The sequence below is a fragment of the Lithobates pipiens genome, unplaced genomic scaffold (assembly GCF_037356315.1).
Source record: "Lithobates pipiens isolate NorthernLeopardFrog02 unplaced genomic scaffold, aLitPip1_a1.2 Scaffold_22, whole genome shotgun sequence".
Lineage (NCBI taxonomy): Eukaryota > Metazoa > Chordata > Amphibia > Anura > Ranidae > Lithobates > Lithobates pipiens.
Window position 1 is genome coordinate 336101374 of NW_027507784.1, and position 144179 is coordinate 336245552.

Consider the following 144179-nt stretch of genomic DNA (forward strand, 5'->3'; position numbering starts at 1 on the left):
AATGAGAACCTTCTTCCCTCAGCCAGAACACTGAAGATGTGTCGTTGTGGTCTTTCAGCATGACAATGACCCAAAACAAGGGAGTGGCTCAAGAAGAGGCAGGTTAAGGTCATGGAGTGGCTTAAAGTAGGCTAGCTTTTGAGCACACTTCAAATATAATGCCGCATACACACATATCAGACTATCCGGCGGACTTAGTCTGGCGGACAAACCACCGGACTGTCCGCCGGACTGTCCGAACAAGCTACCTGCCCACATACGGTACTTTTGCGGCAGACTTAGTCCGCCGGACTATCCGCCGTACTTTTGAAATAAACGGACTCGCCCACACACACGAAAGAAAGTCCGTTCATTTTGAACGCGGCTCAAGGTAGCTGGGACTAGCGAAGGAGGCGTCGCTGGCTCCGTTACCTGGTATGGAGTTAAAGGGGAAGGCCTACGCCGAAAAAATGGCGTGGGGGTCCCCCTCTAAGTCCATATCGCCCCCCCTCCTGAGCTGTACCAGGCCGTGTGTCCTCAACATGGGGGGTGCTTTGGGGAAGGGGGGGCCTGCGGCCCCCCCCACCCCAAAGCACCTTGTCCCCATGTTGATGAGGACAAGGGCCTCTTCCCGACAACCCTGGCCATTGGTTGTCGGGGTCTGCGGGCAGGGGCTTATCGGAATCCGGAAGCCCCCTTTAATAAGGGGGCCCCCGGATACAGGCTCACCACCCTATGTGAATGAGTAGGGTGTGCAATGTACCCCTACCCATTCACCTGTGAAAAAAACTTAAAAAAAACACAACACACAAGGTTTAAAAATAATTTATTGCACTGCTCTGGGGGTCTTCCGTCTTGGGGGGTCTTCTCGCCGGACTCCTCCGCTATCTTCTGCTAGCTCTTTTACTAGCGGAGGAGCCCGGCTTTCTTCTTTGTCGCTGCCCAGGGGTCTTCTTCCGACTTTGAGGGTCTTGTCCCCCTCTTCGGTTCTTCTTGCCGGGCCTCTGCGCCTTCTTCTAGCTCTTTTACAAGCAGTGGCCCGGTCTTCTGTCGCCGCCTTCTGTTCTTCTCTTCTCTTCTGTTCTTCTCTTCTTCTCTTCTTGAGCTGTTGCCTCGTCGTTGTCTCTGGCCACAATGACAGGCATGTGTCGTGCGGCGACTTATATAGGGACATCGCCGGATGATGTTCCCGCCCATTATAATGTCACAGTCCCAGGGGTAGCTAGCAGAAGATAGCGGAGGAGTCCAGCGAGAAGACCCCCCCAAGACGGAAGACCCCCGGAGCAGTGCAATAAATTATTTTTAAACCTTGTGTGTTGTGTTTTTTTTAAATGTTTTTTTCACAGGTGAATGGGTAGGGGTACATTGTACCCCATACTCATTCACATAGGGTGGTGGGTCGGTATCCGGGGGCCCCCTTATTAAAGGGGGCTCCCGGATTCCGATAAGCCCCCCGCCTGCAGACCCCGACAACCAACGGCCAGGGTTGTCAGGAAGAGGCCCTTGTCCTCATCAACATGGGGACAAGGTGCTTTGGGGTGGGGGGCGCGCGGCCCCCCTTCCCCAAAGCACCCCCCCATGTTGAGGGCACGTGGCCTAGTACGGCTCAGGAGGGGGGGGCACTCGCTCGTCCCCACCCCCTTTCCTGACCGGCCGGGTAGCGTGCTCGGATAAGGGTCTGATATGGACCTAGAGGAGGACCCCCACGCCGTTTTTTCGGCGTAGGGCTTCCCCTTTAACTCCATACCAGGTACTTCGCTGGTCCCAGCTACCTGGAGCCGCGCTCAAAATGAGCGCACTTTTCTCCGGGCGGGAAAAGTCAGTTCATTTTAAAAGTACGGCGGACTAGCACACACGCGGTCGCATTGTCCGCAGAAATGCGAGTCTGCGGACATATTTTGGTGCAAAACTACTTTCTTAGTCCGCCAGACTTTTGGGTAAAAAAAGCCCACACACGGGTCCACCGGACATTTCCACTGGATTGTTTGATCGTGTGTACGCGGCATAACATTGCTAAGTAAAATACTTCACTTCATTCCATGCTAGTGTAGCCCACCCCATGTTCCATAAATATCAGAGCACTTTATCTCTCTCTCAATTCTGTACAATGCATTATGATCCGTCCCTCGACGAGCCTCTAATTTGTTCTCTCCTCTTTGTGGCGGCTCCCATCCACCAGCAAGATTTCATCAGCACCGCTTACAAATCTACATTTGCAAAATGCAATTATGGGATTCTGTTCTAAGTAAGTGGGAAAACTTATAAAATCTGCAGGGGATCAAATAATTATTTCCCCCACTGTATATCCTTGTATTTATTGGATAAAAATAGGCTTCTTAAGAAAGAAATACCTAATATTTTTTAATTAATGCCCCCAAACATTGTGTCAATCTGCAGGAGATCCAGTAGTTATATTCCCCACTGTACTGTACAGATAGGAGTAGGGATTGTGGCTGAAATAAGAATCAATGCACTATTTTAAGCCAGGGTTGGTTTATATTTTTACCCACAAGGCCAGCTGCCTTGTAGCACCGATTTGCACCTCCACAAAAAATATTTTTGGTACTACTCCTCCGCCAACAATGAGCACACACAGGACACACGCATTGTTCCAAATATGCATGAAGAAACAATTATACTCATAGTGGATTAAAGTTAAACTTTTCAGGGGCAGGCTAGAAGACCAGTAGCTATAGAAGTGGAGAAACTCCCAACAATCACCAGCATAGGTACACAAGCAGGTTAATGCGGGCTCATCCTGAGGTGTGGGGTCTAAGCACTAACCGGTATTCATCAGAGCTTCTGATGGCGGAGATGTGTTTTTCTGCATGTTAGTACCAGGTTGCCATCATCAGGATTGGCTCACCAGGAGGGGAGAAAGCCGGGGTCCAGTAGCAGATATAGCAGGTAGGGGACAAGAATAAGCATAGTCAGCAAGCAAGCCAAACTTGATAACAAGTGGTTGCAGGTTGGGATTAAGCATAGGCGTAGTCAATGAACAAGCCAAAGGTTGATAGCGAGTGGTAGCTGAGTTACGGTCAGCATCATGAGTGAAAAGAGCAAGATATTGGCTGAAGAGAGCATAATAATCTGGCTAACAGGAAGTGCAAAGGCATGGCTTAAATAGGAAGTTAATGGGAGGAGAAAAGGGTTCAAGGTTCAAGACAGACAAAACACAAGGCAAGGTTGCTTAAGGAGACCAGACAGGGAACCGTCCAGCATATCAGGTGGGTCAGCAAAAAGAGTTACCACCAGACAGAGAAGAGGCCATGGGTTGAGATCCAGGTCTTGACACTGAGTATCTTTTGACACAGTTGGAAACATGTCCGCAGAGATACAATAGGTACCATCCTGAAAGTCAGGAACATGTCCATAGATTGAATTTGGTGTGTATCTACCACAGGGTGGTCCTGGGGATACAATTACAAATGCCACGTCCCGATATTTGATATTTCTAAAGAATTCAACAAATTGACTTTTTAGGCATAAATGTGAACAAAAAAGGGGAGGGGAGAGGGAATTAATTTTAAAACAATTTTATTTAAAAAAAAACAACAAACAAAATCTCAATGCTTCCTTTCCTGTCTAGCGTATTAAGAATACATCATAATCTATATATATTCCTATAAGTATCCAGCATAGGGATATAAAGGAACCAATAATCGTCACTACAGGAAATAATTAGAATATACAAGATATCACATAGGAATCAGCTCAGAGATATTTAGATGCTCTACATGTTTCGCGTTCAACATAACGCTTCATCAGGAGCTTATAGTACATTAAGATAGTTTGTGGTAAAAGAATAATCAACCATAAACATTATACAGTTAATTCCCAAACAAAAACACACAGAATCATTGTACATAAAAAAACAATGGCCAAGGTTTTTGGGAAGAGGTCCTTACCCCCCAAAACACCCTCCCATGTTGAGGGCAAGCAGCCTGCTATGGTTCGGGGGGGGGGGGAACTCGCTCCCCTTTTGGCATGGAGTTCCCCTTGAATATATACCAGACCCAAGGGGCCTGGTGTGGATTTTTGGAAGCGCCACATGCTGTTTTTTTTCTTAGTTCTGTCATAGAAACCTTTGGGCAATCATGGCTCTCACTGCAGATCACGCTGTGATTGGCCAAAGCATGCAGGTCAGGTGCATGCTTTGGCCAATCATCAGCCGTCAATGTTCTGCGTTCTCGCTGTGTATTATGGGGCACTCTAAATTGCAGCGAACGCCCTATATGTTCCATTAGTTTGTGAACAAACACCCGACTTACTTACGTTCGAATCGAACATCCTACCATCCCTACTTTGAACATCTCACGGAGCTCTGTTCAATCCATCATCTGAAAATGGAAAGAGTATGGCACAACTGCAAACCTACCAAGTCATGGCCGTCTAACTGAAATGATGGGCCATGTCTTGGTAGGTTTGCAGTTGTGCCAAGGAGATCATTCATCAGAGAAGCAGCCAAGAGGCCCATGGTAACTCTGGAGAAACTGCAGAGATCCACAGCAGGTGGGAGAATCTGTCCACAGGACAACTATTAGTCGTCCAGCAGGACAACGACCCAAAACATACAGCCACAATGTTCTTAGAATGGCCCAGTCAAAGTCCAGACCAAAAGTCTGATGGAGCATGATCGCATTTTCCGACCAAAAGCCCTCATCGGACTTTTGCTGGCGAAAATTCTGATCGTGTGCACGGGGCATAAGAAGAAAACCTGTGAGAGTCGGCAATAGACTTGAGACCGGGGCGGAGGTTCACCTTCCAGCAGGACAACGACCCGAAACATACAGCCAGAGCTACAATGGAATGGTTTACATCAAAGCATATTCATGTCTTAGCCCTTGTACACACGGTCGGAGATTTTGCCAACCAAATCTGTCGGATTTTGCCCGTCGGATTTAGTCCGAAGGATTGTGTCCGAAACTGTTGCATACACACGGTCGGGCCAAGTTGGCGAAAAATCCGATCTTTCAGAACGTGATGACGTAATTTCGTTACGATGGGACTACATTCAGGCTAGTAGCCAATAGCTTTGATGTAGGAATTTGATCTGAGCATGCGTGGCACTTGGTCCGATGAAAATGCTCTGCACATGATCGGATTAGGTCCGTCCGGCCCAGTTAGTCGGGAAATATTTCCAACATGTTGGAAAATTGGGTCGGACGGAGATTCGGACGGAATCAGTCCGATGCATACCACACACAGTCGGATTATCTGACGACACGGTCCGATAAGACTCATTCCGACAGATTCTCTGACCGTGTGTACAAGGGCTTAGAATGTCCCAGTCACAGTCCAGACCTAAATCCCATTGAGAATCTGTGGCAAGGTTTGAAAATTGCTGTTCACAGACGCTCTCCGTCCAATCTGACAGAGCCTGAGCTATTTTGCAAAGAAAAATGGGCTCTAGATGTGCAAAGCTGGTGGAGACCTCCCCAAAAAGACTTGCAGCTAGCGAAAGGTGGTTCTACAAAGTATGGGGGGGGGGGAGCCATACAAACGTATGCAAATGTAATACAAATTTTCACATATTTATTTGTACAAAAATTGGAAACTTATTTATCATTTTCCTTCCACTTCACGATTATGTGCCACTTTTTGTTGGTCTATCACATAAAATCCCAATAAAGTACATTTACGTTTTTGGTTGTAACCTGACAAAAAGTGGAAAATTTCAAGGGGTACGAATACTTTTGCAAGGCACTGTAAGGGGGGGGATATGATCTCTATGCATAAATATATTAGGAGGGGTATGATCTCTATGTATAAATATATTAGGGGGGTATGATCTCTATGTATAAATATATTAGGGGGGTATGATCTCTATGTATAAATATATTAGGGGGATATGATCACCCATGTATAACTACATACATTGCTCATATAGTGAGCTTAGTGTAGGTATCTGCAGAGGACAAGGGGACACTCTTTACGTCTGGAGGAAAAGAGATTTAACCTTCAAATACAGAAAAAAGCTTCTTCACAGTAAGCCCCTTGTACACACGGTCAGAGATTCCGACAACCAAATCCGTCGGATTTTGTCCGACGGATTTTGTCCAAAACTGTTGCATACACACGGTCGGATGAAGTTGTCGGAAAATCTGATAGTTCAGAACGTGATGACGTTATTTCGTTACGACGGGACTACGTTCACGCTAGTAGCCAATAGCTTTGATGTAGAAATTTGATCTGAGCATGCGTGGCACTTTGTCCGATTGGAATTCTCTACACATGATCGGAGTATGTCCGATCGGAGCATTTTGTCGGAAAATATTTCCGGCAAGTTGGAAAATTTGGTCCGACGGATATTCCGATGGAGACCACACACAGTCGGAATATCCGACCGTGTGTACAAGGGCTGTGAAAATGTGGAATAGACTCCCTCAAGAACTGGCCGGCTCAGTAGATCGTTTAAAAAAAAAAGTGCTGGATGCTTTATTCAGACTTGATGTTTGTTTTTCGTTTCATGGCCGGCGATCAGGTTTCCCGGCTCATTGATACATACTCTAACTTGGAGGCTATTTATACTGTTGTATGTTATTACATTCTCGGCAGCTACGTTCCAGCTGTCTAACATCTTCTATAAAAAGTCCTTAAATGCTATGTTTTGTACTTTAAAATGTTCAATAAAAATCTATTGAAAGTGAAAAAAGAGCTAGATGCATTCCTAAATGCACATTATACACTATATTACCAAAAGTATTGGGACGCCTGCCTTTACACACACATGAACTTTAATGGCCATCCCAGTCTTAGTCCGTAGTGTTCAATATTGGGGTTGGCTCTGCCCTTTGCAGCTATAACAGCTTCAACTTTTCTGGGAAGGCCGTCCACAAGGTTTAGGAGTGCGTCTATGGGGAATGTTTGACCATTCTTCCAGAAGCGCATTTGTGAGGTCAGGCACTGATGTTGGAAGAGAAGGCCTGGCTCGCAGTCTCCGGAACTAATTCATCCCAAAGGTGTTCTATCGGGTTGAGGTCAGGACTCTGTGCAGGCCAGTCAAGTTCCTCCACCTCAAACTCGCTCCTCCATGTCTTTATGGACCTTGCTTTGTACACTGGTCCAAATCATTTGGTGGAGGGGGGGATTTTGGTGTGGGGGCTGTATTTCAGGGGTTGGGCTTGGCCCCTTATTTCCAGTGAAGAAAACTCCTAAGACCTCAGCCTACCAAGACATTTTGGACACTTTCACGCTCCCAACTTTGTGGGAACAGTTTGGGGATGGCCCCTTCCTGTTCCAACCTGACTGAGCACCAGTGCACAAAGCAAGGTCCATAAAGACATTGATGAGTGTGTTTGGGGTTATGGTTGGGGTTTCACTTATAGTGTATAACTGTATAAACATATATAGGTAATAATACCAGGGATTATTGATCCAGGGAATATCCCATTGCCTCCTGGGGGATCAGGAAGGCATTTTGTTCCCTGCTGGAGCAAATTGAACTGTGCTTCACATACACATGACCGGACTTTCCGGCAGACTAGGTCCGATGGATCAGTCCGTCGGACAATTAGATCGTGTGTGGGCTAGTCCAATCGCTTTTTATTAAAAAAAATCAAACAGACCTAGAAATAGAACATGTTTCAAATCTATCCGACGGACTCACGTCCAACGGACTAAAAATCGGGAAAACCGTTTGTCTGTGTGCTGGTCCGACAGACCAAATACGACGCAAGGGCAGCTATTGGCTACTGGCTATTGAACTTCCTTTTTTAGTCCCGTCGTACGTCATCACGTTCAAAACGAATGGACTTTCGAACTGACTTAGTCCGTGCGTGTGTCGCCAAGTCCGTTCGTTACGAAGTCCGTCGGAACTCCGCTGAAAAGTCCTTCGGGAAGACCGTCGGACCTAGTCTGCCGGAAAGACCGGTCATGTGTACGCGGCATAAGGGTTCTTTTTCTTTTTTTTGCCTTCCTTTGTATCTGTGGGTAGAAGATTGTGTATATGGATTTGTTTATATTTTTCTGTCAGTTGAACTAGAAGGATGTGTGTCTTTTTTCAGGCTGACAAACTATGTAACTATATAATTATGTAACTACATTTAACATAGGGAGCGTATGTTAGAATTTATATTGCACAAACTGTAACATGATTTTTATGTTGTGTTATTGTAGAACTAGAACTAGAATCAATCTATCTATCTATCTATCTATCTATCTATCTATCTATCTATCTATCTATCTATCTATCTATCTATCTATGTTCTATCTCCTAAAGAAGTGGCCTGATCATAGGTTCTGTGAAACGCGTCGAGACTGCACAAAACCTGTCCCATTTTGTCTGTGATATACACATATGAGCATGCCTATAATTGATCAGTGACCAAAATGTGTACAGTTGTTCCATGATACAAGGGTAGTTGAGGGGCATGATCTTGTTGGAGGCTATTACCGTATTTATCGGCGTATAACACGCACTTTTTTCCCCCTAAAATCAAGGGGAAATCGGGAGTTGCGTGTTATACACCGATCCCCCGCTATTTCTAAACCCTTCTGCCGCTCTCTGCGGCTTCTGGGTATTTTCTGCCGCACTCGGCCGTTCTCGGGTATTTTAGGCCATTCTCGGCTATTTTCGGCCACACTTGGCCGTTCTTGGTGGCTTTCGGAAAAGCCGCCGACAACGGCCAAGTGTGGCCAAAAATAGCTGAGAACGTCCAAGAACGGCCGAGTGCGGCCGAAAATACCCAAAAGCCGCCGAGAGGGGCAAAGAACTACCGAGTACCGCCAAGATACACAGGGCATCCGCTCTGTATCTCGGCGAGGCCATTTTTAAATAGCAAAGCCACAGACAAGGCTGCATTGATGGGCATTTAAATGTACGTTTTTTTCCTTAAACTTCCCTCCTAAAAGTTTTTTTCTTTTAAATTCCCTCCTAAACTTGGGGTGCGTGTTATACGTCGGCGCGTGGTATACACCGATAAATATGGTAGTTAGTTGTACCTTTAAGGCTCCGTTCACACTTTTGTGTCTTTTCATGCAACTTTGAACACATAAATAATACTTCATATTCCCATTGCACACTTTCCTGGTATAAGCTCTCAAGATTTGGGTGCTGCAGCAACAACCAGCTGGATACTGGTTCAAGTCATAAAGTGGATATTTGCCAGCACACCAAGGATTGGCACAATGTGGCGTCCAAACAGGTAGTTTATTGCATGATCACAACACAAGAAAAGTGCAATGTTTCCGGATGTCATCACATGCCTGATGAAGGGGTCCTGCGTGCAGGAACGTGCAGGAATGTGCAGGACCCCTGCAGGAACGTGCAGGGAATTCCTGCAGGGGTCCTGCAGGAACTCCCCTCTTCTAAGTCACCCCTTGTCTCCACCCTCTACCCACCTCCGAGCACCGTCCCTTGGTTTCACCCCCTACCCACCTCCCAGTACCTTTTAGAGAATACAGAACCAAGTATCATTCTGTGGTGCTAAGCAATTTGTATAGAATTTGTTAGCAACAAAATAGATCCCCTGCAGCCAGCAACAATAGATACCCCAGCAACAATAGTTCCCTCACACAACCCAGCCACCCCGTAATAAAAATTCACCCCAGCAACAATAGACCCCCAGCAGAAACAGCAGATTTCCCAGCAGCCAGAAACAATAGACCCTAAAGGAACCAGGAACAATAGACATCTCTCTCAACACTAGATTCCTCTCAGCTACAATGGACCCCCCAGGAATATAAAACCCCCTCCCAACAACAATAGATCCTCCACCAGCAACAATAGACCCCCACGCAAAAATAGAACACCACCAGCGTAGTTGCTATAGACTATAGATCCCCCAGTGGAAATCATCAATAGACCCTCCAGCACATCCCCAGCACCCCTTACCATTACATAAATTTAGTGCTGGAGGTGCTGGAGGTGCCAGAGCTATGTTCCCCCAGAATATAAGGACCCTGTGCATAGTAATGTACAATGTTCAGTTAAGTATAAAATGAACTGTAGTACAGTTAGTTGTTTTGTGAGATTAGCATAAACATTACTAAAACAATAGCCAAACATTAACACCCTAGCATAGGGGGCGGAGCTTTACTTAAAGCGGGAGTAAACCCGCTGACGTTTTTTTTTTATGACCTCAGATGATGTCCAAGTGGACGAAACACATCGGGAGGACTCCACTACTGACTATTTTTTTATTGATAAGCGCTTGAGTAACTACACAAATGTAAGTTTGTTACTATTTTTAAATAAATATTTTTTTAAACGGTATCACGCTATTTGGCTATATTCTCTTGCCCTATGTGTATTTCGGCTGGTGTCTGAGATCTCTTTTAAGTGGAAAGGATCCAGTATGTCCAGGAGTTGAAGGAAGGCATTTTCCACACTGAGGCTGACCAAATGGCGATTTGGGAAGTGTGTTCCCCACAACCAGAATGACAAGAACGCATGACCCTTAGAATATATGTTAATTTGGGTCAACACCATCTGGTAAGCTTACATCTATCAAGGTGGTGGTATCATCACTCGGGTGGTGGTTCGGGCTGAATCAAAATTGGATTGCTCTTTCAAAACCTTCACTTTATATTTGGGACTTTACTTTTATAAAGGTCTGTTTGTTTTTAGTTCCTTTGAGTGTTATTTTATACACATTGTTCGCTCACTTATGGATGTATAGATATTAATAAGCACCAATATATATTGATATTGAAAATACTCCTTTGAGGTGTAGATCAATAGAAATCATATGAGTTTCTTAAGTATAAGTTTAATACATTCATGTATTGCTAATTTGTATACAGCGCTACACTTTATATATATATTTTTAATAGATTTGAGCTAAAATATCCTTTTTTAGCATGTTAGTAGATTTATTTGGATAGTGCAGTGTCACTTTTGGGTCACATTGTTTAGTATGCACAGCATACTAGCTCATTATGAAATACTTACCTTAGAACGAGGCCCCCGACATCTCATCCGATGCATGCCGAGGGAGCAGACATGTTCCCTCGGCATGTCTTCCGGGTATCGCGGCTCCGGCGCTGTGAGTGGCCAGATGCGTAGACAGCGCGTGGGGACAGGAAGAGGCGTAGACTCCCGTAGGAGTCTATGCCTGGAAGTGGTCTTAGACAGGTATCTGCACCCCCCTGAAAGGTGCCAAACGTGACACCGGAGGAGGGAGGAGGGTTCCTAAAAGCGGAGGATCAATTTTTGTGTGAATCTCCACTTTAAGTAGTTTTATTGATTGGTTTTATATAGTAGGGTATTTCACTTCCACTTCGTTGATGCTAGATGGGGATAGGCAACCGCATCCATCCCGTCACCCCCGTGGGAGCAAACTGTGGCGAAACGGGTGCTGGCCACCATGGCAGGAGCTTCCTCCGTTATTTCTGGAAGGAGCATGTTAGATTTATTTAAGACTGTAAGGTATATGAGAATAGGGATAGGTCAAGGGTAAAACAGAATTTTTTCTTAAAGTTTAGCTCCCTAATGATATGGCCCTTAAAGAGGAAGTAAACCCTGATGGGTTTACTTCCTCTTTGATTCCCTGCAAAGGTAAAGCATAATGGACTACTGCGCATAGCATAGTAGTCCATTATGTGTCACTTACCTGACACAGGAGCCAGCGAAGTCACCGATGTCCCCTGTAGTTCCAAGCGTCCATCTTCTTGGTGGGTCTTTGTGGGTCTTGCTGCTCCGAGCGCTGTAATTCGCCGGAGCAGCGATGACGTCACTCCCGCGCATTCGCACTGGAGCCGACACTCACGGCATATCGCCGCGATCTGCGGCTTACCCAGTGCGCCTGCGCACCGCTGTCTACGGCGCATGCTGTCTTCAGGTAAATATCTCCTAAACCTTATAGGTTTAGGAGATATTTCTTGGACCTACAGGTAAGCCTTAATCTAGGCGTACCTGTAGGTCAAAGTGGTTTGTAAGGGTTTACAACCACTTTAAAGAGGGCCTTTGTGTCATATCCAGGGTTAAATAGTGATGTGCAGACGGTTGGTGAGTTTGTCATGTCTGTCAGTATTATAAATTGGTCCATCTGTGTTCTTTGGAATGAATGTGTGATACCGCGCCTGTCCATTGTAGCCAAGGTTGCCACGAGGAACACGTTTTGTGATGAATTTTTGACACATTCTTATGTAGCAGCTTTATATTCATTTTTTGTGACTTATTGGGTTAGCGCAGTAATATTTCTTATTAATATTGAATGGATGGGTTGCCCCCGATAGGGGTAATCTGTGTTGGGCTAATGCCGCGTACACACGACCGGACTTTTCGACGGGCTGGGTCTGACAGTCTTCCCGAAGGATTTTCGGCGGAGGTCCGACGGACTTTCTGGACGAAACGGACTTGGCCACACACAACCGGACTAATGCCGCGCACACATGGGCGGATTGTATGGCGTACTTAGTCCGTCGAAACACATTTCAACGGACAGTCTGCTCGTGTGTGGGCTTCAGCGGACTTTTTCAGCGTGCAGTCCGGAGTACTAAGTATTTCTTTTTTTTCGAAATTCTGCCCGTCGTACTTTGGTTTCAGCGGACAATACGGTCGTCAGTATGCTAGTTCGACGGACTAAGAATGGCGCATACCCAGAAAGGATTTACACGGCGGAAGGGTGCTTTGCTGTGTCTTGGACTTCCTATTTCTAGTCCCGTCGTACGTGCTGTACACGTCATCGCGCAAGCTTTCGATGGACTGTTTGTGTATCCGTGTGTGGTCAAGTCCGTTCAGTGGAAAGTACGACGGACTGTCCATCGGATTGTATGACGGACTAAGTACGCCATACAATCCGCTCGTGTGTACGCGGCATTAGTCCGTTTGAAAGTCTGTTCGTTTTGAACATGATGACGTAAAACGGGACTAAACAAGGAAGTTCAATAGCCAGTAGCCAATAGCTGCCCTTGCGTCGTATTTGGTCCGTCGGACCAGCACACAGACGAATGCTTTTCCCAATTTTTAGTCTGTCGGACTTGAGTCCGTCAGATAGATTTGAAACATGTTTTATTTCTAGGTCTGTCAGACTTTTGCGCCGGACCAAGTCTGCCGCCAAGTCCGATCATGTGTACGCGGCATAAGACTGCGTGATCTGAAGAAGAAGAAGGAGGGTACGAAGGAAAGAAAAGAAAGCGAAAGTGTCACGATCGCGGGCCCCCGGAGGACATTGAGTCTGTGGGACCCGAGGGCACACTCACGGGGGTTTACGGCAGGCGCGTGCGCGCCCACAATGCCGCGCCTTAAAGGGGACGTACAGGTACGCCCATTTGCGCAGCCATTGTGCCGACGTACATCGTCGTGCGCTGGTCGGCAAGCGGTTAAAGAGAATGTGAAAGTAAAGTTTGCATGGTGATAGGTGCTGCTATCTTTTTATGAATGCTACTGTGTGGATGGGTTGCCCCCGACATGGGTAATCCATGTTGGGCTAAGCCCTTGTACATACGGTCGGAGATTTCCGACAGAATGTGTCCTATCGGACCGTTTTGTCGGATAATCCGACTGTGTGTGGTATGCATCGGACTGTTTCCGTCGGAATATCCGTCGGACCCAATTTTCCAACTTGTTGGAAATATTTTCCGACAAACTGCTCCGATCGGACCTTGTCCGATCATGTGTAGAGAATTCCGATTGGACAAAGTGCCACGCATGCTCAGATCAAATTCCTACATCAAAGCTATTGGCTACTAGCGTGAACGTAGTCCCGTCGTAACGAAATAACGTCATCCCGTTCTGAACGATCGGATTTTCCGACAACTTTGTCTGACCGTGTGTATGCAACAGTTTCAGACACAATCCGTCGGACAAAATCCGTCGGACAAAATCCGACGGATTCGGTTGGCAGAATGTCCGACCATGTGTACAAGGGTTTAGTGTGTGATCTGAAGAAGAAGGAAGGTACGAAGGATAGAAAAGATAGCGAAAGGGAGATGCTTTCAATAGGAACATGTCTAAGGGATGCAGGCCCAGCAGCTTTCCTCATTAGTGCTCTGCAGCTGCACAGCTGACAGTTAATTATGAAATCCCTCCCATTAGACTCATTCAGTACAGAGGGACAGAGAAACACAGAGGGATTTCTTCAGAATAACAAAAGGTAGGAATCTGCAGCAAAGGTTGTTATAATCCTTGAAATGTACATAGATCACCCAGAGGGGAATGTTTGTTTTGTTTTTTTCTCAGCAAAAGTGGAGTTACGCTTTAAGCAATTGTCTGGTGAAAGAAATAGAGGCTCATCCTGAGAAAAACATACAAACTGTGTGATAGCCCAGTAGTGTTTTTAGCTTTTGTGCTGCCCTAGGCCTGACTAAACTCGTACATCCCCAAATTTAAATATGACCCACCCCTTCCTGTCAAGGCCATACCCCTTGCTGTTTAAGAACCGCCCTGAATTTTTTTCGAGTGGGGACACTAGTTTTGAGGGCCTGGGGGGGGGGTCAATGGATTCCCTTAATTTGCATTGACTTCCTGTTTGGCTATGGGGCAGGAAGTGAAGGGGAATCTCTGCAATGGGACAGGGTTGGTAAAAAAAACTGACAGGGGTTATAACCCTCCAAAATGAAAAATAAAAAATGTTGTCTATAGTTCTACTTTAAGCACAAATTTCTAATAATTTTATGGAGAGGACTAAGAAGATATAACCATGTCAATGGTGCAGCAGAAAACATGTAACACAGTGAGGAAGGTTTGTGGTCCAGGCTGATAAAACAGTCAAAATTAGGAGCCGCACCCCCCCCCCCACACACACACACACACACACACAGTTGCGGAATGCCGGCCGCCTGCATACCGGAAGCAGTGCGGCCGCTTTATGGGGGGCACTAGGCTAATTTGCCTCTTGGCCCAGTCTGCTGCATAAGACTGGCGCTACACTGACAGTGTAGCACAAGCTGGCGGGGACTCTTTCCCTGCTGCCCCCCTTGCAAAGTGCTGCCCTAGGCCTGGGCCTTGTCGGCCTAGTCCAGGATACAGCATCGTGCTAGCCACCTTTTGACCACGTCTGCATGCTTTATGTATTGTCGTAACCACATGATTTACTGTTAATCTTGCCATAAAGGAAAGATGTGACTAATAAAGTGTCCGATGAATTTGGGATGAAAGACGCAGCCATAAAAAAAAAGGCACCAATTGCAAAAAAAAAGGAACATTTTATAGGCAGGCGTCGGCTATTTCGCCCGCTCGGATCCTTTTTTTTTTTTGCTTTTGACTTTTCTATTGAAGTACAGTAGCCAAACAAAGAGAAAGTTTAGAGAGCTGTCCGGAGTGATACATTAGGCGGCTCACACTGTACCGCGCGTTTTATTGTATTTTCCCGGGCACACAAAGCAAGCGCACTAACAGTAATGAGTATTTATGAGCTTCCAATAAAACAAAGGAAAGCGTATTACTCTTAAGATTAAACTTCACAGCGTCTGACGGAAACCTATTTATTCTGAAAATTTCCAGGCTAAGGCGCTTTTTTTTCACATCCGAGCCGCTTTCCTGCACTTCGCCGGGGCTGGAAATTATTGCAGCTCGCAGGAAGCCGCGAAAGACAGCTCAACCGATTCCGGGGGATTTTTATATTCATATTGGTTTATGTGTTTTGTCTGGAGCAGACCGACTTAATGTTGTTTACTAAAATAATAGCGGCAGACAAAGCAAAGTAAGCACACAGAACATTTTTGCCATTTTCTGTTTTTGTTTTGTGGCTCCAATTTTCCTCACGTTTGGATGGAAAATGGCACAAAATTGCAGGTAGAAAGGATGAAAGAAGCACACTAAATTAGAAGTACCATGGTGAACATTCCAAGTTAAATCATTTATTTTTACAGACGTTAGTGTATAGTCACTTAGGTTTGACCTTTCATGAAAATGGAAGGTCTATTTCATTCAAAGCCCTTCAAACCAAACCATAGAAAATACAGTGAAAAAAATGTACTATTACTTCATATACATTTGTTCTGAGCTAATGGGGTAAAAAGCAAAAAAAAAAAAGAGGGCAAGCAGGCTCTGTGTCAAAAATCCTACATCTAGTACCTACCTAAAGTAGAGGGTGCTACATAGGAAATTCATATTATACTTAGTACCATCCAGTGGCCTGTCTGCCATATTTTCTGTTTGAGATCAAACACAAAATATGGCAGACAGGCCACTGGATGGTACTAAGTATAATATGAATTTCCTATGTAGCACCCTCTACTTTAGGTAGGTACTAGATGTAGGATTTTTGACACAGAGCCTGCTTGCCCTCTTTTATCGGCTTGCGCCTGTCTGCCTCTCCTTGCTGGCCTTCCAGACATGGTAATGGCCTGAAGGGAGATGGGAAAACCAGCAATTGGGTAGTGTATATTGTGCTGGAGGCACACACAACATCCACTAACTCCTGCAGATGGCTCAATTAGAGAAGAGCTATGTAGGTGGATATAGCGGTGTATACTGGGTTCAGGGCACGCAGACAGCACGCACAATCTCCTAACACTGACTGAAAGCTCTATTTAAAAAGAGCAAGATAGCTAGCTATATAGGTGGATATAGCAGTGTATACTGCGGTCAGGGCACGCAGACAGCACGCACAATCTCCTACAACTGACTGCAAGCTCTATTAAAAAAGAGAAATATAGCTAGCTATATAGGTGGATATAGCGGTGTATACTGCGGTCAGGGCACGCAGACAGCATGAACAATCTGCTACAACTGACTGCAAGCTCTATTAAAAAAGAGAAATATAGCTAGCTATATAGGTGGATATAGCGGTGTATACTGCGGTCAGGGCACGCAGACAGCACGCATAATCTCCTACAACTGACTGCAAGCTCTATTTAAAAAGAGCAAGATAGCTAGCTATATAGGTGGATAAAGCGGTGTATACTATGGTCAGGGCACGCAGACAACAACCACTACAGAAGAGCAAGAACGCAAAATCGGCCGATAACGATCGGTGTATACTGTGTTGAAGGTACACAGAACACCCACTAACTCCTACAGACGCCAACACACTACACAAGGCCGCCGCGCTGGCGGCCTTATATAGTGTGGGGTGTGTACTACACAGCCTGAGCTATGATTGGCCACAGGCATCCTGCCTGTGGCCAATCATGGCTCTCCTCGCTGCGATGGCGCAGTGCATTGTGGGCCGTGAGCGCCACACGAATTTGGCACAAACGGCCCATAACGTTCGGAATTCGCCGAACGGGCGAACAGCCGATGTTTGACTCGAACACGAAGCTCATCCCTACTCATAACTAATATCCTCCAGACCCTTTATTCGTTTGTTGCCCTTCTTTCTTCTCGCTCCATTGCCAGTACATCCTTCCTGAGGGCTGGTGCCCAGAACTGGACAGCATACTCCAGGTGTGGCCGGACCAGAGTCTTGTAGAGTGAGAGAATTATCTCTGGAGTTAGTCCCCCTTTTTAATGCATCCCCACACTCAGGAGGAGTAGCAGAATATGTTTTGGGGTATATTTCTAGGTATGCCTATAATGCGTGTTAGAAATATCTTATTAATTGACAACATTGTGTAAAATATATATATATATATATATATATATTAATTTCAGAATTTACAAAAAACGTGTGTCCAAAAAATGACATTTTCAAAAGTCTTTCAGTAATGCCTTTCAGTAAATAACCTGAAGTATTTGCTTTAAAAAATGTGTTCATTTTGTGGATGTTTTTACTGTCCTTTGCTTCAGGACCTCCAAAAAAGTGATAGCTAGTCTGGAAATTAGATGTGTAATTTATGCCTCTGGAATGCCTGAAGGTGCTTCTTGGATATTGTGCCTCTCTATGCATTTACAGTAGGTTGTGTACAACCATGGCCAAAAGTTTTGAGAATGACACAAAGATTTTTTCACAAAATCTTCTGCCCCAGTTTTTATGATGGCAATTTGCATATACTCCAGAATGTTATGAAGAATAATTGCAGTTAATTGCAAAGTCCCTCTTTGCCATGAAAATTAAGTTAATCCCGTAAAAAAAAAAAAAAAAACATTTCCACTGAACTTGTGAAGAAGGCTTCAGGGTGCTCAAGAAAGATCAGCAAGCGCAGGACCAACTCCTACAGTTAATTCAGCTAAGGGGTCGGGGCACCACCAGTGCAGAGCTTGCTCTGGAATGGCAGTAGGCAGGTGTTAGGACATCGGAACACACAGTAAGGGGAAGACTTTTGGAGGATGGCCCGGTGTCAAGAAGGACAGGAAAGAAACCACTCCTCTCCAGGAAAAACATCAGGGACAGATTGATATTCTGCAAAAGCTTCAGGAACTGGACTGCTAACGACTGGGGTAAAGTAATTTTCTCTGAGGAAACCCTGTTTCCAATTGTTTGGGGCATCAAGAAAAAAAACTTGAAGAAAAGGTGAGCGCAACCATCAGTCCTGTGTCATGCCAACAGAAAAGCATCCTGTGACCATTCATGTGTGGGCTCACTTACAATTCTGCCTAAGAACACAGCCATGAATAAAGAATAGTAAAAAAAACATCCCCCGAGAGCAACTTCTCCCAACTATCCAAGAACAGTTCGGTAACGAACAATGCCTTTTCCAGCACAATGGAACACCTTGCCATAATGCAAAACTGATAACCAAGTGGCTTGGGGAACAAAACATCAAATTTTTGGGTCCATTGCCAGGTAACTCTCCAGACCTTAATCCCATTGAGAACTTGTGGTCAGTCCTCAAGAGGTGGATTAACACCCCCCCCCCATGAAATTCTGAAAAATTCCAAGCATTGATTATGCAAGAATCTGCTGCCATCAGTCAGTAGTGGCCCAAAGTTTATTGACAGCATGCTCTGGCAAATTGCAAAGGTCTTTTAAGTGGGATTCCCTTGACCAATCTTTTTTTTTTCTGAGTCATTGATATACTTTACTAATGTAAAGATATTACTCGCATTTTGTGTTTAATCTTTCCTCCGCTTTCCTATTTCGTTATTTCTGGGAGCGGTGAATGCTGTGCTCCCAGCATTCACCGCTCGATCCCGCGCATTGCTCATTGTATAACAGCGAGCAGCGCCTTAAAATTCCGGGTTGCCATCACAACGGGCGGCATCATCGGAAGTTCCCGCCCCGTTGTGATGGCAACCAAACATATTTCGGCATGAAGACGTTCCACACAGAATCTTGGGAAGACCCAGAATAAGCTCCCAGGGGACTTTGCAGAGCTGGGGAAAGGCGAAAAACACGCCTACTCCCACGGGAGGAGAGACCGGAAGTTCAAATACTAATTAAAATAATAAGGTAATTAGGGCGCAATTATTTTTTTTAAGGGGCATTTGAGCATTAATGACAGTAACAGAATAGGCTAAGATATGTTGAAAAATTTGGGTACAACACCGCTTTATTGAGAAGGGTCAGCACTGAAAATATTGACTTTTTTTGCATAAACTTAATTAATTGTCCATAAAAGCCTTTGACACCTATGGTATTTGTGTAATTATACTTCAGCATACCATAGTAACGTCTGACAAAAAGATCTAAAAACACTGAAGCAGCAGACTTTGTGAAAATAAATATTTGTGTCTTTCTCAAAACTTTTGGCCATGGCTGTAAATGTTACACACATGTGGTATGCAAATACTCAGGAGACATTATTATTATTATTTTTCGTTTGAGTTTAACCTCTTCCTGTTTGCACTATAGCCGAAGTCGATCCCAACCCTTACCACGTGATCAGCTGTCAGCCAATGACAGCTGATCATGTGATGTAAACAGAGCTGGTTATCAGCTATTTTTTCTCCTCACACTGTTAGCGTGAGGAGAAAAAATAAAAAGCCGTTCACCGGCGGCTGTGTGAGGGACATCAGTCCCAATCCTGGAGAGCCTCTGCAGAGGCTTCTGTGCCCACCTGTGCCACCTACCAGTGCCCACCAGCACCACCTACCAGTGCCCACAGTACCACCCATCAGTGCCCACAGTGTCACCTATTAGTGCCCACAGTGTCACCTATCAGTGCCCACAGTGTCACCTATAAATGTCACCAATCAGTGTTTCATCACCAGTGCTGCCTATCAATACCACCTACCAGTGTCCAACAGTGCCACCTACCGCTGCTCATCAGTGCCTCCTGCCAGTGATCATCAGTGCCACCTATCAGTGCCCATCAGTGACATCTATCAGTGCCCATCAGTGCCACTCATCAGTGCCACCCATCAGGGCCCATCAGTGCTGTCTTATCAGTGTCACCTTATCAATGCCTATCAGTGTCACCTTATCAATGCCTATCAGTGTTACCTTATCTGTGCCTATCAGTGCAGCCTATCAGTGCCCATCGGTGCAGTCCATCAGTGCCCATCAGTGCAGCCTCATCAGCGAACATTAATGAAGGAGAAAAATTACCTGTTTGCAAAGTTTTATAACAAACTATGAAACATGTTTTTTTTTCTAAAATTTCTTTGTTTGTTTGTTTATCAAAATATAAAAACCCAAGTGGTGATTAAATACCACCAAAAGAAAGTTCCATTTGTGTGAAGAAAATGAAACATTTTTTATTTGAGTACAATGTAGCATGACCGCGCAATTCTCATTCAAAGTGTGACAGAGCTGAAAGCTGAAAATTGATATTGGTGGTGGGGGGGGGGGGGGGGTTTAAGTGCCCGGTAAGCAAGTGGTTAAAGTAGAAATACTTTAATTGCATCTTGTCCTTCATGCACCTTTCACTCATCTTGCCATTCATGAATTCCAGTCGGTGGTACACAAAAATCCAAGCCTTTCATTATATGGCAACGACATAACTTTGAAAAGAAACATTTTAAGTGAAGGAGACTCTCACCTAACAGACAAAATGTATATTTACAAAGACAGCTACAGAATCACTGTGCTCTCCGTACAAATGACTGAAGTCTCCTCTGCAATAAATGGTTGTGTTTCAGAAGATGGGGTAGACGGCGCAGGTTCTAATCTACGCGGTAAAAGGTTTTCGGAGGCAGCGTTTGTCTGATGGCCATGTAGAGAGAACCGTCCTGACAGTGCAGCAGATCGAGAGACGCAGGAGGAATACAAAGGTGATTTGGAGTAGAAGCAATCTGTGAAACTGATAGAAAGTAATTGATGACTATTGGCCCCTGTGGTCTGTCAGCACGTCAGAGCGAAGGATTAAGCGTAAGCAGTTTATTAGAACAACGGTCTTGTGTGGCTTTTTATAGCTTATTTAATAAGGCAAAGAGCGTAGACAGTAAGCAGTAAACCAAAACAACCAGTTGACAGTCAAATTTCATTGTTCTGGCTGCACTAGAAAATTTAACAGTGACATTTGATTGGTGTCTATGGGTCATTGCACTTTACATCATCATTGTTGCTCTAGTATTATTGTCCTTTATGCCTTATTAAATAAACTCTTTCTAAAGCTTTCTGTCCTAGATTACAAGAAAAGCTGATTGCTTGTGGTTCCACCACCATTTTGGGCTCTCCTACCTTGTTATAAAGGACTGGGAGGTATAGGCATCACCAGAACTAATGTAGTAACTACTTGACCAGTCCTTGTCAACCATGTCAATCAACCTCACCATTTAGCTGTTTTCACACCAAAACCCATTGTCCTTAACAAAAAGTTAAATTTGCAGCCCAAGACTCGTCAGCTTGTACATTAATTAAGCTTGTTTAGTGCCCCCTCCGATCTCTGGTCTCCCTGTTTGTGAAATTGCATGTTGAAGGTGCCCATGCCTTATTAAATGAATTCTTCCTTAAGCTTTCTGTCCTGGATTAGCAGCAAAGCTGATCTTCTACGTTTGGTTCTACCACCATGTGGTCTTTCCTACTGTACTGCACTGGATTGGAAGGTAAAAGCATCGTCAGATCTCACCTGCCGGTTGGTATAACACTTCATGGCCAGTCCCTGTCCAGCCTGTCAATGGACCTTACTATTTAGCTGTTCTCCCACCAACACCCATTGCCCAAGCAAAAGGTTTGTTCCATAGCCCAAGAGTCTTTGGCTTGTATATTGACTAGGCATGTTAGCTTCCCACTTTGATCTCTGGCCTTTCTCTGTTTCTGAAATTGTATGTTGTCTGTGCCCCATGCTATGGTTCTACCCCTGCCCAGTTGTCATATGTATAGATGAGCCCAAGGGTCACAACCTGGTTCACCCACCAGTAAAGTCCATGACTCTTTGTGGGAAGCTCTAGTGAAGATCTGGTGGTATTTACTTAGACTGACTCTGCAGCTCAACCCTTTTTAAGGCTCACATGCTCTCCAAAGTGCACTAGAGGTCCACCATCCAGTTTGTCCATAATAATTTTATTTAAGAATACAGGATGTTATGAGTGAAAAAAATTAGGTGAGAAAGGGGATGGAAGAAAAGAGAGAGGACCAATCCAAACCACATTGCTTGCAAAAACTCATTAGTGCCTTGTCTATCCAAAACTTCCAACGTAGGATTCCAAACATCCAACATATTTTCCAAAGGAAAATATATCAGAAATATAATAATAAACTTCCAGAGACTAACTACTTACCAGCCACCGCAGAAAGACTACAAACTGGCCCCATACTAGGAGAGGCTGCAAGACCCCAAAGACAGACAGACTCAAGCTTGTACAGACTGAGTGCCCACAGCCTGGAAATTGAACCAAGGTGGCACAGAAAGACCTGCAAGCCCAAGGAGAACAGATTGTGCTCTTGGTGTGACTTTGGTGCCCTGGAGGATGAGGCCCACTTTATGTCACGGGGTTCAAAGTACTCAGCAGGGAGATACTCCCTTCCAAAGATACTCTGCTCCCACCTCAGACTTCACTACTACAGAAGAGAAAAGTCCACATTCTAGTTTGAGAAGGGGCACGGATGGTGAAAATAGCAACACAATATGTTACAGCATGCCACAGAACGAGAAGGATATGAGAAATTGGACTTATAAATCTCCTTCCTGCACTCACCCCCTACCCCATCTATATTATCTTTTTCTCCCAGTGAAGTCCTAGGATTTGTTCTTGCCCCCTCCCCTCTATTCCTCCATCCCAAAAAAGAACTCAACCATGGTAAAATGTATTTGGTGCTGCCAATAAAGATTATTTGAGTTTAATTCAATTACATTGTATTACATTGAAAGAGAGAGAGAGAGCAAGAGAGAGAGAGAGAGAGATAGAGAGAGAGATAGAGAGAGAGAGAGAGAGTGTGTATGACAGAGAAAGCAAAAGAGAGAAAACAAGTAGGATAGAGACAGAGGGAAAAGGAGGTAGGGCAGAAGGAGAGTGAGAGAAAGAGAAGGAAGCAGGACAGAGCAAGAGAGAAGGAAATAGGACACTGAGAAAGAGAGAGAGAGACCAGAAATAGAGATAAGAAAGCATGATAGCAAGAGAGAGAGAGAGAGAGAGAGAGGGGGGGGTAGGTCAGAGAGAAAGTGAACGAGAGAGGGAAAGGAAAGTAGGACCGAGAGAGGGGAAGTAGGAAAGAGAGAGAGAGAGAGAGAAAGAAGCAGGGCATAGAGAGAGAGAGAGAGAGAGAGAGAGAGAGAGAGAGAGAGAGAGAGAGAAGGAAGCAGGACATAAAGAGAGAGAAGGAAGTAAGACAGAGTGAAAGACAGAGAAATAGGACAGAGAAAGAGAGCAGAAATATAAGGGCATAGGATAGAGACAAAGGGAGAAGGAGGTAGGGCAGAAAAATAATGAGATAAAGAGAAGGAAACTGGATAGAGAGAGAGAGAAAGGAAGCAAGACAGATAGAGAAGGAGAGGGGTGAGAAGTAGGCCAGAAAGAGAGAGTGGGAGACATAGGGCAGAAAGATAAAAGGGAAGTAGGGAGAGAGAGAAGGAAGGAAATAGGATAGAGACAAAGATTAAGAGGGGGAAGTAGGACAGAGAAAGAGAGAGAGAGAGAGCAGAAAGAGAAGGATGTAGAATAGAGACAGAGGGAGAAGGAGGTAGGACAGAAAGAGAATGAGATAAAGAGAAGGAAACAGGAGAGAGGGAGAGAGAGAGGGAAGTAAGACAGAGAGAGAGAGGGGGGAGAAGTAGGCCAGAAAGAGAGAGTGGGAGACATAGGACATAAATATGAAAGGCAAGTAGGAGAGAGAGGGAGAGAGGGAGTAGGACAGAAAGAGAGAGAGAGAGAGAGATAAGGAAGTAGGACAGATAGAGAGAGTGGGAGACATAGGACAGAAAGACGAAAATGGAAGTAGGAGAGAGAGAGAGAGAGGAAGTAAGACCGATACAGAAAGAGAGAGAGGGGGAAGAAGTAGGACAGAAATATAGAGTGGGAGACATAGGACATAAAGATGAGAGGGAAGTAGGGGGGAGAGAGAGAGAGAAGGAAATAGGACAGAGACAAAGATTAAGAGGGGGGAGTAGGGCAGAGAGAGAGTGAGTGAGACAGAGAGGGGAGTAGGATAGAGAGAGTGTGAGAGAAAGAGAGAAGGCTATAGGAAATAAGTAGAAAGAAAGAATGGCAGAGAGAGCCTACAAATCACTGTATGTAGTGATAACTAAAATGATTTCCAGGTTCCCCAGCATCCCTCCAGATATCACATCTTACTTACCCAAGCCAAGCTGAACCCAACTAAGTAATGAAAAAAGAAAGATCATTGCAGTCATAAATATTTCAGGTGAGCTAGAAATCTGTACTTGGTGCTCCTAGCTTACACCCAAAAACTGTTCATCTATTGAGTAACTATAGGCAGCAGTCTAGGCTTATAACTGGGTCCTCGCTTTGCCATAAATTGAACTCGGATGAGAAAACCACACTTTATTCAGTATTCATTAGAATTAGTATCTACTCTCAGAGGCCAAAGCCCCCACACACCCCTCAGACCAAGCAATAGGTCCTGTCTGACTTCTTTAAATTATCGACTTGTTATCTCCATTTTCTTCTCAAGGAACTTCTAACGATCTCAGTGTTTTAATTTCTTCAGGAAAATTTAGATCAATTTGCATTAATTCTTTATTCCAATTAAGCCTACCTCGACCAATCCTGTAAAGTCTTAAGCATGTTCTAGCAAGAAAACTTTTTTTTCTCTCTGTGAGATGTAATGAGCCGAGTTTATGACCCATTGCTTGGTTTAATTAGCAAGTTTTGTAATGAAAAAAATAAATACTCGTGGTGCGCTGTATATGAGCTGTATCTAGAGTTTGTTTATCTGAGGGGGGCTGGGGCTCTTTACTTTTTTCTCATCTAAAAACCAAATTAGGGCAGAAAATGAGTTCTACTTTCTTTGGTTCAGGGTAATATTAATATTTTAATTACTTTAATATTGCCTTGGAATTCATGAGATGTTTTGTTGGAAAACATTATGAACAAGAAATTGGATACTTTCCTTAAAATTTATAACATTAATGCTGAGTATATGATTAGCATGTTTTATATTCCAATTAAGGATTTCTGTAATCCATACATACTTCATTGTTTTAGGGTGCAGATGAAGCACTCATTGAGGTTGATTAACTAAAGGTGCGAAGAAAGTTCACTAAGCTTAATGAATAAGGTGAAGTCATGTTCAGGAGTAGGAATGAGCCGAACACCCCTGGTTCGGTTTGCAGCAGAAAATACGAACAGGCAACAAATGTGTTCGAACACTCGAACACCGTTAAATTCTGTGGGACATGAAAGTGAAAAACCAAAAGTGCTAATTTTAAAGGCTTATATGCAAATTATTGCCATAAAAAGTGTTTGGGGACCCGGGTTCTGCCCTATGGGACATGTTTTAATGCAAAGAAAAGTTTTAAAAACAGACATTTTTTTTCAGGAGCAGTGATTTTAATAATGCTGAAACAATAAAAATTAAATATTCCTTTAAATATCGTGCCTGGGGGGTGCCCTTAGTATTCCTGTAAAGTAGCACATCTTTCCCATGTTTATAACAGTGCCACACCAAAATGACATTTCTAAAGGAAAAAATGTCATTTAAAACTGCTGGCGGCTGTAATGTTCTGTCAGATTTATCAATATAGATAAAAATATAAAAAGTATTTAAAAAAATGGCGTGGATGTCAGCCCAAAAATCTATACTAGTCCCTTCAGGTCTGGTATGGATATTAAGGAGAACCCCGTACCCAAATGTAAAAAAAATGGGGAGGGGGTATATACTCTGAACAGAAGTTTATATACTATACAGCCTGCCCTATATGCAGAAAATTGGGCCTTAGGTGTTGGTGGTACCAGAACACTGTAAGCCCTCACAGTTATTCTTGTTGGGTGCAGGAATGGGCCTTGCTGTGAAATATTATATCAAGAATTGTAATTACATGCCCCTGTTAAACGGGGCAGAAAAATTGGGGCTTTGGTGGTGGTGGCTGTGGTGTCACAACACTGTAAGCCCTCACAGTTTCTCTTGTTGGGTGCAGGAACGGGACCTGCGTTGAAAAATTATATCAAAAATTGTAATTACATGCCCATGATAAATAGGGGCAGAAAAATTGGGCCTTGGCTGGTGGTGGTGATGTCACAACACTGTAACCCCTCACAGATACTCTTGTTGGGTGCAGGAACGGGCCCTACTGTGAAATATTAGATAAAAAATTGTAATTGCATGCCCCTGTTAAACAGGGGCACAACATTTGGGCCTTGGGTGGTGGCGGTGGTGCCCTAAACCAGAAATATTGTAGGAAGCTAGCATCATCAAGATTGAGGAGGAATAGGATAGTCAGTATAGGCAGTCTTCAAGGGATACCACATCCATAGCAAATTCAATCCGTTAGATCAGCATAAGGTAATTGATAGCTGCTGATCCAAGACTGATTCGGTTTTATGAATGTGAGCCTATCAACGGAGTCTGTGGACAGGCGCACTCTTTGATCTGTTACAAACCATACAGTAGCACTTAAGGCACATTCAGAAAGCACCCTGAATCCAGGAAAGGCCAGTAGCTTAATTGCATATTGAGCAAGTTCTGGCCAGTGGTCCATCCTCAAAACTCAGTAACCCAGTGGATGCTCTGTTGGAAAGGTCTTCAAGTCTGCTCTTGCCCCTAGATATTCCTGCACCACGTAATGCATATGCTGGAGATGGTTGCTTGAACCAATCAGACCTTGGTGCTGAGGACTGAAAAATATCTTAAAGGCATCGGTCAGCTGACCACCTTCTCCACCGCTATTCCTCTGACTGAAAGAAGCCTCAGAAGCACGTCGTCCAGCACCAGGAAATTGTAACCTCCCAGGGTCTGAAAATGCACAAACCTTTCTTCAAGGTCTCCTGAAGATGTTTCATCATTTTCTCCCTCTGCGAAGGCAGGATGAGTTCTGCAAACTTACCCTTGTAACGTGGATCAAGAAGGGTTGCCAGCCAGTAATGTTCCCTCTCCTTGATACCAAGAATCCTAGGTTCCTTTCGCAGGCTTTGAAGAATTGGGGAGGTCATGCAGTGTAAGTTTTCAGAGGCATTCGATTCTGAGTCCACTGGGTCACTAAGGATCACATGATCTGTAACTACCTCCTCCCAGCTACATACAACTCCTTGGGTTTCTGGGGACTAAAAACCATCACTTGAAGACTTCTGCTGAGTGTCATCCTCTACATCCATGCTGACACAATCCTCCTCCTCTTCTTCCTGTGTGTTTGGCGGGCCTCATAGAGAGAGTGGGAGCAATAACACAAAATGTAACACATCTGCTCCCCATTAACACATGAGACCGCGTAACACTAATGAGTCACATGACACCGGGGAGGGAAAATGGCTAATTGGGCCCAATTTGGACATTTTCACTTAGGGGTGTACTCATTTTTGTTGAAAGCGGTTTAGACATGAATGGCTGTGTGTTGAGTTAAGTTATTTTGAGGGGACAGCTAATTTACACTGTTATACAAGCTGTACGCTCACTACTTTACATTGCATCAAAGTGCCCTTTCTTTAGTGTTGTCACATGAAAACATATAATAAAATATTTACAAAAATATGAGGGGTGTACTTACTTTTGTGAGATACTGTACATCTAGCACACTAGAGGGTGCTACATATCAGATATGTGATCTGACAGAGTGGCCACCCTGCAGCAGTATATCTGCGTGGCACAGTTGGCAAATGGTAAAGTGGTATAATTATAGTTATATATCTTGAGTAAATATCTTTTTTTTAATGCATGATATTAATCTGGTTGCCTTGGTTGCTGCAGTTTGGCATTGTACAGTATGCTCTCACTGAGTCTGCAATCTACTAGGACCCCCAGATATTTTTCCTTCCTCTATTCCCCCGGAGGTTCTCCCTCTAGTAGGTATATTTCCTGCATGTTTTTACTCCTAAGTGCATTACTTTTTTCAATATTGAACCTCATCTTCCATATGCCCACCTCATGCCCACCTCATGCCTCATGCCCACCTCTATTTTATCAAGTTCTCTTTGCTATTGAGTCCCTTCTCTGGGGCTGGCATATGTGAAAAAATGATGTAGGAAGAACAAGAGAGAGAGAGAATACAGAAAATGAGAGAGAACTGAAGTAGCTAAAGTGGTTAATGTAAGATGCAGTGTGTAGAAGTAATTGTCCTCTGTGAGGTTTATAAAAAATATAGTTCAATGAGCCCGATAAGAACAAGTTACAGCGTGTTCCCTGTGGTGTACAAGGATATTATATGCATGACTTAAATCAGGGAAAATTTCTCTCCTGACGTACAATGCCTCTCCATTTATTTCTTACCATTGCTCTCCAAAGGTCTGACAGATGCTGGCGTTTATTTATTTAGGTGCTTCCAGGTCAAACTGTTCCTTTAGACCTGATATTGAACTTAATGCGGGAAGCAAATTATTTATTGGATTGGTAAAGGTGAATGTGGGTGTTTGTTCCAAGGCAACATGACCTCATAATGGATGGCAATCAAAGATTCTTCTGGAGACTCTAGTGTCTTCACTTCTACAATGGCAGAATTTAAAGGGATCATTAGACTCAAAAGCTGTAAAAGTGAACAGCAAAGTCATTATTAGCAGCACAGGGTGTAAGGGTAAAGCCTTAGGTAACAGTTATGCCCTGTACACACGTATCAGACTATCCGGCGGACTTAGTCTGGCGGACAAACCGCCGGACTTTCCGAACGAGCTACCTGCCCACAAACGGTACTTTTGCGGTGGACTAGGTACGGCAGACTTAATCCGCCGGACTATCCGCCGTACCGCCGGACTATCCGCCGTACGTATGAAATGAACGGACTCGCCCACACACACAGAATAAAGTCCGTTCATTTTGAGCGCGGCTCCAGGTAGCTGGGACCAGCGAATGAAGCGTCGCTGGCCCCGTCACCTGGTATGGACTTAAAGGGGAATCCCTATGCCAAAAAAAACGGTGTGGGGGTCCCCCCCAAGGTCCATATCAGACCTTTATCCGAGCACACTACCCGGCCGTTTTTTCGGTGTAGGGATTCCCATTTAATTCCATACCAGGTGACAGGGCCAGCGGCGCCTCCTTCGCTGGTCCCGGCTACCTGGAGCCGTGCTCAAAATGAGTGGACTTTTCTCCAGGCGGGAAAAGTCTGTTCATTTCAAAAGTACGGCGGACTAGCACACACACGGCCGTATTGTCCGCCGAAATGCGCAATGTGCAAAACTACTTTCTTAGTCCGTCTGACTTTTGGGTGAAAAAAGTCCGCCAGAGCCCACACACGGGCGGATTGTCTGGCGGACTTGAGTCTGTCTGACTTTTCCACCGGGTTGTTTGATCGTGTGTACGCGGCTTAACAAAAACCCAATAGGGGTTACAATTCTGTAACGGTACCTCCGTAGGGGCTGCTGGTTGTTGTGGTTCCCCTGTCACCCAGGCATCTAGAAGACATGAAACAGTCCAAGTACCTTGCTTTTTTTAGTTTATTTTATTGGGGGAATTCAACTTGGGTGGGGATAGGGTAGATATGAGAGGCACAGTTGATCAAAAAGACAATGTAGGGACTGAAACTATATACACTTTCTGTATATACAACTTCTTCCTGGTCCTCACTTCTACGACCAGCTAGCACTTTAGATTAGGCCTGACACTGGCTCAGCCAGACCTTAGCAAATGCCCTTTGCAGACAGTGACCGCTGGCCCCTTTGGTGTAGCAAAAATGTAGGTAGTCCTAGTGCTAGCTGTCCACGTGGCTACTGATCCAAGTTCCACATCTTCAGGCCCTGCCAGCCCTTCTGGCTGCAGCTGCCTCTCTCCACTGCCTGTGACACCACAGTCCACTCCACTGGCTCTACATCCATCCCAGACTGATTGCACCCAGTCCTCTCAGGTGTACCTCTCTAATCCTACTGACTGTGCATCACTCACCAGCCCTCCTGGCTGTGACCTGTTTGTTCCTCCCTGGAGACTTGCCTTGCAATGTTCTCCTGCTGTCCTCTTCCTTGCTCCAGTGCCTCCTGTCCAGGACACTTCCTTGGGTTATGAGACGGTCCTGTCCGCACCCGAGCCCAGGCCCAAGGTCACCCCTCTCCTCCAGACTGGGGAGCTCCCTCCATGGCTATGACAGCCTACAACTCCATCTCCAGCTTCCACCCAAACAACTCCTCCCCAGCTGGGATGACCCTAGGTGTTTAAGGAGGCCTTCCCACTGCCAGTCCAGGATGGGGATTGGTCAGGGCTCCTTAGAATACTCCAGGCAGCTCCACCACTCCTCTTCTCCTTCCTTTTTAGAAGATTCCAGCACGTTTTGGAAAGAAGTGGGAGGTCTTAATGATGCTGCCTGTAAGTCACCCAGCTCTGCCTGAGTCACTCCCAACCCAAATAAAAACAAACAGGCTTAGCTGCCAGCCAAGCCTGAAATTACCTACACTACAGAAAACCTAACTGCTGTAGCAGCCTAACAACATTAAAGGATGCTAAAATTCTTACCCACTCTATGCAGTTTTTGCCATGACATTAACCAGTTCGCTTGTATTGACGTATGACTTGTATCAGTGGACGTATGGGGCTTTAAACGCAGTCCTGGCTGCTATAGCCACCCACTCACTGCCACACATGCTGGAAAGTTATACCCCCCTCTCCCCCTATATGTATTCCAGGCTCTGCTACCTGAATCAGTGGCAGGTGTCAGCAGGTAATGTAGAGGAAGATGAATGAACATCCCTTCGCTGATCATCACTCTGGTGCAGTGGCATCACTAGGGTTGATGTCACCTGGTACAGTAAAACATGGTGTCACCCCCTCCCCAGTAATTTCTTTACCCATATAACATTGCATATAATCGCAATAGCAGTGCCGTTAATCCTCGCAGTGTAAATTCCCCGGAGTGTATTCCCCCCAGTGTAACCCCCCCCCCCCTCAGTTTAATCCCCCTCAGTTTAACTTCCTCACTGCAACCCCCCCCATGTAACTCCCCCCAGTGTAATGCCCCCAAAGTAATCCTCACAGTGTAATCCCCTGCAGTTGGAATGCCCCCTCCCCTCAAGTAATCCCTCCGGTGTGAACTCCCAAGTGTAATCCTCCCAGTGCAAATCCACCCAAGTGTACCCCCCCAGTATAATCCCTCCAATGTAAATCCCCCACTGTATCCGCCACCACGTGTAAATCCCCCCAGTGTAATCCTCCCAATGTAAATTCCCCACAGTGTATCTCCCCACCCTGTGCAAATCCCCCCCACTGTAATCCTCCCAATGTAAATACTACACAGTGTATCCCCCCACTCCATGTAAATCCCCCAGTGCAGTCCCCCAAGTGTAGTCCCCCAAGTGTAATGTGCAATCCCTCGAATGTAAAGCCCTCAATGCAATCCCCCCAGTGTAATCTCCCTAATCAAGTGTAATGTGCCAATGCAATCTCCCCATGCAAATGTTCTACCCAATGTAACTCTGCTCGTGTGATCAGTTTACATCACCCCATTACAGATCTCAAGTGCGGCTCCCCCGACAGATATCCCCCTGTCTAGTGTCCTCCTCCTCCTCTTATGGATGTAACATCAGAGTGGGAGCCATTGGCACTTAGGTTAGGATGCTTCCAGGTACAGAGCTGTCATTTCCTGACTTCTGCTCCTGGAAAACAAGCTAAGCAAGCACAATTTATGCTTAAAGTGATTGTAAATATTCAAAAAAAAAAAAACAATCATGTTATAATTGCATGCTCTGTATAATAGTTTTTACCAATCCAACCCCTATCCCCCTCTTATTAAGTCCCCCGTCGGTGCTCCTGGCTCCTTCATCCTCGTTGAGTGCCCCCATAGCAAACTGCTTGCTCTGGAGGCATTTGTGTGGGATTGCTCCCAAGCTGGCTTTGTGTGTCTATTGACACACAGAGCGTGGCTTGGCCCCGCACACCTCACTCCCTCCTTACTGGCTGTGATTGACAGCAGCAGAAAACAATGGTTACCTGCAAGGAAACATGTGCAGTCATCATTGCTTTGCACAAAACGGGATTCACAGGCAAGGATATTGCTGATACTAACACAGTGGTGTAGTGGTTAGCATTCACACCTAGCAGCACTAGGGTCGCTGGTTCAAATCCTGACCACAACACCATCTGCCTGGAGTTTGCATGTTCTCCCTGTGCCTCTTTACTCTGGTTTCCTCCCACACTCCAAAGACATGCTTGTAGGTTTATCAGATCTGGTCTATAAATTGGCCTGAGTATGTGTATTTGTGTGTGTTTGTAAGCGGGACCCTGCCGGGTAAAGGACCGCGCTATATCAAGATTCAACTCAAAATTGCACCTAAATCAACCATTTATCAGATCATCAAGAACTTCAAGGAGAGAGATTTAATTATTGTCAAGAAGGCTGCAGGGCACCCAAAAAAGTCTAGCAAGCGCAAGTACCATCTCCTACAGTTGATTCAGCTCTGGGATCAGGGCACCACCACTGCACAGTGAGGAGAAGACTTTTGAAGGATGGCCTGGTGTCAAGAAGGGCAGAAAAGAAGCCACTTCTCTCCAGGAAAACACGAGGGACAGACTGATATTCTGAAAAAGGTACAGGGATTGGACTGCTGAGAACTGGAATAAAATAATTTTCTCTGATGACTCCCCTTTCCGATTGTTTAGGGAATCCAGGAAAAATGTCTGTGGAGGAAAAGGTGAGCGCTACCATCAGTCCTGTGTCATGCCAAGATTAAAGCATCCTGAGACCATTCACGTGTGGGGGTTGCTTCCCAGCCAAGGGAGTGGGCTCACTCACAATGTTGCCTAAGAACACCACCATGATTAAAGAATGGTACAAAAACATCCTCCGAGAACAATTTCTCCCAACCATCCAAGAACAGTTTGGTGACGAACAATGTCTTTTCCATTATGATGGAGTACCTTGCCATAAGGAAAAAGTGATAATTAAGTGGCCTGGGGAACAAAACATTACAATTTTGGGTTCACGTCCAGGAGACTCCCCAGACCTTAAAGTGGTTGTTAACCCACTTCTACTAAATTGTCTTATCCACTCTGTACCATAATAACATGCGTCCCTGTGCCTGTGTAATGTACAAAATCAGCCAATCTGTACCGATATAAGCTCTGGGTGCTCAGCTGATTCCTTTCCTCTCTTCTCTCTTAAGGCCCGTACACACGGTCGGACTTTTTGACAACAAACATGCAAATTAGCTGTTTTGGAGCAACATCCGACTGTGTGTACGCTCCATCGGACAAACTTTTTCTGTTTTCATCGGACTTTTGTTGGCTGTGCGAACGGACAAACTTTCTGGCAACAAAAGTCTGATGGAGCAAAGTCCGACCGTGTGTACGCAAAAGCATCAGACTTTTGTACAAGGTACAAACACGCATGCTCAGAACCTATGCAAACGATCAGACTACAATACAGAAGTTGACCAAAGGTGGCGCTGGAGTCATTGAACGTCCTCTTTTGAAGTGGCGTCCGTACGTTGTGACGTCACCACGTTCGTGTTTGTTGTCAAAAAGTCCGACCGTGTGTATGCAATACAAACTTGTGGACCACGCCCTTTGTACAAAAGTCCACGGAAAAGTTTGTACAAGTCCGACCGTGTGTACAGGCCTTTAGGCTCACAGCTGCAGTGGGCAGGCCCGAGCCCTCCTGCTGACGTCAGCTGGGGAGGAGGGGCAGAGAGGAGAGAGTGTCGACAATATACAAATACAGATCAGCAGGTTTTTTTTACATTACACAGGCACAAGCACACATTTTATTATGGTATAGAGGAGATAAGACAATTTAATAGCAGATATGAGAGCAGCAGGACCGGGGGGGGGGGGGGTCGCTGGTACGAGGGGGAGGGGGGGAAGGAGACACAGACACAGGAGAGCTGCAGAGAGAAGGCTGACAGATTCATGCAAACTAACTGCAGTGTCAGGGCTCAGCAGTCATGATTATCGTGGTCAGTTTGGATACAAGACCCTTGAGAGTTGATACCATTTCAAAGTACAAATACCATACTGGTGACCCAACAATAGGGCTAAAACTTTTCTGCGAAAGGAAATTGAAGACATGTGGCCATTCACTAAAATTCGAAAAGCGGTTTAACCTTAAACTGCGTATAGGGTTCTTTACTATAAGAGCGGTTAGGATGTGGAATTCTCTTGGGAGAATGGGAGGTGGGAGGCAGCAGCAGGAGTTGGGACGTGAGAGACTCCTAAAGTTGCAGATGAAAGCCAGTCTCAGTAGTTTTACAGACAGTTTGGCAACACTGCATGGGGTCCCCTACTGGCTCCCGGCCCTTGGGCAGCGCCCGAGTGTCCCAAATGTTCAGTCCACCCCTGGATAGAGGGAATTCTGATATTCCGTTAATGTGTTGCTCCGAGACTTAGAGAGATTGTCTTGTCCTCGGATTGTGAAGCGGCATCATAACATTTCACAATATTTTCTCTTATGTTCACAAAGCCACTCTGAAGCCAAATTGCACCGCGTGAGAGTATATTTTATTTAATTTAAATGACTTACTCTGGCCATGAATTTCAGATTAGGAACAAATACAATGATTTGCCGAACAGCATAAAAAGGGCTGTGATAGCAATCAGAATGCGCATTAAACAAATCAAGCCTCCATGTGTAATTTAGAGCTAAGAATGTAGCAGTGAAGTTTAATTTCTTTTGTGGAGCCGAGAGAGAGAGAGACAAGGACGGCTCGAGGAAGAAAGTTGCATAAGCTATAAGTCACGGGCAGCGTTCCGCAGTCTCCCATTTCCTCCAGATGCAATAACATGAATCAAATGGAGGGTTCAGTTTCTTTGTGTCTTTCGGTGCTTTGTTAATTCGTATTTTCAGTGACAGCTTTCCGCTAAAATTCCTCCTGTGCACTGTTCAACGATGCTGATTTGTTAGGTGATCACTGTTGAATGGCAGTGATCACTATTTAGAAGTTCTGGATGTATCTTAGTCACAGCATGAAACGAGTGAGAATAAGATGAGTAGGGATGTGCTTGTTTCCATGGGTTCATGGGCGCAAGCCGCACTTATTGTGTCTATAACATACTGGGCTAGATTTACTAAAGACATGCGCATCTAGTTATGGTCCGAAGTCTGTAAATTCCGACCAATTTTTGGTTATTCAGAGATTTGGGTGTATCCGATTCTCCGAATGAATTTCGTTGAAATACGCTTCATTTATTCGTTTTTTAATTACAAATTTTCGGAACGATTTGAATTCGGACCAGTTGAAAAATGATCGACCCATTCCAATTCTGTGTGAAGAATAGTTGGTTGTTAAGGATGGGGCCAGGAAGCTGGCCACCACGTCCTTAACAACCGATGACTCATCAGCTGTCAGCGGGCTTCCCCCGCTGAGAGCTGAAATGTAAACAAAAGAATGCCAGCAATAGAAAAGTCAGAAAAAAAGAGAGCGGGGTCCTCCCAATCCATACCGGGTCTGGTAAGTTTTCTAAGGGGAACCCCACGCTAAAAAAAAAATGGCATGGGGTCCCCCCGAAATTACATACCAGATCCTTATCTGAGCATATAGGGTCCTTAACGTCCATGTAGCCCGGCAGGTCAGGAAAGGGGGGGGTTGAGCCAGCGCCCCCCCAAACTATACCAGGCTACATGCCCTCAACATGGCAGGGGCATTTGGAGCAGAGGGGGCTCTGCCCCCCACCCCAAAGCACCTTGTCCCAATTTTGATGGGGACAAGGGCCTCTTCCTCACAACCCTGGGCGGTGGTTGTGGGGGTTTGCCGCCGGAGGTTGCTTATCAGAATCAGAAAGCCCCCTTTAACAAGGGGCCCCCAGATCCCACCCCCCCCCCCTACACATTGACCAAAAAAGTGTAAAATGTGAATAAAGACACAACACGAGTTTTTGACAATTCCTTGATTAAAAAATAAAAAACAATGTCCCCCAATGTAGATACATCCCCAATCATGCCGCACCGCCAGAACTGAAAGAAGAAAAAAAAAATAACTCTCCAGCTTCATCAAAGGCTTCTCACAAACTGCCTGCTCCTCCATCTGATATTTCTTCAATATATAAGGGGCGGGGTCACCCAGTGATGTCAGCAGGTGACCCCACCTCCTTGTGACATCCCCAACCGGGGCATGCTGGGTCAATGACATCACAAGGGGATGGGTCACCCGCTGACGTTATCAGCTGGCTCTGCTCGGTGACGTGATTGAGGAGGAATCTACATTGGGGAACATTGTTTATTTTATTTTTTTTAAAGGAATTGTCAAACACGTGTGTTGTTTCTTTATTCACTTTTTACACTTTTTGGTGAATAGGAAGGGGTAATACATGTCTAGCAAAAAGAATGTGCACTTTGTAAGTGACGTTGCTCCAGGACTTACTGTAGTAAGTGAGATGAAGCTTCACTTTGCAAACAATATCCAATCACATGCAAGGAAAATAAAAAGGGAGCATTTCTACTTGCACATGATTGGATGATGGAAGTCAGCAGAGCTTCCCCTCATTTACTAAGCTCTGGAGCAAATACAATTGCAAAGTCCGCAGTCTATTAGCCTTTAGTAAATCCACTTCACTGTGTTACTGACACGTTCTAATACAGTTAGAACTATGCAGGCACCATAACTGATTTTGCATAGTTTCAGAAATAATCTTTCTTACCTTTTTTAAGGGTAAAAACTTCTGTCATGTGACCAAGCATCTCTTTTTCCTGATAGTGGGGAGGGGGGGGGGGGGGGGGTAGACACGTGCAGCATGAAAAAGTTTGTTTAGTTTGGTTTCGATCCCTTATTCACATAAATTTGTTTAGTTTAAATTCATGTTATCTGTTTAATTCATTTTTGGAAATTTGTTTTGTTAATTCAAATTCAAATCCATTCGAATTTTCTAATTCCAATTCGGATCGAACCGAAAAGTTTTCAAATCAATTTTGAATAGTTTTCGAAATTGAAAAGTTTTCAAATTTGAAACGTTTTCGAATTCGAATAGTTTTCCAATTTCCAAAGATAATAAAATATCAGGCTGTGATTGGGAGGGGTGTGTGCCAGAACCAGGCTGTGATTGGAAGGGGGTACGTGCCAGAGGTAGGCTGTGATTGGGGGTGTGTGTTCAAGAGTCAGGCTGTAATTGGGAGGGGCATGTACCAGAGGTAGGCTGTGATTGGGAGGAGGTGTGTACCAGAGGCAGGCTGTGATCAGGAGGGGTGTGTTTAAGAGGCCGATTGTGATTGAGAGGGGACGTGTTCAAGAGGCAGGCTGTGATTGGAAGGAGTTGTGTTCCAAAGGCAGGCTGTGATCGGGACAGGTGTATTCCAAAGGCAGGCTGTGATTGGGAGGGGCAAGGGCCAGAGGTAGGCTGTGATTGGGAGGAGGTGTGTGCCAGGGGCAGGCTGTGATTTCAAAGGGGTGTGTTCAAGAGGCAGGCTGTGATTCAAAGGGGTTGTGTGCCAGAGGCAGGCTGTGGTTGAGAGAAAGTGTGTGCCAGAGGTAGGCTGTGATCCGGAGGGGTGTGTTCCAAAGGCAGGCTGTGATTGGGAGGGGCCTGTTTAAGAAGCAGGTTGTGATTGGGAGAAGGGGTGTACCAGAGGCAGGCTGTGTTTGGAAGGAGGTGTGTGGCAGAGGTAGACTGTGATTGGGAGGGGTGTTTTCCAAAGGCAGGCTGTGATCGGGAGGGGCGTGTTTAAGAGGCAGGTTGTGATTAGGAGGGGACGTGTTCAAGAGGCAGGCTGTGATTGGGAGGGGATGTGTGCCAGAGGTAGGCTGTGATTGGTTGATGAAGGTGTGGTGGCTGAACAAACTACCCAATCCAGGCATGTTGTGTGTCTGCACAGTGTTCTGTACCTCTGATCAGCCAGCCAAAGGATGCAAACTGACCACAATAGCACAGATCAGCTTCTGTCCTTCGTGTGGTCAGTTTAGAACAAGGCAGAAAGGTGGCTGGCAGAATCAACCAGATACTTCGGGTGGAAGAAGTACATAAAAAGAGACTACCATTTGTAAAATACACACATGTGAGCACACACATATATAGAAAAAAGTAATATTTAGGGTAACATATACTTTAAGAGCTAAAGGTTCCCAAATTTTTTTACCGTTAGTTATAAGCCAAGTATGGTTGGCTTTGCCCATGTACGATGTCATAGATGGATTCCAATGTTTTTTTTTTTTTTTATAAGCACGTGATTAGAACCTGAGGCTCTAATTGGCTTCAAAAATGGGTGGCCTCGGGGCGCAGAGCACTGCTACCTGAGCTCACCAAGTTGTGTGACAATAGCGAATTAATAATCGCTATTGTCTTCCTGATTCTCCTCCCGGCTAATCAGGAAGCGGGTCCTGAGACCCAATTGTGGGCAGGGAGTCCTAAGACTCAGGACATGCTTCCTGTTCAGCTGGGAGGAGAAGCAATGGCCTGGCTCTTCCTTGCCTTTGCCTCCTGAGTTAAGGTCAGTCCGTCTCCCTCGACAGGGAGGGAGGTGGTGTTGGATTGCCACCACCTTCTTGTCTTTTTAACGTGGGGGGGGGTGCTTGCAACGATCCGTGCCTTCCCATCTGCCGTTCGGCTCCCCGTCCAATCGCATCCTTCCTGTCTATCTCTGCATTCGTTTACATCCCCCCCCCCCCCCCCGAAATATTTAGCACCAGCCACCACTGCATCCTAGGTAACACTGAGAAAATGGGGCTCTATCTGACTTTCTGAAGCTCGCAGTGTGCGGTGAAATCAGAGCAAGCCTTTTCAGTCCAGGAGAGGAGCCGCTACAACTGTGCAAGACTGAAGGGAAGACCGGAGTTCCACTTTAAGTAATCTTCTTAGCCCTTGTACACACGGTCGGATATTCCGATGGAAAATGTCCGATCGGACCGCGTTGTCGGATAATCCGACAGTGTGTGGGCTCCATCGGACTGTTTCCATCGGAATATCCGACGGACAAAGTTTGAGAGCTGGGCTATAAAATTTTCCGACAACATGATCCGATCGGACTTTGTCCGATCGTTTGTAGAGAATTCCGATCGGACAAAGTGCCACGCATGCTCATATCAAATTCCTAGACCAAAGCTATTGGCTACTAGCCTGAACGTAATCCCGTCGTAACGAATGAACGTCATCACGTTCTGAACGATCGGATTTTCCGACAACTTTGTCCGACCGTGTGTATGCAACACCAGTTTCGGACAAAATCCATCGGAAAAAATCTGACGGATTTTGTTGTCGGAATGTACGACCGTGTGTACAATGGCTAAGAAGAAAAAATGCCTGCTCGCTTCTATTTGATTTCATGTTTTTATAGTTGAAGCTTTTAAAAAGCAATGATGAATGTTTTATGAAGCACGGGATCAGGCCCCTCTGTCACCAATACTATTATTTTGAACCGTCTAATTTGTAATGACTAAAGGTTAAACATTTGTTGTGAAATAGAAGGCTGCTGTTGGCTTATAATAAATCATTTTAGTGAATTGTTATAAAACGTAAGGTCACAATGCATTATCTCCAGATTCCTTTAACATACCAAAAATAACAATGCATTCCAGAAATGCCAGCAAGCTCAAAGCTGTATGTGATGTTTGAAGCTGAACGTTTGTGTGAGATGAATATAAAAGTTGTGATTTTCTAGTACAGTGGTCTCCAAACTTTGTAAACAAAGGGCCAGTTTACAGTCCTTCAGACTTTACGGAGGCCAGACCGTGGTCAGCAGGGCTGGACTGGGACAGAAATTTGGCCCTGGACTTCATCCAGACCGGCCCACTTACATTTTGAGTGTCCCATCACCAGCCCCCTTACATCAGAGTGTCCCATCACCAGCCCCCTTACATCAGAATGGCCCACTGAGCCATCGGCCCACCGGGAAACTCCCGGTAGTCCCGATGGCCAGTGCATGCCTGGTGGTCCCTTTCATCACTGGGAAAAAATAATGCCCCGTTGTTTGTTTCAATCTGAGTAAGTGTGCCTCATCATTGGTGTCACTGGGGCCCATTATAGCTGATTGAGCGAAATCGTGCTCCATCGTTGGTGTCATTGGGAGGAATAAAAAATGCTTGCAGGCCTATGGCTATTAAGGGGAAACCCCACTCCAAAATGAAAAAAAAAGGCGCCCCCCCCCCCCAAAATGCATACCAGACCCTTATCCAAGCATGCAACCCGGCAGGCCAGGAATAGGGGAACCAAACTAGGTCTTAACCCCCTCAACATGGGGGCTGCCTTGGAGTGAGGGGTGGGGGCTCTCTTCCCCTAGGCTGTGGTTTTGGGGTCTGCGGGCAAGGGGCTTATCGGAATCTGGAAGCCCCTTTAACCGCTTCAGCCCCGGAAGATTTTACCCCCTTCCTGACCAGAGCACTTTTTGCGATTCGGCACTGCGTTGCTTTAACTGACAATTGCGTGGTTGTGCGACGTGTCTCCCAAACAAAATTGACGTCCTTTTTTCCCTACAAGTAGAGCTTTCTTTTGGTGGTATTTGATCACCACTGCGGTTTTTATTTTTTGCGCTTTTTTGCGTTTATTGATTGGTTTGTGCAAAAGTTATAGTGTTTACAAAATAGGAGATATTTTTATTAATAATTTTTTTTAATAGTAATAGCGGCGATCTGCGATTTTTATCGTGACTGCGACATTATGGCGGACACATCGGAAATTTTTGACACATTTTTGGGACCATTTTCATTTATACAGCGATCATTGCTATACAAATGCACCGATTCCTGTGTAAATGACACTGGCAGTGAAGGGGTTAACCACTACGGGGCAGTGTAGGAGTTAAGTATGTCCTGGGGAGTGTTTCTAACTGTGGGGGGTGTGGCTACATGTGACACGTCACTGATCTCTGCTCCCAATCCCAGGGAGCAGAGATCAGTGACACTGTCACTAGGCAGAACGGGGAGATGCCTGTTTATACTAGTATTTCCCCATTCCTCCTCCCCTGTCCGTGTCATTCTGCTGACGTACATCGTCATGCGCCGGTTGGGCAACGGTTAACAAGGGGGACCCGAGAGATGGCCCCACCCTGTGTGAATGATATGGGGTACATACCAATTCACCAAAAAGTGTCAAAAATAAATAAAAAGCACATGCACACACACACACAAAGCACACAGTTTTTGACAATTCCTTTATTAAAAATAAAAAAACAGTGTCCCTCGATGTAGATCCATCGTCAATCACAACACCAATGCCACAGCTGAACCTGAAAAAACAAAAAAAAAAATGCTCCGCCCGCAATGAAGGCCAATCGCCATCTGCCTGCTCTGCCATCTAAAAGTTCGTAAATAGGTAAGGGGTCACCTGGCAACATCAATTGGTGGCACTGCCCCCTATGTGACATCAGAGACCCAGCATGCAACACAACATTATATTTGGTCCTATATGTAGCACTAACCCCCTGGAATCTGATTCGGGCCTGCACTCTGCTAATGAACCCCCCTTGAATTGGCTCAGTCCCCTTGGCACAGCTGTGGTGCAATACAGTACAGTACAATACAATATAATACCATATACCTGTATTGTAACCTCAGGATCCACTGGCTTCACCTGCTGGGAGAAAACAACACTCCACACAACTGGATACTTAACTAAAATATATTTTACTGTGAATATGTTTCAAAAGGTGGTTACAGTAGTTGTGCTGTCATCCCAGCATAGAACGACAGTACAATGGATTTCAACATAAACAATTGCAAACAATATATATATATATATATATATATATATATATATATATATATATATATATATATACCCGGGAGCTCTCCCTACTTTTAAAGCTATATGTGAGATCTCACTTAAAGTACTTAGTCTTTTATCTTCTTGTCTTCGCTAGCTAAAGTAACTCCTTGTGATTTGTAATCCACAGATTAAAGTAAGTTAAGTTGAGATAAAGGTGCTTCTGGTGTGATTTCAGTAACTATGTTAAAAGGCTCAGAACGTCAGAGTAGATAGGCCTCACCCTGCTCAGTGTCAGTTGCTCTGCTCTTCTTCCGTGGAACTATAAATCCCAGTGAGGCCTGTGTATAAGTCTGAGTGTGAAAGTTAACAAACTGTGGGCCATAACCCGCTCATCAACTGGATCGGAACTCCGTGTAGTAGCTCTGGTCTGGTGACTGCAGCTTGCTTCTCTGTCAATTGGCTCCATCACTCCGTTCCGCTATGCTGAGTGAACCCGGTCCTCCGATGCTCAAAACAAGTGTCTCTGGATTTCTCCAATCCGGTCACTGTGTCTCCTACACCATCAGTTCACTCGCACAAACTGTAGGAGTTGCGCTCTGTGCTGGCTGTAGGCCCCTTCTCATGGGAGGCCTCCTCACAGATTGTCACAGGCAGGCCATGCGTTTCCCAGAGACCTAAAATGGCTGCTCGGGTTACTTTTATGTCCTACCCATCATGCACTGCGAGAGAAAGTGTTTATGGGTAGGTCATCAAGCCTCCTGGGTAAAAAGGTCAACCTTATAATCAAAACAACAGTCACTTCCTGTCTATGTATTTTGTGCTATCTTCAAAGCAATAAACATTCAAGTTCAGTACCAGTATTTGGCCGCTAGATGGCGCCAAATACTAAGCCAAAGAAATGTCCATAGACTTGTGATTGTAGCATGAAAACACACATTAATAGGCAAAAATATGTCAGCGCTACATATATCATCTAAAAGTAGCAGTACTGGGAATGTAGGGGTTGGGACCAAGGAACAGTGCTCAGAAGTGGGTAGGGGGCAGAGACAAGGGGTTACTGGAAGAGGGGATTACCTGCAGCTATTCTCTGAGAAAAAACCCTGCTTTCATGTAGCAAAATAGGGAAGTGCCTATCAATCTGCCTTGAAAGTCAATGTAAACTCCAACAATAAACTTCTCCACATGCTAAGAAGAAAGTCACTGCACATCAGATGAATCACTGTTGTCCACATTTATTAGGAAAGATATCCACTAGCTTGACATTGATAGCCCTTGTCTAGAACTGCCCGTCTAACGTTTTTCACCAAAAGGGCTTAGTCATAGAGGATCTTTACAACTAACCCCTGTTGGTGAAATGCATTAGAGGGGTGGTCCTAGAGGAGAGCTGTCAATGTCAAACTTGAGGAGTGAGTAAGTAGGAAAGAGCACCCGGTAACAGATAATCCTCTCATTTGATGGTTTATTTCAGAACTTTATTAAGGATGGCAAAGGTTACAAGTGGAGCCAATCTCATCAGATACGCTGTCTATGGAGTGTTCTTAGTTTCTCCTTTTGTTTGATCTGTGGTATAATCCACCAGGAAAGTAGTTTTGATGACATGTACGGTTTTACTAACACATGCCAAAGTTGCAAAATTGGGCTTAGGCATTAAGATTTATTTTACTCTTAGGCGCAAAGGGGTTAAATAAATATGTTTCTGTATGTTTTATAAACTCTGTGGTGTTTCCTGAAATGTATTTTATTCACTGCAGTGATTTCCTACAACGGAGACTCGATAAAGAGATTAGGATGATGGAAGGGTGATGGCTGGAGGTTGGATTTCCTGGTATCAATGTTCTCCTTATGGCGGAGGAGGACTACAGACGTCGACTCCGATCTTCTGAACCGTGTCTTTTAGAAACACGACGTTATGAATGATTCATGATTCTGAATTTACTAATGTGAACAATTACCCTTCGCATGATTGCTTCACTCTGGAGGACAACGTTCATGTTTGTGATGCCCTCTTCTATTATGCAAGACGGTTGGTTGATTAATTAAACACAAACATACAGCGCATGTTATGTAACATAGAGATGTAACAGAGATGCATTTCTATCACTTTTACTTTGCAGAGTATTATATAAAATAATTCTAAAACACAAAAGTATTATACGTTTTTATGATAAGTAGATATGGACAATTCGTTTCATTACGAATCGAAAATTCAGACGTTTTTGTTTTTTGGAGATTTGGTTGTATCCTGATTTCTCGAATCACAATGAATTTCAACAAATCCAAAAATATATATATATATATAATGAAACAAATTATTCAAATTCAAATTAGAAAATGAAGTTGAAATCAAAAATGTATTTGAAATTGAAATATATTGTAGTAAATACAGAAAATGTAGTAAATAACGAATTTCAACAAATCAAAAATAAATAAATATATATATATAATGAAACAAATTATCCAAATTCAAATTAGAAAATGAAGTTGAATTTAAAAATGAATTTGAAATTGAAATATAGTGTAGTAAATGTAGTAAATAACGAATTTCAACAAATCCAAAAAAAATAAAATATATAATGAAACAAAGTATCCAAATTCAAATTAGAAAATGAAGTTGAAATCAAAAATTTATTTGAAATTGAAATATATTGTAGTAAATACAGTAAATGTAGTAAATAATGAATTTCAACAAAAACAAAAATATATATATATATATAATGAAACAAATTATTCAAATTCAAATTAGAAAATGAAGTTGAAATCAAAAATGTATTTGAAATTGAAATATAGTGTAGTAAATACAGAAAATGTAGTAAATAACGAATTTCAACAAATCAAAAAAAAATATATATATATATATATATATATATATAATGAAACAAATTATCCAAATTCAAATTAGAAAATGAAGTTGAAATCAAAAATGAATTTGAAATTGAAATATAGTGTAGTAAATGTAGTAAATAACGAATTTCAACAAATCCAAAAAAATAAAATATATAATGAAACAAAGTATCCAAATTCAAATTAGAAAATGAAGTTGAAATCAAAAATGTATTTGAAATTGAAATATATTGTAGTAAATACAGTAAATGTAGTAAATAATGAATTTGAACAAATCCAAAAAAATAAAATATATAATGAAACAAATTATCAAAATTAAAATTAGAAAATGAAGTTGAAATCAAAAATGTATTTGAAATTTAAATATATTGTAGTAAATACAGTAAGGTATACAAGTGAAATATGCTTTATAGAATAGAATAAAATAAAATAGAATAAAACAGAATAAAACAAAATATAATGGCGGCGATCTGTGATTTGTAGTGGGACTGTGACATTGCGGACAGATCAGACACATTTGACACATTTTTGGACCATTGACATTCATACAGCGATCAGCACCATAAAAATGCACTGATTACTGTGCACATGTCACTGATAGGGAAGAGGTTAACACTAGGGGGCGATCAAGGGGCTAAATGTGTTCCCTCATGAGTGTTTCCAACTGTGGGGGGGTGGGACTCACTGGAGGAGCAGACATATTGCTGTTCCTAATTACTAGGAGCAGATGATCTGTCTCTCCTCTCCTGTCAGAACTGGGATGTGTCAGAGCTGGGCTCAGCCCTTCCTTCTCTGAGCTGGACGCTCAGCTGTTGGCTAATTGCCCTTCCTTCTCTGAGCTGGACGCTCAGCTGTTGGCTAATTGCTAGCTCCTATCTCTCCTCAGCTGTTGATGATATCCTGCTCGTCAGTCCTGCCTACTTAAGCCGTCTAGTCCAGATGATCTCCACCTTTGCCTTGGTCACATCTCTAGAGACGCTCTCCTGTGTTCCTGTTAAAGACTTGCTTGGCTGACATTCCTTCTGTCTCCAGATTCTGCTTGCTGTTCTACTACGCCAGTGTTTCTCAAATCCAGTCCTCAGGCCCCCCCAACAGGTCATGTTTTCAGGATTTCCTTCAGATGAAATGGCTGTGGTAATTGCTAAGGCAGTGAAACTGATCAAATCACCTGTGAAAAATAATGGAAAACCTGAAAACATGACCTGTTGGGGGGGCCTGAGGACTGGATTTGAGAAACACTGTACTACGCTCATCTCTGGCTCCCTAACGTTTTGGCTTGTCTGGCTATCCGTTTCGGTTCCTGATCTCTGACTATGTTTTGACTAAGTTTTCCCTATTATCCTTTTTTTTTTTATTATTAAACAAGTGTGATTTAACTGTACTTCTGTCTCAGTCTGATTCATGCTTTCTGACTTCTCCATTTTTGTTCTCGTGCCCACGACCGAGCGCGGCCAATGGACATATCGCAGCCGCCGGCCACAGACACCATGTTCCCCCCGCTGTGCAACGGGCGGGCGTGAGCCTCCTAGAGCTGTTTAAAGTGCCGACGTACAGCTACGGCAATTCGCAGGGAACGTGCCGACCTGCCGCAGTATAATGGCGGTGGCTGGTTGGCAAGTGGTAACGCAGTGTGGTATTGCAAAAAATGATCCTGTCATGAAGGGGGGGGGGGTAAACCTTCTGTGGCTGAAGTGGTTAATCCGCACACTGTATGCCTACTGTTATTTTGTATTTCTTTGAAACGAATAAAAATTATTGAAAAAAAAATAAAAAATAACATCATGTTAACATTGATTCACAAATCTACTTTAATCATTTTTTTCTGCAGTTGACGTTGTTTGGCAATCATTGCCCCGGCTTCATCTGAAGGTAATACTTGGCTTGGTTGATAAGTTCTTAGAGACGTTTGATCTGAGTATACTGCAAAATAAATGTGGTTACTTTTTTTTTTTTTTCCTTTTAATTTGAAAGGTATTTAAAGTCACTTCTCAGGAGAAAAAAATAAAGAAAATATGGCATCTGTCAGATGCAGGCTGTGAGGAACGGCATGGGATTCTGGGAAACAGGTCAGTTTAACCCAAGAAATGGGGCAATTTCTGCTGCTAAATTGTCTTTATTCAAGGAGAACCTGCAACTGTAATTATCATGTACAAAAGAAAGCGAAGAATAGAATTATGACATGTATTACATTTCTGTTTATACCCGTCATGATGAATTCTGGGTAATTCTCCCCACTTTGTATAAACAACATTTTCCGATGTCACCAATTTTTTTTTTCCTTTATGAAAATTGTCGATAAACTAATTTAATAACGACGAAGGAACAGAATTTCCTTTTGTGAAAAGTATAAATGCGTACTCATTTTCTTTGCCGAGACTGTAATAAATGGTGCTCCATGTGTGCATCTACGGAGCACGTGCACTTTAATTATATGATATTTTATGTTTGACTTTATCACCTTTACAACATAGGATATATGTATTTGGTTATTAGTTTAATAGTTATCTAATGTATATTTTATTTATTTTAGCACTATTGCAATATGGCACTGTGTTACTCCTGTTGTAGAAAGGAGGGGTTCAGGTTCCTGGAGAACTGTGCTGACCTTTCAGTCAATTACCAGCTCTTTAGCAGGGATGGACTGCATCTACATGGGGAGGGTGCAGCTCAGCTGGGAGAGAAGATGGATAAAAAGTTAGAGGGGCTTTTAAACTAGGCGAAGGGGGTCCACAGGTTGAGATAGCCAGCGTGGAACAAGGTACAGAGGTTAGTATTGGAGGCATTAGTGGTAGGGTGACTAGAGTACCTAAACCCAAGGTAAGTAAGTTGACAAATCCAAATTGCAGCCTCAGAACAACCAACAAGGTGATAGTACGCCACCGGACAAAACTACAAGGAGGATTTAGATTTTGTGGGAATTTCTGAGACTTGCTTTAACAGCTCTCATGATTGGCTGGCAACCATTCAGGGGTACGACATCACTAATGAAGCAAGGAAGGAGGTAAAATCCTTATGGGTAGAACTTCAAAGGGAGGAAACTAAGAGTAAGGTAATACTGGGTGTACGCTATAGGCCCCCAGTATTACCTGAGGGTGGAGGGGGAAGCAGACCTCCTCATAGTTTTGAATGGCGGCAAGGATGAGAAGTGTCATTATAATAGAGGATTTTAATTATCCAGACATAGAACCACACATTTGTCTAAGGCTCACCATTTCCTAAATGTCTTACAGGACAATTTCATGGGTCAGATGGTAAATGAACCAACAAGAAACAAAGCGTTACTAGACCTATTGATTACTAACAATACAGACCTGATCACGGATGTGGAAATTTGGGGCAACTTAGGAAACAGTGACCACAGGTCAATTTGTTTCAGAATAAATCACAGAGATAGGAATAACAAGGGTAATACAAAGACACTAAATTTCAAAAGAGCCAACTTCTCTAAACTGTGCTCCTTGCTAGAAGATATTAAATGGGATAAAATCCTAAGAACAAAGAACATGGCGGAAAAATGGGAGTGCTTTAAAAGCATACTAAAGAAAGATATTGGCCAGTGCATTCCAATAAATGGGAAATAAATTTAGAGGGCTATTAAAAATCCTGGGTGGCTCAACTCCAACGTTAAAATAAAATAAAAAAACAAAGGAAAGGGCTTTCACAAAATACAAGGCTGAGGGATCATCACCAGCATTCCAACTCTACAAAGAATGCAATAAGAAGTGTAAGGGTGCAATCAGGGCAGCTAAGATTGAACACGAAAGTCACATAGCAGAGGAGAGTAAAAAGAAAGAAAGAAATTTGATAAGTAAATAAAAAGTTAGAAAGGGAGGCCAGATCATATTGGCCCCATAAAGAATAATGAAGAGAATTTGGTTACAAAAGACAGAGAGATGACGAAGGTTTTGAATATATTCTTCTCCTCTTAGCCCTTGTACACACGGTCGGAGATTCCGACGGAATGTGTCCTATCGGACCGTTTTGTCGGATAATCCGACTGTGTGTGGTCTGCATCGGACTGTTTCCGTCGGAATATCTGTCGGACCCAATTTTCCAACTTGTTGGAAATATTTTCTGACAAACTGGTCCGATCGGACATACTCCGATCATGTGTAGAGAATTCCGATCGGACAAAGTGCCACGCATGCTCAGATCAAATTCCTACATCAAAGCTATTGGCTACTAGCGTGAACGTAGTCCCGTCGTAACGAAATAACGTCATCACATTCTGAACGATCGGATTTTCCGACAACTTGGTCCGACCGTGTGTATGCAACAGTTTCGGACACAATCCGTCGGACAAAATCCGTCGGACAAAATCCAATGGATTTGGTTGGCAGAATGTCCGACCGTGTGTACAAGGGCTTAGTCTTCACAAGAGAAATGGGGGGTTACGGTAATGTTAATTTTCATAGCATGTCACAGGAAGCACCCTCATGACTAACAGTGGACAGAATTAGAAATATACTTGAAAAACTTAACAAATATATTACTGGGACCAGATGGCTTGCACCTGAGGGTCCTTAAGGAACTCAGTCAAGTAATTGCTGGACCATTGTTCCTAATTTTTGTGGACAGTTTACTGACTGGCATGGTACCAGCTGATTGGAGAAAAGCCAACGTGGCACCAATATTTAAAAAAGGGCCAAGATATATCCCTGGGAATTACAGAGCAGTTAGCCTAACATCAATATTCTTCAAGCTCTTGGATGGTATGATAATGGACTATATACAAGATTTCAGTAATGAAAAAGGTATCATTAGCCCTAATCAGCATGGATTTATGAAGAATCGTTTCTGCCAGACCAGTCTATTAACCTTCTATGAGGAGGTGAGTTGTCATCTAGATAAAGGAAGGCCCGTAGACGTGGTGTATCTGGATTTTGCAAAAGCATTTGATACAGTTCCCCATAAACGTTTACTGTACAAACTAAGGTCCGTCTGCATGGACTATAGGGTGAGTACATGGATTGAAAATGGCTACGGGGGCGAGTCAAGAGGGTGGTGACAAATGGGGAGTAGGTTTGGTGTGCAAAGTGGGGTCCCCCTGGGGTTCTGTCCTGGGACCAATCCTATTTAGTTTATTCATAAATGATCTGGAGGACGGGATAAACAGCTCAATCTCAGTATTTGCAGAAAATACAAAGTTAAGCAGGGCAATAACATGTACGCAGGATGTGGAAACCTTGCAAGAAGACCTAAACAAATTAATGGGGTGGGCAACTGCATGGCAAATTAGGTTTAATGTTGTAAAATGTAAGGGTAATGCATTCGGGTGCCAAAAATATAACTGTAATTTACTCGCTAGGGGGAGAACCTCTGGGGGAGTCTAGGATGGAAAAGGACCTGGGGGTCCTAGTAGATGATAGGCTCAGCAATGACATGCAATGCCAAGCTGCTGCTAACAAAGCAAACAGAATATTGGCATTAAAAAGAGGATCAACTCCAGAGATAAAACAAGAATTCTCCCGCTCTACAAGACTCTGGTCCGGCCGCACCTGGAGTATGCTTTTCAGTTCTGGGCACCACTCCTCAGGAAGGATGTACTGGAACTGGAGAGAGTCCAGAGAAGGGCAACAAAACTAATAAAGGGTCTGGAGGATCTCAGCTATGGGGAAAGACTACAAGCACTGAAATTATTCTCTCTGGAGTGGAGCCACTTGAGAGAGGATATGATATCGATGTACAAATACCATACTAGTGACCCTAGCATGGGGAAAAAAATTAGAAGAGAAGAGGTTTAACCTTAAACTGCGTAGAGGGTTCTTTATGGTAAGAGCGGTAAGGATGTGGAATTCTCTTCCACAAGCAGTGGTATCAGAAGGGAGCAACGATAATCTAAAAAATCTATTAGATGGCTAACTTAACTACCACAACATACAATATACAATGTACTATTAACAAAATCACACACACACAGGTTGAACTAGATGTGTATTTTTTCAACCTCACCAACTGTGCAACTAAGTAACTCTATGTAACTGACAATTGCACAGTCATGCAATGCTGTACCCAAATAAAATTGAAGTCCTTTTTTCCCCAAAAATAGAGCCTTCTTTTGGTGGTATTTGATTACCTCTGCGTTTTTTTATTTTTTGCGCTATAAACAAAGACTGACTTTCTGCTATGAAACATATCCCAAAAAAGCTACATATTTTTGGTAAAAAAAAAAAATTACAATAAGTGTATAATAACTGGTTTGCGCAAAAGTTATAGCTTCTACAAACTATGGGGATTTTATATTTATTTATCTTTATATGGTAATGGTGGCGGTCAGTGACTTATAGTAGGGCCGCGATATTGCGGCGGACAAATCTGACACTTTTGAAATTTTTTTGGGGACCAGTGGCACCAATGCAGTGATCAGTGCTAAAAATATACACTGTCACCGTACTAATTACACTGGCTGGGAAGTGGTTAACATCAGGGGCAATCAAAGGGTTAAATGTGCGCCTAGGGAGTCTTTTCTAACTGTGTGTGTGTGGGGAGCGGGGGGTGCATTTACTGTGGGAAGGCAGAGGTCCGTGTTCCTGCTTAGCAGAAACACAGGATCTCTGTCTTACCTGCTCAAAGAACAGTGATCTGCCTTGTTTACACAGGCAGATCACCATTCTGCTGATCTTCAGAATGATCAGCAGGTGCCAGCAGACATCAGGTCCGCCGGCACCCGCTGATTGGCTCCAACTGTGTCCAATCACAGGGGGGAGCGGGTTCGCCGGTGGCGCGAGCACGCCAGACCCAGGAGTGTCAGATCACATACTAGGTACGTGATCTGGCACAGAGCGACCGCCCTGCTGCACTATATCTGCGTAAGGGAGTCGCTAACTGGTTAAGAAACTCAAATATTGTCTGGCGCGAGCTTCCATTTCCATGTTACTGAGATGCTAAAACCCTCGCAGTCACGTCGGAGGCTGTCAGCGCAGACCTCATTGCTCGCAGAGTAATTGTACTGTTTAGTAGCTTCAAATACATTATCTTAATTGTGCGCAAATGTAACGCGTATCGACCATTGTACAATACTTCCTGTATTATGATGGCTATAATGTTCAGCACAGTCATTTTATTTCTTCTGCTCTTCATTACAAAAAAAATAATAACATTGTATTTAATTGAAACTCTCGCAGAAGTCTTTACATTATTGCCGCTCAACAAACAATTTTCTAAGGAGGGAATATGCGCAAACCATCACACGGAGAAACTTCATTTTTAAAGAGACTTTGTTGCCAGACGATTCGTTTTAACAACAATCTTTAAAATTATATGCACCTCTAAATGCATTTTATGCTAATTATTTTCCTGTATGAGCTTCCCTTGTGTAGACATCCCAAAGCCCTGAGACTGTTGCTGGGTGCCGCCATCTTAGATGTGATGTCAGCAGCCCCCGAGCTGTCATTCTTGTGGCACGCCATAGCAGAGGCCTCCAAACTGTAGCCCATGGACCAAATTCAAGATTTAATGTGGCCCTCTAATGGGGACCCAGATGTAAGGGGGTTCCCTGAAGGAGGTTCTCCTGTAAGGGGGTACTGTGGTGTAAGGGGGACTTTGAGGGCGACCCCAGATGATGTCTTATTAGACGAAACATGTTGGGACGGGCTCTGCTTATGCCATTGCGTCACCTTTCACCAGACATTGCAAAGCAAAAAATGTGAGTGTTACTTTTTTTATACAAATAAATGTTTTTATCCATAATGTGGCCTATTCCTTCTTCTTCTTATAAATATATACCCGGGAGGAAAAATTCTCTGACGTATCCTCTGGCCATCATTCCTTGGGTGGGCATCCATTTGAAAAGTGTTGTGAAGGACCATAGAAGTCTCTCCCTTCCTTTGGATATAGTTTTTTTTTCTGAAGGATCCCCCTGGCTGTATTACACCACAAGCCTTACCGACTTGCCAAATAGGCGTACGCCTATTGGGTTCAACTTTTCTGGTAAGCCTTATATATATCGGTGGTGGAATATCTATCTACTACTGACAAATTGTCTGCAGTTTTTTCAAGTCATCATGTCGTCATATATGGACTTTGATGTTTCTTTATGAATGCACAATTTTTTACTTTTTCTTATTTTGTTTCATCATATAGTTAGCAATTTGTATCAATTGATTGTTTTACTCTAACATATGATTGTATGGGGTTTCCTTGATCTCATTACATACATTGTATACATACATTGTATTAATATTTGAAGTCACTATACCGGGGATTTAACCGTATCATCTTACCGTACAGTATTTTTGATATCACTGAGTTCTTTTATACGTGGGGTACTGTATTGTACCATTAGTAATATCAATTGTTGTTTAGCACACCCCAAATTAGCGCTACACTTTCTTTCTACACAGAAGGGGCACTCTGATGTAAGGAGGGTCTCTGAAAGGGACTCCAATGTAAGGGAGGCATTTATGGGGACTGATGGAGGGTGGCTCTGATAGGGACTCTTATATAAGGGGGGGGGGTTCTGAAGTGGACTCGCATGTAAGGGGGGACTATGGTGTAAAGGACTCCAGTGTAAGGGAAGCATCGGTGGGGACTCTATAATATATAATATACACTGCCGTCTTTAATATTTATTGGACCCTGAGCAAACTTTTTTTGGGTCCTCCCAAATCCACTTATTAACTATTTGCAGTCAGTGGGGGCTCAAGGGGCAGCTGCTTTGGGCCCCACAACAATGACTGGGTTCGGGGCAGCTGACCCTTTTTCCCTGCGTTAAAGACAGCCTTGATAATATAGAGGGTCTCTGATATATGTGTCTCGTATGTAGGGGGGACTTTGAAGGGGACTCTGCATGTAAGGGGGAATCCTGGTGTAAGGGGGACTTTGATGGAAACTCTGATGTACAGTAGGGGGGCTCTAATGGGAACTTATGTAAGTGGGGACTCCAATATAAGGGGGTGTTTGATGGGGACTCTGATGTAGGGAACTCTGATGGGGACACTGATGTAAGGGGCCAATGCTGGGACAAGGTTATCTAGAGCCCAGGGCGAACATGCAAAATTGTGCCCCCCTCCAAAAAAATAAAGTATGAACATTATGTGTCAGCAAAAATCCTCTTCCACCCCAAAAAAATTGAGCGCAAATCTTAATGTTTACCCCCTAAACATAAATTCCACCTCCTCTCAGTACAAATCTGCCCCCCTGTTGAAATCCCTTCCGAGCACAAATCTTTGCCCCCCCCCCCACATATCCACCAGCTCAAATCCACTCTCTCCAAAAAAAACAATTCCCCCCTTCTAGCACAAATCCTCAACCTTTCAAATTTCCCCTCCAAGCACCAATCGCCCCCAATCCAAATCCTCTCCCAAAAATTTCCCTTCCTAGCACAAATTCCCCAACCATCCCAACTAGCACAACCCCCCCCCCCCCCCTGCAAAAAAAGTCCTCTCTACAGTTTATCTTTTTTTATCACAAATCCCCCCTCCTAGCACAAATCATATCCCCTCCCCGCCAATCTCCTTGTGTTGGAGATTTCCTAATTTTAAACGTCACGAATGCTAATTCTCCATTACGAGCGCTAGTTTACAAGACTGACCGCTTCTGAGCATGTGTGGACTTTTGTGCGACAGACTTGTGTACACACAATCGGACTTTCCGACAACAACGTTTTGTTGGTGAAAAATTTGAGAAACTGCTAGCAAACATTTGTTGGCGCTATCCAACATTTCCCAATCGGAAAATCCAACCATGTTTAAGCACCATTAATCTTTACTTGAGCAAAGAGCAGACATTTGGCCAACACTCCTAAGAAAATCCTTTCTTCTACACTACGTAAGAACTGACAGGGAACACCCACTGCTTTAACAGATCCAGTACCCCCATACCCTTCTTCTACTTTCTGACGGGTTTTTTTTGTCCCCACTAGGAAGATTCATATATTATTTGTTGTGTGTGGTAAAAATTACATTATAAAAGACAGCTTTCATAATATGATTATAATATATATTTTAAACCACAAATAATTATATTTATATACAGTGCACCTATACAGATATTTTGTTTAACCATTAAACGCTTAAGACATAACAAAAGTTTCCTGGGGTATTATGGGCTAAGGGACAGTGCAGAAATCCTGCTTGGAAACCAAAAACTTAGACCATAATAGGTAAGTATTCATATATTCATATTTCACTAAATTGCTAAAAGTATGTGGACGTCCCTCCAAATTATTGACTGCAGGTGTTTCCAGTGAGGGGTACAGTTGGTGCTACAGCATAAAAAAATACATTTTTGACAATAGTGCTCTTACAACCTTGTGGTAACATTATGGTGAAGACCCTTATTTGTTTCAAGCATGACTGTGCCCCTGTGTACAAAGCCAGCTCCATAAAGACATGGCTTGACTAGTTTGATGTGGAGAAACAAAAGAAGCCCTGACCTCAACCCTACTAAACATTTACAAGCCTTCTTACCAATCCAAGGAGAAAATCAAGTATTCTCGACCTTAAACGCTACTGAACATGTCTGGAATGAATTGAAACTCTAATTGCAAGCTTTCTTGCCAACCCAAGAAGGAGGAAATCAAGTATGATTAAAATCAACCCTACTGAACTTATCTGGAATGAATTGAAACTCCAACTAGAGGCCTTCTTGCCAATCCTAGAAGAAGGAAATCAAGTATCCTTGACCTCAAACTTACTGAACATTTCTGGAATTAATTAAATCTGTAATTACAATCCTTCTTGCCAATCCAAGGAGGTGGAAATCAGGTATGCTTGAAATGAACCCTACTGAACATATTTGAAATAAATTGAAACTCCAACTACAGGCCTTCTTTTCAATACAAAAAGGAGGAAATCAAGTATCCTTGACCTCAACCCTACTGAACATTTCTGGAATGAATTGAACCTCCAATTGCAAGCCTTCTTGCCAATACACAAAGGAGAGACTTAAGTAGACCTGGTCTGAACCCTACTGAACATTTCTGGAATTAATTAAAACTGTAATTGCAAGCCTTATTGCCAACCCAAGAAGGAGGAAATCAGGTATGCTTAAAATCAACCCTACTGAACATATCTGGAATGAATTGAAACTCCAACTACAGGCCTTCTTGCCAATCCTAGAAGAAGGAAATCAAGTATCCTTGACTTCAAACTTACTGAACATTTCTGGAATTAATTAAAACTGTAATTACAATCCTTCTTTCCAATCCAAGGAGGAGGAAATCAGGTATGTTTGAAATGAACCCTACTGAACATATTTGAAATAAACTGAAACGCCAACTACAGGCCTTCTTTTCAATACAAAAAGGAGGAAATCAAGTTTCCTTGACCTCAACCCTACTGAACATTTCTGGAATGAATTGAACCTCCAATTGCAAGCCTTCTTGCCAATCCACAAAGGAGAGACTTAAGTAGCCCTGGTCTGAACCCTACTGAACATTTCTGGAATTAATTAAAACTGTAATTGCAAGCCTTCTTGCCAATCCAAGAAGGAGGAAATCAGGTATGTTTGAAATGAACCCTACTGAACATATCTGAAATAAATTGAAACCCCAAATACAGGCCTTCTTTTCAATCCAAGAAGGAGGGAGTCAAGTATCCTTGACCTCAACCCTACTGAACATTTCTGGAATGAATTGAACCTCCAATTGCAAGCCTTCTTGCCAATCTACAAAGGAGGGACTCAAGTAGCCCTGACCTGAACCCTACTGAACATGTCTGGAATGAATTGAAACTCCAATTGCAAACCATCTTGCTAATCCACGAAGAAGCAACTCAAGTAGTCCTGATCTCAACACTGCTGAAAATCTGTGCAAATCGGATTTCAAACTCCAATTGCCAGACTTCTTTAACTGAGGTCTTCTCATCCAATATTAGTATCTGTCTGACCTTCTAATTCTTTCTTGTCTGAATGAGCACTAATTCCCACAGACACACTCCAACATCTTGTGGCAAGCTTTCCCAGAAGAGTGGATATGAAAAGGTGGCATGGTGGTGGTCAGGTGTCCTTCACAAGTTCTTGGCCATATAGCCAATGTACAAAATCACAACATAGTTCCTTTTTTTTCTTAAAACCTTTTAATACAAGTAAAGTTTGTCAAGATGAAACTTGGTAAAGAGAAATTACAGCAATCATCACTGTATATCTTCAGATATAAAACAGAACATTTAATACTCCAAAAACCAAAGCAATTTGACTTCTAAAGTTTAAGCCACCCATTAAAACTGTGCAGCAAATTAAACTTTGCAATCATGTCTTGGAAAAAATAGCAGATGTACTCCAACTGAGCAAATCAAGAATCAATGTTCCAAGTAAATAAATTATACAGTTTAAAGAAAAATTCTTCTCTTAAATGGAACTAAACCGAACAATTTAATGGTTTAAAAAAAAAATGGTTAATGTAGCCAAAATTTTTTTTTACAACTTTTGAATGGGGGGGGGGGGGGGGGGGTGGCAACTAAGCCTTTAAACATCTGAATAAAATAGCATTACACTGCCTTAAAAGATCCAGTACTACCTTTCTTCTACTTTCTAAAGTTTTTTGTTGTTACCGTGTCCCCACTGGGAAGATGCACTACTTAGAGGCGTACCTGCAGCGAGGCAAAAAAGGCACTTGCCCTGGGCGTTTTTTTTTGGGGGGGTAGGCACCACCCTTCATGGGGACCATGCTATAGCCGAATGATGGCTACAGCGCGGCCGTCCAGTTCTGGGGGGGCATCTACTGATGTCCTCCAAGAACTGCGCCCCCCCCCCCCAACACACCCACTGCGGTGCACACTCAGCGCGATCTGTGATTGCTGTGTTCTACAGACACTCACTGGGGCTCTTTGCCACGTGTCCAATCACATCTGATCACCAGCTAAATACACTTGCTGGACCGTCACAGCATGAGGAGATGAGAGAGCCAGTTCTCTAACAAACCTCTGAGGGCTTCATAGAACAGCTGAATTTATATTGAGATTAAATTACACACAGGTGGACTCTATTTACTGATTAGGTGACTTCTGAAGGCAATTGGTTCCACTAGATTTTAGTTAGGGGTATCGGAGTAATGGGGGCTGAATACAAATGCACCCCCCACACTTTTCACATATTTATTTGTAAACAAAATTGAAAAACATGTATCATTTTCCTTCCACTTCACAATTATGTGCCACTTTGTGTTGGCCCATCACATAAAATCCCAATAAAATACATTTACGTCTTTGGTTGTAACATGACAAAATGTGATGTTATTGGCCATGTTCACATACATGTAAGCAAAGGAGCCTGACATAGAAAAAATGGCATGGGCCCCACGCCCAAATTCATACCAGGCCCTTCAGGTCTGGAATAAATTTTAAAAGGGCCCCCTCACAGAAAAAAAAAACTGTGTGAGTTCCCCCTAAATTCTATGCCATATCCATTGGGTGTGGTATACATTTTAAGCGGATGACCCATGCAGAAATCAAGAATAAAAATGCATAGGTCCCACCCAAAAATCCATACCAGCCTCTCATCCAAGCATTCAACCTGGCTGGTAAAAAAAAAAGGGGGGGGGCACACGCATTCCCCCCTAATGGACCATACTAGGCGCCACATGTTCTCATCATGAGGGGGTACCTTGCCAAGGGGACTTACCTAGCACAGCCACTTGTACTCATATTGATGAGGACAAGGGCCTCTTCCCCACAACCCTGGCCAGGTGGTTGTGGGGGTCGACAGGTGGGGGGGTGGTTTATCTGAGTCTGGAAATCCCTTTAACAATACCAGATTTAAGATTCCAGATACCACACCCCTGTACTAAAAAAAGTAAACAGTAAGAAAATTACACAGTTTTGGACAAATCCTTAAAAAAAATGTCCCACAGTATCCACTGTCAGTTATATTGTCCAGCAATATACACTCACTGGCCGCTTTATTAGGTACACCTTTCTAGTACCGGATTAAGACCCCCCTTTGCCTTCAGAACTGCCTTAATTCTGCATGGCATAGATTCAACAAGGTGTTGAAAACATTCCTCAGATATTTTTGTCCATAGTGACCTTATAGCATCACGCAGTTGCTGCACATCCATGGTGTCAGTCTCCCATTCCACCACATCCCAAAGGCCCTCTATTAGATTGAGATGTAGTGAGCATGGAGCCCATTGGAGGACAGTGACCTCACTGCCCAGTGGTGAGATGATTGGAGCTTTGTGACATGGTGCATTATCCTGCTGGAAGGAGCCATCAAAAGATGGGGACACTGTAGTCATAAATGGGTGGACATGAGCAGCAACAATACTCAGGTAGGCTGTGGCATTTAAACGATGGTCAAGTAGGGACCCAAAGGGTGCCAAGAAAATATCCCCCCCACACCATTACATCATAACCACCAGCTTTATCTGGTGATACAAGGCAGGATGGATCCATGCACCAAATTCTGACCCCACCATCTGAATGTCGCAGCTGAAATCCAGACTCATCAGACCAGGCAGGGGCGGACTGACCATTCGGGTACTAGGGCACTGCCCGAGGGCCCCATGCCACTAAGGGGCCCCATCAGTGTTGCCAGCCTCATTAAAACCAGGGACAGTATGTAAAAATATGTGTTTTAAAAAAAATTCCAAGATTATAGCTGCCCCGCCTCCAGTACGTTTTCAGTGTGTGTATTCGGTGCGTGTATACTGTGTGTCTGTGTGTGTATACTGTGTGTCTGTGTGTGTATACTGTGTGGCCCCATAATCTATTGCCTGGGGGCCCCATAATCTCCTATTGCCCGGGGGCCCCACAATCTCCTATTGCCCAGGGGCCCCATAATATTCTCCTATTGCCAGGGGGCCCCACAATCTCCTATTGCCCGGGGGCCTCATGAGTTGTCAGTCCGCCCCTGAGACCAAGCAACATTTTTCCAATCTTCAATCGTCCAGTTTTGGTGATCTGTGGGAATTGTAGCCTCAGTTTCCTGTTCTTAGCTGACAGGAGTGGCCCCCCGGTGTGGTCTTCTGCTTCTGTAGTCCATTTGCTTCAAGGTTGGATGTGTTGTGCTTTCAGAGATGGTGTTCTGCGCACCTTGGGTGTAACGAGTGGTTATTTGAGTTACTGTTGCCTTTCTGTCATCTGCCCATTCTCCTCTGACCTCTGATATCAACAAGGCATTTTTCCTCCACACAACTGCCACTCACTGGATATTTTCTCTTTTTCCCACCATTCTCTGTAAACCCGAGAGATGGTTGTGTGTGAAAATCCCAGTAGATTTGCAGTTTTTGAAATACTCAGACCAGCCCGACTGGCACCAACAACCATTCCACGTTCAAAGTCACTTAAATCCCCTTTCTTCACAATTCTAGTTTGGATTAAACTTCACCACGTCTAGATGCCTAAATGCATTGAGTTGCTGTCATGTGATTGGCTAATTAGCAATTTGGGTTACCAAGAAATTGAACAGGTGTACCTAATAATCTCCCGGGTGACCAAATGGCCTTCAAAACCGCAAGCAGAAAATCTTAGCCCTTGTACACACGGTCGGAGATTCCGACAACCAAATCCGTCGGATTTTGTCCGTCGGATTGTGTCCGAAACTGTTGCATACACACGGTTGGACAAAGTTGTCGAAAAATCCAATCTTTCAGAACGTGATGACGTAATTTCGTTACGATGGGACTACGTTCAGGCTAGTAGCCAATAGCTTTGATGTAGGAATTTGATCTGAGCATGCGTGGCACTTTGTCCGATCGGAATTCTCTACACATGATCGGAGTATGTCCGATCGGACCAGTTTGTCGGAAAATATTTCCAGCAAGTTGGAAAATTAGGTCCGACGGATATTCTGACGGAAACAGTCCGATGCATACCACACACAGTCGGATTATCCGACAACACGGACCGATAGGACACATTCCGACGGATTCTCCGACCGTGTGTACAAGGGCTTACAATATATTCGCTATCACAGAGTTTCCTCGTTGGTGCATTGGGAAACGAAAAACTATGTTGAGTATTTTCACTTCTTCCATTTGCATGTTTGCACTTTGTAAGTTTATTTTTGGTTTTTATAAAGCTTTTTTTCTGTCTCAGGAGAAAGAAAGACAGAAGACACTTGTTCTATCTCAAAACTGGCAAAAAAAATAAAATAAAATAAATAAACCCTTCCAACATTTTTTGTCTTTGTTCATGTCTATTAATCATTATATATCTAGGTCAGATTACCCAAAATTCCCTTCAACACCCACACAATTAAAACTTCTGCCAAACTCTTAGTCACCCTGAATTGGCTGGCCCTGTCACATACATCACAATTTCCATAACAGCCTGGGCACGGTGATTAAAATTCGAGGGATATTTATTTATATATTTTTATACATTAAAAACCAACATCGTTTCTGAAAAATGAGAGAAAATCGCCCCGGCGTGCCAAGGGGCAGTAGCAAATTGCAATAAATCCACATTACTGCAAGTTAAAAGCACCTCTGGGCTTCTTTACTGAAAAAGTCTATTTTTACTCACCAGACCCGTTTTCAGATATTATAGCATATGTACAGTACAAGGAAAACTTTATTTGCTTTCTTTTGAATCTAGTAAAAAAGGGTTAAAACTCCTGACAGTTTATTTTTCTTCTGTTGTTTTCCCTTTCAATAGATTTCCCTTCACTTCCTGTCCTGAAAGTACGGCAAGAAGTGAAGTGAAAGCAAATGTCCACAAAGTGATGGAAATGTCTGTCTTAGTAATGCCGCGTACACACGAGCGGACTGTATGGCGTACTTAGTCCATCGAAACACGTTTCAGCGGACAATCCGCTCGTGTGTGGGCTTCAGCGGACTTTTTCAGCGTGCAGTCCGGCGTACTAAGTATTTCGGTTTTTTCGAAATTCTGTCCGTCGTACTTTGGTTTCAGCGGACAGTACGGTCGTCAGTATGCTAGTTCGACGGACTAAGAATGGCGCATGCCCAGAAAGGATTTACACGGCCAAAGGTTGCATTGCTGTGTATTGGACTTCCTATTTCTAGTCCCGTCGTACGTGCTGTACACGTCATCGCGCAAGCTTTCGACGGACTGTTTCTGCATCCGTGTGTGGTCAAGTCCGTTCAGTGGAAAGTACGACGGACTGTCCGTCGGATTGTATGACGAACTAAGTATGCCATACAGTCCGCTCGTGTGTACGCGGCATCAGTTATAACCAGGGCATTTTTTCTCAGAGAATAGGTGCAGGAACTCTCCCTTTCTGAGTCACTCCTTTTCTCCGCCCCCTACCCACCTCCAAGCACCGTTCTGTGGTTCCGCCCCTATCCACCTCCAAGCACCATTCTGTGGTTCCGCCCCTACCCACCTCCGAGCACCGCTCTGTCGTTCCGCCCCCTACCCACCTCCGAGCACTGTTCTGTGGTTCTGCCCCCTATCCACCTCTGAGCACCGTTCTGTGGTTCTGCCCCCTACCCACCTCTGAGCACCGTTCTGTGGTTCTGCCCCCTATCCACCTCTGAGCACTGTTCTGTGGTTCTGCCCCCTACCCACCTCTGAGCACCGTTCTGTGGTTCTGCCCCCTACCCACCTCCAAGCACCGTTCTGTGGTTCCGCCCCTTACAAACCACCGAGCACCATTTTGTGGTTTCGCCCCTACCCACCTCCGAGCACAGCTCTGTGGTTCTGCCCCCTACCCACCTCCGAGCACTGTTCCTTGGTTCCACCCCTACCCGCCTCCGAGCACTCCTCTGTGGTTCCGCCCCTTACCCACCTCCGAGCATCGTTCTGTGGTTATGGCCCTACCCACTTCCGAGCACCGTTCTGTGGTTCCGCCCCCTACCCACCTCCAAGCACCGCTCTGTGGTTCCGCCCTCTACCCACCTCCAAGCACCGCTCTGTGGTTCCGCCCTCTACCCACCTCCAAGCACCGTTCTGTGGTTCCTCCCCTACCCGCCTGCGAGCACTCCTCTGTGGTCCCACCCCCTACCCACCTCTGAGCACCGTTCTGTGGTTCCACCCCCTACCCACCTCCACTTTCTGCCCTTTTAGAGAGTGCAGAACCAAGTATAATTTTGTGGTGATAAGTAGATATCTGCAGAACAAAAAAAGCGTTGTTTCATTTCAATTAATTATTTGCATAAATTAGTTTAGTTAAATTAGTTTAATCCCTTTAAATTCATTTTCAGAATTTGTTTAGTTTATTCGTATTTGAATCAATTCGTATGGTCAAATTTGAATTAGGATCCATTTGACAAGTTTTTGAACCAATTTCAAATAGTTTTCAAATTTGAAAAGTTTTGAATCAATTTTGAATAGTTTTCGAATTCAAAAAGTTTTCGAATTCAAAAAGTTTTCGAATTCAAAAAGTTTTCAAATTCAAAAAGTTTTCAAATTCAAAAAGTTTTCAAATTGGAAAAGTTTTCAAATTGGAAAAGTTTTCAAATTCGAATAGTTTTCCAACTTCCAAAGAGAATAAAATAGAATAGAAAAAAAAGGAATGAAATAGAAAAAAAAAATTGAAAAGGATATAACAGAAAATAAAAGAATAGACTATAATAGAGAAAAACAGAACAACATGGGATAGAAAATTAAAGAAGAGATGCTTCTGTGTGCAGCAGCCCCCCAATACTTAAAGTTACCTCAGCCTGTCTTTATCCAGCAATGTTGCAGGAGTGTATAAGCTGCCTGGGACTCCCCTCCTCATTGGCTGAGCCAGCAGCGCAGCACAATTGGCTCCCACTGCTGTCAATCAAAATCATTCAGCCAATCGGGAGAGAGAGGAGGGGCAGGCCCGGGGTGGGGCTTCATGTCTGAATGGACACGGGGAGCCGTGACTCAGCTCGAGTGCCACCCATAGCAAGCTGCTTGCTGTGGGGGCACTCAACAGGAGGAAGGGACCAGGACCACAGAAGACCCGAGATGAGGAGGATCGGGGCTGCTCTGTGCAAAACCAACTGCATAAGGCAGGTAAATATGATTTTTTTTTTTTTAAAAGACAAGACTTTACAATCACTTTAACCACTTGAGCCCCAGAAGGATTTGCCCCCATAATGACCAGGACATTTTTTGCGATACAGCACATCGTTTTAACTGACAATTGCGTGGTCGTGCGACGTTGTACCCAAACAAAATAGAGGTTTCCTTTGGTGGTATTTAATCCCCTCTGCCGTTTTTATTTTTTGTGCCATAAAGAAAAAAAGAGCGCCAATTTTGGAAAAAAAGCAATATTTTTTACTTTTTACTATAATAATTTTTTTGTGCCAATTTTTTGTAGCAATCAATATACGCTTATTGCACTTTTTTTTACTAAAAATACGTAGAAGAATACATATCGGCCTAAATTGATGAAGAAATTTGTTTTATATATATATATATATATATGTATATATATATATATATATATATATATATATATATATATATTTTATAAATATATAAAAAAAATGAATTTCTTCCTCAGTTTAGGCCCATATGTATCTACGTATTTTTAGTAAAAAAAAACAAAAAACGCAATAAGCGTGTATTGATTGGTTTGCGCAAAAGTTATAGCGTCTTCAAAATAGGGGATAGATTTATGGTATTTTTATTTTTATTATTTTATATTTTTTACTAGTAATGGCGGTGATCTGCATTTTTTATGACATTGATATTGTCAATTTTGTTTGGTTTGCAATGTCACACGACCGCGCAATTGTCAGTTAAAGTGGTGCAGTGCCGTATCTCAAAAAAATGGCCCAGTCAGGAAGGGGGTAAATTTTTCCGGGGCTGAAGTGGTTAATTCGGTAGTAAATAGTTATGGATATCTCCTGTTATTTTTTTTTTGTTTTTTTTTTTATCAAAGAAAAACTGAGGGTTGGCAACACTGATCTAGCGCTGTGCACAAGAGCAGTAGAATTCTCCCCCTCTCTCCTCAAATACAGCAGCGGGAGACGTTGCCTCTAACCCTAAGTCTACCCTAACTCTAACCATTCCTACTCTAGCTCTCACTGTACACTTACTCTAATCCTAAATCTACCCTTACTCTACCCTAACGCTAACCCTAACTCTACCTTAATTCTACCCTGTCTCTAACCTAAAGCTAGCATCATTTTATCCTAACTGTAACCCTAACTCCACCCTAATTTTACCTTAACTCTACCTAACTCTACCCTAACGCTAACCCTAAATCTAACATATTACTATTCTAACTATAACCCTACGTCCACCCTTAAGCCTCGTACACACAATCTGACTTTCCGACGGGAAATGTGTGATGTCAGGCTCTTGGCGGTAAATCCGACCATGTGTGCGCTCCATCGGACAATTGTTGGATTTTCCTGCAGACAAATGTTGGATGGCAGGTTTTAAAATTTTCCGCGAACAAATGTATGTTGTCGGTTTTTCCGAGCGTGTGTACACAAATCCGTCGGACAAAAGTCCAAAGTACAAACACGCATGCTCGGAAGCAAGGACGAGCCGGAAGCGGACGGTCTTGTAAACTAGCGTTCGTAATGGAGAATTAACATTCATGACGCGGCAAATGATGAAATCTGGAAATGCAGCGCACAATTCTCTTCTTCTTTATTGGGATAATAATGAAGCTGCTTTGCTGGTGATACTGATGGAGTTATTGCAAACACATTTTTCAAAGGCTTTTTTTTCTAGTGATATGAAGAATAATATTATTATGCTTTCTTTTTTTTTTTTTTATTTGGGCAAGTTACCACAACACCATTATCCCGTAGTTTATAAGATCAAAGATACAACTATGTTGGTGTCCCTTGTTAATTTTACATTGTATTTTTTTTATGTAACTGCCGACTCCCAAAGGCTCGGTTCACACAGGGGGCGATGCCAGGCGACACGACTTGCCGCGCCGCGACCTGCCGCGACCTCAGCGGCGACTTGCAAATGACTTCTGTATAGAAGTCAATGCAAGTCGCCCGAGGTCGCCCAAAAGTAGTACAGGAACCTTTTTTCTAAGTCGGAGCGACTCGAGTCGCTCCTCTTAGAACGGTTCCGTAGTACAGAACGGGGGCAAATTGTCAGGTCGCGGCGCGGCAAGTCGTGCCGCGTCGTGCCGCCTCCTGTGTGAACCGAGCCAAACTGTCATTTGAAGTTAAAACACACAGCCAAGTATTATTCTCCACTTTTTTTTTGTATTGTGCATTAAAAAAATAAAACAAATAAAATTAGACATGGTATCTGCCAATAGAACTTAACCAAAAAGTGCATTCTATGCATCCAAAAATATATAAAATATACCAAATCAAATCATTATTATTCAACCAAAAAAATAATGTCAAAGCAATAACTCTAAAGCCAATAATAAACAACACGTTATCTCCTCCCATTCCACAACATGTTTGGTTGACGAACAGCCGATCAGAAACGAACTGAAAAGCGCGAAATGAAAAGTGCGAAAGGAAAAGTGTGAATCAACACTCACCAAACATCTACTAACACGAAATTAGCAGAAGGTGCCCAAAGGGTGGCACTAAAGAGCTGAAAAACAATGTAGTACATCACTACGTTCGTATTTGTTGGCCAACAATTGTGTGACCGTGTGTATGCAAGACAAGTTTGGGCCAACGCCCTTCGGACAAAATTCCACGGTTTTCACAATATGATCGTGTGTACGGAGCTTAACTCTAAACCTAACGCTACCCTAACCCGATTTCTAACCCTAACCCTACTAACTAAAAACCCTAGCTATAACCCTAGTGTTAACCATACACAATAAATCCATCCATTTAAATATGTAAAAATTTCAGCAACGTAATTGTTGCTGCCTTTGCTTTCAGAGATGGAAGGGTATGGTATCTCTTCTCTGAATCCTTCAGATCTATATTTAGCATAGCAGCTTCTTAACCACTTGCCGACCAGCGCACGACGATGTACGTCGACAGAATGGCACGGGCAGACAAATGGGCGTACATATACGTCCCTTTAAATTTGCCGCCCTGCCATCGGGAGCGCGCCGGCGGCGGCACGCTCCCGCGCTGGTTGGGACCTCCGTGAGTCCGGTCGGGGGACCCGGGGACTCGATCGCCGCGGGCATACCCGCGATCGTCTCACGGAGCGGCCGAATGAAGAAATGTCGTTGTAAACAGCATTTCTCCATTCTGCCTAGCAACTAGTGAAGCTGATCTCTGCTCCATGTGATTGGAGCAGAGATCAGTGTTCACTAAATGAAAGCCCAACCCCCCCACAGTTAGTAACACACCCCTAGGAACACTTAACCCCTACACTGCCACCCACTGGTTAACCCCTTCACTGTCAGTGTCATTTACACAGGAATCACTGCATTTATATAGCAGTGATTACTGTATAAATGACAATGGTCCCAAAAATGTGTCAAAAATGTCCGATGCCGATGGGTCCCCCACAATGTCGCAGTCACAATAAAAATCGCTGATCGCTGCCATTACTAGTAAAAAAAAAATAATAAAAAATTATTAATAAAAATGCTATAAAACTATCCCTATTTTGTAAACGCTATAACTTTTGCGCAAACCAATAAATAATTGCTTATTGCGATTTTTTTTACCAAAAATATGTAGAAGAATACGTATCGGCCTAAACTGAGGGAAAAAAATGTTTTTTTAAATATTTTTGGGGGATATTTATTATAACAAAAAGTGAAAAAAAATTTGTTTTTTTCAAAATTGTCGCTCTATTTTTGTTTATAGCGCAAAAAATAAAAACCGCAGGGGTGATCAAATACCACCAAAAGAAAGCTCTATTTGTGGGAAAGAAAGGACGTCAATTTTGTTTGGGAGCCACGTTGCACGACCGCGCAATTGTCAGTTAAAGCGACGCAGTGCCGAATCGCAAAAAGTGGTCTGGTCTTTGACCAGCAAAATGGTCCGGTCTGAAAGTGGTTAAAGTGGTTGTAAACCCTTACAACACACTTTGACCTACAGGTAAGCCTAGATTAAGGCTTACCTGTAGGTCCAAGAAATATCTCCTAAACCTACACGGTTTAGAAGATATTTGCCGAAAGACAGGCACCGCACTGAGCGCGCCGCTATCAACAGCGATATGCCGCGTGTGGCGGCTCCTGTGCGCATGCGCGAGAGTGATGTCATCGCGGCTTCGCCGAATGACAGTGGCGGAGCAGCGAGACCCACCGAGAAGATGGATGCGCCGGACTACAGGGGACAGAAGTGACTTCGCTGGCTCCTGTGTCAGGTAAGTGACACATAATGGACTACTATGCGATGCGATGCAATGCGATGCGATGCGATGCGATGCATAGTAGTCCATTATGCTTTACCTTTGCAGGGAATGAAAGAGGAAGTAAACCCATCAGGGTTTACTTCCTCTTTAAAACAATGGAGTGCTCAATATTTGTATGTGGTCAACATTAAATATTTATATGTCATTTCATATTTACCTTATAAACACATTATTTTAGTTGTATGCTTTTAGTACTTAGCAAAATAAGTAAAAAAATAAATAAAATACTTCCCCTTTAAAGAATAAATAAATGAGTACAATTTGTAACCCCTCGTTCACCTATCCCACGGACAACACGCTGTTTACAGAGCTGCAGATTATGGAATGCTTTTTAGCCAATAAAATATCTCACTAATATGTTATCTTTAAATGGGACATGTATTTTATAGAGATGCAGTAAAATGTGTCTAGGCAGAATGTGCTGTTTTATTTAAGAAATGCCCTCTCGAGATTGAAATCAAAGTCGTTCTATGGAACGTATTTAGTCACTGTCAGGTAGCTGTTGCTCCCTCTAGATACATGTCCAAAGGTATAATATTAGGAGAGGTAATTGAATGGGAGAAAATAGTTTTCTGCAGGCTTGACATTAATAAATTGTTATTTGAGACTTGAAATCAGCTAAATTAGATCTCCAGGGGAATACACTTCAGTAATTCCATGGATAGAGTAGTGCTATGCAAATTTGACAGTAAATTAGCTAATGCTGGTTATGCATTGTAGAAGCCACCTAAGAGAAATGTACAACTGCCAAGTTTAGACATTTATGGTTGGCTTTGAGTTTCATATTGCAGTGTTTTAAAGGGGAACTCCGTCCAACTTTTCTCTGGCTTTCGCTTGTGGTCACATAGCCAAATGCACTATTTAACCACTTGCCGACCGCCACACGCCGATGTACGTCCTATTGTTGAAGAGGGATATCTCGGTAACGGCAGCAGCTGCTGCCACAACCGAGATATCCATCTCTTCAGGCGGCGGTCGGCTGTACGATAATGGTGGTCTCCGCGGCGGATTTGCAGCGAGATCACCGCTATTGGCGGCGGGAGAGGTGCCACCCCCCTCCCACCGCCCTCCCGCACCTTCCGCCGCTTACCGGAGCCGTCGGTAGCAGTGGAGGTGATCGGGTCCTCTTCCTAGCTGGGCATAGAGACAAGTGATGCTAAGATGGCCCCCACTCGTCTCTATACCATAGGAGGGCGGAAGCCACGTCAAAACGTCACTTCCGCCCATACCTCTTAAAGGTATATATTTTTTTTCTTTTTTTTTTGTTTGTTGCATTTTAGCCCAAATATGAGATCTGAGGACTTTTTGACCCCAGATCTCATATTTAAGAGGACCTGTCATGCTTTTTCTATTACAAGGGATGTTTACATTCCTTGTAATAGGAATAAAAGTGATCCATTTTTTTTTTTTTTTTTAAACAGTGTAAAAATAAATAAAATCAATTAAAATAAATAAGAAAAAAATAAAAAAGTTTTTTAAAAACACCCCGTCACAACGAGCTTGCACACAGAAGCTCGCGCATACGTGAGTAGCGCCCGCATATGAAAACAGTGGTCAAACCACACATGGGAGGTATCGTCGCGATCGGTAGAGCGAGAGCAATAATTCTAGCCCTAGACCTCCTCTGTATCGCAAAAAATGCAACCTGTAGAATTTTTTAAATGTCGCTTATGGAGATTTTTGAGGCTAAAAGTTTGACGGCATTCCACCAGCGGGCGCAATTTTGAAGCGTGACATGTTGGGTATCAATTTACTCGGCGTACCATTATCTTTCACAATATAAAAAAAAATGGGCTAATTTTACTGTTGCCTTTTTTTTTATTCAAAAAAGTGAATTTTTTCCAAAAAAAGTGCGCTTGTAAGACCGCTGCGCAAATACGGTGTGAAAAAAAGTATTTCAATGACCGCCATTTTATTCTCTAGGGTGTTGGAAAAAAAATATATAAAATGTTTGGGGGTTCTAAGTAATTTTCTAGCAAAAAAAAACTGCTTTAAACATGTAAACACCAAGTCTGAAAAAGAGGCCTGGTCCTTAAGCAGTTAATGATCCATCTCCAGCCCAGCTCTGGGTGACTTGATTTCAAATGATGCTTTTGATTTGCTGAGACATGTTTCTCTGGATGCCAAAAAGTCTGTTAAAAGTGACAACTCCACCGGATCCTACAGGATGATCAAAGATCACCCACAAGAATGGTAAATCATTCACCCTTCTAGTCTGGACATTCTAGTTCAAGTGGATCCCTATGGTGCACTCCTTCCCCTTTGAAACACATTTTGTTCCATTTCCTTATACAGTCAAGCAAGTCAAATACTACCTTGGAGTGTATGATGATATTCACTTGGCACAGTTACTATTGAAATAGATTTTGATTCACTTTGAGTGTCCCCAGAAGAATGTAGATAGCCTATCACTGAGCCGGGCAGAATGACCCTAGCCACACTTGGGCATGGAAAGAATAGTGAATATACCAGCAATCCAGGGACTGGATATGATGTGGAAGGTAGGGATAAGAGAAGTTGAGAGAATTATTTTTCCTGAAATTTCAGCATATATTAAGAGATGTTGGTAAAATTTTGGTAAGATGCATCGGACTCAATGGGGATAGCTAATTTTATTTTTAATTTTAATTTTTAATTTTATTTTTTGGGGTTTGTAGGGGTGTATTGAAAGTTAAATTGCTGCTGAGGGTTACAGAAGCTCAATTTAACTATTCTGGACTAATAATAAACCAAACATACAGTATCTCACATAAGTGAGTACACCCCTCACATTTTTGGACATATTTGATTATATCTTTTCATGTGACAACACTGAAAAAATTACACTTTGCTACAATGTAAAGTAGTGAGTGTGCAGCTTGTATAACAGTGTAAATTTGCTGTCCCCTAAAAATAACTCAACACACAGCCATTAATGTCTAAACCACTGGCAACAAAAGTGAGTGCACCCTTAAGTGAAAATGTCCAAATTGGGCCCAAAGTGTCAATATTTTGTGTGGCCACCATTATTTTCCAGCACTGCCTTAACTCTCTTGGGCGTGGAGGTCACCAGAGCTTCACAGGTTGCCACTGGAGTCCTCTTCCCCTCCTCCATGATGACATCACGGAGTTGGTGGATGTTAGAGACCTTGTGCTCCTCCACCTTCCGTTTGAGGATGTCCCACAGATGGTCAATAGGGTTTAGGTCTGGAGACATGCTTGGCCAGTCCATCATCTTTACACTCAGCTTCTTTAGCAAGGCAGTGGTCATCTTGTGGTGTGTTTGGGGTCTTTATCATGTTGGAATACTGCCCTGCGGCCCAGTCTCTGAAGGGAGGGGATCATGCTCTGCTTCAGTATGTCACAGTACATGTTGGCATTCATGGTTCCCTCAATGATCTGTAGCCCCCCAGTGCCGGCAGCACTCATGCAGCCCCAGACCATGACACTCCCACCACCATGCTTGACTGTAGGCAAGACACACCTGCCTTTGTACTTCTTACCCGGTTGCCCCCACACACGCTTATCACCATCTGAACCAAATACGTTTATCTTGGTCTCATCAGACCACAGGACATGGTTCCAGTAATCCATGTCCTCAGTCTGCTTGTCTTCAGCAAACTGTTTGCAGGCTTTCTTGTGCATCATCTTTAGAAGAGGATTCCTTCTGGGATGACAGCCATGCAGACCAATTTGATGCAGTGTGCAGCATAAGGTCTGAGCACTGAGGGGTTTTCTGTAGTTCTAACTGTAATGAACCAACGGTTCAGTCTAGCCAAACAGCCCCCTGTTTGGTGAGAGTCAAACATCAAATGTAAAAGTGTTATTTCTACCTCTTCAATATACGACAACTTCCTGGTTTCAAGGAAACACTACTACCCCCATGTGAATGAGTAAGAGGCACCCTTACTCATTCACATGGGGGGGGGGTATATGGGGGCCCCCTTATTGTTAAATATTCCAATTCTGATAAGCCTACCTGCTTGCAGACCACCACAAACACTGAGCCAGGATTGTCGGGAAGAGGTCTTTGTCCTCATTACATGACACCCCCATGTTGAAGTCATGTGACCTCGTATGGCTCAGGAGGAGGGGGGCACACACCAGCCCCCCCCCCCCACCTTTTCTGGCCAACCAGGCTGCATGCTTGGGTAAGGGTACGGAATGTATTTTTCTGAGGAACCTTACATTTATTTTCTTGATCTTTTTTATGGGGTTCCCCCTTAAAACCATATCAGACTGAAAGACAATGTAAGCACACTTTTATGTAAATGTCAGTGTTGCTGTAGAAGGTTGTATACATGATATTGATGCACCACAGGAGTTGTACATTTTTAATGTTTTATTCATATATTTTATTTGCTGTGGTTCATGTCCCCCAAGCCGTTTGCCAGCAACCCATTTATTTAACAATTCCTTTTCTTCACCAGAAAATGGCCAGAACTGATTTTTAACATTTAACTCCCATTGACTTCACTAGGTTTTAAATTTGGCTCCCAAGCTTTACTCTTGTTCGTTAAACCCTGCTCATCACTAGTTCTCACACACTTGCCTTCCTAGGTGACAGGGCTTCTGCTCCAGGTATATAGTATGGGGCGTTAGCTTTGTCACCTTAGATCAGAAAGTGTGTTATTGGCAAGATCACCAAGAGAAAATGAAGAGACTGGTAAGCTACAATATATCAAATATTGGGCTTGGGTTTAGCTACACTTTAACTGTAAAATTTAAAGATAGTGGAGGCATTTAACATTGTTTAATATATTATACCATCATCACCTTCTCAATGATTATTATGGTCACAGATAGAATACTGATCATTTTTAAATGAGTAGTTGTAAAGGTTAGAATATCTCCACTAGCGTAAGTGGACCCAGACCTTTGAATGTTGTCAACATATTCATACTTTCTTTTGGTTAATAAGGTTGGTTAAATGAAAGCAAAAAAACAGTTTTTCATAGTACATTAGGGTCTGTTGTAGGGTTTTGGCCTTAAACCCCATTAAGAGATAAGAGGTTCGGAACTATCTTAAAGCAAAATCAATGCTGATGTTCCAAAAAATTAAGAGATTCAGTTGAAAGAGACCTTTGTAGGTTATCCAGTGGGAAGGCTCCAACCTTTTTTAGATGCATTCAAGGATTTGAAAACATACTTTAGGTCTCAAAACATTACTATCTAAAAGTTATTTTTTATCCATACCATGTAATGAAACATGCAAAATGTACCAGATCCTAAAATGATAATAAAGCTTCAGATTTTTTTTACATTAAGATAATAAAATGCACAGAGCATTTCAGATCTTCAGATCCTCCTCTTCTCGGGTCCCCCGCTGGCACTCCTGGCCCATCCCTCCTGCTTAATGCCCCTAGAGCAAGAAGCTTGCTATGGGAGACACCCAGGCAGGATCGCTCCCGAGCCGCTGCTCTACGTGTCCATTCACACACAGAGCCATGGCTCAGCATTGCCCCTCTCTCTCTCCTCATTGGCTCACTAGCTGTGATTGGCAGCAATGGGAGCCATTGGCCGCTGTTGTCTCAGCCAATGAGAAGGAAGAGTCCCCGAAGAGCTGAGGCTTTCATGCACAGCACTGGAGGAAGATCAGGCTCAGGTAAGTATTGGGGGGGGGGGGGGCTGCTGCACAGAACAAATGTTTGAGAGCTGGTTCTCAAATTTTGCAACCACAAATCTTGTTGTCGGAAATTCTGAGCGTGTGTTCACAATTGGGAAGCACAAAATTCCAAGCATGTTCAGAATCAAGCAGAAGAGCCAACTGGCTGCTGAACTTCATTTTTCTTAGCTCATCGTACGTGTTGTACATCACTGTGTTCTTGACGTTCGGAATTTCCGACAACATCTGTGTGACCGTGTGTATGCAAGACAAGTTTAAGCCAACATCCGTCGGAAAAAAAAATCCACGGTTTTGTTGTCGGAATGTCCGATCGTCTGTACGTGGCATAACTCTTCCTCTATAGTAACTCTTCTTCTTCTTCTTCTTCTTTTTCATTGCAGGTTAATAATGGATTCTAAGCAGAAGAAACATGCTATTGTTGAGTTCTTGATGGAGAAGGGGTGCAGGCTTTGACTCTCTACTGGCCTTCCTAGCCTCTGCCCTCAAAGACTCCACCAGGACGTGCCAAAGCTTTCACCTTGCCGATATTCATAGAAGAGGTTTAGGTTGGATATTAGAACATATAAATTTGTTTTGGAACCATTGCGTTGCAAGTGGGCCCATTTAGTATTCCTCTCTCGCAGCTGTATCTACACAGCAAACTGAGATGGTTCTCCATACTCCAGAGGAATGCAAATAATTCAAACATTTCATTTCTTTGTTCAGACAAAAGCAGATTGGATTTGCATTGTCTAGGAATGAAAAAAGCAGAAAGAGACACGTTTTTACCGTTTTTGCCTCCTTACAAAGGGCACGTTGTCCCTAAAGTGCCAGGAATCTGTCATCCTCAGATACTGACAGTGTGAAAACAGCTCTTTAATGTCAAACAAAGGCTTCGGCTTTCCCATTTACACCGGTGAATTAGATTAAATTAATCCTGGAGAAAGGAGCACAATGCAGAAGGGTCTGCGCAGACATTGTGCGGTCTTAAAGGTATTCACAATAATAATAACAGTTATGATTATTAATTAAGCCTTTTTTTGTTCTGTAACTACTCACCATTCCAAGATGGTAAACTCTGAGACTACAATATGCAATCCGTGGCCTCATTTAGGATCTCATATGGGGGTGAGTGCAACAAAATAATAGGATTTAGTGAGTACAAAACAACAAGTTACTTGTGAGCTGTTATTAAAACCCCTTTTAGTTAAAAAGGATGTAAGGGGTTCACTTAATAGTGACCCCCCCCCATTTTTACTTATCTTTGCTGTTTCCCTTCATTGCCTTGTTTGTAGGCCACATCCAAGTAAGAGAGCCCATTGTGTATGTCTCTGTCTCATGTATCCAGGTTCTTCTCTTCACTGCAGGGCCATCCTCTTCCTGCTGCTATACTTACATCGATGTAGAGGTTAGTAATACTAAAAATGTGCGCTACAATGTAAACTGCGCACTCAAATTTACCACTAGCCGACCAGCCGCCGTCATTATACGGCGGCAGGTTCTCTCTTTCCCGCAAATTGCCGTAGCTGTATGTTGGCCCTTTAAAACAGGTATAGCAGGCGCGTGCCCACTGCACGGTGGGGGACCCAATGTGTGTTGCCGGCGGGCGCGATGTCCCGCCGGCCCCGTGCGATCGCGGCCACAAGAGGAGAGACAGATGGTCTGTTCCTACTAAGTAGGAATAGCAATATGTCTCCTCCTCTAGTCAGTCCCATCCCCACCCACAGTTAGAAACACACACGGGGGAACACATTTAACCCCTTGATTGCCCCCTAGTGTTAAACCCTTCCCTACTAGGGATGAGCCAAACACCCCCTGGTTCGGTACGCGGCAGAACATGAGAACAGACTAAAAAATGTGTGCGAACTCGCGAACACAGTTAAAGTCTATGGGACTCGAATGTGAAAAATCTAATTGTAAAGGCTAATATGCAAGTTATTGTCATAAAAAGTGTTTGAGGACCCGGGTCCCGCCCCAGGGAACATGTATCAATGCAAAAAAAGTTTTAAAAACTGTAGTTTTTTCGGGAGCAGCGATTTTAAAAATGCTTAAAGTGAAACAATAAAAGTGAAATATTCCTTTAAATATGGTGCCTGGGGGGTGTCTATAGTATGCCTGTGAAGTAGCACATTTTCCCGTGTTTAGAACAGTCCCTGCACAAAATGACATTTCTATATACTCTGAACAGCAGTATACAGGCAGTCCCTGGGTTACAAACAAGATAGGGACTGTAGGTTTGTTCTTAAGTTGAATCTGTTTGTAATTTGGAAAATGGAAATTTTTTAAGTGTAGCTCCAGCCCTTTACCCATATTAACTCTTACAGGAGAGAATTTCCCTTCCTAGGGGTAGATTTCCTCTCACTTCCTGTTGTCTCCCTCCGTTTGTAAATAGGAGTCGTTTGTCAGATGTTTGAAAATAGTGGACTGCCTGTATATACTATACGGCCTGCCATATATACTCTGTGGAAAATTGGGCCTTGGGTGTTTGTGGAACCAGAACACAGTAAGCCCTCACAGTTACTCTTGGTGGGCGCTGGAATGGGCCCTGCTGTGAAATATTATATCAAGAATTGTAATTACACGTCCCTATTAAACAGGGGCAGAACAATTGGGCCTTTGGTGGTGGTGGTGGTGCCACAACACTGTAAGCCCTCACAGTTACTCTTGGTGAATGCTGGAACGGGCCCTGCTGTGAAATAATTGATCAAAAATTGTAATTACACGCCCCTGCTAAACAGGGGCAGAAAAATGGGGCCTTAGGCAGTGGTGGGGGTGCCCTGAACCAAAAATATTTTTAAAAGCTATTATCATCACGATTTAGGAGGAATAGGATAGTCACTCAGCATAATATGATAGTCACTCAGCATATGCAGTTTTCAAGGGATCCCACTTACATAGAAAAATCAATCGGTTACATCAGCATTAGGTGCTTGGTAGCTGGTGATCCAAGACTGATTCACGTTTATGAATGTGAGCCAATCAACAGAGTCTGTGGACAGGTACACTCTGTGATCCGTTACAAAGCCTCCAGTAGCACTGGATGTGCATTCAGATAGAACGCTGGATGCAGGACAGGCCAGTAGCTCAATTACATATTGCCCAGTTCTGCCCAGTGGTCCATCCTCAAGACCCAGTACCCAGTGGATGTTCTGTTTTAAAGGTCTCCAAGTCTGATCTTGCCCCTAGATATTCCTGCACCATGTAATTCAGACGCTGGCGATGGTTGCTGGAACCAATCAGACCTTGGTGCTGAGGACTGAAGAATTGTGTGAAGGCATCGGTCAGCCGGCCACCTTCTCCACCCCTCTATCTGTGACTGAATGAAGCCTCAGCAACACGTTGTCCAGCACCAGGAAATTGTAACCTCCCAGGCTCTGGAAATGCATTGCACAAACCTTTCTGCAAGGCCTCCCGAAAATGTTTCATCATCTGCTCCCTCTGCGAAGGCTGGATAAGTTCTGCAACCTTACCTTTGTAACGTGGATCAAGAAGGGTTGCCAGCCATTAATGATCCCTCTCCTTGATACCACATATCCTAGGCTCCTTTCGCAGGCTTTGCAGAAATGCAGCGTAAATTTGCAGAGTCATTTGATCCTGAGTCCTCTGGGTCACTAAGGATCACATGATCCTCAACCATCTCCTCCCAGCCCCGTACAATGTACTGCCTACTCCCAAACTGTCATTTGAAGTAAAATACATAGCCAAGTATTATTCTACACAATTTTTTTATTGTGCCTTAAAAAAAGAAAACAAATACAATTAGACATGCTATTTGCCAATAGAACTTAACCAAAAAGTGAATTCTATGCATCCAAAAATATAGAAAATATAACAAATCAAATCATTATTATTCAACCAAAAAAATAACGTCAAAGCAATAACTCCAAGGCCAATAATAAATAATACGTTATCTCCTCCGATTCCGCAACATGTCTGATTGACGAACGGCCATTCAGAAACAAACTGAAAAGCGCGAACTGAAAAGCATGAAATGAAAAGTGCAAAATGAAAGGCGCTAAATGAAAAGTGCGCATCAACACTCACCAAACTTCTACTAACATGAAATTAGCAGAAGGAGCCCAAAGAGTGGTGCTAAAGAGCTAAAAACCAGTGTAGTGTGTGTGTGGCCATGTGTATGTAAGACAAGTTTGGGCCAACGCCTTTCGGACAAAAAGCCATGGTTTTGTTGGCCAACAATCCGATCGTGTGTATGAGGTGTGGCAGAGCGTTGCCCTTCCAGGGTCTACAAGGAGGATGTGACCCAGAATTCTCAACCAGACAGGTTGAGGGGCTCTAGGGAGCATGTATCATGAAGTGGAAACTGGCATTTCAGTTTCCTCAGTTTTTTGTAAAGTCCACTTTGGGACTTGTAGCTCAGGGATTTCTGAGAGATCTGGATGGGATGAAATCCCTAGTCCTGGGTTCTGATTTTGAGAACAGCCAGCATACTGATTGGTCAGGTGTGTGCTGGGCTTTTGGTGGTGTCCTGACCATGGTTCTGGGCTCCACCCTGGCAGATAGGAAGTCTGAGTACCAGGAGTCAGGAGGGCTCCATGGGGGAGCCAGTGCAGCAAGAGGCTGCTAGCTGTGTGTACCAAGGTGGTCAGTGAAAAAGTCTGTATGAGGCAGACAAGGGCCTGGAGTGTAAGGCCAAAGCTGCAGTGCTGCAAGTGAGAGCCAACTAGGCTGAATATAGTTTTGTTGATGAAAAGGAATGCTGAAACCCCTGCGAGGGAAACCTATCTTTGTTTGTTGGACTTTCTTTTAATAAAAATGAGCAAACAAAGCCCTTAAAAAGAAGAACCAGCAAGTGGCGGTGTCCTTCAAGCTCTACATTTGATGCTAATCCTTTACAGAGGTTTTTTAAGAGGAAATTCTTGAGCGGGACTGATAGAAGGGCTGTGACAACACAACCCAAAATTACTAACACAGATATTGGGGAAGGGGAACTCATGGAGTGCAGGTTTCCCATGTTCAGACAGTACTGTCTGCATGATTTTGGGATCTACCCAACTTCACACCACACAGCCAGGTGGTTACTCTGTTACTTCCTAGTTTTGCTTTATTACTCCCCTGATTATCTATCTGTGAGGGCCTGGACCTGAACCCGAGATAACTGCTGTATCTGGCAGCAACACTTCTCACTGAGCCACCTGAGATGCTGGATAGCTCCTTGCCTGATTGCTTAAACCAGGGGTAGGCAACTTATGCCCTCCAGCTGTGGTGAAACTACAAATCCCATAAGACATTGCAAGACCCTGAAAATCACAGGCATGACTCCTAGAGGCAGAAGCATGATGGGATTTGTAGTTTCACCAGAGTTGGAGTCCCGAGGTTGCCTACCCCTGGCTTAGAAAAACTTGCCTTAGCTTTTGTTTCTTGTGACCCTTTAACTCTTTGCTCCTCCCATGAACACCCTGATTTAAAGTGGATGTAAATCCTCACATCTACCCAGTGAAGTGAACAGCCTCAGATGATACACAGAGATTAAAAAAATCTCCCTACACAAGTTTTACATGTATATCTGCTGTCTTCAGCTTTATATACTGTTTAGAAAGTGCACGTCCTGTTGGAATTTTCTCCTCCTGTTCCAGCAGGGGGAGTGTGGTCTTGCCATACACTGTGAGACAGCTGATTGGAGGAAAGGCACACACCCCCTCCCCTCTTAGGCAGAGACTTGCAGAGTTGTGCTGTGAATTAACCTTTGTAAATCTTTTTTTTAGCACCCACCCTGACACAAATTTCAGCCTGGTTTTATCACAGTTGATAGAAAACTTGTCAGTAGTTATAATGCTGATAACAGAAGAACGGAGCAGGAGACAGTTACGGGACTTAGGGCTTTTAAGAGAAATAAGAAAACACTACAGATATATGTGCCCAGATCAAATTTCATGAATCGGGTTTATATCCACTTTAAGCCACGTCTCTGAACTTCCTGTTTGCCAGATTATTGTGCTCTAGCCAATATCTCTCTCCTGTCACACCTGCTGCCTTCTGTACCTTTGCTACTACTTACCAACCTTTGACTTGTTCCTAGACTATTCTTCTGCTTGATCCCAACTGGCAACCACTTGTTTCTGACCTTTGGCTTGTTACCGACCTCTGACTTGTTCCTCGACTACTCTTCTACTTGAGTCCAACCGTCAACCACTTGTTACTGACCTTTGGCTTATTACCGACCTTTGACTTGTTCCTCGACTACCCTTCTGCTTGATCCCAACCAGCAACCACTTGTTACTGACCTTTGGCTTATTACCGACCTCTGACTTGTTCCTCGACTACTCTTCTACTTGAGTCCAACCGTCAACCACTTGTTACTGACCTTTGGCTTGTTACCGACCTTTGACTTGTTCCTCGACTACCCTTCTGCTTGATCCCAACCAGCAACCACTTGTTACTGACCTTTGGCTTGTTACCGACCTCTGACTTGTTCCTCGACTACTCTTCTACTTGAGTCCAACCGTCAACCACTTGTTACTGACCTTTGGCTTGTTTACTGACTATGCTTCTGCTTGATTCCTGCCTGCTATATCTGCTACTGGACTCACCCAGCTTGCTCACCTCCTGGTGGGGCGAACTTTGACTTATTCCTCGACTACTCTTCGGCTTAATCCCAACCGGCAACCATTTGTTACTGACCTTTGGCTTGTTACCGACCTCTGACTTGTTCCTCGACTACTCTTCTGCTTGAGTCCAACCGGGAACCACTTGTTACTGGCCTTTGGCTTGTTTATTGTCTATGCTTCTGCTTGATTCCTACCAGCTATATCTGCTACTGGACCCACCCAGCCTGCTCACCTCCTGGTGGGGCGATCCTGAGGACCTCAACCTGGTACAGCAAAACCCATATTCACCACCAAGAGCTCTGGGGAAGACTGGCTAATAGACCCTGCACCTCAGGTGATTCCCATGTCATCTGCCAGGGTGACCTGCTTGTTTACTAAATCCAGCTGGTCGGAGGGAGCTTCTCTACTCGGATAGCTAGTGGTCTCCAAGCTTGGTCCCTGATCGTGACCCTACCTGTCAATTGGATATAATCAATATTAATGTATTGTCTAAAAAAAAATAAAAAATACTGGAGGCAGAAAGATGAAATGGGAAGATAAAATGCTGAACTGGTTTGTCACCTACTTGGCAATTCCATTTGGCACATATGTATAAATCCTAAGACTGGTTATAAAGAATTTCAAAAGCCTTTGGCAAGTGAAACAGTAAACATATGTATTTCTGTTTGTGTCTTTTGGCCAAAGTTCTGCTTTAAGGGACCGTGAAGCTGTTAATTTTTGCCTTCTCCGTAGTGTTTGTTCATGTCAGATCAATATTAGCTTACTTGGTCATGACCTTTAAGGCGACGGCGCACTTGTCACTTCCTATCCGCGGTTTTGTGAGACAATATCTGCTGATATTGAAGTGCTATGAAAGCGAATGGATGTACGGTAAATTAGAGAGCGGTGTGACGGCTATGACAGGCCTGTTTTATTGACCTCTTCAGGGAATAAAATTGAAGCCTCAAATGTGGAGCAGTAGTTAAAAAGCCGCAGGCAGAATTTACACAGAAGATTTCTCATATCTCATAAAAAAAACTCCTGTGGATATTCTTTGCAGCGCTAAGTTTTTTTACTTTTTTTTTTAACTAGATCAAATCATTCTCTTTCTCAGTCCCTGTGTGCAGATAATAAATTATATGCCAACCCTAAAATAAGAGTCTATTATTATTATTGTTATTATTCTCTTCATTTTGGTATATATCAGTGAATGTATTTTAAAATGTAAGCTTCAAATGTGGCGTAGTAGCTAAAAAGCCACAGGCAGAATTTACACTGAAGATTTTTCATATCTCATAAAAAAAAAAAAAAATGTGTGGATGGTCTTTGCAGTGCTAACTTATTATTATTATTATTATTATTATTTTTAACTAGAAAAAATAATTTCCTTTCTCAGTCCCTATGTGCAGATATTAGATAATATGCCAACCCTAAAATAAGTGTTGATTATTATTATTATTTTTATTTTTATTATTATTATTATTATTAATATCTTTGTTTTGGTCTGTTAAATATACCAGTAAATGCATTTTAAAATTGAAGCTTCAAATGTGGAGTGATAGCTAAAAAAAACACAGGCAGAATTTACACTCAAGATTTTTTACATCTTACAAAAAAAAAATCTTGTGGATGATCTATGCAGTACTATTTTTTATTTGTAGTTTTATAACTAGATAAACTGATTCCCTTTCTCATTCCCTGTGTGCAGATTTTTAACCCTAAAATATATATATATATATATATATATATATATATATATATATATATATATATATATATATATTTTTTTTTACTACTACTATTATTATTATCTTACTTTTGGTCTGTTAGGTATACCAGTAAATCCATTTTAAAATTGAAGCTTCAAATGGGAAGTAGTAGTTAAAAAGCCACAGACAGATTTTTTTCTGAAGATGTAGAGAAAAATAAAAATAAAAATTTGCAGTGCTAATTTTTTTAACTAGATAAAATGATTCCCTTTCTCAGTCCCTGTGTCCAGATTTTTAATTATATGCAAACCCTAAAATATTATTATTATTATCTTCCTTTTGATCTGTTAAATATACCAGTAAATGCATTTTAAAATTGAAGATTTGAATGTGGAGTAGACATTAAAAAGGCACAGGCAGAATTTAAATAGAAAAAAAAAACTCTTGTGGATGATCTTTGCAGTGCTATTTTTTTTAACTAGATAAAATGATTCCCTTTCTCAGTCCCTATGTCCACATTTTTAATTATATGCAAACCCCAAAATATTATTATTATTATTATTATTATTATTATTATTATTATTATTATTATTATTATTATTATCTTCCTTTTGATCTGTTAAATATACTAGTAAATGCATTTTAAAATTGAAGATTTGAATGTGGAGTAGACATTAAAAAGGCACAGGCAGAATTTAAATAGAAAAAAAAAAAACTCTTGTGGATGATCTTTGCAGTGCTATTTTTTTTTTTAACTAGATAAAATTATTCCCTTTCTCAGTCCCTGTGTCCATATTTTTAATTATATGCAAACCCTAAAATAATATTATTATTATTATTATTATTATTATTATTATTATTATTATTATTATTATTATTATTATCTTCCTTTTGATCTGTTAAATATACCAGTAAATGTATTTTAAAATTGAAGATTTGAATGTGGAGTAGACATTAAAAAGGCACAGGCAGAATTTAAATAGAAAAAAAAAAAAAAAACTCTTGTGGATGATCTTTGCAGTGCTATTTTTTTTAACTAGATAAAATGATTCCCTTTCTCAGTCCCTATGTCCACATTTTTAATTATATGCAAACCCCAAAATATTATTATTATTATTATTATTATTATTATTATTATTATTATCTTCCTTTTGATCTGTTAAATATACTAGTAAATGCATTTTAAAATTGAAGATTTGAATGTGGAGTAGTAGTTAAAAAGGCACAGGCAGAATTTAAATATAAAAAAAAATAAAAAAATAAACTCTTGTGGATAATCTTTGCCAATTTTTTTTTTTTTTTAACTAGATAAAATTACTCCCTTTTTCATTCCCTGTGTGCAACCCTTAACAAGTATGGTACTTACTTTATTATTTTTATTATGATTATTATTATTATTTTACACTTATTTTATTAATTATTTATTACATATTATTATTTGCTACTATTATAAAAGGTAAATGGAGAGCAGAGAAATTGAACTCAAGTCAATATTTTGCCTTCTTTTAGGTAGACCTGCACACAGTTGATGAAGGAACTCGGCAGGTAGATTCTGCCACAGATCTTCTTTGGGTGATGGTTGTCTCAAATCCTTCTGTCTCTTCACGTCATCCCAGACAGACTCCATGATGGTGAGATCAGGGCTCTGTTGGGGCCAAACCATCACTTCCAGGACTCCTTGTTCTTCTTTACACTGAAGATAGTTATTAATGAGATTGGCTGTATGTTTGGGGTGGTTATCCTGCTGCAGAATACATTTGGGGCCAACCACACGTCTCACTAATGGAATGGCATGATGGAGAAGTATCTGCTTGGATTTTTTAGCATTGAGGAGACCATCGATCCTGACCAAATATCCAACTTCATAGAAAGTACAGGCCGGCAACTCGACAGCTTCTCCATAGAAAATATTTATTTAAGCCTTACAGCAATAGCATCATCCAAAAATCCTGACACGTTTCGGCCTTAGGTTATATCCAACTTCATTTGCATAAATTCAGACATAAACTTGCAAGGAACCTCCACCGTGCTTCACAGTTGGCTGCAGACACTCATTATTGTACCGCTCTCCAGCCCTTGCCCCCAACAAACTGCCTCTTGCTACAGCCAAATATTTCACATTTTCACTCATCAGTCCAGAGCAGTGAGCACCTGCTGCCATTTTCCTGCACCCCGGTTCCTATATTTTCACGCATAGTTGAGTCGCTTAGCCTTTTTCTCCATCTCCTATGCAGCGTTTTTGAAACACCTGTCAGAATTGTGTGCCTTGCAGGGCCCAGTGTTGTTCACATGGTTGTGTTAGCGTTGCGTCGCATTGTGTTGTGTCAAAATTGACTCGACACGTGTCATTCGTCAGGCTTTGCCGCTCCCAAAACACTTGCAGATGCACTGCAAAGTCATCACAGACACCCCTATGGAATGAACTGTGATTAGAAAGTGTTACTAGCCAAGATAAAACACAGGGGACCCCTGGCAAGAGTTTTTTATTGTGACGCAAACACATCAAAAACTTGTCAAAAACTTTGAACACATATTAACCACTGGCTGGTGAATGACCAAGCCATTTTTTGCGATTCGGCACTGCGTCACTTTAACTGACAAATGCGCGGTCGTGCGGCATTGCACCCAAACAAAACTGACGTCCTCTTTCCCTTTTCCCACAAATAGAGCTTTCTTTTGGTGGTATTTGATCGCCTTTGTGGTTTTTATTTTTTGCGCTATAAACAAAAAAACAATTTTGAAAAAAAAGCAATATTTTTTACTTTTTGCTATAATAAATATCCCCAAAAATAACAAATTTTTTCCTCAGTTTAGGCCGATATGTATTCTTCTACATATTTTTGGTAAAAAAAAAAGAAAAACGCAATAAGCGGGTATTGATTGGTTTGCCAAAAGTTATAGCGTCTACAAAATAGGAGAAAGATTTATGGCGTTTTTATTATTACTTTTGTTTTTATTAGTAATGGCAGTGATCTGCGATTTTTATCGGGACTTCGACATTATGACTGACACATCGGAGACTTTTGACACTATTTTGGGACCATTATCATTTATACAGCGATCAGTGCTATAAAAATGCACTGATTACTGTGTAAATGACACTGGCAGGGAAGGGATTAACCACTAGGGGCAATGAAGGGGTTAAATGTGTCCTAGGGAGTGATTCTAACTGTGGGGGAGAGGGGTTACCTAGGGTACGACAGTGATCACTGCTTCCGATCACAGGGTGCAGTGATCTCTGTCAGTACACAAGGCAGAATGGAGAAATGCCTTGTTTACATCTCCTCTCTTCCTCTCTACACCACAATCGCGGGCCACCAGAGAATATTGAGTTCCCGGGACCTACGGGGTGTGGCGGGCACGCAAACCACCGGCAGCACACAAGCGCAAAAGGCATCAAATTTAGATGGACGTACCTGTAGGCCTATTTGTCTGCCTATGCCAATCTGCCAACGTACATCTGTGTGGCGGTCGGCGAGCGGTTAACACATTAGTGTTAATGGGCACTCAAATTTACTTGTGTAGCGAATTTTTGAATTTACTTCAAAATTTTACTTTGCCCAAACTACAGTTTGGTTTGGGCCTGTTTGCCTAAATTTGACTTCTGTGTCAGTCTGACTGGGCTATGAGATGTTCAGCCTGGCCACAGGGGGCACTGTCTCTGGTGGCAGGCATAGAACTATGGTCTGGTTAGGCGCTTAATTTGCTCTCTCTCGGAGTCATGTCAGTGGGAGTGGCCCTCTCGCTGTGCCCTCTGGGAGAGGGCATTTAAGATGCGGACGTCACGTGGTTCGGGGTTCCGGTCCAGTATGCTGTGCTGATTACATGGTCCTGGTCCTCCTGACCAGCCCCCAGGAAAACTATGGCCTGGGGTGCGGATCCACCTGACTTTAACCACTTCAGTACCCGGCCATAGTAAAATGACGTCCTCTAGTTTGTGGGGGGATATCTGAATGATTCCTATAGCTACAGGCATCATTCAGATATCAATATTTCTGGCCGGCGATTCTGTGGACGATAAGAACAATCATGGCGGCAGTTCCGCTGCTTGATCGTTCTTATAGGCAATGGGAGGGGACACCCCCCCTCCCACCACCATCCGGTGCTTCTCCTGGCTCTCCCGTGCCATCGGGGGCCCAGAGAAAGAGTCGCCCGCTGCCGGATGACGACAGATGGTCACCAGTCATCTCTATGACCGTCTAAGGTACTTGGAAGTAAACAAAGCCGGGATCGCGGCTGTCAGCATGAGATCGGTGAATTTTTTTTTCCCGATCTCATGCTTTCCAGCCTGGAGGAGAGATGTGGGGTCTTAATGACCCCATACCTCTCCATAAAGAGGACCTGTCAAAAAGTGTAAAAATAAAAAAAAATTAAGGAAAAAAAAGAAAATTAATTAAAACGCCCCGTCCCCGGTAGCTCGAGCTCAGAAGCGAACGCCCACGTAAGTAATACATATGTAAACGCCACTCAATCCACACATGTGAGGTATTGCCGCGTGCGTTAGAGCGCGTGCAACAATTCTAGCACTAGACCTCCTCTGTAACTCTTAACTGGTAACCTGTAAAAAAATGTAAAGTGTCGCCTATGGAGATTTTTAAGTACTGAAGTTTGGCGCCATTCTATGATTGTGCGCAATTTTAAAGTGTGCCATGTTACATATCTATTTACTTGGCATAACATCATCTTTCACATTATATAAAAAAATTGGGCTAACTTTACTGTTTTGTAATTTTTTAATTTGTGAAACGTTTTATTTTTTTCAAAAGAAAGGCGTTTGAAAAATGATTGCGCAAATACCGTGTGAGATAAAAAGTTGCAATGACCGCCATTTTATTCCCTAGGTTATCTGCTAAAAAAACATATATAATGTTTGGGGGTTCTGAGTAATTTTCTAGCAAAGACATTATGATTTTTACATGAAGGAGAGAGTTCCCAGAATAGGCTAGGTATTGAAGTGGTTAATGCCTCAGGGCTGCCTAGCCCAAGGCAAGGGAACTAAAGGAGGATTCTGAGGTGGTTGGGTGCTGACTCCGGTTTGGAAGAGACCCAGTGTACTTCGAGCATTCCAGGGGAGGACTCTTTAGAAGAACACCACGTACGGGTTGGTTTTCTTAACAAAAGCCTGGAAGGGCTGAAGTAACCGAGAGAATCCGGTCTTGTGGCTATCACCAAGTGGGCTGAAAGATCCAGGTATCCTACAAGTGGTTCTAGAGCTTAGTTTCCCTACATGTTCTACAACAACGTCGGTGATACAGACTTTGTTCCTGAGTAAGCACCTTGTTGGCTGCTAGGCCTTGTGAGAGAGGGACTGTCCAACCTGAGTGATCATCCAACTGCGAATGGCTATTCTCTGGATGCAGTCAAAGTAAGCTTAAAAGTAAGCTCAAAGTTCCTTAACGTTTATAGACTTTGAGAGTACCTGAACTCCTTTCCAACTCTCTAATCCCAAGTTAAAAGACTGTTCAATGGTTGAAGTTTGCAAATAAAATCCATTCAACTGGATCTATTGTCAGTCTCAAGTTACTGGGCCACCTACCACGGGACATCCCCTAGACGTACAACAAGGAGAAGCGGAAGGTAACGGTAAGCCTGAAAACAACCAACAGCTCCTTTGGGGGGTTAGTGCTACACTTGCACTTCTAAATGAGCATTTTGAGAACCACCAGCTGTGCAAAGTGTTGACTGGAGGTTCTCAAGGGGATGATATTTAGTAACTTTTCCAAAGACTGTGACATTGAGTTGGGGAACCTTAATATTCTCCTTAGCTCCAGAAGGTCCCCCCCCGCCCCCCATTCATGGCCAGGTCATTTTTTACTATTCAGCACTGCGCTACCTCTTTTTTTTTTATTCTTTATTTAGGTACCACCTACAGGAATACAAAAACCACTACACCGGAGTGCATAAAAAGGAAGCAAATACAAGACAAAATAAATAAACACCACATGGTAGTAGAAAATGGTCCAACATCTCAGAGGTAACAACCCTGAACTTCTGGGTCTAGGGAGCCTCTGCAGCCCGCATGCCATTTTTTTTTGCACGGCAAACACAGTGTTCCATATTTATAAGTAGAAAAAAAGCAGAGGGGACCCCTAAGAGACAAGAAGAGGAAAGTGTGGGGGGGGGTAAGGAGAGTGGGGGGGACAAAAAGGGAAAGGGGTGCCACCAACTAGTCTCCCAGCCATGACCGGGGGGGGGAATGAATTAATTTATTTTCATGAATAAAATATCATGAATGAATTTATTTTCGGGAACTACTGGCACCTTTTTGGCCGAAAGGCTGCTTTCACAATGAGCAATTTTTGAAGCGCTTTTATGTTAAAAAAAGGCGCAAGAAAAGCTCAAGAAAAATGCCTCTCTTTAACCACTAGCCGCTCGCCCACTGTCATATGACGGCGGGACGAGGCAGCTCTAGGACCACTAGGGGGCACGTCTGTTGTGTCACTGGGGACCAATGCGCGGGCCTGGCGGGCACGATGTCCGCCGAGCACCCGCGATTGCCCACTAACTGAGCAGGACCGTGGATCTGTGTGTCCTGTCAGTGGAGAGGAGACCGATGAATGAATGAATGAATGAATGAAATACTTATATAGCGCACAATGCGAACTGAATCGCCTCTAGGCGCTGTGGCGAGCTTTGATCATCTGCTAAAAGAGGAAGGTCTTGAGTTTTTTCCTAAAAGCCAGGTGATTTTCTTCCAGGCGGATGTTGATTGGTAGAGCATTCCATAGCCGAGGCCCTTGGACAGCGAATCTCCGATCACCCTTGGATTTATACCGGGCTTTGGGCACGAGGAGGAGGTTTTTGTTGGCTGATCGAAGACTGCGGTTTGGTGTGTAATGATTTATTTTCTCCATTAGGTATTGCGGAGCTTCTCTATGCACGCATTTGTGGGTGAGGCAAAGGGTCTTGAACGTGATCCGATTTTTTACGGTTAGCCAATGTAAGCTCCTCAGTGAAGGAGAAATGGATTCCCAGGGTTTTTTTCCTGTTATCAGCCTTGCCGCCGTGTTTTGGATCAGTTGTAATCGCGCAAGTTGATATTGTGGTAATCCTATGTAAAGCGAGTTTGCGTAGTCCAGTCGTGAATTAATGATTGTTCCAACTACCACTGCTTTGTCATTCTTTGGGATAAAAGGGATGAGTCTGCGAAGCATGCACAGCAGATGGTGAGATCGACTGACTACAGATCCTATTTGCGCATCCATTGACATTTGTGCGTCTAAAATAACCCCGAGACTCTTGGCTTTGGTCTTTGGGGAGATAGTCTGCCCAAAGACGGTTGGTGGAGACCAGGAGGTTTTGGTTGCGGGCTTATGATTTTGGTGTAAGATAAGAAGCTCTGTCTTTGATTGGTTCAGCTGGAGGGAGTTGGTGGTCATCCAGTCCTCTATTGATTTGAGGCAGTTTTCAAGTTGTTGTTGGTGATCTTTTTTTCCATTGATCCGGAAATAAAGTTGCGTGTCGTCAGCGTAAGAGTGGAAGCAGAGATCTGAGCATCTGATGATTTGAAGGAGTGGGCGAATGTAAATGTTGAAGAGAACGGGTGACAACGGAGAGCCTTGAGGGACTCCGCAGGTGACTGCCCGAGTTTCGGAGAGGAATTTTCCTAGTTTCACTGTCTGTGACCGATTTCCTAGGAAGGACGCGAACCAATGAAGATCTATGTCTTGGACTCCGGCTACTTCTGTGAGGCGGACGAGTAGAGTATTGTGATCTACTGTATCAAACGCTGCACTTAGGTCTAGCAGTACGAGGAGACACGGCTCTCCGTCATCTGTGGCTTCGAGGGCGTCATCCCAAATCTTGAGGAGAGCTGTTTCTGTTCCATGACCCGGGCGGAAGCCTGATTGCAGCGGGTCCAGGAGTTTGTGAGTATCCAGGTGAAGTTGTAACTGATGTACTACAGCTTTCTTCATGATCTTAGAAATGGTGTTGAGGCTTGTAATCGGCCTACGGTTGTTTGGATCCTGAGGGTCCAGGTTTGGTTTCTTGAGTAGAGGTTTGACGATGCCTTGTTTGAGGATGCTGGGAACAATCCCTTCGTGGAATGATCGGTTTTTGAAGTGGGTTATGGTTGGAGCCACGATGTCGGAGCATTCTTTCAGTAGTTTTGTGGGGATGATGTCAATAGGTGAGGTACTGTCACACAGTTTATTAATGATGTTTTTTGCGGTGTCTACGGTAATTGGGGATAGTGAAAACTTTGGCGGTTGCGGTATGTTGGTGCGGACATCCTCTTTATGTATTTGCTGGCTGAGGTTGGATGTTTTCTTCTGACAAATTGTTTCCCTGATGGTTTTGACTTTATCGATGAAAAAATCCGACAGTTTGTCACAGTAATCCTGGGATTCGCTTTCTGGGGGTTCTAGGCACACCGGATTCATTGATTGATTAACCAGTTTAAACAGTTCCCGTGGTTGGTTTGCGGCCGTTGAGATTGTATATGAGAAGTGGTCCTTTTTGGCTTTGAAGATTGCTTTCCGATAATTCTCTGTCAGACCTTTGTAGTTAAATAGGTTTTCCTCGGTGGGATTTCTTCTCCATGTTCTTTCCGCTCTTCTGCGTTCTTGCTTTAGTACGGAGAGGGAGCTATTAAACCATCCAGCATTTTTCTTCCTGATGAGAGCCCTGCGTTTTGGTGCTACCGAGTCTGCTGATTGCAGTAATGCCTTGTTCAGGGAGTTGAGTGTTTCCTCCGTAGAGTGGTTTAAGGTTATTGTAGATATCTTTTTGGACAGAGTGGTTTTGAAGGCTTCGGAGTACAGTTTTTTATGCGATCTGGTCCAGTGCGTTGTTACAGGTTTCCGTTTTGCGTTGGTGATGTTGGTAGTGATTTTGAATTTGATGGCGTGGTGATCGGTCCATGGCAGAGTTATGTTGTCGAGTATGTTGACGTCGATGTTCTGTTTGAAAATGAGGTCCAGGGTGTGTCCTGACCCATGCGTGGGAGTCTTTATCAGTTGCTGTAGACCCAGTTCTTCTAGTTGATTGATGCAGGCAGTCGCGATGGGGTCTTTAGGCTCGTTTGCCCAAAGGTTGAAATCTCCGAGTGCCAGGAAATTTTTGAATTTTAGGGTGTGCATTGCAAAGGATTCCGTGAGGGGTGAAAGAAGATTGGACTTTGGTCCCGGTGGTCTGTAGCACAGTAGAATATGAGTGGTGTCATGGGGTGTTGGTTGAAAATGTAGCGTCAGGGTTTCCATAAAAGACACTGGGTTCTGAGATGATGGTTTAGTGAGATCCAGGTGACCTTTAAAGATCACTGCTAGGCCTCCTCCTTTTTTCCCTATCCGGTGTTCGGTTAGGATCCTGTAGTTTTCCGGCACCAATTCGGTGAGGATGGTGTTGCAGTCAGAGGTTAACCAGCTTTTGGTGATGAAGAGGCAGTCTACATTGTTCTCGATGATGAAGTCGTGTACTTCCAGTCTATGTTTGACTGCAGACCTGGCGTTAATCAAGGCGCAATCTAATTGTAGTGGTCGAGTAGATGTCTTCCTGTGGTTGGGAGCTGGTTGTCGTCCGGTTTTTAATAGTTGTTCTCTTTGAAGTATTTTTTGTATGGAAGATGGCAATGTGGTGTTGATGTTCCTTAGTCTGTGCAGAACTTCAGCTGAGTATTTGAAGTAGCACATGGTTTGTGGATGCTGTTGATGGTACTATGGGCCTAAGATGATGATCCTGATCAGGGTATTGATCCTGGGGTGGGGCTAGGTATCAGACTTGCCGCCGTGCTTGAGGCTATTAGCGCGCAAGTTGATCAGGGGATGCCTATATGGATGCGGAAGGAGTTGTTGTATTCGGTTGCTGGCTGTTCCAGCTGCCTTTACTTAAGGTGGAGGTCTCCGCTTAGAAAAGAAGTCTGGCTGTGATCTGGAATAGTCGTCCTAGGATAGCGTAAAAAATGGAAAGGAGGCTGGAGGTAGGGGTATGCTAACCTATGGTTGTTCCAGAGGAAGGCGAAAAACCCCCTGACAGTAGCAGCCAAATGCACCAGTGGGGCAAAAATTCCTTCCTTCCTGGAACAATCACTGGGGGGGGGAGTGGAGGTGCGGGCTTACCTGGCTGCGGTTGTCCCCTTTAAACACTCTGGTTCCGGTGAATCTGGCTTGCTGTCAGCCTGACATTTATGGAAAGCTGTCTGGTTGCCCCTTGCAGTGGGATCTTTAAAATGGAGGGGAGGATGGAGGTTAGAGACATAGGGACATAGGGACACCGATCGGTCATCTCCCCTAGTTAGTCCCCCCTCCCCCCACAGTTAGAATCACTCACATGATAAACATTTAATATCTCGATCACTCCCTAACCTGTTGTGTTAACCCCTTCCCTGCCAGTCACAATTACACGGCAGTCAATGTTTTTTCATAGCACGGATCGCTGTATAAATGCGCATGGTCCCAAAAATGTGCCAAAAGTGTCCGATATGTCCGCTGCAATGTCCCAGTCACAATAAAAATCGCAGATCGCTGCCATTACTAGTAAAAAGTAAATAAAAAAAATAAAAATGCTATAAATCTATCCCTTATTTTGTAGACGCTAGAATTTTTGCGCAAACCAATCAATATATGCTTATTGCGGTTTTTATTACCAAAAATATGTAGAAGAATACATATTGGCCTAAACTGAGGAAAAACATTTGTTTAAAAAAAAAAAAAAAAATGCGATATTTATTATCCCTTTCATGACTAAGCCTATTTTTGGCATTTGGTGTTTACAAGTTAAAATCCATATTTTTTGCTAGAAAATTACTTGGAACCCCCAAATATTATATATATTTTTTTAGCAGAGTCTCTAGAGAATAAAACGGCGATTGTTGCAATATTTTATGTCACACGGTATTTGCGCAGCAGTGTTTTAAACGCAACTTTTTGGGAAAAGGGACACTTTCATGAATAAAAAAATAAAAAACAGTAAAATTAGCCCAATTTTTTTGCATAATGTGAAAGATAATGTTACGCCGAGTAAATAGATACCAAACATGTCACACTTTATAATTGCACGTACTCGTGGATTGACGACAAAATACGGTACCTAAAAATCTCAATAGGCGACGCTTTAAACTTTTTTTTTGCAGAGGAGATCTAGTGCTAGTATTATTGCTCTCGCTCTGACGATCGCGGTGATACCTCACTTGTGTGATTTGAACACCGTTTACATACGCTGGCACGACTTCCGTATGCGTTTTCTTTGCTTCGTGAGCTCGCGGGGACGGCGGGCGCTTTAAAAAAAATTTTTTTCGTTTTTTATTTATTTTATTTATTTTAAAATGACTAAATTGTTTTAAAAAAAAAAAAAAAATGTGATCACTTTTATTGCTGTCACAAGGAATGTAAACATCCCTTGTGACAGTAATAGGTGGTGACAGGTCCTCTTTATGGAGGGATCGGAGGTCTAAAAGACCCCCCACCCCTCCTTTACACTTCAGTGTATTCAGATCACCGAAAACGGCGATTCTGTATACTGTATATCTTTTTAAAACCGGCATCATTGGCAGCCGAGTAAACGGGAAGTGACGTCATGACGACGCTTCCGTGTTTACTATGAGGAGACTATTATTACGGCTTCGTTCCAGTTCCTCCCCAGCAGCCGGAGGCAGCGGAACTTGAATCAGTGCTCCCGATCGAGCGGGAGCACCGGTAACAGCGGCGGGAGGGGGGGACGTCCCCTCCCGCTCCTCCGGCATAACAGCCAAGCGGCTTTTAGCCGCATCGGTTGTTATGCCTGGAAAGCCAATCGCCTGCTGAAAAAAACGGTACCGGGATGATGCCTGCAGTTGTGGGCATCATCCCGGTATAACCCCCGGAAGCCGAGTACGCACATCTGCGTACGCTCAGCGGGAAGGGGTTAAAGCAAAAAGTAAAAAATACTGTGTTTTTTCAAACTTGTCCCTCTTCTTTTGTTTATAGCGCAATAAATAAAAACCGCAGAAGTGATCAAATTCCACCAAAAGGAAGCTCTATTTGTGGGAAAAAAATTATTAAAATGTCATTTGGGTACAGCGTTGCATGACTGCGCAATTGTCATTCAAATTGCGACACCGCCGAAAGCTGAAAAAATGGCTTGGGCGAGAAGCGGGTGTTCGTGCCTGGTAAGTGGTTAAATTCCATGTATGTCTTCACGCTGGTACGTTGCGATTCCATTGCACTGGTAAAAATCCCACTTGCTGCTCTTTTAGTCAGTTAAAAAAACACACACACACCAAAAACACTCCTCCCTATTGAAATGCATTGAAAGGGAAGCAAGAACACATAAAAAAAAAAAACACCCGTGTTGCATTTTTGATGCTGTTTTTGAGTCACATGACTTATGTAAAATCCACTATAAGCGTGATAAAATCGCGCACGTTTTAGGTAGCCATTATTGCTTTTTTTTCTATCAGCAGTCTGCCGCTAACCCTGTTTTTGGCGGATAATATGACGAGACGTACCGCTCCGTCGGAGTATATGTACCGTGGCGGGTCGGCAAGTAGTTATACAGGTTGTGGGTGGGAAGGGGTTAAAAAAACCTTGTTATAAAACCTTCCAGCTCCCTGCGTCTTCCATCATCTTCACCCATGTACTGCATAAAAGAGAAACATGAAAAAAAAAAAAAAGAATAGAGCGACAGAAAGAGCGATGCATCATGTATAAAGTAGATAAGTGAGGAGCCTTCTTTCTACTTACTAATGACCCAAATGAGCTATCATTTCGGACTACTTTTCTATATCTAAATTATAGGAAAAATGAGGGTTCAGATAGTTGTATCTCCTCAGATGATCCTGCTACATTCTCCAGGAAGAGAGAACGAGAGAACAAAAAGTTGGGCACTTTGCATGATGGAGGATTGCTGCTACTAATTGATCCTTTAAAGTAAATTCTCTATAATGTGAAGAAGTGAGCCGTAATAAGGATGTTCTTTGGAAATGTCACACAACGGGTCTCCATCAGGAACATCCAACCCGTCACGTTCCATTTCCATCATCAAGAAAAAGTAGTTTGTATGAACAGAGTTTTCTGTTGCCTTGTAAAAATTATTTTTGTGGTATTTGATCACCTCTGCTTTTTATATAATATATAAACAAACAAAAAAAGACCAACAATTTTGAAAAAAAACAAAAAAACATTTTTTTTACTTTCTGCTATAAAACACATCCGATAAAAACATGTAATTTCTTCATCAGTTTAGGCCAATTTGTATTCTGCTACATATTTTTCAATTTGTTTCTTTCCAAATTCATTTTTCTAACAAACTTTCGAAAAAATTAGTTAGTTCGGAAATATCCAAATTAACGAAAACCCGTTTAACAAATATTTCCGAATATTCGTAAATTTGAATGTTCGAAAATTAGTACATTCTTATAATTGTAAAATCGTACATTTGCACATTTGTAAATTCCTACATTCGTAAATTTGTGCATTTGTAAATTCATACATTTGCACATTCATAAATTCGTACATTCATGCATTCGTAAATTTGTAAATTCGGAAATTCAGAAATTTCGGAAATCTGAAATAATAATTAACTAATAATAACTTAACTATTACTAACTATTTAATTATAGATATTGGAATTTCCTTTCAAATTTGGCTGTTAGTGAATGTAACAAATACAAATTTATCCGAAATTACGAATTATCTGAAATAATGAATGCCGTATCTGAACAAATGGAACGTAATGAATTAATAATAATAATAATAAAAACTTTTTTTTATTATTATTATTTATTATTAATTTGATCCGTATCATTTGTTTAGATGCGGCATTAGTTATTTCGGATAATTCATAACTTTGGATAAATTTGTATTCATTATCTTCACTAACAGCCAAATTTGAAAGGATATTACAATGCCTATAATTTAATAGTTAGTTACTATTTCAGATTTTCAAATTTTCTGATTTTCTAATTTCCAAATTTACGAATTTTCTAATTTCCGAATGTACAAATGTAGGAATTTACGAATATACAAACTTTTTAATTTACGAATGTGTGAATATATGAATTTACGAATTCACAAATGTACGAATGTGCGAATGTACGAATTTACGAATGTATGAATGTATGAATTTACTAATTGCAAGACCCGAAAAACGAAAAAAAAAATGAATGAAACTAAAACGAAAAAAAAAAATTTTTTGGCAGTGCACAAGTCTAATGTTTTCTATGTAAAAAAAATCCCAATAAGTGTATATTGATTGGTTTGCGCAAAAGTTATAGCATCTACAAACTATGGGATATATTTATGGAATTTTAATTATTTTTTTTACTTTCTGCTATAAAACACATCGGATAAATTAATTGAATTTCTTCATTAGTTTAGGCCATCATGTATTCTGCTAAATATTTTTGGTAAAAAAAATCCCAATAAATGACCATTGATTGATTATTTTTTCACACAAATAGAGCTTTCTTTTGGTGGTATTTGATGACCTCTGTGTTTATATATATATATATATATATATATATATATATATATATATATATATATATATATATATAAACATAAAAGACCAACAATTTAAAACATATATACTGTATGTATTTTACTTTCTGCTATAAAAAACACCTGATAAAAAAATGTAATTTCTTCATCAGTTTAGGCCAATATGTATTCTGCTACTTATTTTTGGTAAAAAAATCCCAATAAGCGCCTAACATCTATAAAAGGAAATAGTAGGTATTCTGGACGGCCACCCTTCTTGTAGGTACACCAACAGGGCCCTCAGATATCTGGAGACACCGAATTAAATGAGAGGCAGGTTGTGCATTCGTAAGATGTCTGCCTTTATTAGGTGCGTTATAGCTTATATATGGTTCAACATACCAATCAAAAGAGGGAAGAGGGGAGTGGTTAGTAAATGATGTATTTGTATAAAATATATGATTATACGAGTCAGTGACCCTTAAAATACATTTATCATGAGTTCACAAGAGTCAACAGACCATCTGGTTATGAGTCAAGTCATACTGTCAGAAACCATGAACCAGACCAAGACAGAAGTACAATTAAATCACACTTGTTTATTAATAAAAAATAAAAAGGTAAATAGAGTAAGCGTAGTCAAAGCATAGCCAGAGTCCAGTAACCGGATCGAGTAGTCAGCCAGTCCAGAGTTCAATAACCAGATCGGGTAATCAGCCAGGCCAGGAAGTCAGGGATCCAAGTGGAGCAACAGCAAGCAGGGTAAGGAGTCAGAAGGGATGTCAGCAAGCCGGTCTTTAAACAGAACCGCAGGAGATGGTTTCTTGTGATGTGACCAAGGCGAAGGCAGAGATGAAGTGAGCTGGACAGCTTTAAGTAGATAGGTCAGACGAGCAAGGTCAGGAACAGCTGGGTAACTGTGGAGAGAGATGAGAGCTGGCAATTAGCCGACAGCTGAGCAGCAAACCCAGAGAAGGAAGGGCTAAGCCAGCTCTGACACATACCTCCTGTCCCATGGCCTACAGAACAGGGAACAGGAAAGGATAAACCAAACCCCAATGATATATATAGAGAGAGAGTATAGTGCTGTGCAAGCATTTGTCTGAGCATTCTATCAGAAGATTGCAGGTTTAAGCTAAAATGACAAGATCTTGTAAACTAAGCTAAAATGATAAAAAAAACGTATAACCTAAAATGGTGAAGAATAACAAAATGAAGTCACAATTGTTTGGACATATTATTACAATCCTCTCTTTTGTCACGAACATGACAATCACAAACCCTGTTGCCCCCAATATGCCCCCGACATTCACCCGGACTACCTTCCCACAAATGTACCACTATCCTAAGCATGTAAAAATCGGGAACGATAAACACATAATCTCAGCTGCATAGCAATTGTCCATGAATTACAAAGGGGAAAGGGGTGTGGCAGTCCATAAAAGCAAGTGGGAGGGGCATGACAGTCTTTAGGTCAAATAAAAATTAGTCCCAAAGAAAAGCACCAAAAAAAAGTATGCCTTTCTTGTATGGCTTCTGAATGTCCATTAAATTCATAAAAAGGAAGGAAAAGGAAATGTCCACATTATAATTCTCAATCTCCTAAACTTTTCCCAAAACATTTGGTTCGGTTATGTGCTCACCCATATTTTACAGAGATCCTCCACCCTAAAAACCCTGCCTCTTAGTAAGGATAGAACTCGATATCCACAGACAGACTGGAACTGATGCATTGGGCTAGACTTGGGTCTTCGGGTGGCGTATCTGGATCTCTCTCTTGTGATGCTCGCTGTAATTCCATAGACCTTGGGCGTGCGTCATTTGGCTAACCCTCAAATTGTCATTCCAAGGAACATTTTCCAGCAGGAGTCTGCCTTTACTCATCTTAGTACCTCTTATGGCAATTGAACAACAAAGATGAATAAAGATTTCCATGTAAAAGCTGTAGTCATCTCTTCATCCGGATAGGGTAAAGGGTAGGGTATGAATGGGATATAGGGTATGAATGGGGTGGGCATTTCTTCATGTTCATGGGGCTGTGGGTGAATGCTGGCTGGCTGGGGCAGATACTTCTCATCCAACATGGCACCAGTACAACTGCCGTCTTTATACATGCCACTTTGATGCCAATGCAGAAGCGGCTAATGCGTGCGCACATGCATAGGCGTTCACATCAGAGGCTCTAATAGGCTTTAATATAGGGTGGGCTCGGGGAGCAGAGAGTGCGCTCCGAGCTCACCCAGGTGTGTTACTACAGAGAATTTTGAACACAATTCTCCTCCCAGGCCAATCAGGAAGCAGGTTTTGACACGGGTCACCCTATTGGCTGAAAGGACAGGCAATCCTATTGGATGCCTAGGAGGAGGAGGGGAGGAGCTGGAAGCCGCCATTGAGGAGAGGACTCGAAGCTGAGCCGCTGCACCATGCTGCCTGCCACCCACCACAATGGGGTAAGTGCCGAACCGACTAGAAAATAGCGGGGGGGGGGGGTAGATGCAGCTCAGAAACACAGATATTCTATCTTCCCTACTAACAGAACGGCAATCTGCCTTTCTTGGGAAAGATTGGCGGGTTCCGGCAGACATCATTTCCACCAGACCTGCTGATTGGCTCCCACTGTGTCCAAGTGTGCTCCGGACCTGGAAGTGCAGAACCTGTACGTGATTCTGCGCAGAGAGGTCACCTAGCCGCCATATATCTATGGTATACAGTTGGCAAGTGGTTAAACTTAGGAACAAAAATGGAATATAATCATAGGTGTGCATAAGGGGTGTATAGAAAAAACATCTTATAAAAAAATAACACAAATGTACATTGAAGAATTTACATCATGTCCCAAATCGTGTCCCAAACTTGGAACGGGACATTAACGCTTTCATTATTGCAGCATGAGACCCTTACATTTGTGTTATTTTTTTTTTTTTTGTATATTATTTCCATATATCTTGTTTTATTGTTTTCACAAGTGGATGTTTATGATTTTTTCTGATTATGATATTTATTTATTCATTTTTATGAATATCATTTTCTATGATATTCACGTGGATTGGCTGTTCATATTTTGTATGTTTTATTTCCCATGGCTTCTCTGCACTTTCCCAATTCTTAGTGGGAAATGTAGTTAATTTTTTTCCCCCCTAATATAGTGAATAGTAGATTTTAATTCTTTAAAATAGCAGCCTGGAGCAGGTTTAACAGCGACACTCGGGGCATTTGCTTTGCCGAAAAGTCACTTTCCAAAGGGAGACTTGGTATGCACGCCCAATGCCATCCCTGGTTACGGCACATGGTCAGTCTCATCCTGGGGCTGATCTCCAGGGAGAAGCTTGGAGGCCATCCCCATCTATAGCGCAAGCCCAATTTTATTGACGGCTGTGAAAGTGAGGCTTGGAGAGCACGCTGGAAGAATTTTTTTTTTGTGTTGGCAACCATTATAATCAGATATTATTTTATATACAAACACGTATTTCCATTAATTGTCTTATCTATTGAAATGCAATGACTAGATGGGGCTCTCACCCCCAGAGGATGTCAAAGTTGACGAAACGCGTCAGGTGAGCTCCTTTAAAAGTTATTGCGTGCTAATACAGTGCCTTGAAAAAGTATTCACACCCCTTGAAATTTTCCACATTTTGTCATGTTACCTCTTCAATCCATCATGAATGCTGCTGCCAGACTCATCCACCTTACCAATCGCTCTGTGTCTGCTACTCCTCTCTGTCAATACCTCCACTGGCTTCCGCTCGGCCAAAGAATTAAATTCAAAATACTAACAACTACATACAAAGCCGTCCACAATTTCACCCCCAGCTACATCACTAGCCTAGTCTCTGAATACCAGCCTACTCCTTCTCTTCGTTCCTCTCAAGACCTCCTGCTCTCTAGCTCCCTCATCACCTCCTCCCATACTCGCCTCCAGGACTTTTCCAAAGCCTCTCCAATCCTATGGAATGCCCTACCCCAATCTATCCGCCTATCTCCTACTTTATTAGCTTTTAGACGATCCCTGAAAACCCTTCTCTTCAGAGAAGCCCATCCTACCCACACCTAACAACTGTATTTTCATTTTCTCCATCAGCTCATCCCCACAGTTATTACCTTTTGTTTCAACTTGACCCTCCCTTCTAGATTGTAAGCTCTAACGGGCAGGGCCCTCTGATCCCTCCTGTATTGATTTGTATTGTAACTGTACTGTCTGCCCTCATGTTGTAAAGCGCTGCACAAACTGTTGACGCTATATAAATCCTGTATTATAATAATAATAATAATGTTACAACCAAAACTGTAAATGTATTTTATTGGGATTTTATGTGATAGACCAACACAAAATGGCAAATAATTGTGAAGTGTAAGGAAAGTGATAAATGGTTTTAATTTTTTTTTTTACTGAAAGGTGTGGCGTGCATTTACGCTGATGCTCCTAACTAAAATCTAGTGGAACCAATTGCCTTCAGAAGTCCTAATTAGTAAATAGGGTCCACCTGTTTGTACATTTTTTTTAAACAGAAATAATCCTGTGTAATTTAATCTCAGTAATCTCTGTGAAGCCCTCACAAACTGCATCATGAAGGCCAAGGAACACACAAGACAGGTCAGGCAGGGATAAAATTGTGGAGAAGTTTAAAGCAGGCTTGGGTTAGGGTTAGAGCTACAATGGAATGGTTTAGATCAAAGCATATTCATGTGTTAGAATGGCCCAGTCACAGTCCAGACCTAAATCCAATTGAGAATCTGTGGCAAGACTTGAAGATTGTTTTCACATATTTATTTGTAAAAAATGTTGAAAATCATTTATCATTTTCCTTCTACTTCACAATTATGTGCCACTTTGTGTTGGTCTGTCACATAAAATCCCCCAAAAAATACATTTATGTTTTTGGTTGCAACATGACAAAATGTGGAAAATTTCAAGGGGTATGAATACTTTTTCAAGGCACTGTATATCCATTTCTTAGGATTATATCTATGATTGATGATTTCTAACGGCACTGTTTCTTCCAATTTTGTGTACATTAATGCCGCGTACACATGTAGCGGACTATCCGACGGACTTAGTCTGGCTGACTTCCCGCCAGACTGTCCGTCCGACATTCCGAACGGGCTACTTGCCCACACACGGCACTTTTTTAGTGGACTAATACGGCATACTAAGTCCGCCGTACTATCCACCCTACTTTTGAAATGAACGGACTCGCCCACACACACGGAGGAAAGTCCGCTCATTTCGAGCGGGTCTCCAGGTAGGCGGGGCCCACGAAGGAGACGTCGCTGGCCCCGCCACCTGGTATGGACTTAAAGGGGAACCCCAACGCCGCAAAAATCGGCGTGGGGGTTCACCCCAGGTCCATATCAGACCCTTGTCCGAGCACGCTACCCGTCCGGCCAGGAAAGGGGGGGACGAGCGAGTGGCCCCCCTCCTGACCCGTAACAGGCCGCGTGCCTTCAACATGGGGGTGCCTTGGGGAAGGGGGGGCCACGCGGCCCCCCCCACCCCAAAGCACCTTGTCCCCATGTTGATGAGGACAAGGGCCTCTTCCCGAAACCCTGGCCGTTGGTTTCGGGGTCTGCAGGCGGGGGCTTATCGGAATCCGGGAGCCCCCTTTAATAAGGGGGCCCTGGATACCGGCCCCCCACCCTATGTGAATGAGTACGGGGTACAATGTACCCCTACCCATTCACCTGTGAAAAAAAAGTACAAAAAAAACACAACACAGGGTAAACATAGTTTATTGCACAGCTCCGAAGAAGAAGAACCGAAGAGGGGGACAAGACCCCCGAAGTCGGAAGAAGAGGTCGACGGCGAGGAAGAAAGCCGGGCGAGAAGACCCCCGAAGACGGAAGACCCCCGGAGCTGTGCAATAAACCTGTGTTTTTTTTTGTACTTTTTTCACAGGTGAATGGGTAGAGGTACATTGTACCCCATACTCATTCACATAGGGTGGGGGGCCAGTATCCAGGGGCTCCCTTATTAAAGGGGGCTCCCGGATTTCCATAAGCCCCCCGCCCGCAGACCCCGACAACCAACCAGCCAGGGTTGTCGGGAAGAGGCTCTTGTCCTCATCAACATGGGGACAGGGTGCTTTGGGGTGGGGGGGCCTGGTATGGCTCAGGGGGGGGCGCTCTCTCGTCCCCCCCTTTCCTGGCCGGCTGGGTAGCGTGCTCGGACAAGGGTCTGATGTGGACCTGGGGGGAACCCCCACGCCAATTTTTTCGGCGTTGGGGTTCCCCTTTAAGTCCATACCAGGTGGCGGGGCCACCGACGTCTCCTTCGCGGGCCCCGCCTACCTGGAGACCCGCTCGAAATGAGCGGACTTTTCTCCGGGCGGGAAAAGTCCGTTCATTTCAAAAGTACGGCGGACTGGCATACGCACGGCCGGATTGTCCGCCGAAATGTGAGTCCGGCGGGAAGATTGGAGTGCAAAACTACTTTCTAAGTCCGCCGTACTTCCAGTTCAAAAAAGTATGCCGGAGGCTACACATGGGGGGATTGTCCGTCGGACTTGAGTTTGCCGGACTTTTCCACCCGATTGTTTGATCGTGTGTATGCGGCATAAGTGTTCCATACATTTCAATAAACTTGTAGCGCTGGCTCCTGACGAGCAGGCTCTATGGTTTTTGAAAAGTTAATTTTTGCTTGACCTGGGGACCCCAACATAATATAATAGAATAAATTACATTTCACTCCTTTTATATAGCAGCTTGTACTCAATTCTGGATACTAATCCCTTATAAGGTAGACAAACATGTTGGTTGTAGCTCAGATTAAAGCCATACAGACCACTACCTTATATATAGTCTGATGTTAGGACTCAAATTATTTTCGCGCACAGTTTGATCCCATTAGGGGTGCGTGAGATAATATGGAATTTACAGATTCATTGTTACTCTAGTTTGTTACACCTTTTTTTGGTTTCTTATGAGATGTAGGTATGCGACTAATATGACTCCATATATACGCATGTGTTGTTTAAATCAATTTTATCCAGCTTGGAGTAATTTCATCTATATGATAGATATTTACAAGTGTGTTTTTTTTTTTGTTTAATTTTTTTTTTATTGATCTATGCATTTCTATCTTATGCCAAATATCAATTCATATTGTTGCTTTATTTTCAAATTCTGTATTTCATAATTACAATGATATTCAGATTTATGTTTTACTATGTGTATGTAACATGCAATCTTTGTTTTATCAATAATAATCAATAAAAACATTGAAACACATTGAAAAGTTAATTTGCCTGGAGCCACAGTTGGGCTTTGGGACTATTTCTCCAAATTTCTGGTTTCAGTACCAGCCTAACTGGGTTGCACCGGGTTCTCCTTGACAGCAGGTGTCGCTGTCACCGCCGGCAAGAGTAGAAAGGCAGTCTAGCTGGGTGCACTGAATGCCACTGTTCTCTCGGAACCAGCCCAGTGGGAGTGTTTTCCTGCTGTGCATTCTGGGGGGTGGTATTTAAGGTACAGATGCCACATGGAGAGGAGTCTTTTTTTCTGTCTGTTCGGTTCTGGTGGTCCTCCTGACCCAGCCCCATGGCCCTCCTGGCCTGGGGTGCGGAACCATGTATCCTGAGTCTCGGGGCAGGCTGGCCTGAGGCAACTCAACTGCAGGGACAGGCCCGAGTGGATTTCGGGGCCTACTGATCCAAGGGTGGTCCGGTGCCATCTCATCTGAAGGGAGAGGCACAGCAACTGAAGAACCTCAGGGGAGGACTCTGTTCAGGAGAACACCGTGCACAAGGCAGGTTTCTCTGAAGGAGCCTGGAGGCTTAGTTGAAGGACGCAACCTGGATCAACACACATATGGTATCGCCGGACCGGCTGAGAGAACCTGGTACCGTGTCATGTCTGTTGTTTAAATGTATCCACATCCCTCAGTAACACTTAAGTGTATCTTACAAGTCTGTGGCAGAGACTTTGTCGAGCATCTCACCGGCTACTAGGCCTAGTGAGAGAGGTCTATCCGGGGGTTGTTAAATCCAGTTGTGAAACGGTTTCTATTCTCTGGATTTTCTCTAAAGACTTCAATTTTTCAATCCAAGTACCTGAACTCATTCCTAACCCTCTACCCTTTATTGAAAGACTGTGTTCTGTTCTAAATAAATAACCCAAAGGAGGATTGGGTGTCAGTTTCCACATTCTTTGGGCCATCTACCATGGGAACCCCAAGACGGAGAAGTAAACAAGCGAGGTAACGGTAAGCCCAAATAAAACCAGCAGCTCCTTCGGAGGTCAGTGCTACAAACTTTTATGTTATGGTTTTACACTATGTGCAGATGCTTGACGTGTTTCCACATGTATCCATGAAATGGGAGACTGATCTCGGAAAGCGGGGTTCACCCCTGGCTCTTCTGGATGACTTGGGATGTGTCCATAAGAAATGCACAGATGAATTCTACCTGATGTGACTTGTCTCAGGGGGATTTTTAATGTGTGTGATTTAGAAAAGTTGATCTGTAGGTTGGTTAGTTCTTTGAACATAGAAAAGTCCTTAAGTTAGTTAGGGATAGAAATTAGTGGTTCCGTAAAAGAAATAGAAGTACGTAATCTGCGAAGGCAGCAAGTTTGTAGGTGTGCTTAGAGACAGAAACACCTTTAATATCAGGGTTCAGTCTCAACCTATAGAGTAACGATTACAGGATTATGGCTAAGATTAGGAGGGGAGAGGGGGCACCTCTGTCGCCTTCCATTAGACGTAGAGAAGGTTGATTCGCAACTTAGCTGTGGGAGCGGAGTAAAGTGCTAGAATAAAATGTAGCATGCAGTCACTAAGGCCAATCGGCTTAACCACTTCCAGACCGCCCACCGCATATATACTGCGCCAGGGTGGCCCGGTTGCGTGAAATCAATCATGTACCTGTACGTGATTTTGTGCATGAGGTCTGGGGCGCATGTGTGCGCCGCCCGCGACCCACTCCTGTTGTGATTGGACACAGCGGATCCAGCGGCCACAGTGGCTGCCAGGACCTGCCGTTCGTTCACAGGACGTTCCCTTTGAGAGGACAATGGAGATCTTGTGTTTCTACTAACCAGAAACACAGATTTCTGTTTTCCTCCACTCACAGCATCCCACCTACAGTTACAAAGCTCCACCTAGAGACACACTTAACCCTTTGATTGCCCCTGATGTTAACCCCCTTCCCTGCCAGTGTCATTTATACAGTAACAGTGCATTTTTTTTTTTAGCACCGATCACTGTATTGGAGTCACTGGTCCCCAAAAAGTGTCACCATTACTAGCCATTACTAGTAAAAACGATAAAAAATATAAAAAGTCCATAAATCTATCCCTTGGTTTCTAAACTTTTGCGCAAACCAATCAATATACGCTTATTAGGATTTTCTTTTTTACAAAAAAATTTAGCAGAATACATATTGGCCTAAATTGATGAAGAAATTAGATTTATCTTTATTTTTTTATTGGATATGTTTTATAACAGAAAGTAAAAAATATAGTTTATTTTTTCTAAATTGTCACTTTTTTTGTTTATAGCACAAAAATTTAAAACTGCAAAGGTGATCAAATACCACCAAAAGACAGCTTTTTTGTGGTGAAAAACAGGAAATCTATTTTATTTTGGTACTGCATCGCACGACCGTGCAATTGTTAGTTAAAATCATGCAGTGCCGTATCAGCAAAAGAATGGCCTGCTCAAGAAAGGGGGCAAAACCTTCCGGGGCTGAGGTGGTTAAGCATTTCGGTCATATAGTCCCAGACCACTCTATCGAATGCCTTCTCTGCGTCCAGGGATAAGCAAAAACCTTGTTGGTGGGTGGAGGTAAGCCAATGACGTATGTTAAGCTCCTTTAGCGTGGCACTTGGTCCAGAGATATTAGCTGTGGAAGTCAATTTTTCCATTTAGCATTTCCCTTTAGATACCTTTAATATCAGGGTTCAGTCTCAACCTACGGAGTAATGGTTCCAGGGTTATAATGAAGATTAGGGGGGAGAGGGGGCACCCCTGTCGTGCTCCATTAGACACAGAGAAGGCATTCGAAAGGTGGCCGTTGACTCGCACCTTAGTTGTGGGAGGGGAGTAAAGTGCTGGAATAAAATTTAGCATACGGGCACAAAGGCCAAGCGCCTTAACCATTTCGGTTATATAGTCTCAGGCTACTCTAGTGAATGCCTTCTCTTTGTCCAGGGATAAGAGAAAACCTTGTTGGTGGGTGGAGGTAAGCCAATGATGTATGTTAAGCTCCTTTAAGGTGTCATCCCTTGCCACCCTTCCTGGTATGAAGCCCACTTGGTTCAGAGATATTAGCTGTGGAAGTATCTTTTTCCATTTAGCATTTCCCTTTAGATACCTTTAATATCAGGGTTCAGTCTCAACCTACGGAGTAATGGTTCCAGGGTTATAATGAAGATTAGGGGGGAGAGGGGGCATCCCTGTCGTGCTCCATTAGACACAGAGAAGACATTTGAAAGGTGGCCTGTTGACTCGCACCTTAGTTGTGGGAGGGGAGTAAAGTGCTGGAATAAAATGTAGCATATGGTCAGGAAGGACAATTTCGGTCACATAGTCCCAGGCTAGTCTATAAAATGCCTTTTCTTTGTCCAAGGATAAGAAAAAACCTTGTTGGTGAGTGGAGGTAAGCCAATGATGTATGTTAAGCTTTAAGGTGTCATCCCTTGCCACCCTTCCTGGTATGAAGCCCACTTGGTCCAGAGATATTAGCTGTGGAAGTAAATTGTTCCCTTTAGCATTTCCCTTTAGATACCTTTAATATCAGGGTTCAGTCTCAACCTACAGAGTAATGGTTCCAGGGTTATAATGAAGATTAGGGGGGAGAGGGGGCACCTCTGTGGTGCTCCATTAGACACAGAGAAGGCATTCGAAAGGTTACTGTTGACTCGCACCTTAGTTGTGTGGGGTAAAGTGCTGGAATAAAATGTAGCATACAGTCAGGAAGGCCAAGCGCCTTAACCATTTCGGTTATATAGTCTCAGGCTACTCTAGTGAATGCCTTCTCTTTGTCCAGGGATAAGAAAAAACCTTGTTGGTGAGTGGAGGTAAGCCAATGATGTATGTTAAGCTCCTTTAGGGTGTCATCCCTTGCCTTCCTCCCTGGTAAGAAGCCCAAAGTTGAGACTATCGTAAGATTTTTTGGACTTTCTTTGTTTATCATTATTTGCACTTTGGCACATTATTTTTTATCTATATTTGATTACCATTCACATCATATTTCAGGGCAGCACTTGTTTACCATATCACATATTTACCTGGCAGTTAGAATGTTAAAAGGACATTACCATCAGTTTCCCTTTAGCATCGCAATCTCATAATCCTGACACATGGTCAGTGAAATTAATAAAAAGTAGCCCATCACTGAAATTTGAATTTCCTTAGCTATTGAAGAGCTTAGTATTTTCCTGTAGTAGAATACAGAAGCCATGAATAAATGTAGCACCCGGTAGCATGACCCTAGTTAGGAAGTCAGTTAGAGTGACGTAGGAGGCCGAGTCCACAGCAATATGTTGCTACAGTATGAGTTTTATGTGTCCCTGGCTGACATAGAACTGTCATAAAGTATATTGAATGCTGAGAGCACAGGACATCCTGCCATTGCCGAAATGTTTCATTCCGCTTGTCTAGTTTACTGCAAGTAATAAGGAAAAACAAACTGTTGTGTATCAAGCTGCAGGCCTGTGGGTCAGTCCAGGGAGCTGATCTCTTGTTAATCAGAACATTGAGTCTTCATGTCTTCTGTCTGTCACCAGATACTCATACCAAGGGATTTAGTGACATTTCACAGTTTGGAGGGGATGTGCATTAACCACTTGCCGACCAGCCGCCGCAGTTGTGCTGTGGTAACATGGCTCGGCTGCGCGAATCGCCATTATGTTACATTGGTAACATAAATGGCCAATAGGGAGCCGTTTAGGGGGCTCGCTCCCTGAGCCAATGCGAGTGCCCGGCGGTCTCGATCACCGCCGATCGCTCGGGGCACACGGAGAACCGGGAGCTGTGTGTGTAAACACTGTGTCATCCCAACTCACAATGTGGGAATGATACTTGAGGAGGGCATTGAATATTTACATATTGGGCCCCTCCTATTCTCGCTCTATACCTTTTCCCTGGGCCAGTTGATAACCTCCCATGGCTTCCAATGGCACCTCTACGCCGATGACACCCAGATCTATCTCTCCACTCCTCAACTCAACCCCTTGATGTTCTCACGGATCTCAAACTTACTGAATGACACCACTTTCTCAAAATCAATCTTTCTAAAACTTGTAATGTTTCCTCCTTCCCGGTCCCCCCCCCCCCCATGACTTTACCATTAAGATCAACAGCACAACCATTGGTCCCTCCACACATGCCGGGGTCCTGGGTGTAATCCTTGACTCTGACCTCTCTTTCAGCCCCCACATCCAATCACTGGCTAAATCCTGCCGCCTTCACCTCCGCAACATCTCCAGAATTCCACCTTCCTGACTAATGACACCACAAAGCAACTTATTCACGCTTTGATTATTTCCCGCCTTCACTACTGCAACTCTCTCCTAGACATGTGCGCTGTCAGTAAATTCTTGTTTCATTCTGTTCAATTTCGTATTAGAATTATTATAAAATTCGTAATTTTTTTTCACAAAATTTTGTATGAAATACGGATTTTCGTTATGTTCGTTAACTTTTCTTAACAATTACGAATGTTCGTTATCATGAATTTATCCTTATGAGGGGCTCCCGCCATCCCTTTGCTGTGCTGACTTCCTGGGTTTTTAACTTTTAGGTTCATTAACTTTTTGTAACAATTACGAATGTTCGTTAGGAATTTGGATCATAAACAAAATTCCGTATTTCGTACAGAATTCGGAAGCATAGCAATTCGTATTTCGGATCCTCCTGAATGTACGAATTTGTGGAAATTCGTACGAATTTTCAATTCGTACAAAACTAATCGCACAAGGCCGACCCTTACGCAGGCTATCCCCCCATCAGTCTATTATGAGTGCTACTGCTAGACTAATACACCTCACTAATCGATCTGTGACTGCTGCCCCTCTCTACCATTCCCTTCACTGGCTTCCCCTACCCCATCATATAAAATTCAAAATGCTAATCACAACATACAAGGCCATCCACAACATTGCCCCCAGCTACATCACCAACCTCATCTGCAGATGTTGCCCAAATCGGCCCCTCCACTCCACCCAGGACCTCCTGCTCTCTAACTCCCTTGTTACTTCCTCCCATGCTCGCCTTCAGGACTTCTCCAAAGCCTCTCCCATCCTCTGGAACTCCCTTCCGCGGTATATCTGATCAGCCCCTAACCTGTCCACCTTTAAGAGATCCCTGAAAACTCACTTATTCAGGGAAGCCTATCCCACACCCACCTAGCAATTGTGCCCGAGCCACCCCCATCAAATTATTCCCCGCTTCTATTACCTTTTGTACCACCAAGCCCCTCCCTTTAGTATGTAAGCTCTACGAGCCGGGCCCTCCTGTCCCTTCTGTATTGTACTGTAATTGTGCAGTCCCCCCTCTACATTGTAAAGCGCTGCGTAAACTGTTGGCGCTATATAAATCATGAATAATAATAATCAAGTCCAACACATTATTTTGCCAACACCAATTCCTAGCAAAAGTATGGTAGCATACCTCCCAACTTGAGATGGGAATGAGGGACACCTATCAGCAAAAGTATTCAGACATAGGACACACCCCTTGCCACGCCCCCTTAAAGGAGAATTGTAAGGAGAAAAAAAAGGAGAAAAAAACAAGATTGGTTAAACCCACAAGTGCTTTTTTTACCACTACTATACCTTTATATTGGCTTTTGGAATCTTCCAATGCAGCAATTCAGAAATCAGATGAAAGGTTTAAAACTTTTTGATAGATAAAAAGGGCATTTTATTATCAACTCTAAAGATCTGACCAAAATGAGGAGGAATGAGGGACAGAGGCACATTGCTCCAAATCAGGGAGAGTTGGAAGCTATGTGATAGTCTGGTAGTAGGACAATACAAACACTTTCAAGTTCTGGCCCCTCATCTTACAACATAACAGACCCCCCCCCCCCCCCCCCCCACAGCTGAGATAAGGCAGCCCTGTGTGCACCAGAACCATCCCGCTCAAACCAATTACCCAGGCTTTGTGCCTACAGCCCACAAACGAAAATACATTCGGGGACCTCAGCGTGATTCATTCCTACAATTCAATCTAACATAAATTTTTGATTCTCGCCGTTACCACTCAGATCAATACAGAGAATCCTCATAAGCAAGATACAAAGTGAAACATTTTGATTGTCACTTAAAAGTTAAAAGTTGAACCGCAAAGTCATTTCTGCAACGTTTGCACTTCAAATCTGACTCGGAGCTCTTCAACAGAGTTGACACAAGAAACACAACAGAGAATGCCCTTTGATAAAAGAATCACAAAGTTGAAGCCCGGAGGAGATTATTATTGCTAAAATAGGAAATAAAATATAGATAGAACAAAAAAAGAAAAAAAACCTTCTGAATGCTTTCACAGATAAGAATTGCAATTGTTGCGAAAGAACATTTATTCATCTTGGAAAGTGAATTATCAAATGAAAAGTTTAAGTTCCTTCTGTGCGGCTCTGAAAGTTCCACAATCGTTTTCTTTTTTTTTGCACTTTTTCTTCCCCACCACTTCACAAGAACGTTTATTGAAAAGGAACACTCAACTGCCTGTTCCTGTCCCAACACTTACCTAAGATGGAAAGGTCTTACATCTTCTACGTCTTCTTTTCACATCTGTTATGAAGTATTTCTTCATTAAACCTAACTCAACTTTGGATGATGAAGAGAGACCCGAAGTATAACCTCAAGGAATAAGCGGAGGGCCAACATGACAGGGGTTAACGGGGGCTTAGGATACTGGGAGTTGATGGTAAGAGGAGGCGTTTTCAGGGATTAGTTAGGGCTGTTCAGAGTTGGGTTATGGGGAGGGGGTGGAGCTTTGGGGGGTAGTGAGTTGGGGAAGGAAAAGGGGGTGGTCTTCAACTTCCCACCCTCCCACTCTACATTTTTGGGGGGCAATATTTCGGGGTTTGTTTTGGGGGACTTGAGCATCCTAGGGAGCAGGTTGTGGCACTTGGTGGGGTGCAAGGTCCTTTTAGGTCATAAGGGCACATAAAAGGTATGGTGTAAGGACCTGTCTAAGGTAAGGCTGCCAGTTGGTGCATGGGTACCTGCTAGTTGTCTCCGAGTCGGTGGTTGCACGTCTGGAGGCCTTATACCGTGTACACACGATCTGACTTTCCGGTAGACTTGGTCCTGTGGACCGTTATCCGTCGGACAATTCGATCCTGTGTGGGCTTCAGCAGACTTTTTTTCCCAAAAGTCAGACAGAGCTAGAAATAAAAACATGTTTCAAATCTAAAAATCGGGAAAACCGTTCGTCTGTGTGCTAGTCTGACGGACCAAATATAGGGCAGCTATTGAACTTCCTTTTCTAGTCCCATTTAGGCTTGTGCAATTTGTTTCGTAACAAATCAAAATTCGGCCGAATGTTGCATCTTTCGGACATTCGGATGCATCCGAATGTCCGAATAAAGAAATAACGAATTACAACCAATACGAAAGAAATATAACGAATGAATTCGACATGATTCGGTAATTCTTTAAAGATCTAATGAAACAAAAGGTCAGCTCAAAGTAAAGCTTATAGTCCAATCAGCTAATTAATTTTGTGCCGGAGGTTGGATTACTGGCAAAGTGCATTCCTGAGAACTTAAGCCGCGTACACACGGGCAGATTGTATGGCCTACTTAGTCCGCCGAAACACACTTCAGCGGACAGTCCGCTCGTGTGTGGGCTTCAGCTGACTTTTTCAGCGTGCAGTCTGGCGTACTAAGTATTTCGGAATTTCCGTAATATTGTCCGTCATACTTTGGTTTCAGCGGACAATCCGCTCGTGAGTAGGCTAGTTCGACGGACTAAGAATGGCGCATGCTCAGAAAGGATTTACACGGCGAAAGGTTGCATTGCTGTGTATTGGACTTCCTATTTCTAGTCCCGTCGTACGTGCTGTACACGTCATCGCGCAAGCTTTCGACGGACTGTTTGTGCATCCGTGTGTGGTCAAGTCTGTTCATTCGAAAGTATCACGGACTGTCCGTCGGATTGTATGACGGACTAAGTAGGCCATACAATCCGCCCGTGTGTACGCGGCTTGAGTGAGAAGGGTGTTGTATTGTATTTGAGCCGTGGAGAAGAGACGTTGTCATTGTGTGTGTTAAAAGATTCAATAAACAAACGACTTTCCAAACTACGAATCATTATCACGAATGTCTATTCATACATAAATAGCGAATTTCAACGAATACGAACGAATGAATTTGACACTCTACGAATAATAACGAATTATCCAAAAACTTATTAACGTAACATAACGAATATAACAGAATGAAATGATGTATTTTACGGATGACAACGAACCGAAACTAAACAAAGTTTTCCCTTGTGCACAAGTCTAGTCCCGTTTACGTCATCACATTCAAAACGAATGGACTTTTGAATGGACTTAGTCCGGTCGTGTGTGCGCAAGTCCGTTTTGTTCAGAAAGTCCGCCGGACCTCAGCCGAAAGTCCGTCGGACCTAGTCCGTCGAAAAGTCCGGTCGTGTGTACGCGGTATTAGAAGTGACTAGCCCCCCTCTGATTTAATGGAAACCTGTGTTACATCAGAGGGGGGCAGGGTCACCCGCACATCACTGGGGAAGCCCGGGTTTCCCCTTGTGTCAGAGGGGGGCGGGGTCAGGTGACGGATGGCCCCATCCTCCTCAGCTAAGACCTGTCAGGCTGCCGGGATTCCCGCGGTGTCTCTGGTGGAGACAGAATGCGCTGCGCTGGACATCATCAGGAGAGATCATCTATCGCTGGACCCCGGAGAAGAGATCAGGCATCGCTGGACCCCAGAAAAGAGATCACCAATTGCTGGACACCAAGAGTGGATTACCACTGCTGGAATCTTTTTTTTTTTTTTTTTTTTTTTTTTTTTAATAAAGGACTTATCCCAAGAGTATCTGTGTCTTTTTTTTACACTTTCTTCTTTGAAATGGTAGTGGTACAATGTACCCGTTACCATTTCAAACAGGGGGGGGCGGGATCTGGTTGTCCCCTTGTTAAAGGGGGCTTCCAGATTCCGATAAACCCACCACCCGCAGACCCCCACAACCACCAGCCTGGGTTGTGGGGATGTGGCCCTTGTCCCCATCAACATGGGGACATGGTGCTTTGAGGGGTCACAGACCCCCAAAGCATCCTCCCAACGTTGAGGGCATGTGGCCTGGTACGGTTCAGGAGGGGGGGCTCTCTCTCGTCCCCCCCTCTTTTCCTGTGGCCTGCCAGGTTGCATGCTCGGATAAAGGGTCTGGTATGGATTTTTTGGGGGAACTCCATGCCATTTTTTTTACATTTGCTGTGGAGTTCCCCTTAAAATCCATAGCAGACCTGAAGTGTCTGGTATGGATATTTGGGGGGAACCCCATGTAATCTTTATTTTTAAATTTGATGCGGGGTTCCCCTTAATATCCATACCAGACCTGAAGGGCCTGGTAATTGAATTTGGGGAGAACCCCACACATTTTTTTTTCAATGACCGTTCTCTGTATTACGGGGAGCTGACAATTCATTATAGCCATGAGTGATTTTAAATAACTTTTTTTCCTGCAAAAATGTCACTTTGTGCAGGGACAGTTCTAAGCATGGGAAACAGGCGCCCCTTCACAGGCATACTATAGACAACCCAGGTACAAAATTTAAAGGAATATTACACTTTTATTGTTTATCTTTAAGCATTATTAAAATCACTGTTCCCGAAAAAACTGTAGTTTTTAAAACTTTTTTTTGCATTGACCCATGTCCCCTGGGGCAGGACCCAGGTCCCCAAACACTTTTTAGGACAGTAACTTGTATATTAGCCTTTAAAATTAGCACTTTTGATTTCGAACGTTCGAGTCTTTAATGGAGTTCACACAAATTTTAGGTCTGTTCGAAGGTTCTGGTGCGAACCGAATGGGGTGGTGTTCGGCTCATCCTTACTCTGGAGCTTCTGCTGGATTTTGCTTCATATTAGGCTTGTGCAATTTGTTTCGTAACGAATCGAAATTCGGCCGAATTTTGCATCCGAATGTCCGAATAAAAAAATAACGAATTACAACGAATACGAAAGAAATATAACGAATGAATTCTAATGAATTCGACATGATTCGGTAATTCTTTAAAGATCTAATGAAACAAAAGGTCAGCTCAAAGTAAATCTTATAGTCCAATCAGCTAATTAATTTTGTGCCGGAGGATGGATTACTGGCAAAGTGCATTCCTGAGAACTGAGTGAGAAGGGTGTTGTATTGTATTTGAGCCGAGGAGAAGAGACGTTGTCATTGTGTGTGTTAAAAGATTCAATAAACAAACAACTTTCCAAACTACGAATCATTATCACGAATGTCTATACATACATAAATAGCGAACTTCAAAGAATACGAACGAATGAATTAGACACTCTACGAATAATAACGAATTATCCGAAAACGTATTAACGTAACATAACGAATATAACAGAACGAAATTATGTATTTTACGAATGACAACGAACCGAAACGAAACAAAATTTTCCATTGTGCACAAGTCTACTTCATATCCCTTGTGGAGGCTTCCATGTGTGGATGGACATTTTATGGTTACACAAGCTGGTCACCTGGTGGACTATAAACTGGAGGACCTATGAATAAATGGTTGTGGAACAAATCATTTCAGTTTCCATTATTTCTTATGGGGAAACTCGCTTTGATATACGATTGCTTTGGATTACAAGCAGGTTTCTGGAACTAATTATGCTCGCAATCCAAGGTTTTACCGTAGTTCCCCATCTGAGCAAGGCAGCATCCACCTACTTCTGGGTTACCATATATACCTTTCACACCAGCATTTTATCTGACATCTGTTACTCTTTTGTAACATACAATGCAAAGTTTCCTGTATATATGCTTTGTTGTGAATTTGAATTTTAATATATCTAATTTCAGATAGTTAGATTTATCCTGCTTTTTCTTGTTACATCTTTGAACCTTTTTCCGTGTCCTGAGGAAGCCTTGCGGGGAAACGCGTAGACGCGACGCATAAGAGCTCAATGTACAAATTGTATCATTCTATCAAATTGTTTGAACGTTGTTGCGATACTATGTATTTTTTTTCAATAAACAATATTTTTTTGCTATTTTCTTATTTGTTTGCATGCCTTAAAAGTCTGACCTGTGGGTACCTATTTGGTATCCTTCCCCTATGTTCCCCTTGACGTATACGGATGTGGCATTGTGAGTGCTTTTCCTTTCTCTATTTCCCAACATCTGTTACTCTTCAGTTGGAAGACCTATTAGCACTGGAAGTGACTGTGTTTTTTTATAATTCTTACCCTCTGCTAACCCCCAAATTCCCCCTCCCAACACAAATCCCACCCCCTCCCCCATCTCCCTGCAGCATCCCCACACCTCACATGGTACCACAGTGCTCAGGGCAGTTGGCCCTTCTGCCCAACTCTTGTCCCGGCCCTGATTTGAATTATAAGATGTCTTAATGGAAAACCAACCACAAACTTCCATATATGAAACAGTTGGAGAATGACCTAAATGTAATATTATAAAAAGCAGAATGGTAAGATATAGCTAATCATTGATCCGAAAGATCTATCAATATGGCCCTGGTTAAATCCAACTATAAAGCATGGCTAAGGTGGTACATGGTTCCTGCTAGTATTGGCCAAAATGCTCCCCACAAGCATCTTCTTACTGTTTTAGATGAAATGGCCAGGTAGGCCATTAAGACTCAAATACTGTAGCTGTTGACTTTAACCACTTACGGCCCGCGGCACGCCGATATACGTCCTAATCTGAAGAGGAATATCATTGTTATGGCAGCAGCTAGCTGCCATAACCCCGGTATTCTCTTCTTCGGCCGGCGGTCCACTTTTCCGATAATAGTGGTCTCTGCGGCGGATTCACCGCAAGATCACTTTTATTGGCGACGGGAGATAGGCCCTCTACCTCCCGCCGCGCTCCAGTGCCCTCTGCCATTGCAGACGGCTCCGGTAAGCGGTGGAGGGCACCGGAGCAATCGGATCTTTTCCCTTGCTGGTTATGGAGACAAGTGAGGGGAAGATGGCCCCCCCACCTGTCTCCATACCATTGCAGGGTGGAAGCAACGTCAAAACATCACTTCCGACCACAGCTCTTAAAGGGCCATTTTTTAAATTTATTTAAATGACAATTTTTTTTTTCTTTTTTTACTGCATTTTAGTGTAAATATGAGATCTGATCCGTCTTTTTGACCCCCAGATCTCATATTTAAGAGGACCTGTCATCCTTTTTTTCTATTACAAGGGATGTTTACATTCCTTGTAATAGGAATAAAAGTGACACGATTTTGTTTTTTTAAAAGAACAGTGTAAAAATAAAAAGTAAAAGGTAAAATAAATAAGACATTTTTAATAAATTTTTTATCAGCGCCCCGTCCCCCTGAGCTCGAGTGCAGAAGCAAACGCATACATGAGTAGCGCCCGTGTATGTAAACGGTGTTCAAACGGCGATCGGTAGAGCGAGAGCAATAATTCTAGCAATTCTAGACCCTCCTCTGTAACTCAAAACATGCAACCTGTAAAAAATGTAAAAGTCGCCTATGGAGGTTTTTAAGGGTAAAAGTTTGTCGCCATTCCACGAGCGGGCGCAATTTTGAAGCGTGACGTGTTGGGTATCAATTTACTCGGTGTAACATTATCATTCACAATATAAAAAAAAATTGGGCTAACTTTACTGTTGTCTTATTTTTTTTTTTTTTTTTCAATAAATGTTTATCACAATTTTCTAGATTTTATACCGGGGAGAGAGGCTCGTGACAATTCCTTACGCACCTTCACCCTGATGTCGTTTGTACGGCGTCTCTCCCAGCCCACCCTGTTGCTTTCTACAGATGCTGAAAAAGCCTTTGACAGGGTGGACTGGGAGTTTCTTATGGCGACGTTGTCCCACCTCGGGGTCGGCCCTGCCCTTAGGTCACAAATTCTAGCTCTTTATCGTCATCCCACGGCCCAACTGAGGGTTAACGGCACTCTTAGTGACCCCTTTACCTTACATAATGGCATGCGCCAGGGCTGCCCGCTTTCACCCATATTATTCGCAATATCATTGGAGCCCTTCCTGTCCATTGTCCGACGTAACCCGAACATTCATGGTATCACGGTCGGCAAAACGGAACACAAATACGCTGCCTATGCAGATGATATTTTGTTTTACGTGCAACAGCCCCTGATTTCTCTCCCTAACCTCATATCCAAATTCTCAGCTTATGGCAGGGTATCTAATTTCAAAATAAATATGTCCAAATCCGAAATCCTAAACGTAACGGTCCCCCCACTCGACGCAACACACATTAAACAGTCTTTCCCCTTTACCTGGCAGACACGGCACATACAGTGGTGTGAAAAAGTGTTTGCCCCCTTCCTCATTTCCTGTTCCTTTGCATGTTTGTCACACTTAAGTGTTTCGGAACATCAAACCAATTTAAACAATAGTCAAGGACAACACAAGTAAACACAAAATGCAATTTGTAAATGAAGGTGTTTATTATTAAAGGTGAAAAAAATCCAAACCATCATGGCCCTGTGTGAAAAAGTGATTGCCCCCTTGTTAAAACATACTATAACTGTGGTTGTCCACACCTGAGTTCAATTTCTATAGCCACACCCAGGCCTGATTATTGCCACACCTGTTCACAATCAAGGCATCACTTAAATAGGAGCTGCTTGACACAGTAAGGTCCACCAGAAGATCCTTAAAAGCTACACATCATGCCGAGACCCAAAGAAATTCAGGAACAATTGAGAAAGAAAGTAATTGAGATCTATCAGTCTGGAAAGGGTTATAAAGCCATTTCCAAAGCTTTGGGAATCCAGCGAACCACAGTGAGAGCCATTATCCACAAATGGCGAAGACATGGAACAGTGGTGAACCTTCCCAGGAGTGGCCGGCCGCCCAAAATTACCCCAAGAGCGCAGCGACAACTCATCCAAGAGGTCACAAAAGACCCCACAACAACGTCCAAGGAACTGCAGGCCTCACTTGCCTCAGTTAAGGTCAGCGTTCATGCCTCCACCATCAGGAAAAGACTGGGCAAAAATGGCCTGCATGGCAGAGTTCCAAGGAGAAAACCACTGCTGAGCAAAAAGAACATCAAAGCTCGTCTCAATTTCTCCACAACACATCTTGATGATCCCCAAGACTTTTGGGACAACATTCTGTGGACCGATGAGACAAAAGTGGAACTCTTTGGAAGGTGTGTGTCCAAGTATATCTGGCGTAGAAGGAACACTGCATTTCATAAAAAGAACATTATACCAACAGTAAAATATGGTGGTGGTAGTGTGATGGTCTGGGGCTGTTTTGCTGCTTCAGGACCTGGAAGACTTGCCGTGATAAAAGGAACTATGAATTCTGCTGTCTACCAAGAGATCCTGAAGGAGAATGTCCGACCATCTGTTCGTGTACTCAAGCTGAAACGAACTTGGGTTCTGCAGCAGGACAATGATCCTAAACACACCAGCAAGTCCACCACCGAATGGCTGAAGAAAAACAAAATGAAGACTTTGGAGTGGCCTAGCCAAAGTCCTGACCTGAATCCTATTGAGATGTTGTGGTATGACCTTAAAAAGGCCGTTCATGCTCGAAAACCCTCTAATGTAACTGAATTAGGACAATTCTGCAAAGATGAGTGGGCCAAAATTCCTCCAGGACGCTGTAAAAGCCTCATTGCACGTTATCGCAAACGCTTGGTTGCAGTTGTTGCTGCTAAGGGTGGCCCAACCAGTTATTAGGTTTAGGGGGCAATCACTTTTTCACACAGGGCCATGATGGTTTGGATTTTTTTTCACCTTTAATAATAAACACCTTCATTTACAAATTGCATTTTGTGTTTACTTGTGTTGTCCTTGACTATTGTTTAAATTGGTTTGATGTTCCGAAACACTTAAGTGTGACAAACATGCAAAGGAACAGGAAATGAGGAAGGGGGCAAACACTTTTTCACACCACTGTAAAATATTTAGGTATCTATTTAACGCCCAACCCACTCGCACTCTTCCGTACCAATTTTCTGCCGCTCCTCAACACACTTAGATCGGGCCTTCAGAAATGGTCCCAGTTAGGTCATTCCTGGCTGGGGAGAATTGGGGTGGTAAAGATGAACCTACTGCCCAGAGTGCTCTTCATGCTGCAAATGATCCCATTTGGGGTGCCCGTGGGTTTCTTTACTATACTAAACTCTATGGTATATAGGTATATATGGAATAGGAGGAAACCCAGGCTCCCACGGTCCCTACTTCAGCGACCACGGAGCGCTGGGGGCCTGGCAGTACCGGATTTCCGACTCTACTTCCGAGCCGTTGTGCTAGCCAGACTGTCAGATTGGAAATATTGTACAAATACTAAGCTGTGGGTCGAACTAGAAACAATGCTAGGTGAGACTGATCTTCCTAACCTTATGTGGCTTCTAAGGAAATATAGGACTCTGTCTACCAACTCATCACCACTAACCAGTGGCGTAACTAGAACCTTCAGGGCCCCGATGCAAGAAACCATGAAGGGCCCCCCTGAACCCCAGCCAGGGCCCTTCCCTCCGAGTCCGGCGGTGGAACTCCAGGGCGTGGTCACAGGTATGACCTTTGTGAGCCCTGTAGTTCCACCACTGGCATCAGTAGTTTTTTTTTATTATTTTTTATTTTTAAGTGCCCCATCTGGCTGGGGAGAACAGACATCGGACTGAGCGGCAATGCATGGAGCAGGAGAGAGGTACTCTGAGGAGCCGGCCGAGGACACAGGTCATGCGGGAATGCACAACTAAAGAGCAGCGAGTACGATAGTCGAGCATGGAGCTCTGCTAGTCACCCTCCACCTCCAGCCACCCGTGTGCATGGTGCACTGGTACCCCTAGCTGCCTATGCTGCTGCCGGCCATATGTAGAGGGGGCTGCATGGGCCCCCTGCAGCACAGGGCCCAGTTGCGGTCGCGACTGCTGCACCCCCTATAGTTACGCCCCTGCCACTAAAGACCTCTTCTCTTGCAGTCTGGGACTCCCTGTGCAAAAAACGGAACTGGCCCTACAATTCACCTTTGCTGTCTTTGTCGGGCCATAACTACTTTCCGCCTGGTAATATGGGCCCTCGCTCACACTTTTCTTGGAGTCTCGGGGATAAGACTCTCCTCCATCAGTTCACTGGCCCCTCCGGTGTTCTCCCACTCTCTGTCATCATGGGGGAGATACCTATCTCATTCATGGACCGGTGGAAATACTGTCAACTGTCGGCCTTTGTTCGCTCCCTTCCTAAACCTCTACGTTCCATAAATGACCTTACGCTTCTAGAATCTGCTTTCTCAGATGCATTGCCTGTGGAGAAACCTGTCTTATATTTTTATCACGCGTTGCTATCCCTGGAGTCTCACAAGACCCCTACTTTTATCCGAAACTGGGAGCTGGATCTGGATAAGTAACTCACCCCTACCCAAGTGTCTAACATTCTTAACATGGCGCACACTGCTTCAGGCTCCTCCAAAACATCTGAGATGACCTACAAGCTATTAACCAGGTGGCACTACACGCCTGTGACACTACATCAGTTTTTCCCCCAAACCTCCCCGCTCTGCTGGAGAGAGTGTGGTGAGCGAGCCTCTCATGCTCACATCTGGTGGTTTTGTCCACGAATACGCCCGTTCTGGCTCGCAGTCCTGTATTGGATTAAGCACATTCAGGGTCGGGAGGTCCCTAATGATCCATGGTATGTTTTGTTTCATTGTTCGGGTGAGCCAGCAGGCTCATATAAAACGCTCTATTACACCCCATCTCCTCAATGCTGCGAAAACTCTTATCCCGCGGTATTGGAAGCAGAGGAGGATCCCTGCGCTCCGCTGCTGGCTACTCAAGGTCGATCATCTATATTACATGGAAGACTTGACACTCTCTCTGAGAGGCAAGTCTGACCTCGCCAAAAAAATATGGGCCTGCTGGGTCGCCTTCAAGTACACCTCTGTATATGCGGATATTGTATCTCAACCTGTGTGATGTAATGTAACCGTGTCTTAGTAAAAGAAGCCTGTTTTAATCTCTAATTTTCAATCTGATGGTTGGAGCTGTAATTAGACTCTGCTGAGGCGAATGGACAGATATATATTAAATCACAGTTATCAGGTATAGTTTTCTTATTTTTTTATTTAAAAAAAGTGTATTTTTTCCACAAAAAGACCGCTGTGCAAATACGGTGTGACGGAAAGTATTGCAACGACCGCCATTTTATTCTCTAGAGTTTTAGAAAAAAAAAATGTATAATGTTTGGTGGTTCTAAGTAATTTTCTATCAAAAAAAAATGTTTTTAACTTGTCAACGACAAATCTCAAAAAGAGACTTGTTCCTTAATTGGTTAATAAAAGGACACTGGTCCAGGGCTGTTTTTTCTCCGGTCTTCGGGTCCCCACCGCCTGCATGTTGCTGACTTTTACTAAAAGGACATTGGTCCAGACATAAGCGTGCGCAGCCTATTGCCTTAGGGGTGTGGTACCTCAAAGCTCAAACACACATCCTTTTCTCTGCAGCCTCAGCTGCACTGGACAGTGAATGAATGGGAGGTGTTCTGTGCGGAGCGGCTTCCTGTTCATTCACAAATTGAAGCATGGTAAACACAGTTTACTATACTTCAATTATAAATGAACACAGTGAGTAAGTGTATTCATTGTGTTCATTTAGAAAAGTATAGGGGCCTGTAAATTATATATTTACTAGCACCCCCCCCCATTCTCCATTCTGAAACACCCCCCACAGGAGCCAAGGGGAGACAAGAGGAGAGAAGCCAGCAGCACTGCGGGGGGGGCACAACACGGGGCGGGGGGAGCCCGGCCAGGAGGGGAAATCAGCACTCCATATAGAAATTAGGGTGTGCCCTGGGTGCACCTATGGGTCCAGAGAGTATTCAGCGCCGTCCTCACTAAGGCTGGATCTTCACTGATCTTCGGCTCCCCGGTGCCGGCATGTTTACTGTGGGAAGCCAGTTGTGACTTCTGGCTTCGCAACCGGCTCCCCGCTGCACATATTTTGTGATTGGATCCGCAGCCTCCTGGGACCTGTGGCTTGCTCCAGGAGGTAGCAGGCGGAAGCGGGGGTTGAACCTCTGCTGGGATTGCCTAGACCAGTGATGGCGAACCTTGGCACTCCAAGTTTTGTAACTATATTTCCCATGATGCTCAACTACACTGCAGAGTACTGGAGCATCATGGGAAACGTAGTTCCAAAACATCTGGAGTGCCAAGGTTCGCCATCACTGGCCTAGGCGGGGTTCATGAGGATGGTTGGGTACTTGTCAGAACTAGGTACCCAATCCTGAAAAAAAAAAAAAAAACCCTCTAAAGCGCGAGAAGTGTGGGGGGGGGGGGGCATGGAGCAGAACTTCCCTTTCTAGGTTTAGCAGGGGCAGACACGATTAATATTTAAAATTTATTGATTACTTTAATTTCCAAAACATTTATTTCGTACAGTGGTGTGAAAAAGTGTTTGCCCCCTTCCTCATTTCCTGTTCCTTTGCATGTTTGTCACACTTAAGTGTTTTGGAACATCAAACCAATTTAAACAATAGTCAAGGACAACACAAGTAAACACAAAATGCAATTTGTAAATGAAGGTGTTTATTATTAAAGGTGAAAAAAAATCCAAACCATCGTGGTCCTGAAATGGCGAAGACATGGAACAGTGGTGAACCTTCCCAGGAGTGGCCGGCCGCCCAAAATTACCCCAAGAGCGCAGCGACGACTCATCCAAGAGATCACAAAAGACCCCACAACAACGTCCAAGGAACTGCAGGCCTCACTTGCCTCAGTTAAGGTCAGCGTTCATGCCTCCACCATCAGGAAAAGACTGGGCAAAAATGGCCTGCATGGCAGAGTTCCAAGGAGAAAACCACTGCTGAGCAAAAAGAACATCAAAGCTCTTCTCAATTTCTCCACAACACATCTTGATGATCCCCAAGACTTTTGGGACAACATTCTGTGGACCGATGAGACAAAAGTGGAACTCTTTGGAAGGTGTGTGTCCAAGTATATCTGGCGTAGAAGGAACACTGCATTTCATAAAAAGAACATTATACCAACAGTAAAATATGGTGGTGGTAGTGTGATGGTCTGGGGCTGTTTTGCTGCTTCAGGACCTGGAAGACTTGCCGTGATAAAAGGAACTATGAATTCTGCTGTCTACCAAGAGATCCTGAAGGAGAATGTCCGACCATCTGTTCGTGTACTCAAGCTGAAACGAACTTGGGTTCTGCAGCAGGACAATGATCCTAAACACACCAGCAAGTCCACCACCGAATGGCTGAAGAAAAACAAAATGAAGACTTTGGAGTGGCCTAGCCAAAGTCCTGACCTGAATCCTATTGAGATGTTGTGGTATGACCTTAAAAAGGCCGTTCATGCTCGAAAACCCTCTAATGTAACTGAATTAGGACAATTCTGCAAAGATGAGTGGGCCAAAATTCCTCCAGGACGCTGTAAAAGCCTCATTGCACGTTATCGCAAACGCTTGGTTGCAGTTGTTGCTGCTAAGGGTGGCCCAACCAGTTATTAGGTTTAGGGGGCAATCACTTTTTCACACAGGGCCATGATGGTTTGGATTTTTTTTCACCTTTAATAATAAACACCTTCATTTACAAATTGCATTTTGTGTTTACTTGTGTTGTCCTTGACTATTGTTTAAATTGGTTTGATGTTCCGAAACACTTAAGTGTGACAAACATGCAAAGGAACAGGAAATGAGGAAGGGGGCAAACACTTTTTCACACCACTGTACATGTATAAATTGTGTAGCTTTCTATACTGAGGTCATGTTTTTTGCTGTTTTATGTAGGTATAAAGGCTCCTCCTTGGATGTGGGAGGGGGGCCATGCCTTTGGCTGTAACCTTTACTCATTTTTATTTATTACAGGTACTTATGTAGCACTATCAATTTACGCAGTGCTTTACATATATAGTGTATATATATATATATATACACACATATATATATACACACTATATTACCAAGTATTAGGATGCCTGCCTTTACACGCACATGAACTTTAATAACATCCCGGTCTTGGTCTGTAGGGTTCAATATTGAGTTGGCCCACCCTTTGCAGCTATAACAGCTTCAGCTCTTCTGGGAAGGCCGTCCACAAGGTTTAGGAGTGCGTCTATGGGAATGTTTGATCATTCTTCCAGAAGCGCATTTATGAGGTCAGGCACTGATGTTGGATGAGAAGGCCTGGCTCGCATTCTCCGCTCTATCGGGTTAAGGTCAGGACTCTGTGCAGGCCAGCCAAGTTCCTCCACCCCAAACTCGCTCATCCATGTCTTTATGGACCTTGCTTTGTGCACTGGTCCAAATCATTTGGTGGAGGGTGTTGGGTTGTTTTTCAGGGGTTGGGCTTGGCCCCTTAGTTCCAGTGAAGGAACTCTTAAGGAGTCAGCATACCAAGACATTTTGGCAAAGCAAGGTCCATAAAGACATGGAGGAGCGTGTTTGGGTGGAGGAACTTGAGTCCTGACTAGGCATGGCCGAACGGCTCATCCGGCGGTCGTTTTGCAGCAAATTTCGGCTGTTAGCCGTCCGCCTGATCGGCGGACTATTGCCGCCGTTCGCCCGGCGGACTTCCGTGTTTACTGTGTAAAAGAACTTTGACCTATGATGACACATCCATCATGGGGTACAGGACAGCCAATTGAGACATTACAGCACATGGACACTTGGACATCCCCCTAACTTATAAATACACCCGATCCGGCGGCCATTTTACATTCTTTCTTCTGTCACTATAGGGAGAGGTTGCTGTGTGGAGCAGGGAGAGACTTCAGTGACCCAAATCGCTAGCTATTAGGTCCACAAAAGTTATTTTAAGGACTGGTATCATGGTATAGGTGTTAGGTGTAGTTCAGGATATAGGTTTGAGGCACTGCGTACTCGCCTAGCTCACGACAGTGTTAACGACCTCACATTTCTAAAAATGAATGAGGCATGGATCTCGGAGGAATTCAACACATGTGACCAGTAGACCATGTATATCTCTATAAACGATTTTTTTAATCGAGCACACAGACCTTCTTTCTTCATTTGGCTCACTTCCTTGTCCAAAAAAAGCACACCGTACTATATGCCCGTACCCTCCTGTTTGAAAAGGTTGAGCGGTTTCATATTTCTACTGGGGCTGCTTATTATGAGGGGCTCCCACCATCCCTGTGCTGTGCTGACTTCCTCCTGGGGCTGTACCTCTGCTGTGCATATTATGAGGGGCTCCCACCATCCCTGTGCTATGCTCATTATGAGGGGCTCCCACCATCCCTGTGCTATGCTCATTATGAGAGGCCCCCACCATCCCTGTGCTATGCTCATTATGAGGGGCTCCCACCATCCCTGTGCTATGCTCATTATGAGGGGCTCCCACCATCCCTGTGCTATGCTGACTTCCTCATGGGGCTGCTTACGGTGCAGGTGTCAGTGCTGTATATCACGGTGCTGGTGTGAGTGCTTTATGTCACGCTGCTGATGTCAGTGCACTCTATCGCGGTGCTGGCGTCAGTGCTTTATGTCACGCTGCTGATGTCAGTGCTCTCTATCACGGTGCTGGTGTCATATCACTCTATCACGGTGCAGGTGTCATTGCTGTATGTCACGCTGCTGATGTCAGTGCTCTCTATCACGGTGCTGCTGTCAGTGCTGTATATCACGGTGCTGGTGTCAGTGTTTTATGTCACGCTGCTGATGTCAGTGCTCTCAATCACGGTGCTGGTGTCAGATCACTCTATCACGGTGCAGGTGTCATTGCTGTATGTCACGCTGCTGGTGATCATCTCCTGCACCCTCTTCTTTGCCTACCCTGACCTTCCCTCTCCTCCATTGCCTTCATGCGCTCCACAGTCCTGAATTGTCACAACAATTTCACATATAAAAAAAGAATGCTTGTAGTTGTCGATCCCAGATTCACCTCATACATGTGTTATGTCAGTGGCCATGTGGTGGGACTATGTTTGCACAGCTATTAATTATTTTGTGGCTGCAAATTTGACCTGTAGGTTTGCAAAGTTTGCCTCCCATTGAAGTCAATGGGGCCCGCCGCGAACGTTCCGGTTCCCGTCGGAAGTTCGTCCATCACTAGTCCTGACCTCATCATGATGAAACACCTTTGGGATGAATTAGAATTGAAACTGCGAGCCAGGCCTTCTTGTCTACATCAGTGCCTGACCTCACAAATGTGCTTCTGGAAGAATGGCCATACATTCCCATAGACACACTCCTAAACCTTGTGGACAGAATTGCACAAGAGTTGAAGCTGTTAAGTTACTTTCACACTGCAGCTGCATTGGCGGTTTACCATTATTTTAGCGGCGCTTTTCGGCCACTAGCGGGGCTCTTTTAACCACTGCTAGTGACCCGAAGAAAGGGTTGAAATCGACCGTGTTGCGGCGCTTTTGCGAAGTGCTTTTCAGGCGCTTGGGAAGCGCTACCCATGTATTCCAATGGGCAGTGGAGGTTTAGGAGCGCTGTATACAGGATGCTGCTTCAAGGACTTTTTGTAACGTCCCTCGGGCTTTCACACTGGGGAGGCATGAAAAGCGGTTTTCAAGCGCTTTACAAGGGTGCTATTTCTAGCACTAAAATGTCTTCAGTGTGAAAGCAGCCTTATAGCTGCAAAGGGTGGGCCATCTCAATATTGAACCCTACGGACCAAGACTGGGATGTCATTAAAGTTCATGTGCGTGTAAAGGCAGGCGCCCCAATACTTTTGGTAATATAGTATATATATATATATATATATATATATATATACTGTATATAGATAGGTAGGTAGGTTGATAGATAGATAGATAGATAGATAGATAGATAGATAGATAGATAGATAGATAGATAGATAGATAGATAGATAGATAGATAGACACTCCCGGATCTGGGGCATGCATGCACGCCACCGGCGACACCGCTCCCACTATGATTACACATAGCCATCCTCAATACTGGAGTAGGGAAGGGATACAACTTTTTTCAATGGTTTTATTGCTGTCCTAAGCTTCGTACACATAATCGGATTGTTAGCCAACAAAACTGTGGACTTTTGTCTGAAGGGTGTTGGCCCAAACTTGTCTTGCATACACACGGCAAAGAATTGTCGGCCAACAAATGCGAACGTAGTGACGTACTACGTTGTTTTGCAGCTCTTTAGCGCCACCCTTTGAGCTCCTTCTGCTAATTTTGTGTTAGTAGAAGTTTGGCGAGTGTTGATTCACACTTTTCATTTTGCGCTTTTCAGCTTGCGCTTTTTAGTTTGTTTTGTCAACCAGCTATCTTGCGGAATTGGAGGAGATAACTTGTTTTTTATTATTGGCCTTGGAGTTATTGCTTTGTCCCAAGTCCAGTCCAGGAACAGGAGAAGGAGGAGTTTCTTGGACCAAAAATTGATTGCTTTATTAATCGTGTCCAATTATGTCATATGCATTTGCTGCGGGAGCTCCAGTAGAATAATCCGGATGATTTTCTGAATTATCTCCGGATGGCCGACCCCTGCTTTCACCAACACTTGGCATTGGTGACCACCTATATTAAGAAGCAGGACACATGCATGAGGCTTTTATTTTATTTTATGATTGGATAATGATTTGATTTGGTATATTTCTATATTTTTGGATGCATAGAATGCACTTTTTGGTTAAGTTCTATTGCAGATAGCATGTCTAATTTTATTTGTTTTCTTTTTTTAATACATAATAAAAAAAATTGTGTAGAATAATACTTGGCGATGTGTTTTACTTCAAATGACAGTTGGGGAGTAGGCAGTTACATTTAAAAACATACAATGTAAAATTAACAAGAGACACCAACATATTTGTATCTTTGATCTTAAAAATTACGGATAATGGTGTTGTGGTAACTTGCTCAAATAAAAATGAAAAAAAAAAAAAACATAATAATATTATTCTTGATATCACTAGAAAATAAAAGGCCTTTAAAAATTAGTTTGCAATAACTCCATCAGTATCACCAGCAAAGCACCTTCATTATTATCCAATTAAAGAAGAAGAGACCATTCAGGTTGGGGGGGAGTGGCCGGATGTGAGTGGTGTGCGGCATGTGAGTGTGAGGAAATGTGAGTAAGCCGCCCTCTCTCTGTCTCTCCTACGTTGTAAGTGCTGAGCGCTGCTGACTGGAGAGGTCCCGAGGTCCCGAGTGAGCGGTGGGAGAACACAGCGAGCTGAGTCTATCGGTGGAGCCTCGGGTGGCACTGAGGAGCCGAAGAGCGCTCCGGAAACGTCCGAAGTCGGCCGAGGCTGTGTAACCCGGCGGAAGGAGGTGAAGGAGTGGTGAGCGGAGACGCCGCTCTCAGAGTGGCAGAGAGCAACGGAGCGCTCCCGGAAGGACCGGTGCCCTGTGTGGTGAGATGGGGGGCTGGGAGGCATAGAGTGTGCCTAGTGTTCTTCAGCTCCTGGTATCCTGCTATCTCCCCCTCTACTTGTCAGAGACAGACTTGAGTAATCTGGATCGGGGATATAGGAGACAGTCAGAAGAAACTGCAACAGGTCAGCTCTTTTTTGTCCCATTAAACTACTGTTATAAATCTGATGCTGAGGATATCAAGCTCTTAGGATATACTACATTGCATATACTGAACTGAACTGAACTGAACTGTATATACCTTATCAAGCTGAGCACTACAGATAGTTGGGATTTAAACTGATTTAAACGGTATCTATGTCGGTATCTAGTAGAGCCCTTTTTTATTTTTTTTTTTTTTTTGTCCTTTTGAGATAAGCAATTTATAAAGTATTACTCCTCGGATGAACAACCCAGCTAAAAAAATTTTTACAACTATATATACAGCCGCATGCTTCTACTAAGGGCCGGCACTTAGCAGCCAGTTTTTATAAGGGAAGGGGGGAAAAAAAAAGAAAAAGAAACTCAGCATTGAATTGTTATTAACCCCGTTAACCCTATAATTAAGGACCTCCTCTCTCTTTTTTTTTTTTTTTCTTTCCTTCTCGTTTTTCCCCATACACTCCTCCCTTCCCCCTGGAACTTGGAAGGGTCTGATCAGATCGTCCCCTCTTCCTCTCTCCTCTTAATATATTCTAATAGTAAGTCAATATGTCGAGGCGTCGAGGAGAGGAATCAACGCAGGATAATGTGGGGCCACAACAACTGTGCTCCTCTAAAGAAAAAAATAATCAGACAGCAGCTGCAGCTGCAGCAAAGTTAGAGCGATATGTTCATACACCTGGTCAAACTCCAACAAAGGGAGGACAGACAGTGCAATCAAAAATTTTACAGGGGGTCCCCGCTGATAGAAAAAGCCAAGGTCAACCATCCACAATGGCTCCGGTAGCTAGCGGACACAAGAGTAAAAGTAATAAAAATCAGGGGGATATCCAAAGTGATTTGGAACTCACCTTGTGCACTAGTACACCTGTGGAGGAATCCCCAACACTGAAGGATGTTTTACTGGCGGTTAATGCATGTAAATCTGCACTGGGTGAAATGGCCGCTCAATTAACAGGAATGAAGGAGGAATTGCTAATGGTCCGCCAAGATATTCAAAAAGTAGTGGAGAGAACTACTGCTTTGGAAACAAGGATAAGCCAGGTGGAAGACGATGTTTATCCAATACAATTACAGATTAAGAGTATGGGAAAGCGACTGGGCAGCTATGCCCTTAAAATGGATGAAATAGAAAATAGGTCCCGACGAGATAATATCAGGATGACGGGGTTACCTGAGAAAAGCGAAGGCCCTGATCCCATAAAATTCCTGGAAGATTGGTTTATAGAACTTTTTGGTAGGGAAAGCTTCTCACCCTTTTTTTCGTTAGAACGGGCCCATCGGGTTCCCTTTAGAGCTCCGCCTCCAGGAGGCCGTCCTAGACCTATGCTACTGAAGTTCTTCAATTACAAAGACAAGGTGACATTGATGCGTAAAGCGAGAGAGATGGGGGACATCTCTTATAAAGGCACGAAGATCTCACTTTATCCAGATTATTCTCCTGAACTGCAGAGACGCAGGGCGGAATTCCGTGGAATTAAATCTACATTACAGACGTATAGAGTACCATATGCTCTTTTATACCCAGCGCGATTACGGGTGACGACGCCGAATGGGACTCAGATATTTGACTCCCCAAATGGGGCATCACTATGGCTGGAGGCTAATAAGGAGACCCTGCAGAGAAACCAGGGGGAAAGGGAGGGAAATCAGCGAGAGGGGGTGGGAGGGGGAGAGCGGGAGGGGAGAGGGGAGAGAGAATAGGGGAAGAGGGGTAAAAATGGATATAAGAAAAAGGGGAGGGGAACAGTGGTTTGATTAAAAATAAGATGGGAAATGGGAGGTAAATTTGAGGAATGATGGTAGGGAGACAGTGGGGGCGGCACATGGGTGATTGGGAAAAAAAAGAAGGTGTATGGAGGGTAAGGTCACGTATAATCCCCCTAGGGAGCACCTAGGTAGGTGGTGGAAGGGGAGGGAGGTAGGGGCGGGATGGGATGGGGGGAGGGGGATCTGGGGGGGAGGGGGGAAGGGTAAAATGTTTGTAAAATATCATGAGAAGATAAAAAATTAATATTGTATGACACATGATCAGAAGAAGGAGATAAACACTAGTTTGCACATTGATAAAGATATACACCCAAGGGTTAAAGTTAATTTACAAGTAAATAGAGCACTGAATTATCAAAAGGAGGAGAAATGTATACGGGTGCACTTGGATTATGGTGATATTTGTAGGATTTTTCTTTTTTCTTTTTTTTTTACCTGTTATGTATATTTGCTCTGTTTTCCCGCTTCGCTCTCTTCTCTTTGGGCCAGTTTTTTCCCTTTCGTTTTTTATTTCCTCTCCAATAGATGATACAGGTTAAAACACTTAATATTGGGTCATGGAATGTGAGGGGCCTGGGTAGTACGATTAAGAAAGCGGCTGTTTTTTCTATGTTTGAGAGGTTCAATGTGGGACTGGCCTGCTTGCAGGAGACGCACTTGACAAAGTTGTCTATATCGCAAATAAAAAATAGGAAATTTCAACAGCAGTATCACTCAGTATATACTTCCTATTCAAGAGGAGTGAGTGTGATAATAAGGGACGGAGTGGGCTTCTCCTGCAGGCAGGCCAGTATTGATGAAATGGGCCGTTATATTTTTTTATATGGCGTATTGGAGGGTAGATGTTGTATTTTGGCTAATATATATATTCCTCCACCGTTTAATATGGAGGTTATGTATAGATTAATGGAATTTATCGGGGACAAGGAAGACATTCCAGTTATAGCGCTGGGTGACTTTAACGAAGTCCTTGATGAAGAGATGGATAGGTTCCCCCCCAGGATGCGAACCAGGAATACGGGAGTAACCAGGTTGAGTTGTTTTCTGAAGGAAATGGGATTAATGGATGTATGGAGGGAGAGAAACCTGAGAGTTAAACAATACTCCTGTTTTTCAGGATCGTATCTAACCCTCTCTAGAATAGACCTGGTTTTAGGAAATGCAGAATTAGTACAAAATATAAGGAACATAGTATATATGCCCAGAGGAGTTTCTGACCACTCGCCGTTGGTGGTGACCTTAAACACCGGGGAAAATAGTACACAAGGAGTATGGAAAATCAGCCCAATCTGGCTTGAATTAATAAAAGACGAAGAGGAGATCTCGTCAAAAATTCAAGAGTTTATAGGGTTTAATACGGGTACTGCTTCAATTAGTGTAACATGGGATGCCCTAAAGGCATTTCTTAGGGGCATCTTGATCCAGCAGGTAGCAAGAATCAAGCGAAAAGCAAGGGTCTGGGAGGAATGTATCAGGAAGGAACTGATCAAGGCTGAAAATAACTATGTAAAAGACCCAACCCCAGAAAATCAAAAGATATGGCTAACTAAACAACAAGGGTATAAGATAGCAGTTACAAAAAAGGAAGAGAGTAAGCGTATGTGTCAGAGGCAGCGTTATTTTGGGGAGGGGGTGGGTAGAATGTTGGCCAAGCTGGTGAAAACAAACTCACCGCCGTCAGTTGTTACTAGAATTAGAACCAGGATGGGGGCATTGTCCTTAAGTAGTGAAGACATAGTAGAAACCTTTAGAGCGTATTATCAAGAACTGTATCAATCATGCGGGAGAAAAGGGAAATGGATAATTTCTTGGAGGGAGTGGAGTTGGTGACCCTTTCCCAAGAGGAGAGGGAAGTGTTAGACGCCCCGATAACCCTCAGTGAACTACAACAAGCAGCGTCTGGGATGGCTAGTCAAAAGGCCCCAGGACCTGACGGGTTACCGGGCGGGATATATAGATACTATGGAGAGACGCTGCTTCCAGAACTGTATAAGACATTAAGGGGGGCAGCAGAGAAGGGTAAACTGCCTGCCTCGATGACAGAAGCTATCATTATCGTGATTCCCAAACCAGAAAAGGATCCATTAGAGGTTGCCTCTTATCGCCCGATTTCGCTATTGAATTCGGATGTTAATATACTAGCCAAGGTTTTATCAAATAGACTGAATCAATTTATTACTAAATTGGTTCATTCAGATCAAACGGGATTCATTCAGGGAAGAACTACTGGTATGAATATCAGAAGGGCCCTCTTGAATATGCAGACCCCGTCTGAGAACATGGGGGCAAGAGCTATAATGTCATTGGATGTAACTAAGGCATTCGACAGCATAGAATGGGAGTATTTATAGTGTGTACTGGAGAAAATAGGATTCGGACCCTCCTTTATAGGATGGATCAAAATGATGTACTACGCCCCTAGTGCAAGGGTAAGGGTTAATAACAAGCTTTCCGAAAATATCGAAATGAGCAGGGGGACAAGGCAAGGCTGCCCATTGTCTCCTCTGCTCTTTGCGCTTGCTATGGAGCCATTGGCAATAGCTGTTAGGTCGGACCCGGGGATAACAGGGTTCCAAATAAAGGGAATGAGACAGGAAAAGATCACTCTATATGCGGACGATGTCCTCCTTTTTTTGGGGGATACTGATCAATCCCTGGGGCAGGCAGTTAAATTAGTAGAAGGTTTACGGGGCTTGTTATAAACTGGGGGAAATCAGAACTGCTCCGAATTGATCCTCCAGTTGGTGTGACTGCGCCAGGAGCTCCCCAGGTAAAGGTGGTGGAAGCTATGAAATATTTAGGTATATACTTGACAGTAAATCCCGACCAGTATATTAATAAAAACTTATTGCCTCTATTAAATAAACTTAAACAAAAGTGTGACGTCTGGAGCCGGCTTCCTTTATCGGTGGCGGGTCGGTGTAGCCTGATTAAGATGATATGGCTGCCTCAACTGCTGTACATTTTGCATAACGCTCCAGTATGGATATGTAAAAAATGGTTTAAGAAACTGGAAACCCTCTTTTGGGAACTCATCTGGAAGAAGGGCACAGCTAGGATCCGGCTCCAGACGCTACAGCTTCCAATAGATAGAGGGGGCCTAGCGGTACCGCAGCCTAGGAATTATTATCTGGCAGCGCAGATGCAGCACCTGGCAGGTTGTGACTTGGAATCTGGAAGTAATTTAGTAAGAGGGATTATGATGATAGGCGCCCCTCACAAAACAGTGGCCGAGGTATTAGAGGCTGACTCCTTTCGGCATAAAAACTCCGTAACTCATATGATGGGTAAAGTATGGAAAACAGTAAAAATGTTAATGGGGTATACGGGTTTGTCAGAATATACGCCGCTATGGGATAATAAATACCTCTCTGAACTAATCTCAATAGGAAAGATTAAAAACTGGGAAAGCCAGGGTATAACGAGGCTGATCCAACTCTATGACGGTAATACCCTAAGGTCATTTTCGGACCTAAAGGAGGAGTATAACTTACCACAACAATCCTTATTTAGATACCTTCAGCTGAGACACGCGCTGGCAGCCCAGTTTGGGGCACATATGCCAGTGTGGGATAAAATACCTCTACTTCGGGAGTTACCTACAATGGATAAGGCCAGCGGGTGTATATCGGCAATATATAAACAATTATGTTTAAATATCAACCAGGAAGGGGATCACTCGAAACTGAAGAGGAAATGGGAAGAGGATTTGGGGGAAATATCAGATGAGCAGTGGAGGAGAATAATGGAATTAGGGCCAATGACATCAGTCTCCCCCTCACAAAAAATTTCACATCTGATGCTGGTGCAAAGGGCTTACTATACCCCTAAGAGACTATATCAGTTCGGTAGGAGAGATGATGACAGATGCCCCAGGTGCCAAAGACCGGGAGATCTTATGCACATGGTGTGGCGTTGTCCGAAACTGTTTCGATACTGGCAGGGAGTGGTGGAAACTATAAATAAAGTCTTTGAGGTAAAATTAGAAATGGACCCGATAATCTGCGTATTGGGATACAGGGAGGCGCGGGGAGAACAAAAATGCACTACGGTGGCAGTTGTGCGCTGCCTGTTCCAAGCACGTAGAATAATAGCATAAAGATGGCAGTCGGAGAGGGCCCCATCGGTGAGTGAATGGATCCAAGACATTTGTGAACTAATTTGGAAGGAGAAGACAACATATGTAAAAAGGGGGAATTTGAGAGAGTTTGAAAAAATATGGAGACCATGGGCTGATGAGATGGGATACCCCTTAGATTAGAAACGAGTCGGAGAATTAAGATCAAAATTAAGAAAGGGGATGTAGACTCTAATGTATGCTATGAGTAAACCTCCCAAAAAGTAATATAAAGATGAGGTAATAAAGGTGAAGGTAGTGAGAAGGAGGGAGGGGAAGGAAAGAAGGGGGGTAGGGAGTCGGAGAAGAAGAGGAGAGGAAGGGGAAGGAATAGGGAAAGAAAAGGGAAGATTGCAGTAGTTTAGTAATGTTGAAGGGAAAAGGAGAGGAGGGATGGGTTAATGATAAAAAAGGATGATAATTTATAGAAGATAAGGATAACAGTAAATTGCATGAGGAATTATTTTTGTAATTGTGACATATTATTGTCGTTTTAAAGTGTTATGTACACTAAGATATAAGGGAAAAAAAAAATGCAATAAAGACTATTAAATGCAAAAATATAACGCTACAATGATGTGAAGACGAGGAAGTTGTAAATGAACGTAAAGTTGATTGGATCCTCGTGAAAAACTCGCTGACGTAGCAAAAAAAAAAAAAAAAAAAAAAAAAGAAGAAGAGACTTTTGCGCTGCATTTCCAGATTTCATAATTTGGAGCGTCACCAATGTTAATTCTCCATTACGAACGCGAGTTTACAAGACCGACCGCTTCCGGCTCGTCCTTGCTTCCGAGCATGCGAGTTTGTACTTTGGACTTTTGTCCGAAGGACTTGTGTACACAACGCTCGGAAAATCCGACAACACACATTCGTCCGCCGAAAAATGTTCAAAACCTGCCATCCAACATTTGTCCGTGGGAAACTACAACAATTGTCCGATGGAGCGCACACGCGGTCGGATTTTCCTCCAACGGCCGGCCATCACACGATTCCCGTCGGAAAATCCGATTGTGTGTACGAGGCTTGAGCTTTACTGACCCATTTCTTGCAATGGGGGCCAACTATGGCATTAAGCGAGGGAAAATCTCCCCACTCTTCCCCGCACTAGACGAAAAAAAATAGCTGGAGCCTCGGCTTTGATACTTATTTGACACTTGCCCGCCACAGGTCTTTGTTCAAATTTTTTTTCCCTTTTCCAGCAATTTGTGCCATAACCAGGATGCTATGAACACTGTGCTTGTTACTTACTACAGATGACACCCAAGGTCATGTTTTATTTACGCTCCTTTCAAAGCTGGATGTCTCCTCTCGATCTCTTTCTCGCATGACACAGAACTGCATCAGCTATCTGAACGCAGGGGAAAAAAAAGAACGAAAGAATGCTGGCCGGCCTCCAAAGACTTTAACCGTATGTCACACAAGGAAAAATAAGACAAATTACAGATATTAAAAGGTGGAAAAAAAAGGATCACAAAGCCCGTATGAATGGCTGTAATTTTCCCCATATGGAAGTCAATTAAACCCATTATACGTTAGACGTTATTATAGAGCTGTGTATAAAAAGAAAACATTAGGCACATTCATTGCACGAAAAAAAAAAATGGCTTTTCAGCATCATGGCGGTAGGTGGTCAACAGTTTTGTAATTATAAATGAATAAGATACCTGGGGATTATTGTTTGGGGGGTGTTCCCGGGAATACATAATTATAGGTTCTTTGTGTTACTAGCATCGGTCTGTCACTTTAAAACAATAGGCTCACGGCTCAAGGGCCAACCTGTTTACAACATTCTAAATTCTTTGTTTAATTTATCAACCAAAAAAAAAAAAAGGAGGCAATGAGAGATTCAAGAAGCTTTTGCTTTTTCGTGGCCGACGCGTTGGGATTTTTCAACTGTTATGTATATGTCCGTGGAGCTCAAGATAACAAGGGTGGCCTCCTCCACAGATATGGGCCGTACACACGATAGGATTTTCCCGACAACAAATGTTGGATGTGAGCTTGTTGTCGGAAATTTCCGACCGTGTGTAGACTCCATCGGACATTTTGCTGTCGGAATTTTCCGACAACAACTGTTTGAGAGCAGGTTCTGAAATTTTCTCGACAAGAAGACTTGTTGTCGGAAAAATTCCGAGCGTGTGTACACAATTCCGACGCACAAAAGTCCACTCGTGCTCGGAATCAAGCAGAAGGAGCCGCGCTGGCTATTGAACTTCATTTTTTCTCGGCTCGTCGTACGTGTTGTACGTCAGCGCGTTCTCGACGTTCCGACCAACATTTGTGTGACCGTGTGTATGCAAGACAAGTTTGAGCCAACATCCGTAGGAAAAAAATCCATGGTTTTGTTGTCGGAATGTCCGATCGTGTGTACGTAGCTTTCCAGTTCAAACACCCCTGGAAGTGGAGACGGGGACTGCTAAGGCACACAAAGAAGTCACATGATTGAGTGACGTAAAGTGTAGGAAGGAGCTGACCCCAACCGTAAGGTGGCGGACATCATTGGCGGCCCATCTATTAGGGGCACATGGGCGCTGTCCCCCCATTTATTCGTCTGGGGCCGTAATCTACATGCAGGGGGCCAGACACATAGATTTCAATGTTTTTTGACAGAGACTCCAATAGGCTTCAAAAAAGGGTGGGCTCGGGGAGCAGAGCACAGCGCCCTGAGCCCCCCCCAGATGTGTGACAATAGCAAATTAATATTCGCCATTGTCACACTGATTCTCCTCCAAGCCAATCAGAAAAGCGGGTCCTGAGACCCGTGTCCCGATTGCTCGAAAGGAGAAGCAAGCCCATTGGCCTAGGAGGAGGAGGAGGATAAGGATGTTATGGCGGTGGACTCTGTAGCTGCTGGAGAGTTTTGTAGCCATGGAGCTGTACAGAGGAGGAGGTGCTGATCAGACCCGTGCGGAATATGGGCAGAGGGGAGTGACAGCCCCCCGGTGTGAGTACTGTACTGAGCCTGACCTGACAGCTGTGTGACTGACTGATCCACGGGGTGGGGCTGCGGGTGCATTGTTTGCCCCCTCAAAATATACCACCAGCTGCCACTGCCTTACATTGACTAATTCCTTACTGCACTATAGCCAAAAGATGGTGGATAGTGGTTCTGTTGTTCTGAGAGGGCATCCATGGAGGTCCTCAGTGCCCTGACTATCAGTGCAGCCCCATCAGTTCCACCTATCAGTGCCCATCAGTGCTGCCTATTAGTGCCCATCAGTGCCACCTCATCAGTGCTCATCAGTGCACCCTGTCAGTGCACATCAAGGTAGGGGAAAACTTACTTGTTTGCAAACTTTTATAACAGAAATTAAAAGAAGTTTGCTTTTTTTCCCCAAATTTTTGGTCTTTTTTTCATTTGTTTAGCAAAAAATAAAAGCACTAATAACAAGGGCATAAGCTGAAGATCCTTCAGAGACAATCTCATGCTGGTGACCCATCACAGTTTGCTACGGAAGTGACGTTCCGTCGCCGCCATCTTGCTACACCCCACACTCGTCAACAGTAAGCCCTTGTACACACGGTCGGAGATTCCGACAACCAAATCCATCGGATTTAGTCCGACGGATTTTGTCCAAAACTGTTGTATACACACGGTCGGACGAAGTTGTCGGAAAATCCAATCGTTCAAAACGTGATGATGTTATTTCGTTACGACGGGACTACGTTCAGGCTAGTAGCCAATAGCTTTGATGTAGGAATTTGATCTGAGCATGCGTGGCACTTTGTCCGATCAGAATTCTCTACACATGATCGGAGTAAGTCCGATCGGAGCATTTTGTCGGAAAATATTTCCGGCAAGTTGGAAAATTTGGTCCGACGGATATTCCGACGGAAACAGTCCGATGCAGACCACACACAGTCGGAATATCCGTCAAAACGCTCCGATCGGACACATTCCTTCGGAATCTCCGATCGTGTGTACAAGGGCTTAGGATACACTGAGAAGGGGAAAAGCGGACTTCTTGTTACACCCGAGTTTTGCATTTTACACGTATTTATAACAGTAAAGTGAGTTTATATAGTGAAATACAGGACTCACAACTCCATCAGACTGGTTAGATGTTGAATTTTAAAAGCAGCGAACTTCTGTGAGATGAGCAGGGTTGTCGCTGCTTTTAAAATTCAACATCTAAGCAGTCAGACGGAGTTCTAAGCCCTGTATTTCACTATATAAACTCACTTTACTGTTATAAATATGTGTAAAATGCAAAACTCCGGTGGGTGTAACACGATGTCCGCTTTCCCCCTTTTCAGTGTATCCTTACTGTGGGTGAGTGTGGGGTGTAGCAAGATGGCAGCGGCGGAATGTCACTTCCGTAGCAAACTGCGATGGCAAAACTTCATAGCAAACTGCCGCCCAATATGTCGTGTTCACCCTGGCTTCATGTATAAATAGGCCATCAGGTGCCAAGATATGTAGAGAACGTGCATGTGGACACTCCTTGATGCATGGCCTTTTCTGATGGCTGACATGAGGTTCCTGACAGCAACTGCTCATCCATAAATTAGTGACGATGTCTCTTGTTACCCTACCCAGCAAGGTATATTCACCTAAATGCTCTTCTTTGCCACATCCCCACTTTGTTGGAGCCATCGCTCCTGTGCCCTAATAGAACAAGGCTTCTTGGTATAGGGAACATGTGACCTTTTTGATGTGTCAATACTTAGGCTTGTGTGGCCAATTGACAGACCCAAACAAGGTCATTTGAAGGAGACAGTAACATCATCCCCTCAGTTAAGTTTCAGCACCACCCAACACCAGCAATTACTCAAGGTGGACTCTTGTAGCAGGGAGGTGGCAAAGGAATGTGGCTAGATAAAGTTGCTTTTTCTGGGGGAATATCAGTAGACTGTCACTTTGCCCCAAATAGGTAAAATGACAATATCTATTTGAAGTAGAAATGTCGTTTTTGATGTAGTTTTTGATAGAGAAGGAAAAAGTTGGTACAACTGTCAACTGTCCATTTCAAACACATACAATCCAAAGATAGCACCAAACAAACATCCAAGGTAATTTAATGATAAAATTGAATGACATCAGAATCTAAACAACGCATTTTGACAGCCAAACACACGCCCCCTTGATCACGGCTACACAACAAAGCCCTTCAAATATGATCTTTCCAATGCTCATATCATTCTAGGGGAAGAGTCATCAGCTGCAGATCTGTGCTAGCTTCCAGTGCTCTTGTATATGTCTTTATAACCAGGCACTTGGGTCAACACGGGGTTTACTTTCACTTGGAACCTAGAAGAAAATTCGTTCATAAAGGCAACCTTATTTATTTATTTATTTATTTTACATACTGTCACCAGTCAGTGTCCCTGATCACCACCCCCACCAGTTATATGATGATCCTGTACTGCACTGGTGACAGTATATAGAAAAAAAAATCTTAATTTTCCAAAAAATTGTAATAATTTTTTTTTAAATACTCACGAAAAAATAAACAATAAAGCATGAACCAATTTGCTCCAGTGGGGGTAAATATTCCTTCCTGATCCCCCAATAGGCAATTAGATATTTCCTAGATCAACGTTACTTATATATATATTAGTATCCAGTTATATTATGTGCATGTGTAAAGTACATTCCCATAAAATGGTCCATTGAGTCCTGTAGATTATTCCATGATTAAAAACATTGTACCACCCCAAACGATACCATACCCAGCTTGTAACAAGCTTTAATCCTTAAAGTGATTGTTATTTTTTTTTTTTTTTTTAAAGAAGACTTCACAAACATGTTACACTTACCTCCTCTGTGCAATTGGTTTTGCACAGAACAGCCCAGATCCTCCTCTTCTCGGGTTCCTCTTTGATGCTCCTGGCCTCTCCCTCCTATCCAGTGCCCCCCACAGTCAGCAGCTTTCTATGGGGGCACCTGAGCTGAGCGACAGTTCCATTTGTCCATTCAGACACAGAGCCCCAGCCTGGCCTCACCCCCCTTTCTCTCCTGATTGGCTAAATGACTCTGAATGACAGCCGTGGGAGCCAATGGCGCTGCTGCTGTGTCTTAGCCAATCAGATGGAGTGTCCCGGATGGCTTAGACACTCATGGACATCGCTGGAGAGAGATGGGGCTCAGGTAACTAATTAGGTGGTGCTGGGGGGGGGCTACACACAGAAGGTTTTTTTTTATCTTATGCCCCGTACACACGATCGGAAATTCGGCAAGCAAAAGACCCATGAGAGCTTTTGGTTGGAAAATGCGACCATGTGTGTGCTCCAGCTGACTTTTGCTGGCGGAATTTCGGCCAGCAAAAGATTGAGAGCATGTTCTAAATTTTTTGGTCGGTAGAAGTTCAGATCGGAAATTCTGATCGTCTGTACAGATTCCGAAACGCAAAATTCCTACACATGCTCGGAAACAATTCAACGCATACTCGGAAGCATTGGACTTCCTTTTTTCGGCTCATCGTAGTGTTTTGTACGTTCTTGGCAGTTGAAAGTTCAGAGAACTTTTGTATGACCGTGTGTATGCAAGCCAAGCTTGAGCGGACTTCTGCCGGAATTCCGTTGGAAAAAAAACCATCAGAGCTTTTTCCGACCAAAATTCCGATCGTGTGTACGTGGCATTAACACAGAATGCATCTTCTTTTACAACTCCTTTAATAAAACATACAGCAAATCTCTGAAGACCAGCAAATGGCCTTGGACAAGCCTATTTCTGTGCGATACGTCGGTGTTTCCCAGAGCCCTCACCGCCGTACATTTCATTCCCATCCCGCAATGACATCCGGAGAGATTAACAGCTCTGCCAGGCTAAGCTGCGAGTCTATGACCAATCAATCCGCTCACGGCAAGATGAAAGCAAAATATACCTCTCGTGATTTAAATTGGGGCTGTCAACGTGTCCTGCCCATCTCAAGTCATGTCACATGAAAGATGATTGGGAGCGGGACGGATTCCATCACATCGGCCTGGACTAGATGGAGGAATTATAAGACATGGCTTTGAAAAATGGAGCCGATCCGTCTGTGGAGAGCATGCATGAGGCAGTTTAATTCCGCAAGGGAAAAGGGTTTTCCTAGAAAGAATAGAAACCTGTGATAGCGACTGAAGAGAACTGACACCTTTAAATGTAAAAAAAGAGAACTGTAGGACCAGAGAGATATGACAAGGAGGCAAGAGACGGAGAGAAAGTAAGAGCTGGAGAGGAGGAGAGAAATAAAGGGAAGGGTGAAAGAGAGAGAAAGAGAGCTAGAAAGAGTTTTAGGGGGAAAAAAAATTAAGATGTAAAGCAGAACTTCAGATAAAATGCTAATTACACAGTTGAAATACAAATGGCACACAATCGTTTTCCAGCTTAAAGTGGAACTAAACTGCATCTGATGTCAATAGAGAATCCCCCAAGGAGGCAAGATCATGAATATAGATTTCAAGTGGTATTAAAGCTTTGGATCTTCGTACATTAATAACAACTTGCCGACCAGCTGCCCTCATCATAGTTACATAGATAGTAAGGTTGAATAAAGACACCAGTCCATCCAGTTCACCCTGAGTGAGAGTTGGGTGCGTGTCTACAATTGTCCCCATCCCTGTACATTGTGTCCCATTAACCACTTAAGGACCGCCTCACGCCGATATACGTTGGCAGAATGGCACAGCTGGGCACAATCACGTACCTGTACGTGGCTCTTTAAGTGCCCAGCCGTGACCCGGTCCTGAGCTCTGTGACCGCGGGACCAGCGGACCCGATCGTCGCTGGTTTCCCGCGATCGGGTCACAGAGCTGAAGAGCGAGGAGAGGTCTGTGGAAACAAACCTCTCCCCGTGCTTCCCTGTGTGGCTGTCACCGATCGTAGATGATCAGTGACATCACATGCCAGGCCACGCCCCCTACAATAAAAAAAAAACACATAATGTCATACATAACACCTGCACTGCCCCCTAGTGGTTAACTCCTTCACTGCCAGTGTCATTTACACAGGAATCAGTGCATTTAAAGTGGTTGTAAACCCTCCCCCCACAACTTTGTCCCATGTAAATCAGCATAAATACCCTAATGAACACTGCTTGTATATATCTCCTTACTTGCTTAGTATTGTTGTAATCCTTCTTCTGTAGAATGAAGTCACTGAGCATGCCCAGATCTCCCCTGATTTAAGGCACACTCTCTATGTCTTATCTATCTGTTATCGGGACTTCCTACGGCACAACACTGAACTCCCAGGAGGCTGTGTAATCACTCAGAGCTTCCTTCTACACACCATGACCATGTGACCTCACATACAGTCTAAACTTGGCCATTACTGCAGTCTTATCCGCTGATAAGTCTGACAAAGGGAAACATTAGACATCGGCACAAGTAAATACTATGAAATAAACAAGTAAGCTATGAACAGGGAAGCAGGGTTGCCATAGAAACATTGGATTAAGAAAGAGGCTTGGTTAACAGTACAGGAAGTGCTCAATGTAAGGGCGGAAATACACTCCACTGTGGACTCAGAAAACAATACTTAAGATGGCGTTGCCTAACCCCTGGAAACACGTTTTTAAAAGTTTCTTTAAAACAGTAAGTAATATGCGATTTGGGCTGGATTACAGCTGTATAAATGACAATGGTCCCAAAAACTGTCAAAAATGTCCGATGTGTCCGCCATAATGTCGCAGTCACAATAAAAATTGCTGATCGCTGCCATTACTAGTAAAAAAAAATAAAATAATAAAAATGCTATAAAACTATCCCCTATTTTGTAAACGCTATAACTTTTGCGCAAACCAATCAATAATCGCTTATTGCGATTTTTTTTTTTTTTTTAGCAAAAATATGTAGAAGAATACGTATCGGCCTAAACTGAGGAAAACAAATGTTTTTTTATATATTTTTTGGGGATATTTATTATAGCAAAAAAGTAAAAAATATTGCATTTTTTTCAAAATTGTCGCTCTATTTTTGTTTATAGCGCAAAAAATAAAAACCGCAGAGGTGATCAAATACCCCCAAAAGAAAGCTCTATTTGTGGGAAAAAAGGGACGCCAATTTTGTTTGGGAGCCACGTCGCACGACCGCGCAATTGTCAGTTAAATCGACGCAGTGCCGAATCGCAAAAAAGGGGCCTGGTCCTTTGGCTGCAAATTGGTCCGGGGCTTAAGTGGTTAAGATGCTCATCTATTATATCATTATTTTTAGTTAAGGTACCCATATAGTGCTGACAATCTATGCAGCACTCCACACCTACATCGCACACCCACATCGGTCCCTACCCACAAGAAGCTCACAATCCAAGGTCCCCAACTCACATTCATATACTAGTGCCAATTTTTGGTCATCATACGGTGGCAGGTTGGCGCGTTCCCGCAAATCGCACCTTTAAAGGCGAGGTGTGCATGTGCTCACTGCACAGAGGGTGGGGGGACTCGATGCACGTGGTCGGCTTCCAGCACTAATAGGTCTTCCAAGGTGAGGAGTAACAGATGTCAGATAAAATGGTGGTGTGAAAGGTATATATGGTATCCCAGAACTAGGTGGATGCTGCCTTCCTCAGATAATCCAAAAGGAACTACAAGAAAAACAGAAATGGAAGGCGCGCACACCTAGTGCATTACCAGAGATAATTTAATATCAAGGAGTTAAATATTGTTCCCTCGTGAGTGTCTTTAGCTGTGGGGGGGGGGGGGGGGGACTGACTGGAGGAGATGACATATTGCTGTTCCTAATCACTAGGAACAGAAGATCTGTCTCACCTCCCCTGCGAGAATGGGGCCTGTCTGGTTACATCGACAGATCCCCAGGAAAAACAGAAATGTACGGCGCACACACACCTAGTGCATTACCAGAGATAATTTAATAATAAGCCCTTGTACAC